Below are 133592 nucleotides of genomic sequence, written 5' to 3' on the forward strand. Positions count from 1 at the left end.
CAGAAAAGGGGATTTCCTTGAAATACTAGTACCAAACACCAACACAGTCACACTCAGGTGTAAACTAACTGCAAAGTCCTACAAATTGGCAGCCGCCATTAGCCACCCCCCGCGTCCGCGCAGGCGTGCAAACTGCCCTGCACCCCGACAAGCCCCGCCCCTCGTCGCCGTCTCCTGGCCACGCCCTCCACACCGCCCCTCATTGGGCCGTTTCTCCGCACCCGTCCCGCCCATTGTCCCAACGAGACTTACGTCCCAATACGTTATTCCGCCGGCTCCGCGGGGTCGCGCGTCTTCCGGCCTCTTCCGGTCGCCTTCCGCTGGGCTAGTTCCCGCGGCGCCCCCTGATGGTGCGCAGAGGCTGGTCACCCGGGCTCGCGGAGCTGCGGCTGGACCTTCGCCACCGGACACTGGGCGGTCCGCAGAGAAGAGAGCGCCAAGGCGAGTGCTGTGCCGCCCGAGCAGCAGGACAGTCCCTTCTGCCGGGCTGTGGGTGAGCCGGCTTGCACACCCGGTACTCACGGTCCACAGATTTCTAGAGCATTTCCTGCGAATGTTTGAATATTACATGTTTTTTTTTAATGGTATTCATTCTAATCCATGTCTTTACAACTGCTTTTAGTTTGGAATCATGTGGGAAGATTTTTATTTTTACCATCTTAGAGAAATTTTTCCTGTGGCTTTTTCGATGATGATGATGATGATAGAATGCAGTATATATGAAACTGGTTTCTTAGTATCTATTGTCATTTTCCTGAAGCCAGGGTTGAAATTTTGAAATTATGAAATGTGCACCTTGTAATTGTAAGGACCTATTTTATATTTTTATACTAGCCAGAAGCTTCCATTGAGGTTAAACAATAACTTTGTTGTTTAACCCTTAAACTCTCCCTGTTCCCCTTCCCCCAGGGGACTTAAAAAACAAGTCCCAGAAACCAGCTCCAGGTAGCAAAGCTCAAATATAAGAGTGGGTCAGGCCAGGTGGAGACATCCGATCAATGGGGGCGCAGACTGTCTCCTAGCTACCAAGGTGATGGGCTAGTTTCCATGGCTACTGTGGGGTGAATTGTAATTCAATTAGCCACCTGTGTGTGGCCAGGCCTAACCACATGGCCTTTGCTCTATAAAAGTTAGTCTGGAAAGCAGGGAGTGGTTGTCCTCTGGAATGGGCGACCCCGACTGGTCTGTTTGAAGGTCGGTCTGATTTTTGATGCTTGGCACGAAATAAAGCTTTGCTTGACCTTCGCTTTGATCAGTCTCGCTCCTTTAATCACGGACCCATTATTGGGGTACCCATTTTGGGAGGGACCTAACAGTAATAAATCGGATATTCTGTATACATTAGGTGCAGAAGTCACAGATGAAGTATGTTTATCATGTTGTTCAGTTTTCTATAACGATAAACATTTTCCTTGGTTGGTATATGAAATCCTGAGTCGGATGCTGAAAGGTTGCCCTGTAATTGTAAACATGAAGTTGTAATTCTGGCAGTTCCTGCGATACATAGTGGCTGTGTGGTCAGGTGCGTCAGGGCCCTGAATGTTACATCCTATCAGTGGATTTTTACTTTGTCATTATGGATTATAGCTCTTTCTCACTTTCAGAAGTTCTCTTTCATTAGTTTAAAAAAATGGACCTTGTTTTGAATGTCCCTTGAATTTTGCCTGTGTTATTCCATTTTTATTCCTTTAAACTTTCATTGTATTTCAAAGTCTCTAGTTGACAATTTCAATATCTGACATTATATGTCTGAGGGGGGAGGAGAGGATCTCCCTTTTTTTTTTTTTTTTTTTTGGAAGCCTGAGTCTTCATACTGTGGTTTCTTCCTCTATTAGGTCACATTTATTATGAGTTTATATTTGGACACCCCAAATTGCTAGGAGAATGCCTGGCAGGTAATATGTGCTCAATAAATAATGAATGCATGAATAGTTAGGTGATAGATAATAGATAACTTGTGTGTAACCCAGTAACTTGGGTTAAAGATACTTCCTTCCTGAAGAGGTTTAAGTTTACCTCCATGAGGCACTAGAGGGCACCCACCGCTCTTTAATTTCAAGCTTTCACTGAAAGTCCAGACTCTAGGTCTTTAGAGAAGTCCATATAAATTTCCTCTGCCCTTCTCCATGGCGCCACTTCTGAGGCAAACAGGTTTCCTTCTTAGAAATTTTTGCTAGACTTTTTTTTTTCCCCCTCCAGGCTAAGCTTTCTCAAGAGCCCTGGTTGTGTGGTAGGTGTTTCCAGTTCAGTTGAAAGGCCTAGAATCCTGTTTTCCCCAAAGGACTGACATTAATTGAAAAAGTGCAGAATCTTAATGACATTTGCCCCCAGGGAGCCCAGTCTGATGTGTTTGTCAGTCAGGCTTCAGCTCCTAGGTGTGTGTATTGTTCTGGGAGATTTGGGAGTTTTCTTTGTTTCTTGTTATCTGGGCCATGATGTGTGTTTGCCATTTTTCAAGCCCTTAGCTATTTTGCTTCAAGATGGCTTTCCAGAAAATCTTGTTGTCCACACTGGAACCAAAAGTCCTTACAGTGTACCTGTCTATCGCCACTAATATTTTGAGCCTTAAAATTGTTTAATATTGCTATACTTGCTGTCTCTTGGTAACATTTTCCAGGCATATTTTCCCCTCACCCTAATTTTTTTCTTTACTATTTTTTTTAAATCCATGCATGATTTGTTTTCAGACTCAAGAGAACACTATATAATACATTTCGTATTATACACACTTTTTTGATTTATAGAAAAATAATAAGCATCATAAAAAGATAAAATACTGTACATATTCCAGAACTCCAGTGTCAAGGAAGAATTCCTCTGTACTCCAAGTCCTTTTAGCTGGACTGAGAATCAAGTTAATATGGGACAGATTAACAGTTGAAAATTAAATATAATACGTACATACGGAGAATCCACATAGACACAGACATTTCAAAAATAGGCAAAATAAGATACATATGTTATTGTGAACTAAGGAGACTGGGGGAAGTGTCTCCGACTCCAGAGGGAGGGAAGGTAATTCACACCAGGGATAAGAAGAGGAGATGTTTGGTAATTAGATGTTTGCCCTAATATACAAATGGGTCACTCAGATAAAATTTATCTCTGTTAATAAACTTTATTCTAGGAAAGACCGCCAATTTAGATTCTTCTGTTTGGTTAAGGGAGAGACAAAAATTTTCCTGAGATTGCTGAGTATCAAGTGTCTTTAGCTTAAAATAATCCACATGCCAAGTGGCACATTGGGTCGGGGGGAGGGCTGTCCTGAGCCCCTTTGGTTTCCTCATCTAAATTTCCTTGGGAGTTTCACATATTAAGAGTTGAGCAGGCAGGTTGTTTCATCTCATTGATCTAGTCTCTTAGTCCTGACAGTAGTTCGGTTTGGTCAAACTCACTTCAGGAGGCTGTGATCCAGTCATATTCTCCGAGTTTGGCCTGTGGTTTAAGTAATCAGGTGTTAAATAAGAGGCATTTCTATGGAAACCAAAGCAATGGTTAATGACTGGGTCAAATGTTAACCCAGTTTTTGAGTCTCAGGATAGCCAGTTTTGAGAAGACTTCAAGATGTCAGATTGGAAGCATCTTCAACTAGAGTGAGAGCAGGTACTAACAGATTTTCCTAGATTGTAGTTCAGATGTCTCTGGTAATCTTTTGAGTGGGCCATAGAGCAACAGGACAAAAATTGTCTATGCATGAACTTTATGGCAGTTTCTTTACATCAGGTCATTTATACTTAGTTTTCCAGGGCTTCAGGAGAAAAGGAAGTTTTAGTTCTCAAAAAATTCAAAGTCAGAAAAATGGAAGAAAAATCAAAATGTTAGTTTGGAGACTTGTAGCCAGGAATTGGAGGACGCTAGAGGATATCCCGATCTAGTTCAGTTTATAATGAATAGGATTAAAATTTTATATCTACAAAGACGTGTTACTGAAACAGATTTTCTCTCTCTACCCACCCTCATTCTCACCAAAGGTAGCTATAGTAACAGTACTTTGTTTTCAAAATTAGTTTTTTAGTTTCAAAAAATCTTGGCCTGATTATTTATATAAGTCCACCAAGAACATGGTTGACCCTATAGATTTTTTAAAACCTGTGTTGCTGGAACTTTTCAAAGGAATCTCTAGGTGGAAACTTTAATAGCATCTCAAGGTCAGAAGCCCAGACAAATCCTTGCCATCAGAATTGACCTGCAATACCTACACATTTGGGTGTAGGTGAGCTTCTCTCTCCTCAAGGTCCCCAAAATATCCTGAGGTTCCCACACCTGCCAGGAGGTAACCTCTACTCACCTAGTAAGATTGTTTGGAATTCTGAAAGCAAGGTATCAGGGTGATATTTCCAAGGGACTTATTGTCTCCATAAACTCAACCTTAGTTCCTTAAAGCTGTCTGGTCATATCTGAGTCTATGCATGTCTCTCAAATAGGACATTCCAGTCAAAGCCTTGGTAATATAACTATTGTTTCCAATTATGTCTGTCACAAGGAGAACAAATGTTTATTGAATTTATGCAAATAAATAAAATGCCACAAAAATATAAGAATTCTCACAGATTTTCTGGAGCATTCAGGTAGGGAGAAAAGATAGATTTTTTAAATTTGTTCACAAAGGCGTATTTTGTCAAACTGCTATATGTCAGTTTAAGAATCGATGTTTTCTTAAATCTGGAAAAAAGTGAAACATTTTTTAAAAGTCAGTAATGTTTGAAACATTGAAAACATTGTTTGAAATGTTTGAAATTTTTTTTTTTTTTTTAAAGATTTTATTTATTTATTTGACAGAGAGAGAGATCACAAGTAGGCAGAGAGGTAGGCAGAGAGGCAGGCAGAGAGAGAGGAGGAAGCAGGCTCCCCGCGGAGCAGAGAGCCCGATGCGGGGCTCGATCCCAGGACCCTGAGATCATGACCTGAGCCGAAGGCAGCGGCTTAATCCACTGAGCCACCCAGGCGCCCCGAAATGTTTGAAATTTTTGAAAAACTCATAAAAAGTATAATTATCTTCCTCAATTCATTCAACCCCATGTTATTAATAATTCTTGTTCTGTTTGAATACAACATTTCCACTAGTTCTGGAAATTTTTACATAGTTCAGCTCTTGGGTTTTGTTTGTTTGTTTAGAGAGAGAGTGTGAGGGGGGCAGGCAGAGGGAGAGAGGGAATCTTAATCAGGCTCCTTCTCACAACCCCAAGATCACGAGCCAAAATCAAGAGTTGGATGCTTAACCGGCTGAGCCATCCAGGCGCCGCAATGTAATTCAGTTTTATGATCTTAAGTTTACCAGAAACCTCTACTCAGAATATTTTCCATGTGTATCACTAAAGATGAAACACATTAGCAAGAAGCACCTGAGTAAAACTAAAATTGTCTGTAGGGATGCCTGGGTGGCTCAGTTGGTTAAGCCACTGCCTTTGGCTCAGGTCATGATCCCAGGGTCCTGGGATCAAGTCCCCTATTGGGCTCCTTGCTTGGCATGGACCCTGTTTCTCTCGCTGCCTCTGCCTGCTTGTGTGTTCTCTCTCTCTCTCTGACAGATAAATAAATAAAATCTTTTAAAAAAAGATAAAAATAAAACTGTCTGTAAATGATAAAAGACTTAAAGATGGGCACAGTGAAGGATCTGTTTAAAGTTCATTACAATGCAGTTCACAAGGAAATTTGGTTATTTTTGTGACATACAACACTTAAAGATAATAACATATCAAGACATCAGATTTCTAGGAGTTTCACATAATTTTAGATAAGAGATCCACCTAACTATAATCTAACAGGGCTTAATATCACTTTCTTGACAGTGCTTCCTAGGTAATTTCACATACCAAATAAGCCTAATTAGTTTTATTGCTCACAAAAAAAAAAAAAAAGAAAAAAGAAAAGAAAAGAAAAAGAAAATTAATGTTCCTGCGGCCTGTTGGGAAACTTCACTTAGCTTCTGGTCGAAAGACTTCATTTTAGAATTTGATTGTAGAAAGTATGTCTAAGAAGAACCACAAGGTTTGAACATTTCATTATATAGGACCACAATCATTGTGAAGCAGTATTTAATTATCCATTTAATCAAACCAACAAGAGAAGATAGAAGCAAATATAAAAGGTTATGTAGTTATGAGTAAAATTTAGTTCTTTCAGTATTAAGACTCTATTTTCTTAAGTAATCAAAGATCTGATAAACATAGAAATTATTATGACAAACTTAGAATCATTGTTATTTTAAGGCAAATAACTTAAAAGGTAAAGAAAAACTTTTGTTTACAATTTCTCAAGAAGAGCAGAGCAATAGTTTAAGAAAACTTTGTACTTTCAAAAAAGAGAAAACAAAAACTTTGTACCAGTGTATTTTGGTATTAAAACTTATTTGCTTATTTAAATTCATCCTAATCTCAGCAAGTACTGAATGCACATAAAGTTTCTTTCCAAAGAGGCTTTGTCCATAAACCTACAACTTTCTTTATTTAACACTCAGATTTTGACCTAAACTTTCCCTCTATAAATAATCAGTCTTGCTTTAATGCTTTCTTTTCCCTCAACAAATATATAGTTTTTTACTCATATTTCTTCTTACAAAAATACATTTCTTACTTTACTCACATAGAGTTGTTATTTCCAGTAGTCTAAATTACATTTCTTAAAATTCTTAATACTTAGAAACCTTAATTTCTAGGGAAAACTAGGTAATAAGCAATTGTGGACTGTTATAGTAATGTGGGAAACAGAGGCAGAAGAAAATCATTAAATTTCCTTACCTACTGACAAGCCCTTGAAACAGGCAGAGTGGCTCTCCTCTAAGGACTCAACTGCCCTCCACCTTAAGACTTTGCTAAGGGCAAAGGACAATCCTAGCCTGATCAAGCCCCTACCCCAAATCAGGATCCTGTAAGTCTACTTTAATAAACCCTTTAGGAAACTTTATCTCTAAACCTCCAAGATAGTGTCGAGAATCACTCCCAAGCATATGACCCACTGATAGACATCTAAAGGGTCTCACGAGAAGGTTTTATTACTGGTAATAAATAACCTTTCCCCAGACAAGAGCTAGCCCCTCAGGGTCCTAGAAACCTTGCTTCCAAAATTCCTTAGAGACTTACACCATCCCTAATCCCCTCCCCAATTTACAAATATTTAATAGACCACTCCTCACATCCCCTGGGCAGCAGCTCTTCCTGCCCCCCCCCCCCGGTCATGTCCCCGTGCTTTCATAAACCACCATTTTGCACCAAGATGTCTCAAGAATTCTTTCTTGGTCATCGGCTCCAGACCTCACCCCACCGAACCTCACCTATGTTCTAGAACTTCATCAATAGCAGAACTCTTCATGTTGGCAAATTTATGAATATGTTTCATTATTTTTAGAAACTTATTTTTTCATATTATGATCTTTCAGTAAAGCAAAAAATATGTTTATTAACAGATCCGAATTCATCTTCAGTTTCTCTATAATAAGACAAAAGTAGATAAACATGCTCAGTACTTAATGTTTCATTATTTTATCTTATTCAGAAGAGATCTAGATTATCAACAAGCTTAACTTTACTCATCGTTTAACCTAGCAAAACTATAAAATTTTAGCTTTCCAAAGATGTTGGAAGCTATTTACAAGTTTACCTACAAAGCTTTTAATTTTATTTATATCTATTTAATTTACTTCTTTTAATAATTATACGTAGACTATCCACAACAACTTCATGAGCACTTACACAGAATCAACCATTATTCTAAGCTTTTTTCTTTCTGACAAATTTTGCAACAGAAATACCCTGGACTTTTTTGACTTTTATAGTAAACACAAGCAGAATAAAAATTTTATGCTTAATAGTGATAACTCTGAAAACATGTCCATATTAAATAAGCCAACAAGCTTAATTTAGCTTTACCAAATATTTTCCCAGATTACATGAATTTGAAAAAGATTTGGATTAGTTTCTAATTTTCTGGGTGTTAGAATGCCCAATCTTTACAAGCACGTGCCTTTAAACAAACTAAATAGAGCTCTTCTACATATTAACTATAGCAATACCATCCAGAAGTAGAGAAAGTATCTCACATTAAACCACACATGGACAGGGTGCCTGGATGGCTCAGTGGGTAAGCCTCTGCCTTTGGCTCAGGTCATGATCCCAGAGTCCTGGGATGGAGCCCCACATAGGGCTCTCTGCTTGGCAGGGAGCCTGCTTCCCCCTCTCTCTCTGCCTGTCTCTCTGTCTACTTGTGATCTTTGTCTGTCAAATAAATAAACTTTTTAAAAAAGTCTTAAAAAAACATACATGGACACACACACAGCACAAAATACAGACAAGAGATGATATTTGTGAAAAGGACATTATTGGCTCACTTTTTTCTTTTTTTGAGATTTATTTTAGAACAAGCGTGGGGTGAGGCAGAGGAAGAGGGAGGGAGGAAATCTCAAACGGACACCACACCAAGCTGAGCCCAATGTCATACTCAAACTCACAACCCTGAGATCATGACCTGAGCTGAAATCACTTAACCAACTGAACCACCCAGGTGCCCCGAGGCCCAATTTTTAAATAGCTCTATCTACCTACCTCTCTATCATCTATCTATCTATTTTTATGAAAATCTTTTCCCTAAAGTTTGCATGTCAAAAAGACTGGCTCCTGGGTTGTAGAGAAGATAGAAGTAGAAAATTTATATCAAACACCAAGAGTGTGTAAGTTTTCTGAAAAGTGCATATTTGGAGTATTTCTGCTTGTTACTGTAGGTGCTATAGTCTGGGCATAAAAGCCCTTTCAGAACTTTGCATTTTGAAAAGGCCACTTTCCCCTCATCCTCACCCTCACCCCTTTTTCTTTTCTTTTTTAAATTCAGTCTCAGGAGACTGTGGGATATGTTTACAAATCAAAGACATGATAAAATTTATGATTTCAAGGGACAGAGAAAGAATGCAAAGAAATTTTTTTCTGGAGTTACAAGGTAATTGCTAATTAGAAACCTAACCCCCACTTTTAAAGTACAAAACAATTTTGTTCTAATATCCTGATTTTTAAAATAATATCCATAAACATTTTGAAAGGAATATGCAAGGTCTGGAGATTGGTAAAGATAGGTGGGCTTTAACTTGTTTCTAGAGTTGTAGGGATATTCATAGAGATTTGTAAAATAAAGGCAGAACTGGATTATAGTCTGATTATCAAGGAATTGGCCCATCTTTCTAACTGAATTTGCTTCTTTATATCACAGAAAATTTTAAGTAGAATGGGAAACCAAAAGATTTATATCTTTGTAAAGTCTATCTAAAGTATTTTAACAAAAGCCTTGTTTTTCTGGGTATACAAACTAAACTTGGTTTCTATTCGCCCCCGAATATTGGCCTTTTGCAAATCACTTATGGGATGGCCTGGTCATCTATATCCCATATATACAGCCATATAATCTCTGTAATTACACTCTAAATTTGATAGGATCTTTTGAAAGTAAAGGTAAAGGGGCTTTATCGGGCTCTCTGCTCTGTGGACAGCCTGCTTCCTCCTCTCTCTCTCTGCCTGCCTCTCTGCCTACTTGTGATCTCTGTCTGTCAAATAAATAAATAAAATCTTAAAAAAAAAAAAAATTTTTAAAGATCTGTTGTGGTCCAGGGGGACGTGATTTTGTTGTGTTGTTGGCCCGGGGGTGGGGGTGGGGCAGTGGATCTAGGATACTCCTTCAAAGGGCATTGTCCAGGAATGCTTGAGGCTTGGCAGAACCTGATTACGGAGCCAAGGCGGGTAGGAGCAAAGCACCACTTATTGCTAGTCTCCTGCTGCTTTTGTGAAACATTTTCTGGCTTTCAGCATTTCCCTGAGCAGCCTGTAAACATTGAACCTAGAGATTAGGCCAGAGTGATCTCTATAAATCTTGTAGGAAGAGGAATTAAAACAGGTAGATGCAGCCAAATTTTAAGGAGAATTTACCTTGGCTGTGGACATTGCTTTTTGTCTTGTGTCTGATTTCTGTATTTTTATCTTGTCAATGGAAGACTTAAGGTGAGCCATTATAAGACAAATGAGATATTTTAAATACAGCCAATTTAAAGATCCATGGTAAAAATAAATAAATAAAGGATCCATTATGTGGCCGTTGATGAGTGGGATCGATTAATAGTGACTTAAACCAATAAGCCTTTTAATGGCTTAACTAAGACACAATAGAGGTCTAGAGAGGGCTGACAAGATGCAGCCCCTCCCCATCCAAAAGTTTACTTTGAAATTAGCCTAAGAAAGCAAAGGCCTTGTTGCAGAGACAGTAAGGATGGTATAGTGAATGTCTCTGGTGTCCCATGAAAATATGACACATCTCCAATCACACACCCACTAACCTGTGATTCCAGGTGGGATCCTCTTGAATGGGACTTTCCAGCACTAACAAGCAAAGAACGCTGAAACAACAGATTCCTGTGGGCTGGAACCTCTCATGACAACCTGGGAGGTGACACAGCTGGACAGAGAGAAAAATCTGACCCCCAGCCTATTAGACTGGCCATCAAGGTGCACCATAATAAGTGTACTCACCAGATGGTGGAGACCGAAGTGAATATTCACACTGCTCAGACACCAAGCTCTTAAGACATAGAGCAAGACAAAAGGAAAATACTGACAGATCTAAGCCTTGGGTCTCCTGGAGCCCACTAATACCTAGGAGGTATTTGCTGTGGGTTTGGGACAGTGTGTGGTTTGGCAGTGTACTTACTTCACAGAAGTTTACTTAGTCACTCTAGTGAGCTAGAGTCAATATAACCCTTTCTGTGACCAACGTATCCTATTATGGGAGGCTTCCTGACCTAACCAGCACTCTAACAGCTTTCAAACACTCAACCCATGCCTGTAAATGGGGCACTGGTTTCCAAGAAGTAGCTTAGCAACAGATCTCAAAAAACATAAGAGATGCAGACAAAGGAAAACAGAGACCATCCCTGGTAGGAAAATGATCAGGGAGTTACTAAAGGGTACCCTGCCAAATTCAGCAGAGTCCCTTAGCCCAAGGAATTAGTTTCACAAATATTTTCTCCTGCTAATCTAAATTTAGAAAGAGAGAAAAGAAGTCTCACCACTCTTGCTCCATCAGATTCCACAGAGACTGGAAGAGGCTGACACGGGAAAATTTACCTGCTGCCTGCAATATAGCAGATGCCCCAGGATCTCTAAACTGCTGCAGGGTCTGTTGCAAGCAGTATACACTGAGTAAAAGAATCCTGCCAATTATGTCCAGCATTGGGGAGCAAGCGTTCCTGTCCCCTCAAATCTCCTTGAAGCTTGACATTAAAAAATTAACAAGAGAAAACCAACTTTATATGGAACATATAGAGACTCCACAACACATGGAAATTCTCCAAACAAGCAAAGTGAGGTATATATATGTGTGATTCTGAACTAAGGGAGGGTTGGACTTTGACATTTCAGAGCAAAGGAATACACTTCATAAAGCAAAGACAAGAGCCAATGTTTGGTAATTAGATGTTTGCCCTGCCATAGAGATGGGTCACTCAGATAAAATTAATCTCTTTTGGTAACCCTTATTCGGAAAAGACCTCGCAGTTTAGCTTCTTCTCTATGGTTAAGAGAGGGGGGAAAATTTCTCCAGTCTGCAGGGTCTCAAGAGCCTTCAACTAAGAATAGCCCACATGCCAAAGAGGCACACTGAAAGACAGTGGCCTGTCCAGAAAACCTACAATAGAAAATAATCTGAACAAGTTACAAACTAAGTTACCTCCCTGACATCACAAAACACAAAAGGGAGTCATTATTAAATTTATATTTATATATTATAATCTGCATTCCTATTATGAACTTAAAATAAAAAACTAGACTAAAGAAGCCAGGATGTACTGTGGAAACCGCTCTCAGGATATGACCAATGGGGAGAAGAACTGGAGCCAATCAGTAGCCAGCAGCCTCAAGACGAGTTGACGAATCAACGGTCGTGAGACTCATCCGTCATTTGCATACCACTGCCTACAAATATGCAGGATCCTGCCGCGGACTCCATTTTCTTCTCTGTCAGAAGAAAGCGACTCACCATGCCTGAACCAGCCAAGTCCGCTCCGGCCCCGAAGAAGGGCTCCAAGAAGGCGGTGACCAAGGCGCAGAAGAAGGACGGCAAGAAGCGCAAACGCAGCCGCAAGGAGAGCTACTCGGTGTACGTGTACAAGGTGCTGAAGCAGGTGCACCCCGACACGGGCATCTCGTCCAAGGCCATGGGCATCATGAACTCGTTCGTCAACGACATCTTCGAGCGCATCGCGGGCGAGGCGTCCCGCCTGGCGCACTACAACAAGCGCTCGACCATCACGTCCCGGGAGATCCAGACGGCCGTGCGCCTGCTGCTGCCCGGGGAGCTGGCCAAGCACGCCGTGTCCGAGGGCACCAAGGCCGTCACCAAGTACACCAGCTCCAAGTAAACTTGCCAAGTAAGCGTCCTGTCATCTAAACCCAAAGGCTCTTTTCAGAGCCACATGTTTTCACCAACAGAGCTGCGCACTGCCATTTCTTATGGTCTCAGCTTTGGTTCACGTAAATTAATGGGGACAGTTGGGACACCATCCCGTGTGGTCCTGAGAGGCGCCACCTGTGTGAACAGGGGGCCCGGCCACGGAAACAAAGCGAGCCGAAGCGGCCAGCGCTCATTCCCACATCCCGTGCACCTCAGGGCCGCTTTCCCACCACTGTCGCGGACGCGGTCTCCGCCTTTTCTCAAGGGTCACCCCACAGGGTCTCCACAGCCGGAGTGAAATTCGAAAAGCCCGCCGCCGGAAGGCGGGACTTCCTGTTCCGGTGCGGCCAGGCTCCCGCCCAGGGGACTGTGCGACTCCGTTCGCCCCGATCCTCCCCTCCCCCTCCCCCGCCGACTTCCCGCGGCTTTTCGAGTCCTGGCTGAGCGTCTGTCTGGTCCAGGTCTTTAAAATGTGTGTTCGGGGACTGCAGCTCTCCAGGAAGAACACTAAGGTTTTACCCGTTGTTCATTGTGCTTTACCGCTTTCCTTCTGAAGCTGCTGTGAATAGGCGATCGTCATTACATTTGACTTTTACAGTGTCCTGGAGAAGAATCCATTCGTCCCCTACTCTCCCTGGCTCCCAGATGACCCCCCGGTGTCCTCCCAGACCAAGACCCTCCAGTGCAGTCCCGGACTAAGAGGGCTGGGTGGCTCAGCAGCTCCCAGTCCGTCCTTTTCTGTGCGCGTTTCCTTCCAAGCCCTCCACCTGCCCTGTTTCCAGCTCTCCGGCCCCGGCTCCGTTGAGCAGCTGTGTGTGGCAAAAGAGACAGGGACCCCGGCCGGTCAGAGCGTGGAGAGCAGGAGATGTGAACTCAGGCCATGCGTTTTAACATACTGATGCTGGACACCAAGGTCTGGAAGGCTGCTGTTTGTGATCGCGTGATGCCAGAGACACTAAACCCTGAAAGTTAAAAGCAGGATTTGCGTCCTTCCCTCATTTTCCAGGTACCGTGACCTACAGGCTTCCTTCTGGAAGTTAGGTGAGAAAGACTAGCTTGCCTGCACCTCACCTGTAAGTGGGAATCCCGAATGCATCCAAGAAGAGCTAACCGTCCTCCAGACACTCCCAGCCAGCCTTCCCAACCAGACTGCCCCTTTCCTCTATTCTCTCAAGAAGAGCAAAATAAGCACAAAGAAACAAGAATTTGTTTTCGGTTGCCAAATTATAGCTGCACCTCAACTTTTTCTGACCACCTTGATTTCAGTGTGAGATGATACTAAAAGTCCTCTGTCCCTAGCGAATCTATGTTTCATTCCACAGGGAGAGTTGTGTCAGAAAGCATACTGGATCATGTCTGATTCCCTCTGCCTTTCAATGACCCCCCTACTGCACGAAAGCAGAAATCCAGCTCTGTAGCCCACACTTTACGAAAACTGAAACCAAACCTCAGAGAATTCTCTTCCTCCTCTTGTTTCTCTGATGTTTCAGGTTTGGTTTTTTTGTTTTGTTTTTGTCTTTATTTCTTGCTTTTTCCCACTTTTTGGAATTTCCTGAGACCTCTCCAGCCTCCAGGCCTTTGCAAATGTTCTCTTCCTGAAATGCCCCTGAGTCCAACTTTGACCCCAACACACACACACACACACACACACACACACACCACAGTTATTGTCATTTTTTAATCAACTCACCTTTCAGTTCAATCAAAACGTTATTGGGGAAGCTGATCTGCACCATTACAGACTGTCACAGTCACGAACTGGCTGTATTCCTAGCCCCAAACCAGTCATGACTAAGAGCCTGGGACCATCAGGACTACTGTGGCTGAATCAGGACCTGATCCCTGAAAACACGGAGAAACTCTGCCTTCCCTGGGGCACAAGGCAACGAAGGAGGGGAGAACAGAACAAAACTGAGTCTGTGTCAGGATGAAGGAGGGGAAATGGCAGAGCCTGATACAAAGGCCTTCCAGGCAGGAAGAGGGAGCATCCATCTGGCTCATGCATACTCCAGTGCCCACAGGGAATTATGTCCTGAGGATACAGAGCAGCACTTCTAACCTTGAGCGTGCAGCGAAATCCCCTGGAGGCTTGTTAGAGGACAGCTTGCTGGCCCCACTCCCAGGGTGGCGAGTTTCATTAGCTCTGGGGGTATCTGGGCACTTGGCTTTTTTTATTTGTGTATTTGTCAGAGACAGAGCACAAGCTGGGGGAGCAGCAGGCAGAGGGAGAAGCAGGCTCCCCGCTGAGCAGTGAGCCTGATGCGGGCCTCTATCCCTGGATCCTGGGATCCAGTATCCCAAAGGCAGACACTTTACCAACTGAGCCCCCAAGTTCCCAAAGATACCAATTCTGCTTCGAGCTGCTATGCCTTGAGAACATCTAGTACTTGGATAATGAGCTAACCAAAGCCCCTTCCAGCGTGGAGAGTTCTGTAATGGAATATGAGGAAAGAAAAACCAGGTGCACCTGGATGGCTCAGTTGGTTAAGCGCCTGCCTTAGTATCTGCTCATGATCCTGAGTCCTGGGATCAAGTCCCATCCCACCTCCCTGCTCTGCCCAAATAAAGCCCCAGGGCAGGGAGGATGGACGTGCTGTGAGCTGGGGGACTAGGAAGCAAAGACAAGGTGTAAGAGACAGAGTTGGAGGTTCGACAGAGGCTGAGCGTTTCCGACCTTGTGGGCCAGTGAGGGCAGCCAGTTTTATTGTGTCCTGAGAAACTCTCAGAATTTGAAAGCACGCAAAGTGCTGTGTGGAAAATGGGATTTATGGGATTTAAAGGTAAAAACAAGCAGAAGAAGGAAGGGAGAGGTTGTTGCAATAACACTGGTGACATTATCACAGGTGCCACGGGAGGAGAAAGTCTACAGGAGGTACCGATGAACCGGGGCTCGTGGGTGCAGAAACATGGAGCTGTACCAACCTCTTTGCAAAGGGTGGCTCACTTCGTCCTCTCACTACCCACAGTGTCCTGACCCAACTATTCTCTCCTAGTTGACTAGGGATGAGAAAGGTACAGGGCCGGGGTTAGAAGCAGACAGTGGGTCTCCAGGCCGTGTGCTGGCCCGCACCTGACAGCGCGGCTGCACTTCCTCGGTGAACGATGCAGAGCTATGGGAAAGGATGGGGTTTCAGAGACTGAGACATGACAATTTTTAAATCCCCTTAAGCGTTCCATGGAGGTCAAGTGCGTTGTTGTACATGTGAGTCTGGAAATCAGAACAACTTGGGGACTGAACATGGAACTTTTGGAGAGTTTGGAAAGAGAAACTTTACTGTTGTAGACACACACTGAAACTGACATTTATCCATGGAGAAAGAATAAAGAAGCACTCCAATTTTAGAAAGAAGACAGACAAACTGTGAGGAAGAAAACGAGGGTAGTAGATTCACAACAATCTAGAAAGACTTTCAGGAAGGAGAACACAGCCAGTGTGCTGTGATGGTTACTGAGAAGAGAGCAGACCGTGACCTTGGCATATGGCAAATGGATCTTGATGGAAACTCTGATTATAGGTAATAAGGAATAACCCAGATTCGGGGGAAGGCTTCAGGAGTATTTCCTCTTACCTGAGCTTGAAGTGTCCTGCTACAGTGTTCCCCTTTCTCTTGGGTCATCATGTGTAATCAATGCTGGCATCTTCCCAGCCGAAGCAATTAGATTTGCTTTCCTAGAAACTAGGAAAGGCCACAGAATGGAAGTCATCCTCCTCACCAAATTTGTCAGGGTGGTAGGAGAATGTCTCTTTCAAGACAGTTCTTTATTCTCTTTAAATAATCTGGATTTGGGGGGTGCCTGGATGGCTCAGTGGGTTAAGCTGCTGCCTTTGGCTCAGGTCATGACCTTAGGGTCCTAGATGGAGTCCTGCATCAGCTTTCTGCTAGGCAGGGAGCCTGCTTCTGTCTCTCTCTCTGCCTACCTCTCTGCCTACTTGGGATCTCTCTCTCTCTGTCAAATAAAATCTTTAAAAAATAATAATAATGATCTGAAATTGAGTTTTTATGATTGCATCCACAAAACATTCACGAATTCACTTGCAGCACCTCAGGAATGCATGTAAACTCATACTACAGTCCCATTATTTTTCCTCCATTTTCTCAGTGTCACAAACTATCAACTTATCCTCACATTACCTGTGAGAGAAGAGTGGTTAGATTTGCCACCGATGACAAAGATAGAAAATGACAGTTCAGGACTTTAGTAACAGCAATAATAATAAAAAACAGAATTTACCATGTGCCATGCACTAGACAAAATGCTTTTTTATTCACCCTAAACCCATAAGGTAGATACTACTGTTATCCCCATTTTACAGATGGAAAAACAGATACAAAGAGGTTAAGTGGCCTGACAGAAGACAACTCAGAAACTAGGCATCCCAGCTTTTTTTTAAATCTCTGAGGGGATATTGAGAACTTGTAAACTTCTCATACTATACACATACTCTGCACTGAGATGGTCCCCTAAGATGCTTGACAAAATCACACACTTTAGGATGACACCAAGACACAGGGCTAAACTGCAGTCTCTGCCATGTTTACAGGACCTCAGAAAAAGCGAGCAGTAACCCACTTAGGACGGCTACCTTGACTTCTCTATTGCTGACAAGAAGGGGAAAGATTTGAAAGAGGACAAAAAACAGGTTGTGCTGCGTACAACAGAATCCTCCCTGTAACGAACCCAGCGGAACTCAGCGACGTAAGATTGAAACAAGGACTTGTTTAAACACAAACCTTCATATTGACACCTATCCTAAGTACATTATTTCTGAATCTTTAATATTCTCACTGTAAACTAAGTATAAAGTACCATGCCTGAAAAACTAAAGGCAATTAATTTTAAAGTATGTAAACGAGTTAAAAGCAAAATAACTTCCAAATGAGAAACCGTAGCATCACCAACTGCAGAAGAAAACGTAAATGGCCCCATACTGAGAAGCGTGCAACTCTTTCTGGCGACTACATGGGTGGCCCTGAAAAGGGCCTTTGGGTGAGAAACAAAATCCGGAGCGTAAACAAAAATGCTCAGCCACCGAAGCCGTAGAGGGTGCGGCCCTGGCGCTTGAGCGCGTAGACCACGTCCATGGCCGTGACCGTCTTGCGCTTGGCGTGCTCCGTGTAGGTGACGGCGTCGCGGATCACGTTCTCCAGGAAGACCTTGAGCACCCCGCGGGTCTCCTCGTAGATGAGGCCGGAGATGCGCTTGACGCCGCCGCGCCGGGCCAGCCGCCGGATGGCGGGCTTGGTGATGCCCTGGATGTTGTCGCGCAGCACCTTGCGGTGGCGCTTAGCGCCCCCCTTCCCCAGACCCTTCCCGCCCTTGCCGCGACCAGACATGATGACTACAAACTCCCCAAACCTCTCAAGCAATGCTAGCTGTGGCGCCAAGCAGCTTTTTTATAGCAAGGTGACGGACCTGTTTGAAAACCGCAAGCGCAGGGGCGGGACCACACTCAGCTCCAGCCCATCGCCTCTCTCCTGCGCTTCCCGCCTCGCACACCAGGAAGGCGGGGCGCCTGAGGGGACCGTCGGTCGGGGTGCCGGGTGGCGGGGGTGGAGGGGAGTAATTCCACAAATCCCCCCACATACGGTCATCAGTGTGTGCGTAAGCGCGCCACACTTGCAGCCACTACGCCGGGCACCAATGCACACGCTCTCCACGAAGAAGCCTCCTACTTGGCCTTCATACTTCCCAGACAACCCCAGAAATACTCAGTAACTACTGGCTGTTGTCCCTAGGAGACGCTAGAAATGAAGTTTGGAGCTCATCACAGCTTAATCGCTAAGTTTCTCTTTGTCTTACCGAGCCATGTCTGGTTCGCTAAGGAAGGCTCGCGGGGATGCAGCTGGATAGCCCTACGGGGGAACTAAGGAGAACGTTAAACCTTTCAAAGTCAAATCGGGTTCAACATCACTGAAGGCTGTGCTGAAGGTGGTAAATCTGTGCATCCCAAGGTGATGAGAACTTGTGCTGTGAGTTTCAGCTTCATGACTTGATTGTGTACTTAGTTACGCGCGCTTTCTGCCACCGCGTTCCATGCTCTATGCCATTTCACGGCCTCGAGCCGCGCTCTGGATACAGCCTGCTGCCCTGCTCCTTATTTGACCTAGGGCAGCGTATAGTCGGGTGTTTTGGGTTCTGTTTTGTTTTGTTTTGTTTTTTCTTTTCATATGGCTAAGACAGTCTAAGTTACAGAACACTGAAATTTAGAAGGGACAATGCACGTGACGTGTTTACTATGTGCAAATAAGCACTCACTCAGCACTATTAGGATAGATTGTGGGTGCTCCCCCCCCCACGCCCTCTAAAGTGGTGAGCCTAACAGAGCATCCTAGTTTGCTACAACTTTCTTTGGAGAACTCCCTAAATAATGAACACTGAAAGATGGAATTCATCAGGAATTCCTTTGAGGAGTTGCAGCTGAATTGCAGAAAACTGGCTTCTCCTCCAGGGTCTGTGAGGAGGGCCTAGTTCATCAAAGCTCTTTTCTAAGTTTATGGTGCATAGGGACAAATTCCCAACGGGGTTTCTACCCTCGGATACACTGACAGGATGTAGGGCATCTAGGAACTTGTATAGAACAAAAATCCCATCTTTACCCCTACTATCCAGCAACTGAACCTTAGCGTTTCCTGCGTGTATGAATACAGGCAGCAACCAGCGTGATGGGCGGGGCCTCTACGGTGTGCCTGTGGCCCGCCACTGGAGCTCTCAGTCATTTACACCTGCCATTACTGCTGTCATTCCTTCTGTGGTAATTCTTGCTCACAGGGCAACCTTGTGACTTTAATGGATTAATAAAGAAACACGTCTGTTAACATTTCAACAGTTTGGGATTTTGATAAATTTCATAATGATACTGTCAAATAATTATTTTCCTATGTAATCCTATGTATATTCTTTTTTTTTAGATCTTTTAGTTATTTCTTTTTTTTAAAAGATTTTATTTATTTATTTGACAGAGAGAGAGATCACAAGTAGGCAGAGAGGCAGGCAGAGAGAGAGGAGGAAGCAGGCTCCCTGCGGAGCAGAGAGCCCGATGCGGGGCTCGATCCTAGGACCCTGAGATCATGACCTGAGCCGAAGGCAGCGGCTTAATCCACTGAGCCACTCAGGTGCCCCTTTTAGTTATTCCTTTGACAGAGATCACAAGTAGGCAAAGAGGCAGGCATGGGGGGGGGGGGGCGGAAGCAGGCTCCCCGCTGAGCAGAGAGCACGATGTGGGGCTCGATCCCAGGATCCTGAGATCAAGACCTGAGCTGAAGGCAGAGGCTCAACCCACTGAGCCACCAGGCGCCCCAATCCCATGTATATTCTTTAAAGCACTTAAAAACATTGTCCTGGGAAGGGGACCATAAGCTCCCTCAGATCTACAAACAAGTCCATGACGTGAACTGATCATGAACCTTCTTTGGGATCTTCAGAGCCTTGAAAGACTCCGTATTTTGAAAGAGAAGACTGTCAGAACAGTACACATCCTGCCCACAGAACGTCAACTGCCTCCAATCCCCCACTTCGGATGACATCTCCCCACTCCAGGAGTCTCAGTCCAACATGGCTAGTTTTGGTGAGGGGACGGAGCGGGAGTGGGAGCCGCCGTGGCCATATCAGGAACGAGTTCCAGGTCAGTCTATGGTCACTGGTCTATCATCAAAGCCAAGCCAGCTCGCCTAACAACCCAGCTGACTGAAGGGCAACAAATTGGGATAGCTCAAAGAATGGGTCTTACACAACACCTGCCTCGAGGAGTTTATGACCCTGGAAGGCATGGATCAGGAAAAAAAAAAAAAAAAAGATCCGGAAGTGGGTTATCTGTATGATAGACTTTGTGGGGACCGATTCAGTTTCCGCTGACTGTGTGGATGACTGGTTGATGAGGTCTTCACCTGCCTTCCTTGCACGGAGACAGGGATGGTGCACTGCCTTCGACCTACGAGACTCACTGAGCCAGGGACTCTGGTCTGACTTCAAGTAAACCATCATTTTTGGAGGTTTGGTTTTGATCTTTGTCACTGAGGCCAAAAAGCCAGGGCTTAGGAATTAAGATCATGCACAAAGTTTCTGGAAAATTCCTGAATGACTACAGATGTTGGGGGGTGGGGGGAGGAAACATGATATTTTAGAAAGTTAGGGGGGAAAGTATGATAGTATTTTTATGTAAACCCTTGACCCCGTGCTTAAAAATATAATTGTATTTAGATCTTGTTATGCACCAGTGCATAGGAATTGTGTAAAGTGTTCCAGCAGCTATATGTTTAATTGATGTGTGTTGAAGACCAGGAAAAAAGATAGTGGTTATTTTTCTTAAATGAAGTAACCCTCTTTTTCCCCTACCCAAATTTTTTCCTGAAGTTGTTGGCATTTGGGACAAAGTTTTTTTTTAAACCGACATTTTATAACACTGGTACAAAATAAATAGTTTTAAGTTTGTTTGCACAGTTCTTTTTTTCCATTGGAAATGGAATTCATTGCCTTAAGTCTTTTTAAATAGTATATTATTATCCTTGGGGCTGGCTCTATGCTCAAAAACCAGTTTACTAACAACCTGTTATAAGTGTTTTATCTGTTTGCAGTTAGGAAATGCAGAATTCAAAGTGATCGCCTAGCTTGTAAACAAACATAGATGCACTATCCTTTTTCTATAAAAATCGAGATAATGCCAAGAGCCCATTCAAGTAAAGTGGGGGTTACTATTACCCTTTCCTGTGTGTGTTATGTAATTATTTTGGTTGTTAATATGATAATTAAAAGTCAAGGTAAATTTTATAAAGCATAAGAGACTCATAATCATAGGAAACAAACTGAAGTTGTTGCAAAGGAGGGGGGGTGAAGGGATGGGGGGACTGGGTGATAGACGTCCGGGAGGGTGTGTGCTATGGTGAGTGCTGTGAAGTGTGTAAGGCCGATGAGTCACAGACCTTACCCCTGAAACAAATAACACATTATATGTTAATTGAATTTAAGGTTTTTTTTAAAAGAAAATTTTAAAAAGCCTAAAAAAAAAAAAGTAAATGTGTCTGCATTGACTAGATAGTAAATGTGTATCATATATATCTGATTCATTTTGTTTTTTTAATCACATATTTCTAAATCATATTTTATTTATAAATATTGATGTTATTAGTTCATACCAAATTGTATGCCTTTATGTTAAGGTTTTCTTTTTGTTTCCAATTCCAATATACTAATCGAAATTTACAATTAAAGAAGTTTAACTGATCTGTATTTTTGTTTGGTTTGCTTGATTATTTTACTGTTATTAAAATAAGCTATATCACTTTAAAAAAAAAGTCAAGGTAAAGTTTACATGTTAAGATGTCTGATTTATTGAGCTTCAATTATGCCACCGAGCTTATGTCAGGTGAAAGTGGCACCGCGGTGAAGCTGAGAAACATTGCTCAGATGTAACAGTTTTGATTTATTCCTTCTTGTGACCTCTTTCCCTTACTGTCTGGAACCATAGCAAAAGGATACTTCATCTCTTATTATTGTAGCGCTGAGGTGATTGAAGTTATATAAACACATCTCAGTCTCTGATTCCTGAAAAGGAAAGTCTGCTAGCTGACTGATGAGCCTAAGCAGGGAGAATTAAGATAAACGTATCTCATGTTTTTCACACAAACACAAAATTTGTAGAGCCCCGTGACTTTCCTAGTTGAGATCTCAAAGAGGGAGTTTCTCCTTTTTTTTTTTCTTGCAGTCAATGTATGAGCACTCTGGATCTCTAAGTTTCTGAAGTGTTAGAGGTAGAAATGGTCTGGTAAAGATGTAGTTCATAATGTTCTATCCGTTCACCATGTGTATTTTTCCTAATGTACTCAAAGGTAACATAGCTGTTCAGCTCAGTGATGTTACAGCTAAGAATCATTCATAAGCAAAAGGAAAGCAATGTCAATCAAACAAATCAGAAACATTTATTTGATACTGAGTAGAATATTGCCTCTAACACTTTTCTACATACAAAAATCATAATCGCATTGTAGAAGAATTCAGTATGTCATAAATACTTCTTAAAGATTTGACACTACTCTGTAGTATCCATATGTTGGTTAAATTTCTTACAAGCCCCATGATGGAAAGACTTAAAGATGAATTTGAGAAAAACTGAGGATTATCAGGTTCTGTGAAATTGTTACACGTGGGGCACCTGGGTGGCTTAGTGGGTTGGGGCCTCTGCCTTCAGCTCAGGTCGTGATCCCAGGGTCCTTGGATCAAGTCCCGCATCAGGCTCTCTGCTCAGCGGGGAGCGTGTTTCCCTTCCTCTCTCTCTGCCTGCTTATGATCTCTGTCTGTCAAATAAATAAATAAAATTTAAAAAAAAAGAAATTGTTACACATATCTTGCTTAAGTTTTGTTCACTAATTTATATCCACCCAATTACATAAAGCAAATTGGGGGGGGGGGGTGCAGAGAGGAGCACTGGGAAATGCCATGAATGTTGGTATGAAAACCATGTGTTAGTAACAATAATCTGATGGAGGTGTGTAAGGGTAAATGGCAATGATTTTCCCCACTTAGCAAAAGCAAAGGTTATTTCCTCTCCCTCTTAACATTTTATCTTGAAGAAATAGTGCGTCTCAATTTTCACTTTTCCCTTCAGAACAGGGAAATTTTTCTAGGCATTAGGCCCCATCTCCTATTTTTGACAACAGAGAGATGTTTCCTAGGGTGAGGAGATATAACCGCTACATAATATGTTATAACCCAAATAATTGCTAGATATTGGGGCACCTGGGTGGCTCAGTTGGTTAAGCATCTGCCTTCGGTTCAGGTCATGATCTCAGGGTCCTGACACGGATCCCCATGTCAGGCTCCACGCTCAGCAGGGAGTCGGCGTCCCACTTTTCCTCTGCCTCTCTCCCCAACACACACACACACACACACACACACACACACACTGTTCTCGCTCTCTCTCCCTCTCTATTTCAAATAAATAAAATCATTTTTTAAAAACCACTGAAAAAAAAAAGTACCATCTAGATGTGTAAAAAGATTCCCAAGACAAGATACAGAATTGTCACCAGTTCTATCCCCTGTTTATCTGACTTAAGAGAAGTAACAGATCCATTTTGCTCTGCTCTATGAGACTTGTGAGATTCTTTTCCCTCCTAAATGTAGTCAGTACTGTGCTGAGTGACCTGAATGTAATTCTGTTAATGCTTACTCAGTCATGTGTTTTCTCTCTCTCCTCTCATTACTACAGAAAGATCACTTTGTTGACAGAGTTCCTTTAGTTCTCCAACATGTGACGTGAACCCCATAAGTTTCAAGTTCGTTTACCATTTCTAATAAGAATATGGTCGCTGAAGCATCCATCCTCTGTGTATATTGAGGTGAGGACCAAGACTGTCTAAGGAGGGACATAGTTGACTACTCAGAGCTCAGTGGTAGTCACTGGAGCTGGCTACTTACTTCATACTTCCTCTGGACCTTCAATGGACTAAACATTCCCAAAGAACTCAAGTATGCCTCAATTAATAAAAAGAACGGGGGTTTTGTATATAGAATTGACCGCTATGTCAAGGTGAACGATATATGTCAATTGGAAATGACATGGTGAGTTTGGTTATGTAGAGATTATAGGGAGAGTGTAGTCTGGTGTACAGAGGTACGATAGCAAATATTCAGAAGCATCCAGAAATACAAGTTTGACATTTAGGCAAGAAGACAGACCTGAAGGGAGAGACTTGGAAGTTATCCACATCCTGGTAACTCATGAGCCCATGAAGGTGATTGGGGCAGTACCTTGGAGACTCCCTACATTGACTCGGCCTAGACACAGCTCTTCCTTCTTGGTACTGAATCTCTATTATTTCCCCAATCAAGGATTAATTCTTGTTCTTCTGTTTCTTGTATACACTAACTACTGTCACAGCCTCCCATGGCTCAGCCTTTCTGGAATTCATACTCTTCATTGCCATCAATGAATAATCTTCAAAACCAACTACAATGAGCCAAACCAGGTTAAGAGGAGTAGGAATACATTTGCTCCATAACGAATGAATCCACAAAGTAAAAATGATTTATACTAAGTTGATTGTTCATCTCATCTGACCCATTTGAATCACGTTCATATTTAACCTATAGTGAAACTAATTTTCATGGTTTACTTGGATGTGCTGAAAGAAGTAATCAGTCATTTCTTGATTTCGAGGGGATCAGAAGGAGAGTGAAACACTCACCACTTAGGCTTTGCTCTGTGTCTTCCCAGCATTTCTTTTTTTCACTGCCATAGGGGAACACAGATTGCTACACGTTTCTAAATAAACATACTACATAAAGGAGAAAGAATTGGAAGTGATGAAAATAAAAATTAAATCACTTTCAACTATAAATGTATTCCCAATTCAACATTAAACATACGTTATAATATTTCTTACAACCTTATTTCCTTGCATAAGTAAGGAATCTAGTAGCAAATACAAAACACACTTTTCAAATATTGCCCTTCTCTCGCGTAAGTTCTGTAAGTCTGTGGATGTGAGGATGTGTATGTTGCATGTATATATTCTTTCATTCTGTTACATTAATAGGTTGCCAAAGTTTATACTCCCCAGGCATGCCAGATTACTGCACCCCAAAGCTCATGAATATTTTAATTCCTAACCCCCAATTCAATGACCCTAAGTAAAAGATTTTCAAAAAACAAATAAAGAGGTCTAACTGTCTTTCATATCCTTCCTGGATTTCCTCTGTCACTATCTATGTTCACAGGACCAAAACTATGTCAGGAGGATGACACATGGCTGCATTCACCATTTTCCTGGACAAATCTTGAAATCCTGAAACTCCCAAACTAACACTCCAAATTGGACGAGAAGAATGCTAAAGTTTTTTCAAAGTAATGACTGTTTGTGTCAGAATTAGCTGACAGCTAATGGATGGATGGACAGCTAAAGGATGGCAGCATCCTTGACTCTCATTCTTGTAGAGAAATGGAGGAACAGCCTGTGTTATTTCTCTTCATATGAAACAGATTTTCTGGGTAAATCTCCATGAGAACTGAGCAGTTGCTGAATATATGAGGAGCCAAGAGTGTCTAGAATGTCACTAGAGAGCGAGCGATTGAAAGCACAAAGGGAGGAATTTATATTTTAAGGGAAAATCAGAAGTTGTCTCTCTGACCTGTGAATCTCTGAGAGTGTCCGGGGCTTCTGAAAAAAGCTGAGACTAACGTGATACAAGCTGGAAGAAGAAAGCATGAAGATCTCAAAGCATGAGGTGTCCCGCTTCGCAACCGAATATAATCGGTGTGATTCCTCCACAGGAAATTTTATTTTTTTTTGCTTTCCTCGGTTGTAACAAACACAATTCCGGGACAGAGCGGGGACTCGGTTGCTGTCAAGTTGGAGGACGGCGCCGGCAGCCAATCAGCGCGCGGCGTCGTGCTTGTATATATACACACACGCACCCGGCCGCGCAGCTCAACTCCGAGACTTTATTCGTCTTTTTTTCCGCTTTTCGCTTCAGGAAGCCCCACGCACGATGTCCGAAACCGCACCTGCCGTGCCTCCCGCTCCTTCTCCCGCCGAGAAGACGCCCGTGAAGAAGAAGGCCCGCAAGTCCGCCGGTGCCGCCAAGCGCAAGGCGTCCGGCCCCCCGGTGTCCGAGCTCATCACCAAGGCCGTCGCCGCGTCCAAGGAGCGCAGCGGCGTGTCCCTGGCGGCGCTCAAGAAGGCGCTGGCGGCCGCCGGCTACGACGTGGAGAAGAACAACAGCCGCATCAAGCTGGGCCTCAAGAGCCTGGTGAGCAAGGGCACCCTGGTGCAGACCAAGGGCACCGGCGCCTCGGGCTCCTTCAAGCTCAACAAGAAGGCGGCCTCCGGCGAGGCCAAGCCCAAGACCAAGAAGGCGGGCGCGGCCAAGCCCAAGAAGGCGGCCGGGGCGGCCAAGAAACCCAAGAAGGCCGCGGGGGCCAGCGCCCCCAAGAAGACCCCCAAGAAGGCCAAGAAGCCCGCGGCGGCGGCTGTCACCAAGAAAGTGGCCAAGAGTCCAAAGAAGGCCAAGGCGGCCAAGCCAAGAAGTAAGAGTTTAGCTGGTTGAGAACACTTCAACGGCTCTTTCCCAGCCACACAATTAGCCTTATTTAAAAATGTGGTAGCACTTGGTTTCTCCAGTAGCTGTCACAGTTTAAGAAACCTAAAATAAGCACACAGGCAATCTTTCACAGAAAAGGTCATTGGCTCTGAAAAGAACCTTGGAACGTAAGGTTCAAAGGCTCTCATCGCTGGCTCAGAAGAATTTAGGCCCTCTCGCCGCGGATGCGGCGCGCCAGCTGGATGTCCTTGGGCATGATGGTGACGCGCTTGGCGTGGATGGCGCAGAGGTTGGTGTCCTCGAAGAGCCCCACCAGGTAGGCCTCGCACGCCTCCTGCAGCGCCATGACGGCCGAGCTCTGGAAGCGCAGGTCGGTCTTGAAGTCCTGCGCGATCTCGCGCACCAGCCGCTGGAACGGCAGCTTGCGGATCAGCAGCTCGGTGGACTTCTGGTAGCGCCGGATCTCGCGCAGGGCCACCGTGCCGGGCCGGTAGCGGTGCGGCTTCTTCACGCCGCCCGTGGCCGGCGCGCTCTTGCGGGCCGCCTTGGTGGCCAGCTGCATATTCCTCCAATCTGCTTGTTAACTGCCGGTGTTTTCAACAGTCTCGCGTCTACCTTACTTAGTTATCTCTTACCTACTTCACCTGTTTATTTACAATGTCCTTTGGCTTTTGAAAGCATAATTTAATGCCAATTAGTCCAATGATTTATCTTGTTGGCTGAATAAAATTTTAAGTTTTGGCCCCTGAAACTGCTTTTCTTTAGATGGTTTTTGAAAAGACGCCCTTGAGATGTGACTGGCCAAGTAATTTTTTTACCCTCGTTAGAGTGTAGGAAGACTAATTTCAGGTCTATTTCTTGAAATCTATTCAAACTCGGGTTTTTCAAAGTGTTTTTTTGTATAACTCCTAAATGTACCATTATCCCTGAGCTAATTTCATACATATTACTATATCTCATTAAATACAGTCATTCTATAGTAACTGAAGGTTGTGTAAAATGGTGTTAAAAGATACACAAAGTTGTAAATGGTACAAAAACATCACTGCTTATCTTTTTAAAGTCATACTGAACCCGAGTTACAAACCTCTGTATAAAGGGCAACAAATTCCAGGCCATATACTCACTTAGTCCAGGTGACACCTGATTAGGCCCAGCCCAGTAGAGTTGGATATTGGTTAACTTTTTTTTTTTTAAGATTTTTATTTATTTATTTATTTGACAGACAGAGATCACAAGTAGGCAGAGAGGCAGGCAGAGAGAGAGAGAGGAGGAAACAGGCTCCCCAAAGAGCAGAGAACCCGATGCGGGGCTCGATCCCAGGACCCTGGGATCATGACCTGAGTGGAAGGCAGAGGCTTTAACCCACTGAGCCACCCAGGTACCCCATTGGTTAACTGTTTTAAAAGTATCACTTCCAGATGATTTTGTCCACTAAGGTACAAAACAACTGCTTTCAATAGGATCTATTAATAAAGGTATACTTTTATTAATCTGTAGATCACTAACTAGACTTGGATCAAACTTTAAACATAAACCAAGCATTACACTTCCCATGATCTTACGGATGGTTTACAATGCTCCAGGACACCGGTATTCATATACTTTTGAGGTGGACTCAACCTTTACATACCATTTTAATTTGTACGTGGCAGCTTTTATTTTTATGGTACTCTAAACTGAATGGCTAGTTTGACCTTTGTGAGGAGTTGGAAATACTGACTTCCATTCTTGAATTGATAAACTATCCTGAAGGGTATTTTCAATGAGCTACAGTTAATAAGGAAAATGTAAGCCCTTTCAATGAGCACGGGGGTGGCTCTGAAAAGAGCCTTTGGTTAAAATGGACCCCTCAATGAATTAAGATTCTATTTCTCCACCTTACTTGCCCTTGGCCTTGTGGTGGCTCTCGGTCTTCTTGGGCAGCAGCACGGCTTGGATGTTGGGCAGCACGCCGCCCTGCGCGATGGTGACGCGGCCCAGCAGCTTGTTGAGCTCCTCGTCGTTGCGGATGGCCAGCTGCAGGTGGCGCGGGATGATGCGCGTCTTCTTGTTGTCGCGCGCCGCGTTGCCCGCCAGCTCCAGGATCTCGGCCGTCAGGTACTCGAGCACGGCCGCCAGGTACACGGGCGCGCCGGCCCCGACCCGCTCCGAGTAGTTGCCCTTGCGGAGCAGGCGGTGCACGCGGCCCACCGGGAACTGCAGACCCGCCCGCGACGAGCGCGTCTTGGCCTTGGCGCGCGCCTTGCCGCCCTGCTTCCCGCGACCGGACATTTTAATACTCTCTAACCGGTATGCTCCGTAACGGAAAAAGAAAATGGGGATACAAATCCTTCCAGCAAATGAGATGCAATTATATTGACAAGCCGAATTGTAAACTGCGCGGTTTGATTGGCTAATACAATTTGGAAGTTTGCAACCAATGACAAAACAAAATTAAAGACACGTAAAATCCATAATATGTTGCAGTTTAGATTTATTTATGCCATCGAAGTCTAACTCTTTGAGCACTTCGGTCACATAGGAGCCATAAAATATGAGCGTTGTAAGCAGGGCACATATTTCTTATCTCAGAATCCTAGTTTTTATTCGTCATGCCAGAGCCACGGAAGTCTGTTCCCATCCCCCAATAAGGGCTCCAAGAAGGCGGTGACCAAGGCGCAGAAGAAGGACGGCAAGAAGCGCAAACGCAGCCGCAAGGAGAGCTACTCGGTGTACGTGTACAAGGTGCTGAAGCAGGTGCACCCCGACACGGGCATCTCGTCCAAGGCCATGGGCATCATGAACTCGTTCGTCAACGACATCTTCGAGCGCATCGCGGGCGAGGCGTCCCGCCTGGCGCACTACAACAAGCGCTCGACCATCACGTCCCGGGAGATCCAGAGGCCGTGCGCCTGCTGCTGCCCCGGCAGCTGGAGCTCCAAAATACCCTGACAAAATGCCCTCGGATTGAATCCCAGAGACACTTAAGGGCCAGTCAGTTTTTCAGTGTGAGATGTCGCGGCTTTGATAGTCAATGTAAGTGCTGAAGAGGATTTGCTTTGCTGGAATGTTAGCCTTGCTGGTGCATGATACTGATGAGGGAGCAGGAGGCTGGCTGAGGGCAAAGCAAAAGCTGGCACCTTGCACCCCCTCTCCACCTGCTCCCCTCGGTAATGTGTGACATTCCTCAGGCACCCCTGACCGCCATAAATGAGAAACAGATAGTTAACTTTCAGAGATCACGATCCTCCAAGACAAGAATCTCTCAACTATCTTGACGTTAACAGCTTGCCAAAAGACCACATTGCCGGAAGACCTCCGGCACCTTGTAGGCCTCTTTAGCATATGAAAGCTCCATTGAAACCTCCCTTTCCCTCACCTTCCCCCAACCGCAGGGTACAGTAACCTGCCAACCCTCACAACCCGGGGCAGCAGCTCTTCCTGCCCACGGGTCCTGTCCCCATGCTTTAATAAACCACCATTTTGCACCAAAGATGTCTCAAGAATTCTTTCTTGGTCATCGGCTCCGGACCCCCCACCGAACCTCACTTAGGTTCTAGAACTTCATCAGTACTAGCACCTTAAAACAGATCCGTTTCACTGGTGGAAAGAGAAAGGCACCAGTATAGCTAATGGAAGGATGGACTTCTCTTGTCTCTACTGCCCTTTCTAACTACAAGCCTGGCCCACGTGGTAACAAGTGTTTCACTGAAGCTTGCTGGGATGTAGTGTCCTTTACACACTGGTTCTGTGAAAAACCAAGAGGGCTTTAGAAATTTGGTAGCGCTATTTTTGTTTGTGGCATGTTGTGGTAAAAAGAAACTGGCTTATTTCCAGATTAATCTTTGTACACTTCTAATGGATTTGTTTGCTTAAGCCAATATAATTTGTAAGTACTAGTGGGAACAAGTCAATGCATGAATATTGAAAAACAAACATCACTGACTCCAAGATATGGTCATTTAATGGTAATGAGGATTTTCCCAAGGCTCATTTAGTGAAAGGTGAGACCACTGGCAAAATTCCACATTGCAGTAATGCGGGCAGTCTAGGAAAGAAACTCCCTTTAAGGATATTTTTGTGCCTCTCCCTTAAAATTGTTATTTTCCTCCTGGGTGGACTTTATATCAGCTAATTTCTGTTCTGGTCAACAAAAATACTTTTTAAATTAAAAAAGCTTCATATGTGGCTGCCTGGGTGGCTTGGTTGGTTAAGTGTCTGTCTTGGGCTCAGGTTAATATCCCAGGGTCCCAGGATTGAGTTTCGCATCCGGTTCCCTGCTGGATAGGGAGTCTGCTTCTCCCTCTGCCCTTCACCCTGTTCCTGCACGTGTGCGCGCTCGCTCTCTCTCTCTCTCTCTCTCTCTCTCCCCCCACCCCCCGACAAATAAATAAATAAATAAAATCTTCTTTTAAAAAAATGCATGTCATTCTAGTAACACTATCACTCCCCTAGCATATGCAGATATATATAATAATGGTAATGGAAATTTACACTTTCCTTGTCATTAGAAACCTACTTCAAGTTATAAACTGCGGTGAATGATATGCCACATGAGTTAAGTGCTAAGATTGCACCTACAAAATACTTTTAGGGCTTCAACCTAGGTAGGAAAGAATTAAAACTATCTTAAATTCTTGTATAATTTCTCCCATGAATAACAAACTTTCTACTCCCTACACAGCACAAATGCGCACGCACACACACACACACAAACAACATACAAAACAATATATACATTTTCAAACAAAACAAATGCAACAAGGAGAGAAACGTAAAAGGGTGATTTCTAAAAATACCAGGTAGCTGTATACGTAAGCTTCTATTGTTATAGTCAATTTTTGCTTTATGTATTCCCAGAACTAAACAAGTATCTAAACATGGTAATGGCCTTTCTGGGAATTCAAGAATATCCTGAAAGTGCATATAGTAGTGTGTCCGTATATTCCTTCCACTTGTAGGACAGAAAGTATATAGCTTTCTATCGGATTCTAAAAACAACTGTGACCTGCGGTGCGAGGCACAGAAATGTCATCCCAATTATCTTTAACTCCTAACCTCTGCGGTCTGTGAAGATGCTGGGTTCCAGGACAGAGGATGATTAATGTTGCAGGTGGCAGTAAGATTGCTAATCACCTGTTTTTAAAGGGAGATTATCCTGGATTGTCCAAGTGAACCCAGTGTAATCACATAGATACTTAAAGTTAGAAGAGGGAACCTGAGGACAGAACCAGAGAGATAACAACCTGAGGTCTGGCCAGAGATGGCTGACTGGCTTTGAAAATTGAGAAAAGCAGCCCTTGAGCCAAGGAAAGAGGATAGCCTCTAGAATCTGGAAAAGGCAAGCCAAGAGGTTAATTTTGAGAGACCCCAGAGAAGAATGCAGAATTCCTGACACCTTGATTTCAGCTCAGTGAGATCCAGGCCCAAATGATGATCTACAGATTTATGAAATTAGAAATTTGTATACTGATGTAAGGCATAAATTTCTGATACCGTCAAACCAGCAATAGGAAATTAATTAATACACTCCCGTAGCTGAATAATTGATTCTGTATTAGTGAGGTTAACATTACAACTACATATATATGTAAATTTAAATGTGTAAATATTATCAGAAATACTGTAGGTGCATGAAAATTCTTCCTAAATATTGGAGGCTCCCATAATGTTCAAATTTCTGTAATTTTGAGAACAGCATTTTACATTTACTTTTTTCCTTGTGTTTAGGATGCCTGGATTTAAGAGCAGCAACTCTAATTTCATGGAATAACATTTGCTTCACTCATTGTAATATTATTCCTGATTATAATTCTACCCTAAAAACCTTGCATTTATTATATATGAAGTGTAGGAGAAATGAAAAATTCAGCTGATAATGTTTATAAAAGCCTTCTGCATTGCAAATCCCTCTTAAAATGTATTTTTATTATAAATTGCATTTGTTTTCACAAGTGTCCATACTTTATTTTAGTAATTTATTACTAAATAGCAATATTTCATAAGTCTCATTTTATAAAGTGAGGCACAGTGGGTGTGAGAACCAAAGCTCATTTACATAGCAGAACATTCCCACCAACGTCTTCTGACTCTGGTCTCTAAATAAAATTTGAAGACACTTCAAACCCAGTAGATTACTCAACACTTAAGTACTTTCATGTGAATTGTCTCTTCTCTCCAGCCCTGGCCTATATATGTCATCTATTTTCTGGGTGCATTCTTTGTTCACCCTTCCTTAAGTGTCCTGAGTCACCCAAGAAGAAAGGCTTGGTTAGGCTGAGAGGAAACCCCATACTCTATGGGACTGCTGCTGGCCTCGAAATTCAATTCCCTTCTGTATCCTAGAATGCTTTCCGCTGCCTGGAAGAACTCAAGGTGATCAACAAGGAGACTAACAGTCTCAAGTGTGTTAGTCCCCTGAAAGCAAGGAAAAAGAAAGGAAATGCAATAAACAAATGCTTTCAAATGTAAAGTAGTCCTTTCCCTTTAAATGAATGGAGGCTTGCAGCCATGCATCCCACAAGCAAATAGGAAAACATGGATTAGAGTGCAAAGCTCCTAGCTCTATAACACGGACAATATAAAAAGAGAAAATTTAAAACATTAAATGACTTGCAGGCTTTAATTGCGGTGCTAGGATGTTCCTCCGTTAGGACAATCTCCAAGAAAATTCCTTGTTAAAAGTGTATTTACCATGGACATTGAGAAAGGTATGTGGTAAGGGTGTTAAACTCTGGAGATTCACAGACCTTTGTCGCTGGAACGAATAATACCTTACATGTTAATGGAAAAAATAATTTTAAAAATCTGCTTACCTGCACCAATGAAGCGAAATACTTAGTATTACAACACTTTCAATGAAAATGGAAGTGGCTCTGAAAAGAGCCTTTGGGGTGGGAATCACAGGACGCTTAGCGGGTTCACTTGGAGCTGGTGTACTTGGTGACAGCCTTGGTGCCCTCGGACACGGCGTGCTTGGCCAGCTCCCCGGGCAGCAGCAGGCGCACGGCCGTCTGGATCTCCCGGGACGTGATGGTCGAGCGCTTGTTGTAGTGCGCCAGGCGGGACGCCTCGCCCGCGATGCGCTCGAAGATGTCGTTGACGAACGAGTTCATGATGCCCATGGCCTTGGACGAGATGCCGGTGTCGGGGTGCACCTGCTTCAGCACCTTGTACACGTACACCGAGTAGCTCTCCTTGCGGCTGCGTTTGCGCTTCTTGCCGTCCTTCTTCTGCGCCTTGGTCACCGCCTTCTTGGAGCCCTTCTTCGGGGCCGGAGCGGACTTTGCTGGCTCGGGCATCCTGAACAGAAACAACACAAAAAAAAAAAGAAAAAAAAAAAACCTAAGATGTCCGCCTGGAGCCACAGTCTCTTCTTTTATAGTCCATCTATGCAAATAAGGTATGCAGGAATATCCGGCTCTGATTTGATAATAAATTAGTGACGAGGCATATGCAAATTTGAATGCGTCTAATCTTCGTTCTTATTGGTTGGATCGCCAAACGATGACTCTAACCAATCCCAACTCGAGTTTTCCACTTCCATTCAGCACTATAATTGGCATCTTTTCGGCGCTTGCAGGACATATCTTTTCGCCCTTCTTGTGGATTTTTGCTTTCAGATAACAGTCGCTATGTCTGGACGCGGGAAGCAAGGCGGCAAGGCGCGCGCCAAGGCCAAGACGCGCTCGTCGCGGGCGGGTCTGCAGTTTCCAGTCGGCCGCGTGCACCGTCTGCTCCGCAAGGGCAACTACTCGGAGCGGGTCGGGGCCGGCGCGCCCGTGTACCTGGCGGCCGTGCTCGAGTACCTGACGGCCGAGATCCTGGAGCTGGCGGGCAACGCGGCGCGCGACAACAAGAAGACGCGCATCATCCCGCGCCACCTGCAGCTGGCCATCCGCAACGACGAGGAGCTCAACAAGCTGCTGGGCCGCGTCACCATCGCGCAGGGCGGCGTGCTGCCCAACATCCAGGCCGTGCTGCTGCCCAAGAAGACCGAGAGCCACCACAAGGCCAAGGGCAAGTGAAATGTTAGCGAGACCAGCAGTTTCTCTCCCGCAAACCAAAGGCTCTTTTAAGAGCCACCCACATTTTCTAAAAAGCGCTGAAATACCTACAACCCTAGGTGACGTGTTTCACTATGTCATTTGAATTCAGGGAAATCTTGTTACACTTTCACTGTTTTAAATGTTATCCTATTTTTAAATATTGGGTAGCACAAACTCCCCTAATTATTACAAAGTGTTCATTTCTATTTTAAAATCTTACTTATATCTCCTATGTTGTAAAATTAGGTTCATGAAATGTTACATAATAACGTTACAAATGCAAGAAGAGTCTGTTAATGAAATTACAATTCTGTCAGGACCTAACTAAGGGTTGTAACCTATGTAAATGACAAACTATAGTAATCAAGACCAAAATATATCCACACGTTGAGACTTTAGTATATAAATGTACAGTTTACATACAAATGTACGTAATTATAAAAACAGTATATTCGAACTTGCGGTCAGAAAGTCTAAAACGTAGAAAGAAAAAGAGAACAAAGGAGAGATAATTGGCCAATCACATGTCACGGCGGGCTTTTTAAATTTTATGGCGGACAGCATTTTTAATAAAAATTATTTTATTTGTTCGTTTTGCCTTTTCACAAAAATGCCATGAATGTAGTGCACGCAAATCGACTCTAAATGAAATCTCACTTTTATGAACTCAATTTCAAGTAAACTAGGAGTAAATATGAACAAGAAATAAATTCTGATTCTATATTCAAATCTTAACGGCAATCCAATCATTTCTCGCTAAAGCAGCCTGAGAACCAATTAGATCATAGCGCGGGACCTGCGAACCAGACTGATCTATAAATACGGTCAGGACCAGCTGCTGGCTGCTCTCCGGTCGGGTTCCTCTCCTGTGGACGTGTCATGGCTCGCACGAAGCAGACGGCGCGCAAGTCGACCGGCGGCAAGGCCCCGCGCAAGCAGCTGGCCACCAAGGCGGCCCGCAAGAGCGCGCCGGCCACGGGCGGCGTGAAGAAGCCGCACCGCTACCGGCCCGGCACGGTGGCCCTGCGCGAGATCCGGCGCTACCAGAAGTCCACCGAGCTGCTGATCCGCAAGCTGCCGTTCCAGCGGCTGGTGCGCGAGATCGCGCAGGACTTCAAGACCGACCTGCGCTTCCAGAGCTCGGCCGTCATGGCGCTGCAGGAGGCGTGCGAGGCCTACCTGGTGGGGCTCTTCGAGGACACCAACCTCTGCGCCATCCACGCCAAGCGCGTCACCATCATGCCCAAGGACATCCAGCTGGCGCGCCGCATCCGCGGCGAGAGGGCGTAAACTAAGGCTGCTGTCTCTGGACTTTGAAAAAGGCTCTTTTCAGAGCCACCTACTTTTGTCAAAAAAAGCTGTTGTAATGCTTTCCTTCTTTCTCTTCGCCAAAGTAGTTTCTCTTTCCCAAGAACACTCGGGCCACGTTAGATGCATGCAATAATTTTTGTGACACTCTTGTTTGGCAAGGTCGTGGAGTTCTTCGCTTCATCTCAGAGGGGCTCCACTGTTCCCTTGCCAGGACGTCCTCCAAACTAGTTGGCTTGACTAGAAGGGCAGAGAACGCTTTCTAGATATTGGATCAAAAGGAATAGGGACTTCTATTTACATGCAGCCTTCTATCCTTGTGGAGTGTTAAAAGGACAACTTTTACTATTAACACTGGAGTCAAGGTCTAGGTGAATCAAATGAAGTGCATATTTTTTTAGTGGGTCTCCAATCCACTCTGTAGGCAAGAAAGCAAGTAAACCTTAATTTTTTTTGCATGGAGAAGTTGGTCTTCATGATGTTACCTTATGAGCTATCAAACTATAAAACTCAAAATTTGCCTAGGCTCATAGAGTGAGTTCTTCTAATATATATATATAATCACAAATAAGATGACTATCAGGAAGCTAAACCTAGTTCAAAGGCATATAGGACATTCTCAAGTCCATCGATAATTCAAGAAAATGAAGGAACAATATTCTTCCTCAACGTAAAACTTTGGGATTCAAGGCAGTTAAGCAACAATCACAGGAAAGCTCCCTCCACCCTTCCTGTTTTCTGCCTTAAGGCAGGAAGGGGATAAAGGCCATCCTGGAGACTTCTAGAATCAGCAGCTCAGAGAGACAGCAGAGGAATAAGCAAACCTTCCTGTTTCCTTCCCACGTATTTACCTTCTCAGGGTTTTCGGTCCTTAAAAGCCTAAAGCTGCCTTCCTTTGTCCCGCCACTTCTCTGTGTATCTATTGTTCTTTTTCAAGATGCTGCATAAACTGCAGGTCTAAGGCACCTCTTTGAGTTCCCTGGGTTTCTCCCATGTGTATATGAAATATACGTTAATAAACGTCTGATTATTTTTCTCCTGCTAATCTGTGTTTTGTAACAGAGTTCCCAGCCAAGAACCAAAATAGATGAAGGGAAAATTTCCCTCCCCTACAAAAGACTGAAATAAAACCCAAAGAGCAAATTTAGGTCAAAAAGGGTTATTGTCCTATGGCACAAATATAACTTCTAAATAATCTTTTCTACTGACATAATTTCCATCTTCAATGACGAAACTCACTAAAATGATCAACAACCTAAATTCACAGATTTTTCACAGATATTAGACCCTAATAGTCAAACAGAAGCACATTATATTAAAATAAGTCAAAAAACACTTGGACAGGCCTTTTAGACTGTGCTCTATATGACAATGGAAAGAAAAGCAGTCTATCCTTTTACTTTAACCTGATATTTGAGTATTTCTTAACAGGTTTCAGAGCTGTCCTAGTCTGCAACCAGTCTTTCTCTTGTCCTCAGTGACCCCATGACTGATGAAGAATCTGCTTTCCTATCTGCCCTTTCAACCTTACTGCTCACCAGTGATGATTTGCCATGCTCTGGAGGGACTAGTGTTAAATTTCCCAGGCCCAAAGAAGTGGAAAGGACCAGCAACTTTATGATACCCTGTTTGTCTCCAATCAAGTCAAAGTCACATGATATCACATACCTTTTTTCAAAAAGATGAAATTACACTTCAGAATATAGAAGATAAACACGTGGCAGAGTTTACTTAAAACATCACTGACTGGAAAAGGTAAAATGCTGGGGCACCTGGGTGGCTCAGTGGTTAAGGCCTCTGCCTTTGGCTCAGGTCATGATCCCAGGGTCCTCGGATCGAGCCTCGCATCGGGCTCTCTGCTCGGCGGGGAGTCTCCTTCCTCCTCTCTCTCTCTATGCCTGCCTCTCTGCCTACTTGTGATCTCTGCCTGTCAAATAAATAAATAAAATCTTAAAAAAAAAAAAAGGTAAAATGCTGAATCGGTTCAAAGAATATTAAAGAAACTAGAGTACTTATAAACAATTTAACACAGAAATATTGGAGTAGGATTGTTGAATGGGGTTAAAACAAAATTAGTAATGTTCAAGAGGTCATAAATCTTTGGGGATAGAGTCGTTCCACCTAATAGAAATTATTTGCATCTCTAGGAAATAGTCCCGTGCTAAATTCATTATATTCAGTCAAACATCAGGGAGATGATCAAAGTCCATTGTCCTACTATTTTTGTGTGGTCTTTAACCTTTTCTAATATTAATTATCATGGCCCATCCTTTTTTCCTTACTTCCAAATCTCAGATAATGTGTCTAATAATGTGAATCCTTGCTGAAAAAAAAAATACAAACATAGAACCTGTGAGATAAATTTCTGTGAAACTTCATGATGTGATTCCTTGACATTCTTACTATACTCGTTAATTAAATAGTAGACACTGTAACTGTTTCTAAACTCCAAAGTAATTGACCTGATTCTCTTATCTGTCTCTCTTGGTCTTTACCTCAATTCTAGAAACTATAACCATTCTCTAACCCTTCCCTTCCATTAGATGCTTTTTGTACTTCCACAGTGATTAATTTGCTTCTTTTTTTAAAATACCAGAAGATACATTCCCTTGTACACACTTAAGCTCTTTCAGACTATAATTGGGTTAGTAAACATTTTTGGATGTTCTCTCTATAAACAAAGCATACCTTCAGAAAACAATATTAGCACAGAATTTCAGCAAGTCTCCATCTCCTGATACCCTGACCTTGAAGAATTCCAAGGTCAACAATTTTTCTGGCTATCAAACTTTTGTTACTTTGATGAGTAATGCTTTCTTTGACAAGCCTCCCTTTTGTTCCCTAATGTCATTTTATTTTGTTATTTTTAAAAATTTTTGTACAATGCTTCACTTGAGTTTGGTGCCAGTCCCTGTAACTCGGTTTCTTAGAAATAAATATAGATGGTCCTTGAATGAAGCGTAGGGGCACCAATCCCTCTCACAGTAGAAAATCTGGGTATAACTGTTGACTCCCCAAAACTTAACTGCAAATAGCCTACGGTTGAGCAGGAGACTTACTGATAACATAAACAGTTGATAAACACATGTTTTATATATGATATGCATTATATACTGTATTCCTATAATAAAGTAAGCCTGAGATAAAAATATGTTTTTAAGAAAATCATAAAGAAGAGAAAACACACTTACCATGATCTATTGTGTTTACCAAAGACCAATCTATATATACATAGGCCCATGAAGTTCAAAGCCCTATTTTTCAAGGGTCAGCTTTACATTGAATGTCCACCACTACATTTCCAATGCTCAAAAGTGAGTCCAGGGCGCCTGGGTGGCTCAGTGGGTTAAAGCCTCTGCCTTCACCTCAGGTCATGATGTCAGCGTTCTGGGATCGAGCCCCACATCCAGCTCTCTGCTCAGCCGGGAGCCTGCTTCCCTTCCCCTCTCTCTACCTGCCTCTCTGTCTACTTGTGATCTCTGTCAAATAAATAAATAAAATCTTAAAAAAAAAAAAAAGTGGGTCCAGATCACTTAATCAGACAGTGTAGTCCTAGAAGGAACTGTGTTTGCGGTGAGAAGGCGGTGGTAATTCGGAAAAATATATAAATTTAAATGTAGCCATGTAAATTTAACACTGACCCCTAAACTCAAAGATTTACACTTACAAAGATATAGAAGTTATGAAAAATAAAAAATAAAAACTGAACATAATTCCAGATTGCAAAATGCCAAACTGAGAGATTTAAGAATATGGGGAAGAAAGTCAATCCCCGGGGCATGAAGACAGGATTTCCACAGGCCAAGTAGTTGGCACAGTGTTCCACACTTGACCTAGGATTTACCGTTTGATTTTCAAACCATTTTTGTGATGTCGGGATGAACAGTTCCATTCTACAGAAGAACAAATTAAAGTGAAATGGAGAGATCACTTCACAGAACAAACCATGGACCCCAGGTGAAGGGTAGGGAGGGTCCAGAGCGCAGGGGACGGGCTTCCAAGGAAAAAGGACCCCACACCCCGGACGTGAGTTCTTTCCACTCTCCGCGAGACCATCTTGCCAACATCACTATTCTACCTTGACTTAAATGACCAAAATGATTCAAGGGGAGGAGAGAAGCCAAAGTTTCGGGCCACATTTCAGATAGATACTTAGAATTCAAAGGAATGTAAAATTCGACAACGACTAGTCCACGGTGCGTAAGGATGTTTAGAGCTCAAACCTGAGAAACAGATACTAGCTTGGCAGGTACCATTATCTCAGTCCCTTGATAAACCAGAGAATTTCCCTTCCAGGCCTTAACCGGAGCTTGTTTGAGAGAATTCAGGGAAGGAACAGGGAGGGCCCAGCCCGGCGCACAGACTCGCTCGCGAAAGTGGGCGGGGAAAACCCGCGGCCGCCCCCGCCCCTCCCTTGCCCCACCCCCACCAAGCCCAGCCTCCGTCGTGGTTCTCAATGAGGTCCGCCACAGGGCTATAAGTGAACGCAAATTTGCCTGTTCTTTGTTCCTTTTCTGAAGCGAAATGTCTGGTCGCGGCAAGGGCGGGAAGGGCCTGGGCAAGGGCGGCGCCAAGCGCCACCGCAAGGTGCTGCGCGACAACATCCAGGGCATCACCAAGCCCGCCATCCGGCGGCTGGCCCGGCGCGGCGGCGTCAAGCGCATCTCCGGCCTCATCTACGAGGAGACCCGCGGGGTGCTCAAGGTCTTCCTGGAAAACGTGATCCGCGACGCCGTCACCTACACGGAGCACGCCAAGCGCAAGACGGTCACGGCCATGGACGTGGTCTACGCGCTCAAGCGCCAGGGCCGCACCCTCTACGGCTTCGGGGGCTGAGCCTCTGCCCTCGGGTTTGGTTTCTGTGAAAATCCTAAAGGCCCTTTTCAGGGCCACACAGTCTTTCATTTGAAGGAGCTGCTGACATGGGTGTACTGACGGTCTGCTTTTCTCACTTTTCTCAGGAGCAAGAATCAAGGTGTTATCCTGTTACTGGAAAGCGGTAATTGTTCAGCTTGTTAAAGGTACAATACTGGGTTTTGTCAACATGAGGTTTTCTATAATTGTAAAGAAGCCATACTATTTTCACTGGCAATTGCTTTTGGTTTTTAGAATTTCCTTAGCATGACTTAGCGATGCAAATAACCCTCACATACTAATGGATTAGGTATTTAAATCTAGTGAACTATTTCCTGGGAATAAAGCTTGATACCGAAGAAAATGTCTGTAATACTGTACTAGCCTATTTAACTCAATTCTCTTTTTAAGTTTAGCCAGATCAGCCTGTAGTTGAGCAACTCCAGAGAAAGGGTTCCATGAGCAGCTAAGACTGAGCTCTACCAGTGGCAGGCCTAGGTGGCAAACGGGTGCTTTTCTGCCCCATAAAGCACTTATGTTTGCATTATGTAAACTGATTGCCAATAAAGTATTTTTTAAGACTATTTGACATACGAGGAGAGCGCACGCGCACAGGGGGAGAGTGACTGGCAGAGGGAGAGGGAGAAGCAGACTCCCTGCTGAGCCAGGACCACTGTGGGACTCCCTCCCAGTACTGAGGGATCATGACCTGTACCAAAGGCAGTCGCTTAACCAACTGAGCCACCCAGGTGCCCCCAATAAAGTATGTTTAAGCCACAGAGATTTGGGGATTTGTTATGCCTTTTCACACATATTCCCTGATATTCTATAATAAAAGCAATATTAATGCATCTCACAAATCCTCTGGTTTCTCGGTTTTAAATTAAAAAAGGGAGGTGCACAGGCTCCTAGCCCTATGCTGGGATTCAAACAATGTACTCTCACATGTACGTACTTGCAAAGGAAAGGGGGGAGAAGCATCCTCCAAAATAATGACCAGGCGAATTATCTTCTGTGGTCTTGGCTTCAAGGGAAAGTCACTGGTGGTAGCCTATTTCAAAGCATTTTAGGATATTTGTAGCTTGTCTCCTTACCTCTTAGCACGGATTCCTTTCTGCAGGCAAATTGAACCAGGATAATGCAGGGGCAGGGGAAAGGAGAGAACCATTATTTAGTTAACTTTCTTTGGGTTCTTAGATGGCTTGTATTCTTCCTGATCGGTCCTATGATGATGGCCTCTAGAGCGGTCCCCAGTGTTCCCTTCTGGTGTTCACCCTTCTGTGATCTAGCCTCTTGAATGTGGACATGACTTGTGACAGCAGAGATGATGAGATGGAATTTTCTGTAGATAATCAGGTTATCTACCATGTTACGTGTATTAGGTAACGTGTCTTCCTCAACTGTTACATGCTGACTTGGATAGTCCAAGTATCCATGCTCGCAGGCCCAAATGACAAGAAATGGGGGGGTGGGGCTCTCTAGGAATTAAGGGAGGCCTCCAACTAACAGCCTACAAGCCTTTCAGCCAACAGCCAACAAGAAAGAAAATGGAATACTCAGCCGTACAACCACGAAGAAAAAGAATTCAGCCACCCAGTGGGTTTGGAAGATGATATTTTCCCGGTCAAGCATCCAAGACACCTCTATCCTAGCTAATATCTCAATATACAGGACTCGGCTACACCATGCCCAGACCCACAGAAACTGTCACATAATACATGTGGGTTGTTTCAGGCTATTAATTCAAGGTCATCTGTTATGCAGCAAGAGATAACCAAGTTAGCCAACATGCTTAGCCTCTTCCACAATCCATGTTCCATCTAAAATAACATATGAAGAGCTGAAACTGCAATCATTATCTAATGGAAGAAACACATTTAAAAAAGGGAAAAGGGGGGGGACCCTATAAGTGGGAACATTTTCTTTCATGACTATATAAAGCTTCATACATATCCCCAACACTGAACCGGCACATACGTCCATCAGGCCTTGCAGGCCTCCCTGATATCAAGCCCATCAACCTTGGCATGGACTCAACAATACATCTAAGTCATTTTACTTTCAGCAGCACGAAAACAAACTATTTTGAAATAATTAACACATGAAACCTGTTGGTTTCCATCCATATCTTGTGTGAGCCCTACATACCCATATCTTTGCTTACTATTTTTATTTTGTTTCATTTTACTTTTTTTTTTTTTTTGGTCTAAATGAATACAGAAGGAAATGAGGGAAATAAAAAATAAAAGATCAAAAATAGGGATTCAAAAACCAGCTCAATATGGAGGCCAAGAAAAATTAAAGCCACCTCACCTCATGATGTGGGAAACAGAGGAAGAAGAAAATCATTAAAATTCCTCACCTACTGACAAGCCCTTGAAACAGAGTGTCTCTCCCCTGGGGACTTAACTGCCCTCACCTTGAGGTTTTGCTAAGGACAATCCTAGCCTGCCCAACGACGTACCCCAACAGGTCCGACCAGGATCCTGTAAGTCTACTTTAACAATTCTTTTATCTCTAAACCTCCAAGATAGTGTTGAGAGTCATTCCCAAGTATATGGCCCACTGATAGACATCTAAAGGGTCTCACGAGAAGATTTTTATTATTGGTAGTAAATAACCTTTCTCCCAACAATAGCCCCTCAAGGTCCTAGAGACCTGCTTCCAAAATTCCTTGGAGACTTACATCATCCATAATCCCCTTTGTCCTCACCCACCAAGGAGTCCACCCCTACTCTGCCTTTAAAAGCTCTGACTGTAATCTGATTCGGGGTCCAAGTCCCTACTCCACTGTGTCGGGTATACTTGGACCCAAGCTAAAGCATGTCAAATAAACCCTCGTGTGATTGCATCGGTGCTTGGCTCCTTAGTGGTCTCTCAGACACGAAAACTCGAGCATAACACTCAACATGCTATACAATTAATTACATCAATAGCATAAAGGCAAAGTAAAGATAATTTAAAAATTGTTACTGTAAATTTAAAGAAATATTTTTGAAGCAGTCTCTAATAGTAGTTAAAATTAAAATTATAGGGTCCAGTAATTCCCCAGGCCTAGTTCAATATCTACGCTATGATGACTAAAAGTGAGACTTGGTGTCCTTTGTAAAATAACTTCATTCATGACTAACGTTTATGAAACACATACAATTATATTGTTATAATGCAGGCTTTGTATTTAAAGCAAATAACCCAAGTACATGTACTTAACTATAGGCAACTCTAAGCTCCAGACAGCAACTAAAAAATAATTTTAAAATTTAAATGAGTAGGGGCGCCTGGGTGGCTCAGTGGGTTAAATTAAAAAAAAAAATTTAAATGAGTAGACGAAACAGAAGGACAAATTAAAGAAGTAATGGACAAAGCACAAAAACCAGACTACCCTTTAGAGCTTTAGCCAAGTTCCTACTGTAAACATTCCCCCAAATCCATGCATACTAAGTATGCTGAGAATACTTATTACTGCTCTCAATATGCAAAAAGTGAGTGGCTCTAAAAAGAGCCTCTTTATGTAGCCAAATATAGGAAAACTTTCACTTGGAGCTGGTGTACTTGGTGACAGCCTTGGTGCCCTCGGACACGGCGTGCTTGGCCCGCTCCCCGGGCAGCAGCAGGCGCACGGCAGTCTGGATCTCCCGGGACGTGATGGTCGAGCGCTTGTTGTAGTGCGCCAGGCGGGATGCTCGCCCGCGATGCGCTGGAAGATGTCGTTGGCGAACGAGTTCATGATGCCCATGGCCTTGGATGAGATGCCGGTGTCGGGGTGCACCTGCTTCAGCACCTTGTACACGTACACCAAGTAGCTCTCCTTTTGGCTGCGTTTGCACTTCTTCTTTTTTTTTTTTTTTTTTCTTTCCTCAACTAGGAAAACACTGCCATTTATGAGTATTTGCCCTAAGCGGGATTATACGTTTTGCAAGCGTAAGGGCCTTGGTGTGCACTTATCTCAGAGTATCCAAAGTGCCTAGAGTCCGTCCTTGTTCTAACTTCTTTCCTCAACTGGGAACACACTGCCATTTATGAGTGTTCGCCTTAAGAGGGATTATAAGTTTTGGAAGCATAAGGGCCTCAGCGGGCACTTAATGTAGAGTATCCAACCTGCCTAGAGTCTGTCCTCTTTGTAACTTCTTTCCTCAACAGGGAACACTCTACCACATATGAGTATTCGCCTTAAGAGCGACTATACATTTTGAAAGCATAAGGGCCTTGGCGTGCACTTAACTCAAAGTATCCAACCAGCCTAGAGTCCGTCCTTGTTCTAACTTCTTTTTTTTTTTTTTTTGTCTATTTTCAGCGTAACAGTATTCATTGTTTTTGCACAACACCCAGTGCTCCATGCAGTATGTGCCCTCTCTATTGCCCACCAACCTGGTTCCTCAACCTCCCACACCCCCCCCCAAAAACCCTCAGGTTGTTTTTCAGAGTCCATAGTCTCTCATGGTTCATCTCCCCTTCCAATTTCCCTCAACTCCCTTCTCCTCTCCATCTCCCCATGTCCTCCATGTTCTTTGTTATGCACCACAAATAAGTGAGACCATATGATACTTGACTCTCTCTGCTTGATTTCACTCAGCATAATCTCTTCTTGCCTTCCTGCTTCTGCGCCTTGGTCACCGCCTTCTTGGGAGGACTTTTGGGGGCCAGGATAAATTTAGCAGTTTCCGGCATGGTAACCCCGAAGCTAGAGAAATGTAGAGAACCAAAAAAGAAAAAAAAGAGAAAAAAGGCGGGAGGGGGAAATCCCGAATTTTTATAACAAATACATGCAAACGAAGGTTCAAAAAAGCTATGTTTTTCATTGGACCAAAACTGGCCAATAACTTACTAGTATGTAAATTAGGAATACCAAACCCGCTTTCTTTATTGGACGAATGAACAAATGCTTTAAGAGACTCCAATAGGTTGATTTACAATACCGCTTGATTACTGTAAGTGCACACGCACACAGACACACACCGCCCAATAAAACCTTATTTTTATTTTGAAAATAAGCAGAAATCTTCGAATTTGGAGGAAAAACCAGGGAAGGAAATGCTACTATCGAGCCCACTCCAGTCGTCCTTTAGCTTCTTTGGCTTTGTCTCAAATCGTCCAGGGCTCCTCGGGTCTCTTCCAGCGAGAATCCCGAGAGGCGAGACAGTATTGTTAAGAAATCATTTCAAAAGACTCGATCGTCGCCGTCTTTTTCATCGTATCCCATTGCAAACGTTTACTCAGGACATTTCCCCCGCAATTACACCCCGGCTGACATTTTTCATTCCTCAAAACCAAACAGCACAGGCCAGTCACCGCCATGAGTCAGACCCGGTATTAAAGAGCCAGGGGCTCCGGGATACCGCAATTTTCAAACGTGAATCCTGAAAGAATGAAATTCTTTATGCTTTAACACCATGTCCTAGGACACGATGCTACAATGCACCAGATGTTTGCTGTTAAGTATAACGAAACAGAACTCAAGAGATACTTACAGGGGAATTTGCAAATAAGGAACGGGAATACCACCCAGACGGAAAGGGGTAACCGCAGAAAATGGCGGACATTTTTTAAGGGAAATTCTAAAGCACTTTCTCTTTCGAACATAATCTATTTTATCTATCTAAACAGATGAAAATTTCAGAATTATGCTAACGGTGATTAACGAGCGGTGAAGCACCACCGATGAAACAAGTAACTTGGAAATGAATTTTTGTTAAGGGGGGGCTGGGAAGATGGCGGCGAGTTGACATCGACCAATCGGATACGAGCGCGGATCGGCTGAGCCAATGACGGATCAGTCGTGCACTTCCGGAACCGGGCCTCCGAAGATTCCAGGGTCACCCACAGTCCAATCAGAGCGATTCTGCTCCTGTATAAAAGCAGGGCCGAGGACGTTTGTAGCTTTCCTTTCATCTCAGTGAGGCCATGGCTCGCACGAAGCAGACGGCGCGCAAGTCGACCGGCGGCAAGGCCCCGCGCAAGCAGCTGGCCACCAAGGCGGCCCGCAAGAGCGCGCCGGCCACGGGCGGCGTGAAGAAGCCGCACCGCTACCGGCCCGGCACGGTGGCCCTGCGCGAGATCCGGCGCTACCAGAAGTCCACCGAGCTGCTGATCCGCAAGCTGCCGTTCCAGCGGCTGGTGCGCGAGATCGCGCAGGACTTCAAGACCGACCTGCGCTTCCAGAGCTCGGCCGTCATGGCGCTGCAGGAGGCGTGCGAGGCCTACCTGGTGGGGCTCTTCGAGGACACCAACCTCTGCGCCATCCACGCCAAGCGCGTCACCATCATGCCCAAGGACATCCAGCTGGCGCGCCGCATCCGTGGGGAGAGGGCCTAAATTTGACTTCCTGACTTTATGCCAATTTAAACCCAAAGGCTCTTTTCAGAGCCAACCACTTTATTCTAAGACAGATGCCGTGGCACTCGATTTATTTTTCCATAAAGACCCAGCACCAACTAGGCGCAGTCCTGAAAAGCCTTTGAGGACCGTCGTATAATTAAGTTCTCTCTAAAAACTGGCAGTCTTCTATAAGATTTCAAATAGTAATTGCACAGTATTACTTTAAATATTTGCTTTTCTTTATTTCAAACGCAAGCATAGTACATTTAGGTTTTGGTTTTCAGGTGTGTTAGCTTTTTCCTTACCTGTAGATATGGCTAATTTCATCTTTTGTATGGTGGATGTTTTCTTGGTTCTTGCATTCTACGCCCTCTTCGAAGTTAACTTTTTCGGGCAGTTACAAGGGTTGACCCGTTAGTGGCTTTTGGGGACGAGACAGCCTTCGACTAACAATTCAAGGCTTCCAGGTATCTGTCCCAGAGGTCCCCTTGTTGAACACGCACGACCCCAAGGGGCCAGAACACTTGCTCTGCCCTTTGCGGAACATAATCTGGGGCCCAACTCCCTAGGGGCCGCCAGGAACTTGAGGACGGTGATCATGGATATACTCCAATGCCTTTTATAGGTGGCCAGCTCTTTGATTATTAGCTGGGGGGGGGGGGGGGGGGGGATAGGTAAAGATCTCAGCTTTCCCTGCGGGCTTCTTGGCCTCCCTCTTTACCACGGTCTGTAATACAGGCTAAGCAACCAAGGAGAGCAGCTTGGATGGGGCTCAGAAAGTACCACTGGGAGTGAAGAATACAAGGATTCGGATCCCCTTTAGTGACACTTCTTTTTTTTGTTGTTGTTAAGATTTAATTTCAGTAATGTCTACACCCAGTTGTGGGCTGGCTGGAATTTACCACCCTGAGATGGAGATCAAGAGTCACATCCTTTGCTGACAAGCCAGCCAGCTGCCCCTTAACTGATATTCCTAAGAGGCTCTTCAGTTTTCCTAAACTCTCTATATTATGCTCTAAATTAAATCTCACAAATTAATTTATGCTCTAAATTAAACCTCATATTTGTCACTAAAACATGACCATTCTTTAGAAGATGGATAGTTTTCTTACAGAAAATAATCTGTTCTCTATCCTTATAAGAAAATGGTTTTCTGTTATTACTCATTAAACAGATAATCCTTTCCCATGGAAATAACAGGTTCCTCAGTTTCTAAACTGGTAGCCCAATAGAAAAGAAATTGGGAATTCTCTTCTGAAACCATTCGGGCAGTTATTTGGAAAGGTAGAAGGATATTTGCTAATTGGGATACTGTATGCCATTTGGAAGGATGTCATCTATTTATATGCTTCAGCAAATTTAAGTTTGGAGATGGGAGAAGTTATCCTTAACTATAGAATTAAGAGGCCTCTGTCAATTTATTTTATGCGCCGTTTCCCCTCAAAGGATCACAAAGGAAAGAGATTAGACAGGTGGTACATTTAACAGGGACAAAGCTGTAAATAAGGTACACAGTTAGCCATAGTGAGAAGTCCTGGAAGTTTTATGGAAGAAATATTTGTTCTTGGAACTCTGTCCGACATTGAGACTTGGGAACATGGGAATAGGGATTTTAGGTCTCTATGGAAAAGAGTGTAGCTCTCCATAACTGAAAGCACTGAAGTGTTGGATACTTGTGATGTTGGATAGACCTCCATGCTGGACTGTGGTTTCCCAAATCCTGTACTGTCTGTAAGATTCTAGCACAGTCAGTTTCTTACTGTGTATTTCTCTCTCGCCAAATATTGCTTGTTAAGACACGAGGACATGGTGACCACAGAAAACATCTTGTCATATCATTAAATGCTATTTGGAAGGTCTAAAACATCTGGAATGGTCCTTTACCTAAAACAAATGCTCAGATTTTTTTTTTACTTAAATTGGAATTTCAAATAAAAAATTAGGACACCTGGGTGGCTCAGTCTGCTATGCATCTGCCTTCAGCTCAGGTCACGATCCTGGAGTCCTGAATCGAGTCCTGTTTCTGGCTCCCTGCTCCACAGGGAGCATGCTTCTGCCTCTGCCTCTGCCTCTCTCTCTGTCTCTCATCAATAAATAAACAAAATACTTTAAAATAATAAAAAATAAAAAATTATTGGAGAAAATGGGTGCCTAAGTGGCTCAGTCCATTAAATGTCTGCCTTTGGCTCAGGTCATGTCATTATCCCAGGGTCCTGGAATCAAGTCCTACTTCAGGCTCCTTGCTCAGCACAGAGTCTGCTTCTCAGTCTGCCCGTGCCCCTCACCCTTGCTCATGCTCTATCTTTCTCTCTCTCTCTCAGATAAATAAAATCTCTTAAAAAATGGTGGAATAGGGCCTCCTGGGTGGCTCAGTGGGTTAAAGCCTCTGCCTTTGGCTCAGGTCATGATCCCAGGGTCCTGGGATCTAGCCCCACATCGGGCTCTCTGCTCAGCGGGGAGCCTGCTTCCTCCTCTCTGCTTGCTTCTCTGCCTACTTGTGATCTCTGTCTGTCAAATACATAAATAAATAAAAATCTTTTTTAAAAATGGAGAAATAGATTACTGTTTGGTATATTGCTGATTATAGAAATTAAAGATTAAATGAGTTCATGTAATTTTAATATACAATTTTCCTAAGTAGAAATAAATTTAATGAGTGGGTCACAAATTGCCAGAAGTCAGGTATTAAGGCTCCAAAATATAAGGACAGTTCAATCACAATCTACTAATATTATCTATTATCTACAATTATTATTTTATTACTGCTTTACAGATAAGGAAACTGAAGAAGGTTTCAGATAAGGGGTATAGCCCAAACCTTTTCCATTAGGCATTACTATATTAAACAACTGCATCAACATAATACTCATCACTTATCCCTGAGGCCTTTTTTCTTAGGAAAAGCTGCCAGAGGAAGACTGACATCTTTATCTTAATTTTTTCATATCTGCTAAAGGAAATGGAATGATTTTGAAATTTTACAGGGTCCTATATGATTGTGAAGTTCTACTGTACTATAATTATAACAGCCAGTTGCAAAGATATGCACAACAATAAAAATATAACATGACCCTGGAAAATTTGTAGTCTTTCTGCTCATCATCCAAACATACTCATGTTTAAGACACACCACACACACACACAAACACACACACACACACAATTTTTTATTTTAAAAGGTATATATTGAAATAGTAGTACTTGTTATCAAATTTTCTAAATAAATGTTTATTTTATTGGAGAAGGATCACAAATATGATTCAGGTCACATTTCATACGTATCTACTGGTTCACAAAGTTGTACATCCATTTCAGGCTAACATGGTTGCCTATGATGACTGAAAGTCAACACAATTCAGAAATTCCATTTCATTCTGCATTCCCAACCTACTACATCTGCCCATGGGTAAATATTGATATTTGATATCAAGAGACTTTTTTACCATTAAAAACTATAAATATTTTTGGTTTTCTTTTTGCAGTACACACTTTTTGCCCCAACACACGGGCTGCATACCTCAGAAAGTAAAGGAAATAATGTATAAGTCAAGCAAAGGGGAAAAGGGATGTAAAAGGGGCAGAGAAATTTTTTATTCTTAGCTTCCCACATAGAAAAACAGAAAACAAAATTAATCTGCTTAATATCTGGGGATAATCTCACCTATTGGACAGAATCAAAAACGCAGTCCATTCTAATGAGATAATCACTTCACTCCTGTCAGAATGGCTAAAAATAAAAAGATAAGAAACAACAGGTGTAGGCAAGAATGTGCAGAAAAAGGTGCACTATCTCGTGCACTCATGCGCTGTTGGTCGGAATGTGAACTGCTACACCACTATGCAAAACACAATACAGCTTCCTCAAACATTAAAAAGAGAATGACACCCAATAATCACAGTACTGAGTATCCAAAAACTATGAAAACATTCACTCAAAGGGATACATGGACCCCTATGTTTATTGCAGCATTATTTACAATTGCCAAATTATGGAAGCAGCTCAAGTGTCCATCATCAGCTGATGAATGGATAAAGAAGAGGTGGTATAGATATAAACACAATGGTGGGGCGCCTGGGTGGCTCAGGGTGTTAGGCCTCTGCCTTTGGCTCAGGTCATGATCTCAGGGTCCTAGGATCGAGCCCCACATCTGGCTCTCTGTTCAGCGGGGAGCCTGCTTCCCCTTCTCTGTGCCTGTTTGTGATCTCTCTCTGTCAAATAAATACATAAAATTACACACACACACACACATACACACAATGGGATATTACTCGGCCATAAAAAAGAATACAATCTTGCCATTTGCAACAACTTGGACAAAGCTAGAGAGTATAACACTAAGCGAAATAAGTCAGTCAAAGAAAGGCAAATACCATATGATCTCACTCATATGTGGAATTTAAGAAATGAAATAAAAGAGCAAAGTGGGGTGGGGAGGTAAGGAGAAACCAAGAAACAGACTCTTAACTATAAAGAACAAACTGATAGTTACCAGAGGGAATTTGGTTAGGGGATGAAGATTAAAAACTACACTTCTCGGGATGTCTGGGTGGCTCAGTGGGTTGAGCCGCTGCCTTTGGCTCAGGTCGTGATCGCAGGGTCCTGGGATCGAGTCCTGCATCGGGCTCCTTGCCCAGCAGGGAGCCTGCTTCTCTCTCTGCCTCTGCCTGCCTCTCTGCCTGCTTGTGCTCTCTCTCTGACAAATAAATAAATAATTTTTTTTTATTTTTTATTTATTTTTATTTATTTATTTTTATTTATTATTTATATGAGTACACTTCTCATGATGGGAAAACAAAACAAACAAACGAAACACCTCAGTCAATTAAAAACATACTTAGAGACGTGGGAAAATGAGACAAAGAAGAATAACATGCTAAGGTATAATTTAAAGAGAGAAAAGAATAAGAGCATAGTGAATTATTTGCCATTAATAATAATGGCACCCACCAGTTAAATATGATTAAAACACATATGAGAAGACTTTTTAATTAGGGGAATTTATTTATGGAGATGGAAGTTGAAACAGAATTGGAAAGACTCTCCCAGGTAGAGAGGAAAGAAGGAAATGGCAGGTGAACAATTTGTTTAAAAAAAAGAAAGAAAGTGGGGTGACTGGGTGGCTCAGTGGGTTAAGGCCTCTGCCTTCAGCTCAGGTCATGATCCCAGGGTCCTGGGATCGAGCCCCGCATCGGGCTCTCTGCTCAGCTGAGAGCCTGCTTCCCTTCCTCTCTCTCTGCCTGCCTCTCTGCCTACTTGTGATCTTTGTCTGTGAAATAAATAAATAAAATCTTTAAAAAAAAAAAAAGAAACAAACAAACAAACAAATGAAGCATTGAAAGGTCCATGTGAGTTGTTATTAGTGTTGATTAATGCAAGCAGAATGTATGATGATGAGAAAAGACTACAAAGTTCTCACTTGAACCAAAGGCCACAGGGAACCAGTGACTCTATTCCTAAGACATGTAACAGAATGACCAGAATTGAGGAATTGGGGTCTGGAGCACTGGAATTAGGAAGCTGCTTAGGAAACAATATCATCCCAAGTATGAGAGGAGAAGGAGCATGCAAGAAAGGAGAAAATGTCAGTGTCCTAGACTCTTCAAACATCAACCAAATGATTTAGTGACTCACAGGAATTATCAATGCCTCAAAGCAGTGCCATGATTCACTGCACTCCCTCTAGCTGTAAGGAGTCAGGTGATTACTAAGCAGAAAGCAGAAAGCGGTTTGTTGAGCCTGGTCCTAAAATTTACTTGTGCCTCAGACCTATGCCATGTGTGTAAGTACCCTCCTGCCTTTAAGAAAATTTGAACGTGCGCTTCCCACTTGCCATGCTAAGACCACCAGTAGATCGATCGATATTGATTGGTTGACTGATTGCTTGGGTCGTGTGGCTCGGAGAGAACTACTCACACAGGCTCCTGTCTGAGGTTTTGCCATCCTCAAGTATCAATTTATTGGGTTTTCCTAAACCTGGAGTTTTGCCACTATGGTTGGTGGGACCATCTTTGTGCAACAAAAAAGCATCAGAAACCCAAGCGTGAGTATTTCAAGAGATCCTCACAGGGAGACATCCTAGGGATGTGACTAAATGGTGACTGGGAATGAGTTTCCTGCTCCCTCATCTTCCTGGTACAGAACACAGATGTCTTTAGTCTTCTTGACTCATAATTTGACTGTAACAAAAGTTTGGGGAGATGGAAAAAGACTGGAATAAGTTCTGATGCCCTTGAAAACAAAAGCCTGTCCAAGGGAAAGGAATTTGAATACTAATTTACACAGACCACAGAGTAAAACTAAGTCACTGATTGAATCATGTTTAAAATTGTGTCTGATGCATTCCAAAGGCCTTGTGAATTAGATAACTCACAAAGGGCCTAAAACAGAATCACATGCTTCTACTACCTTCCTGGAGGAGCCTAAAAAAGAAACCAAGAACTCCACGCCTTTCGTAGTTCACATAGTAGATGGGGCGCAGCGTAAAGAAACAGACCCTAGGAACAAAGAAACTTGAGTTGCCGACCCAGGTCCACCATTTACAGGCAAGGCAACTTTGTTCCTCTTTCTAAACCATAATGTTCTTAATTATGAAACAAGGATTTTAACTCTGCCTAAGGCAAATGCTATATAGGGAGGGGATCAGAATGTTCTGCGAAGTGTAAGGAACTACTGAGAAATTTCATAGTCATTTTGACCACTCAATGAATGCCGCATCGTGCCATAATTCTCTTATTCCTCATTGCTCTTCAACAGAAGTCTAGTGCTCTCATTCTGGGTATAAGAGAGCTCAAAGGTCCCTAGCCCCTTATCTTTCCTGCTCCACACAAACTCTTGTCTTCAGAAAGATTCTTTTGAGTAAATATACTTCACATTCCCTCCATTTATCCCCATCTCATTCTCAAACAAGCCACTGTCATAAGGGTTTTTTGGACTCTTTTTTTTTTTTAATATTTATTTATTTATTTGATAGACAGAGATCACAAGTAGGCAGAGAAGCAGGCAGAGAGAGAGAGGGAAGCAGGCTCCCCGCCGAGCAGAGCCCAATGCGGGGCTCGATCCCAGGACCCCGGGATCATGACCTGAGCCGAAGGCAGAGGCTTTAACCCACTGAGCCACCCAGGCGCCCCGGGTTTTTTGGACTCTTAATGGAAAGAAGAAACTAGGGTTTGCAACTTCAATTGAGAAAAACCAAACTCCTACTTCGAAGAGCTAGAAAGATACAGGCTATAGCACCTGTTGTGGGAAAGTTTACGTAGTCAGTTTCAATAAGTTATTAACCAATAAGTATGGGAGAGGGACGCTGCAAATAAAGTAATTAAGTGAAAAGGTATTTAAACTATGAGGTATCTCTGTGCCCACTGGAGATATGCTCACCAGTCTATGACTTCTTTCCTACTATAGACTCTGGATAGTCTGGGGAAACCTACAGTCACCTTCTCAATACGTAAAGCATATGGGGTAAGAAAGCAACATTAAAATTGTTATCAAAGTGTATTTTGTTAAAGTATGTGCATATAATAATGTTTCATTAAGAGCACATATAACTAAAGAAGCAGGCAGAATAATGAACGTCCGGGCGCCTGGGTGGCTCAGTGGTTTAAGTCTCTGCCTTCGGCTCAGGTCATGATCTCAGGGTCCTGGGAATCGAGCCCCGCATCGGACTCTCTGCTCAGTGGGCCTGTTTCTCCCTCTCTCTCTGCCTCCCTCTCTGCCTACTTGTGATCTCGCTCTCTCTGTCAAATAATAAATAAAATATTTAAAAAACAATAATAATGATGAACGTCCATGTCAAGAGTTCGGAATAAGTGTAAACTTTATTTCAATACATCTGCAGTACTTAAGTGATGAGAACGCGTCTGTGCTCGCCAGTTGCATGCAGCAAGACTCCACTTTCCCGGTCCCCGGAGGTTTTTCAAAACCTCTGAAAAAGCCACAGACACTTGCAAAACCCATTGTGATTTTACACACGCAATTGAAGGAAATGCTAAACAACATTTATACTTTATGAAAATAAAGACAAATGTTTCCCCATCCGGGTTTGCAGACCCATAATGAAGGACTCAAATTTTTGCCAAGATTTCCCAGTAAAATTAAGTGGGCTTCCTTGAAATAAGAAATAAAAATAAAAAGACCTCAGCCCTGAGAACAAAACATCCAGATCAACCCATCTAGGACGCATTTATTTTGCCCTGGTCACCTCAACTCCTGGAACTTTCTAGCCAAACACGGAGCCAAAAAGAGAAATTTTTCTTTTATCGTTTCTCTTTTCCTATTCCTTGCATATTCGGCAGAAATATTCCACAGCCAACCACGGCCCCCTGGGATTTCACAGGGAAGATAAATTATAAGCCATCAGAGGTGACATTTATCTTGTTTTCTATTCCTTAGAATCAGGGGTGTAAATAATGACGCAGCTTTACCGATGAATAGCGTGAACGGTACCCCAAAGGAGGACTCCATGTGATCACGGAAAAGAATTCGAGATTCTCTAGTGCTTCACAATATACACCTCCAGTATCTCAACCTCTAATTGGTGAAGTATTTTCTTTCTCGAGCGCACACGTAAGCCAAGAGTACCTTTGATTGGCTAATTCTCAACAGCCGCTGCAAACCAATGGGAAAGGAAATCTTACCGAACAGCCAGACTTCAATAACCCCTTCCTCAGACAAATCTCGAGAATTACACTTTCTTCTCTAAAATGTCCGGTCGCGGGAAGCAGGGCGGCAAGGCGCGCGCCAAGGCCAAGACGCGCTCGTCGCGGGCGGGTCTGCAGTTCCCGGTGGGCCGCGTGCACCGCCTGCTCCGCAAGGGCAACTACTCGGAGCGGGTCGGGGCCGGCGCGCCCGTGTACCTGGCGGCCGTGCTCGAGTACCTGACGGCCGAGATCCTGGAGCTGGCGGGCAACGCGGCGCGCGACAACAAGAAGACGCGCATCATCCCGCGCCACCTGCAGCTGGCCATCCGCAACGACGAGGAGCTCAACAAGCTGCTGGGCCGCGTCACCATCGCGCAGGGCGGCGTGCTGCCCAACATCCAGGCCGTGCTGCTGCCCAAGACCGAGAGCCACCACAAGGCCAAGGGCAAGTGAAGGTTTTGAACAGTTAACAGCTATTTCTTCCCAAAGGCTCTTTTCAGAGCCACCAATTGCTCCTACGAGAACTGTGACCCGACTGGGCTAGAAACCAGCTATTTCCGGCCAAGCAGCCCGGTGCGCGCTAAAAAAGGACCCGTGGAAGCCAATCAGACGCAGGCGGTAAATTTTGAAAAACCTCCGAGGACTGGGAACGGGCAAACGTGCTACACGCAGGGAGAGCGACCACAGGACAGGTGAATTTGCAAAGTAAGCTTACTTAATAGTTACTAAGCTCTTTTGCCTGATCGTAGTGGGTGGCTCTGAAAAGAGCCTTTGAGATTTCCAAAGCAGGACATCCCGCTACAAGTTTTACTTCTTCTTAGGCGCCGCCTTCTTTCCCTTTGTAGCTTTGGGCTTGGCTGTCTTAGGCTTGGCCGCCTTGGGCTTCGGGGCTTTGGCCTTGGCTGGGCTCTTGGCCGCCTTTTTGGGCTTGGCCGCCTTGGCCTTCTTCGGACTCTTGGCCACTTTCTTGGCGACAGCCGCCGCCGCGGGCTTCTTCGCCTTCTTGGGGGTCTTCTTGGCGCTCTTCTTGGGGGCGCTGGCCCCCGCGGCCTTCTTAGGCTTCTTGGCCGCCCCGGCTGCCTTCTTGGGCTTGGCCGCGCCCGCCTTCTTGGCCTTAGGCTTGGCCTCGCCGGAGGCCGCCTTCTTGTTGAGCTTGAAGGAGCCCGAGGCGCCGGTGCCCTTGGTCTGCACCAGGGTGCCCTTGCTCACCAGGCTCTTGAGGCCCAGCTTGATGCGGCTGTTGTTCTTCTCCACGTCGTAGCCGGCGGCCGCCAGCGCCTTCTTGAGCGCCGCCAGGGACACGCCGCTGCGCTCCTTGGACGCGGCGACGGCCTTGGTGATGAGCTCGGACACCGGGGGCCCGGACGCCTTGCGCTTGGCGGCAGCAACACCCGTTTTCTTCGCCTTCTTCTTAACAGGTGTTTTCTCTGCAGGTGCGGGAGCAGCAGGAGCGGCTGGCGCGGTCTCCGACATTTTTCTGCTTTGCCAACAAAGACAAAAAGTACGCTCAAACTGTCAGAACGGCGTGGCCGGGAGACCGGCGGCCGCGGCTTTATATAGAGAGCGGCTGAGTGATGATTGGTCGCCTGCGCGGTGCGCCGCGCCGCTCAGAAGGGCTCCTCCGCTCTGCAGTGTGGCTGTGTTTCTTTCCCCTCGAAAAAGAAGAAAAATGTAAGAAATCCGGGCATGAAATAATTAGAGATTTGGGGGAAATGGATCCAAGAGTCTTCGGGCTTCATTCCTGCCGTATTTGCTATACCTAGTTTCAAAACCAATACCCTGAAACTTTCCCGATTCCCCCAACTCTCTTTAAGACCCCGGTCACATTGAGACAACTTTCAGATTTTCCTTAAAAATACTATTTCTCTCTCTTTCCTTTGCACGTCTGTCTCCCAGGGCATTGTTCTGCACATTCCTTTCTTTGCAGGTTTATATAAATAAGCTCATTTTTACTCAAATATACAAGGAAAGACGCTTTTTTCGCGAGAGCAATAGCACAGCTCTCCTCCAGTTGTTTGCACGAAGCCTTGGGAATTGGCACTGGGATAGAAAATTCTACGAACAAGATGGATAACTATTTTTTTTAATAGATTCATTTTTAAGTATTACAGTGACCAGTGCGTAGACTGTGTTTGATCCCCGTGTTTAGGAAATTTAAACTTTTGAGGAAGGGGGAGGGGGAGCAAGGATGTTCCATTCCTTTTTCACGTAAAAAGTTCTAAATGGCAACTTTCCTAAAATAGTGGTAGAATAGATTTTTCAGACCTGGAACGGGCATTAGAGATCAACCACCAAATCTACAAGGAGGGAAAATGAATTATGAAGCCTTAGAATGATATTTCTACCTCATTTTACCAGTTAGGAGCTGAAAAACACAAACTCATGTGTTTAAACCCCATCTCTTTAAAACTGGAAATTACTTAGTGACACCCTGTCCATAAGATATGTTCCCCCCAATGCTTAGCATAGAATTTTGTATCTATTTCCTGTATTTAAAAATGATATTTAAAATACAGATTTTATTTGGCTCTTTTCCAACATTGCCAGTAGGGACACAAGATTAGAAGGAAAAACTTCTCATTTATATCACTCTTTCTGAATTCTCATAATGTTCTGGGCTTTTTACTAACAGAATATGAACTAGGCTGTCACAATCTCAATTACTTGGCTAAATGTTTCCACCTAAGAAGTAGAACAAACATTTCTCAGCCAACGTGACCCACTTTACTATGTTATTGTTGGTTTGCAATACAATAGAGCTAATGAAATTAGGTAAATGTTGAATAATGAAGCACAAATTTAACGCTATCTTCTAAGTAAATTAAACTCCATGCTTATTAAGACAAATAAACAAGAACAGTGTTTTGGTGTTAGTTCTCTTCTAACAAATACCCCTGTTTCCAAAAATTTTGGTGTTCTGGCTTACATTCCATGATGATTTAAGAATTTTTTCAAATGAATCCAAGATAGGATCATCAGTTTTGAAAATGTCATCTCTCTACACTTAACTAATTCCATAAAAGTCCTTTGGCCTGTTCTTAAATAGTCATTTATTGACAGGCATGGACTGAAACCAGGCCTCTGGGACTTGAGTCCATGTTAAAAACCAAACACACATTCTGTGTATAGAGAGAACACTTACAGGACTGGCTCTGAGGCACAGAGTTCTCCCTAAGCAGATGTTTCATGTGTGTCTAGAAGGGGCTGTTTGTCATCCTTAGGGGCATCGGTGTCAACAGCAGTGGTCCCAGACATCACGAAAGCCCTATCCCTTTTCAGAGCAGAGGCTAGTATTAACCAGACCTAAAGATAGAGTTAAAACTCAGATTTCTAAAACTTTACGGTGTTGGTCATCATTGTAGTCAAAGCGTCAGGTTTTGAAAAGTCCCTGGAATTGCTCTCCAAGTTAAGGTGGGTGACAACACCCACAGCAGAAGCCACGGAGCCATTCTTGCACAGGTCTTGCTGGTTCCTAGGGCTATTGAGGTTTCAAGTAAGTGAGAAGAGCTTGGCGCTATTTCCTTCACTGTAGGTGATCTCTGCCCTTCCTGGAGGGCAATAATTAAGACTTGTTTCCACCGAAAAGTTCTGTCTGACATGTTTGTAGATGGATGGGGTTTAGCTGTGTATACTCAACTCTATGGCCTGAGACCCAGGTACTTATCCTAAGTGTAGCATAAACAAGGTTCTGGAAAGCTGGCTCATCCCAAGGAACTGTGAACTTAATAGGCTCCACCTATCACTTTGGCTAGCCCACAAAAAAGTAGTGTTCCTTACTTGTGAAGCCTCAGTCTGCATATATCTTAAGGTAATTGATTTTGTATTGGACTGAAACTTCTACCATTTATTTTATAGATATAGAAATAACTGAGAAAAACCACAGTTGGATGAGTGATGGATAGTTCACTCAGGAACTGAAGTTCTCCCAATTTTGCTGTCCACCTCCCTCTCATCCCAGTAAACCACTGTGAGAAATCTGGGTAGCGCAGGCCCATTGGCAGAGGCTATACTTACATGGGCCAAAATTCAGGTAATTTCAAAAGTTTAAGGAGAAAAGTGACTGTAAATAAATATCAAATATATACCAAAAAGAGCGAAGACAACTTAAGGGCTCTACAGCAGAGAGAGCACTGTGTTAGAATCACATGTGTTTGGGAGGGTCATGCGAAAACGCATCTATTTTAATTTCCTATCAAGTGGTCTCATCTGAGGGCACTCTCCCACTTGAAACTCCTCTCCAAGGATAACTATATCTCATTTTATTTTCTATGAAGGGCAATACTGACATCAAACTTCCAAAGTCCTTTTTGTATGTCCTGTATGATCATCTTTGTAAATCTGATATTTGTACATTGATCTTTGCATGTACTAGACCCTAAATTGTAGAATGAATGAATGAATGAATGAATCGGTGACTCTTTGGTGCATGGGAGATCACTGCATCTTAAGTCTGCAGGTAACTGTAACTAAGCTAAATTTCAAACAGTATCTGACTAAGGGAAATTAATATTCTCCTGACTGCCTATACTATAAGTACCATCAGAGAAGGATTTTTTAAAATTACCTTTTATATACACAGAAGGGAGGCACTTATTATGAATGTACGGAATGAGTAAATATTGGCATTTGCCTATTAAGCATATTCAATGTATCATCTATGTACAGAACATCAATTCTGTGACGCTTTGTACTTGGACAATATTTCAGGTTATTAGCATCTATATTATAAATGCTGTTGATCTGCAAACTTTTACACAGCATGATACATCTTCAATGTCTTGGTGACATAGATCAGTGGTAGGTGGCAAGATCATAAGACCAGAATCAGAAGACCCCAGCTCTACCCCAACAATAACACTTATTAGAACAGGATTAATAAATTTGGGAGCAAAGAGTGGAAATTCAATTAACATTTCCTCCCCTTCCTAGAGTTTCCTTTTTATCAGGAATGCTGAAAACCACTAAAGTATGTATGTTCTGCCAAAGGGGAATGTTCCCTGATCTGCCCAATTTAAGTAAGTGTTGTTAAAATTGTAAGCATTAATACTTGCATTTTTTTAAAAAGAAGTTTACTCTCTTATCCCTTGCTTTTATGGACAACCGTAGCGTCGCTGCCTCCTTTTTTATTATACATGATTTAAAAAGAGGTGAAGAGATTTATACAATATCAATGATCTGAGAAACCCCACAGGCACAGGACTAGTCGCAGAAACCAGCGATTCCAGTCTCTGCAAGGACGGGGCAGTCAGATGCGGTCCCCATTCCCCGCCCCTCCCCTCGCTAAGCCTCGGCCCCGCCCAGGAAGGTGGGAGGAGGCGGAGGGGAGGACTCGTTCCCGCCCCCAGCGTTTCAGTTTCCTAAAAGGTCCGGCGAGAGTGGTATATAAAGGGCTGCCACGGGCCTCAGCGCTGCAGTGTGACAGTCGCCTGTTAGTTGCCATGTCAGGTCGCGGCAAGGGCGGGAAGGGCCTGGGCAAGGGCGGCGCCAAGCGCCACCGCAAGGTGCTGCGCGACAACATCCAGGGCATCACCAAGCCCGCCATCCGGCGGCTGGCCCGGCGCGGCGGCGTCAAGCGCATCTCCGGCCTCATCTACGAGGAGACCCGCGGGGTGCTCAAGGTCTTCCTGGAGAACGTGATCCGCGACGCCGTCACCTACACGGAGCACGCCAAGCGCAAGACGGTCACGGCCATGGACGTGGTCTACGCGCTCAAGCGCCAGGGCCGCACCCTCTACGGCTTCGGGGGCTGAGCTTGGTCGCAGCTCGGGGCTGTAGCGTCGCCGCCATCCCCAAACAAAGGTCCTTTTAAGGGCCACCCACTTGGTCACAGGAGGAGCTGTTCTGGGAAGATTTGCATCACATTCGCTGCTTTTTGCCACTGGACGAGTGTCTCATCCTTTGGTTTGTGGAGGCAGCTCCGCGGCCGGTGGCAGTTGGTGCCCAGAGATGGCCCCGCTCAGCGGAACCCAGGCAGGGAAGATGTGGCTTGCAGCCGCCAGACCTACCTTATTTCTCAACTCTGTTCTGCCTTCCCACCTAGGATCTCATCCCTCCTTTACTCTCTGCAGGGCAGGCAGAAGAGGTGGTCTTTAGGCCATACTCACCCTGTGGCTCCTTAAATCATCTGCCCTCCCTACCTGAAGACTTGGGTTTGCGCCACTGGATGCTGGAGAAAGCGAGTCTTTCAGACCCCTATCAATTACTAGGTCCTCTTATTATGTTAAACCTCCCAAGTAATGATGTGAGTTTTGCACCGTTCACTAAAAATATCCTTCCCGTGGTTACCAGTGACCTAATGGGCAAATCCAAAGTGACACTAAACATCTCTGCTCTGACTGACCCTGTCCGTCCCTCCCCTCCCTTTGCATTCCCCTCACAGGGTTGTGCGGTGCCTATTTTCCTAACCCAGATTCTCTATGGCTCTTCCTTTGCTTTGGGGGCCCTATTCTTCTCTTTGGGGTCCTTCCGTATGAGCAATCTTGTGTTCTCTTCCCATCAGCCCGAAAATCCAGCTTGAGCCATTTCTTCTAGGCTCTTCCATAGGTGGTGAGACATCCAGGCACTGAGGAAGGAGCTGTGTATCAGCTGAAAGGTAGCCCAAGAGGCCATCCCAACATACCGCTCTTTGTTCAACCTAGTGTATAAACTCTCAGGCCTAACCACTTTTGGGGGCTTCATTTTCCCGTGGAAACCCCCACGAGCACATAAAAATATTCAGTAGCACGTGTATGCTTTTCTTTTGTTAAACTGTTTTATGTCAGTTTCATTCTCAGGCCCAGCCAGACACCCAGAAAGGGTAGAGGGACATTCTTCCTCTTGCACAGGGCCTCCCAGCTTGAGCCTCTGCTCTTTTGTGACCCCTGGTTCCTGCCAGATCTTCGCCTGTATCCCCCACCCCCAGCCCCGCCCCCCACCATCCCTCCCCCTGCTGCAGAGACTTCAGTGATGTGCACATTTCATCATCCCATCTAGGCAAAACCACGAAAAATGAAAAGCCTTCGCTGGTTCTCCTAACATCTGCGGAAGGGAAGAAGGGCTCTTATGGAAAAGCAAATGACTTTGGAAAGATAAATGGGCCCCAAAAGGATAGATGGCAGATATGAATGTTTACGACAAAGTCCGTCGAGGTGTGGTACCAACTTCTCATTTCTGGCAAGAGACAAGCATCGCTCCCTAGGACGGGATGTATGACAACATCCCTTATTTTTTGAGAGGATCTGCTTTTTTTTTTTTTCTTAAGATTTTTATTTATTTGACAGATCACAAGTAGGCAGAGAGAGGGGAAGAAGAAGGCTCCCCGCCAAGCAGTGAGCCCGGTGTGGGGCCCAATCCCAGGACATTCAAATGCCTGGAGCACAAAGTTTATCCATATGCTTCGTGTATACGTGCTTACATAAAGTGGTATTCTTTGGGGTGGCAGATCCCGGTCCCCTTCCCCCATTTAAGAGTTTCCTACTGGAAAACTTCCTCGGATTCTCCCAGGCAAAATCAGTGCCTAGGACTTCCTGACATTCCAACACACGTGCTCCACACATGTACCTAACCCAGCTTCAGAGTTTCCTATCCGACTAAATAGCTGCCACACACTTAAACAGCTCTCGGGATTCCTTGAAGGCGTGGACAGTATCTTCATTTTGACACTCCCAGGACCCAGGAAATTACGAGCACCTAGTACTCTCTTAGTAAATATTTGTGCAATGACTAAATCATTCAGTGGAGTGGATAAGCTATCAGAGGCCACAAGTAAACTTTTATATGAATTCCTCTCCTTTAATAATTTTATCTGCTCCCCTAGAACTTTTTCCTCTCTTACCATTTTCCTTGACACAAATGTCAGGCTTGTGGCTACAAAGGACTATTGCAGACCTTTAGATACAGATTGTAAACCCTCAATTTGTAATAAAAATAACTTAATGAGTCCCAATCTGTATGTCTACAATAATGATGCCTCCTGTTTGCTGTTCTCACAGGTCTTTATTTTAATGTCCACCTTTCAAAGAGGATAATTTTACCCCAAATTTTCTCACAAAAATGCCACTGTCATAGGCTCCTGTGTAATCAAAGTGAGCCAGATTTCTATCACTATTTAGTGGAATAGTCATATGTTGCTCTAGAATTCCTAAGCTTTATTTTGCTGGCATGGGTTATAAGAGAAAGAATATAAAAGAGGGATTAGCAGCAATTTGGTGGGGGGTGGAGGGGTCCATATCTGGTTTAAGTGTGATGCCAAAGAAACTATTTCTCAGGGTGCCTGGGTGGCTCAGTTGGGTGGGTGTCCAATTCTTGATCTCAGCTCGGGTCTTGATCTCAGGGTCATGGGTTCAAGCCCCATATTGGGCTCCACGCTGGGTGTGCAGCCTACTTGAAAAAAACAAAACAAAAAAACTATTTCTTTAGTTCTATAACTAGAGTTGATCTTTTCTACATGTATGAATTGTATTTACTTTCTTAAACTACAATGTATTTCCCAAAAGACAATGTATTCACTTTCTTTAAAATGTATGGTATTGTGTTTTTAGCATATTCACTGATACAGTATGAAAAATAGTTATTGCAACAGAGATATTATGAAAATACTTAATCATCCAGGTTAATCCAAATTAACTTACTCTGAGTGAAAATGGTCCATTTATTCAGATTTATTAACTGCCCTTCTGAATACAAGATTAAAATTCCAATTTACCTGCATCTGTTGTGGGAAACAAAGGCAGAAGAAAAATGATATTTCCTTACTATTTACGGCCCTTTCACAAGTTCTTAAAACAGGCAGAGTGACCTTCCTTTCTAGGAACTCAGCTGCCTCAATATTAATACTTTACTAAGGGCAAAAGGCAACCTTAGCCTGACCTCCAGGATCTTGTAAGTCCACTTTAACATATAAAAATTTCTTTGGAAAATTCCTTTATCTCTACCCCCCACCCTTCCCCGCCAAGATACAGGTTGGCAATCATCCTCTAAGCATAGGACCCGCTGATATACATCTGAAGAGTCCCATGACTGAGTTTTTATTAAACAGTAATAAGTTTCCTAACAATAGCTAGGTCCTAGAAACTCAAGACTTACGCTCTCCCTAACCCCCTCCCAACATGACAGTATGTAAAGAGCCACTCCTCACGACCCTGGCGCAGTTCTTTCTGCCCACGGGTCCTGTTCCCAGGCTTTAGGAAAATCACTCTTTCGATATCTCTGCTCAGCGGGGAGCCTGCTTACTCCTCTCTCTCTGCTTGCTTCTCTGCCTACTTGTGATCTCTGTCTGTCAAATAAATAAATAAAATCTTTTTTTTTTAATTACTGTTTTTGCACCAAAGACATCTCAAGAATTCTTTCTTGGCCATCCGCTTCAAGGCCTAATCTCATTAGGGCTTGAAGATGGATACATCATACCCATTGATGTGGACTTTTAAAAAAATATTATAGTATAATATAAAGAAAGTATGAAAATACCATCTCATTAATAAATGAAAATATCATGTCATAAAATTTTAGTTTTAAGTATATATGGTTTAGTTTGGCTTTTACTGTGGAACTTGGAGGACAAAAAGTTTGTAAACTACTTATCTATTTATTCCCTTCATCGGTTTGGGCGGTTCCCAGGTTAGAACAGACTTCACATGCCTGGGCTTTCCAACAATGATCTAGCTTCCCTCACAGCTAAAATGGAGCCGTATGGCCTGGCTCCGTGGATCAGTGTCCCCTTCGAAAGACTTCTCTTCAGAATTACAGGACGGGATGGTAGAGACTGGAGCTTCACTTCCGCTGGGAGAGGAGCGGATAGAAGGATCCAGACTTTGGCAGTAGCAGCAACCATGGCTTCCAGGGGGTCAAGTACATGCTGAGCGGTGGCCCCTGTGACCTCAGCCCCTGGAATGATTCCAAGCATGGTTTCAAGTTTTGTACCTGGGAGTCTTCAGGCCTGGTTCCACAGCCCTCCCCAGGACGCGGTCATTGACTCCTTAAAACATCGCCTTTCATGTCTGATCAACCAGAGTCGGTCTTTCTTGTTGCAACCAAGCATTTGGAGTTTTTTAAAATTTAAAAGAAAAAAAAAAAAAGGTGTGAAATGGAATGAATGGTTCCAAATATTTTCTGGTAGAGTTTGTGTATTTTACGTACTTAAAGTTGATTCCCAACAGCAATGTGTAGGGAAGGTAAAATTATTGGGAGAAAAATAACACAAAGTTTACTTTCTATATGCTCGGGAGTCTTCACAAGAACACGAAGACCCAAAGAAGTGGTTAGGCCTGTGTATGCACAGCCTCGGTTGCACGAAAAGAGGAAATTATGGAACAGTGACTTGAATGGTAGAGGGAAGCTGAAGGAAGATGAGAGTTATTTTAACAAGGTCCGTTTTTACAGATCTCTGTCCATCTCCATTCCCGTCTCTGGTGAGAAGAATGTTCTTTCCTCCCGAGACAGAAAGGGGCACCTTGCCCATGGGAAATTTACCTCCTGCTTTTTGGAAGGAAGGATACGGAAGGTCAGAGCACACTTCTTACAGCTGTTTTTCAAGTGCCTTTAGATGAAAATAATCAATATTCTGATTTCTGCTTCTTTAGGACATGCTCCTCCTGTTGCCCATTGTGAGGGGGCTATCTGTCACCTGTCCTGACCTGGACTGAACAGTGACCTTAATGCAAGGTGGTGACTCCACAGCACAAAGAGTATGGACGGGCCCCATATCCCAGAGAGGTATTGGAAGCAGGCTGGTTTTCGGCTGATGGGAGGGGCCTTCCTCACGCCGGCAACTGCTGGGCCTCCGGAATTCAGAAATTCTTTCCCAAACTCCATGGCATTTAACAACTCACTGTCCCCCTGGATCTTTACTCTGGTGGCTAACCTACTCTTCGACAATATGGCCAGAAGTGACCTAGTCCATGTCCTTGCCCTCCGGCCAACTTCTGTTCAAGGAGTCAGCATGAGGGGAATAAGACACAGGCTTCTGACACACACTATGGGACAGTGTCCTGCTATGTCTGTCCCCTCTCTGCGTGCAGACAGATCATTACACTCACCTGTTCAGCCTCTCCCATGATGACACACATCCATTTCCAACACGTTTTGTCACCTGTTTCATTGTCCCCCCATTTTTATTATAAAAATATTCAAACAAAAAAGATAAAAGTCGAGTTGATCGATTATCTTTATAACCAACACTGAAGTTCAATAACTGAGCACAATTTACTACTGTTGTGTATGTGTCTATATGCATATACGTTTTTTTGCCAAGTCATTTAAAAGTAGATTGGAGACATTATGAGGCTTGAACCCCTAAATATTTCAGTATCTAACTACTAAGAATAAGGGAATTTTCCACATAATCTTAACATTATCAAACCTAAAAAAAAAAAAAAAGAAGAAGAAAGAAAAGAAATTAATTCATAGAATGATTTAATATCCAGTCTGCATTCAAGTTTCCCCACTTGACTCCAAAATGGCCTTTACAGCTTTATCTATAGATAGCCAGGATCTGATCAACTCCTCTTGTTCAGCTCTATTACTTGAGTCTCTTTTGATCTTGAGCACTCCTCCACCTTTTTGTTATGACTGACTTTTGGGAGAAACCAAACTAATTGTGTCATATAATGTCCCACCTTCCAGTCTGATGTTTTCTCCATGTGATGGTGTTTAACTGACTCCTTATCCCCTGTACTCTCTGAAACAGCAGCTTGAGGAATGATTAGGTTCCTACACTTCTGTCCAAAGTGAGGCTCTATATTTATGACGCACAAGGGAAGGCTCAGAGGTGGTCGGTTACTTTCAGTGGTGCTAAATTACAACACTTAGCTAACACACAGGGTTGGGGGGATGGAAGGAGTTGGGGGTGGGCGGTGGGAGGCATTGTTCCCGTGTAAAGATATATTTTCCCTTTGCAAATAACATTGTTTGGAGATACTCGGACATCATTTGAATCTAGTGCTCCCCAGCTTTTTTCCAAAAGGTTTTAGCATCGCTAATCTTTGACCATCTCATCAAAAATAGGTTTGACACAGGACAAAACTCTGGGCAACAAATGCATTCAACGTGGCCTATGCTAAGGTTTATGCTCATTACTGTTTTTATTCTGAAGCGAACAGATCTGACTAGGCAGAACATAACATGGCTGGGAGACCCCACCACTTGCAAACACACACACAAATGTATACTGAAAAAATACAAACTGTAACCCTAGAGAAAACATCGTAGCAAACTTAGCTAAACTATAGCTCAGCGTCCTTAGAGAGGCGGAGCAGCGCTGTCTGCCTTGTCTGGAGGCGGCCCAAAAGATTCCTCATCCGCGAACCTGTCTAACCCCCCCCCCCACCCCGTTTCACTACGTGCTGTAGCAATTTCACCACTTCAAGCCTGTCGATCCTGAAAGTGTTCGATGCTACTTCGCAGCAGCTGATACGAACGCTGAACAGCATCAGGTGACAGTTGGTGCCCACGAATTTCAACGTTTTGTACCAAGACACGCCCATCCCCAGAGCAGCACCCAGGGGCAAGTGAGAGATCCTTAGAAAAGCAGGAGGCCCTGAAGAGGGTCTTTGGGTGAGAAACCAGGGAACCGCTGAGGAGAGGACAATGCTCAGCCCCCGAAGCCGTAGAGGGTGCGGCCCTGGCGCTTGAGCGCGTAGACCACGTCCATGGCCGTGACCGTCTTGCGCTTGGCGTGCTCCGTGTAGGTGACGGCGTCGCGGATCACGTTCTCCAGGAAGACCTTGAGCACCCCGCGGGTCTCCTCGTAGATGAGGCCGGAGATGCGCTTGACGCCGCCGCGCCGGGCCAGCCGCCGGATGGCGGGCTTGGTGATGCCCTGGATGTTGTCGCGCAGCACCTTGCCCAGACCCTTCCCGCCCTTGCCGCGACAGGGCAAAGTAAGTAGTCCCTGGGAATTACAAGCAAAGGACTGTATAGAACTTAATCCCAGCCCCCAGCAGTCGCTTTGGTAACAACTGTGCAGAACTCTGTGAAAACTAAAACACCAGAAAAATTAGGAAATTGCTCAGAGTCCTCACCCCGTTTGCTTCTAAGGCCTAGAGTAGACACGGGATAGGGTGACTTTACCGGTATTTGGAAAATAAGAACCTCTAAACACAAGTTTCAGACATGTACAACAAAGAAATGACCTCCTTCATATATATGTACACGTGTTTAACGATTTATCTTTTCTGTATATATTCTTGGATCATTGCTGCACTGGAGTTTAATCAAGCCCAAACCCCAAGAAGCAAAGGAGTTCGTAAATATACCGTGGAGCAGCAGGCCCGGCTTCCGATTTGGGATCAGTGAGTGGCAGCTTTCAAACCGTAACATTGAACCTGTCTGTTGATTTACCTGAGTTTCGTAGCCTTGCGGTAAGAAGGTACAGCAGCAGTTGGTAAGTGGGTTATTATAAGCAAATGACTGGCATCTAGTTCGTGAACAATAAGTTCGTATTGCCCAGGAATTCTATTCTTAAAAACAAAGTATTTTGGAAGGAAGTCAAAACATTTCCAATAGAACACATGTACACGTAGAAGGATTGCAGAGGAAAAGAATGTAAATCGTCAAGAGTCTGCTCTTGTATGGAGGACAGACAGAAGGTGGAGAGCCCTTTTGTGGGCTTAGGGCATGTGACAGAAGCAAAGCTATCCTGAACTCTAAGGAAAATTATATGTGTTGAGCTAGTTACATGGTAGCTTAGCTTTAAGAAAATATACATGATGTCCTTAGAATAAATAGAACTGTCAAATAAGAAATGATTTTTATTGCATATTTATGATGTTCAAAAAGAGCATGGATTAGCTCAGCCAAGTACCCCATCAGAAAATTTGGAGATTAGGAATATCAAATTCTGAAAGTCCACCTACTTTTGAGGTAGGGGCAACCATATATAAAACATCACGTACCAACATAAATGAACCAAACATCAGCCCAATGGACATGTCACCAGAAGAGGAAAGCAAAAAACTGCTGCTTGGGGGTGGGGGGAGGGAGGTTGGGGGACGCGGAAAGCACGTTGTTTTCTTAAACCACAGAATCCCAAGCAATGAAAAGTAGCAATCACTAAAGAATTGTCACAGCAGCTTTTTGTTTGTTTGTTTTACCTTGTTATTTTGCAGTAACTGGATTCACAAGAAGTTGCCACAGTAGAGCCTAGATCCCCTTGAACCGATTTCCTCTAATGGTCATATCCCATATAACCAGTGTATGTTACAATATCAAAGCCAGGTAATTGATATTGGCAAAATGCTGTTAACTAGACTACTGGTCTTTTCAACTCTCACCGGTTTTACCAGTGAGTTTTATACTACACACATAATTAAATTTTTCTCCTGTTAATCTGTTTTTATAGCACTGTACAGCCAAAGAACCTGCAAGGGTAGGGGAAGACTCTTCCTCCCCAGTAGTCCTTTGTCACTAAGCATGATCCCTTTGAGATCTGTCCGGTTGTTGCGTGTATCACTAGCCTCCCTTTTGTTGCTGAGTAGCATTTCATGCATGGATGCATGAAAATGTATTTAACCATTCATCCATTGAAAGCTATGAAGCTGTTTCTTAATATTACGGCTATTGCAAACAAAGCTGTTATGAGTTTTCATGTACATTTTTGTGTCCCCCCACCCATTCCTGCCAGTTTTGTGTTTCTAGCATTCCACCTTACAATTACATTTTTTTAAAGATTTTATTTATTTATTTGACAGAGAGAAATCACAAGAGAGGCAGGCAGAGAGAGAGAGGAAGGGAAGCAGGCTCTCCATTGAGCAGAGAGCCCGATGTGGGACTCAATCCCAGGACCCTGAGATCATGACCTGAGCCGAAGGCAGCGGCTTAACCCACTGAGCCACCCAGGCGCCCACAATTACATTTTTTAAAATGCAAAAGTATCGCGATGATGAGTGGGGGCCTTATAACCCTCTTAATAGTCACAAAGAAACCACACGATATGTTGCTATTATTTGCAAGTTTGTGTCAAGTTTCCAAAATATTGCATTGAGTGACATGTTCAGTTGTTTCCGAAATCTGACTTCTGGGTTCTGTGACAGGTGATCTATCTCACCAAGAACCTCCAATATTTGAAGAAACTGCTAATATCCTCGCCCTGTGGTTCCTGTCATAGGACTTGGGTTTTCACTGATGTGCAGAGCTGTTCACTTAGTTTCCCCAAAGCCTCCGGTGTTTAGTAATCCCCACAACGAGGGATAAACCCTGGGATGAGGCTGAGTTCCCACAACTAATGTCTGTGAAACCTGAATGATGTACAGCTCCCCCATGGCGCTAGGGTTTTTATAGGATTCTGAATTTGTTGGGAGGAAACACGAGAGCAGTTGCCTCCTTGGTTCTCTGAGGAGTAACAACGGGTCTGACACCACTCCCTGGGCAAGGGCTGGGTTCTGCCCTAACGACTAATTCCACGTTTCTCACACAACGAAGGTGCAGAGGCATCATGCACAACCTTAAGGTTTCAGTTATGAGTCGCAACAAGTTCTGAATTCCTGGTGTGAAGATACTCAGCTACTACTCCAGCCCCCACGTTTGGTAGTGGTGCCCTGCCCTTACCGGCTGCTGCCCACCCACGCTGCTGCTGCCGGTGCTGCTCCAAGCTGAACTCTGCCAAACCCATGCTTGAGGTGCCAGATGTCTATTTCCAGGACAGAAGAGCTGACCATTACTACAGGATGGACTGCTCAGGCAAGAAATGGACTGCCACCAAACTGTTCTCCTGGACCACTCCGCATAGGTTCCTGAACACTGGTGTGCACATGCCCCAGCAAAGGTTGGCAAATGTTGTAAACCCCTAGGATGGTTTCCAGGTTGCTGAGGGATCCGTTCTTTCTCCTAGGAGAATGAAATGTGGAGATCCATGCCTGGATTCCTGGCAAGATGCAGTCATGATTACGTTTTATGTATTCATGTGCCTGTCTGAATGTATCAGCTGCTGACCTGGCAGACTGGCCCTGACTAGCTACAGCCCAGGCCTTGACAGCATGCTCGGCAGATTTCCTAAACCGGGAGCGAGTGTTTTCCGGAATGGATACATTTCTTGCCACTGCATTATTTCATAACTAACCTGAAAGCACTCAAATCCAGGGTTTTGTTTTTTTTTAAGATTTTATTTATTTGACAGATAGAGATCACAAGTAGGCAGAGAGGCAGGCAGAGAGAGGAAGAAGCAGGCTCCCTGCTGTGAGTAGGGCCTCGATCCCAGAACCCTGGGATCATGCCTGGAGCCGAAGGCAGAGGCTCTAACTCACTGAGCCACCCAGGCGCCCCAAATCCAGGGTTTTAGAAACCACTTTTAAATACTCAGCCATAATGGACGGCTCCGAGGAAAAAGCCAAGACTTGTTAAAAAACGCTGTTGGGAACGCAGCGCAATCGGCCTCCGAGGAAACACGGCCTGGAGAAGGATCGCGACATTTGGCGGAGGTTCGGGCGAAGGCCGGAGCAGGGCCATGGGCAGCTAGCGAGAGCGCACAGGAACACCTACGCCACTGGCCGCCACCCCTAGCAGCCCTGCCACACTTACCCGGGGGACGGGGGGGGTGGTGGTGGTAGAGGATGGGGGTGCGGGGAGAGCGGAAATCCTACTCGTGCGGCACAGCTCTTCAAACCGAAATTATAGGTGGCTCTGAAAAGAGCCTTTGGGTTTAAAGTTGACGCTCCCGTTGCAGACTTAAGCCCTCTCGCCGCGGATGCGGCGCGCCAGCTGGATGTCCTTGGGCATGATGGTGACGCGCTTGGCGTGGATGGCGCAGAGGTTGGTGTCCTCGAAGAGCCCCACCAGGTAGGCCTCGCACGCCTCCTGCAGCGCCATGACGGCCGAGCTCTGGAAGCGCAGGTCGGTCTTGAAGTCCTGCGCGATCTCGCGCACCAGCCGCTGGAACGGCAGCTTGCGGATCAGCAGCTCGGTGGACTTCTGGTAGCGCCGGATCTCGCGCAGGGCCACCGTGCCGGGCCGGTAGCGGTGCGGCTTCTTCACGCCGCCCGTGGCCGGCGCGCTCTTGCGGGCCGCCTTGGTGGCCAGCTGCTTGCGCGGGGCCTTGCCGCCGGTCGACTTGCGCGCCGTCTGCTTCGTGCGAGCCATAGCGAAAGGTTGCAAACGCGATTTACAAATGAAAGGTCTCTCGCGCAGGCTCCTATTTATAAAGGCGACGTCCTCCTGATTGGTCCGAATCTTCAAATTCCGCGCCGTGAATTAAGTAACTTGGTGAGTCTTGTGATTGGCTACCAGGACTCACTTAAAGTCTTCTGTTGAAATGTGCTTTTTATCTTCTCACTTATAGTTTTTCGTCCCTTATCCAGCCTCTGGTTTGTTTTAGACTGCCTTAATCGGTTTTGTTTTAATCTCCTTGTTAGGTATTAAATTTAGGAAGACACACAAATGAAAATTCCTAGTTCCGGAGCGGTTTCAGAAGCTCTTGGACGTGATTGACCCAGTCCAGTTTCGTCCTTTATCATTTCTCAAAGCTTCTGACCTTGAAGAAACGTTGTATTTTTTGCAATGGAAACACCTTAGCCCATAAGTCCGAACGCCACTTCCAAACACCACGTCCAGACACTGGTTCTGGGGAAAAAATATCGCACTGCTGTTGAAATGTGACGATCCTCTGAGACTTAAACCTTAAATTTTGCCGACTTTGATCAAACTGGGAATGCCATGGCATAACTGAAAATATTCAGCTAACTTTTGTGTTTTCTTTCCTGCACTGGGTATCCGGGTAATCCCAATTTGGCGGGAAAAGAGTCATAAATTTATATCGGGCTTTTGTCTCTTTTTAGACGGGGATTTGGGAAGACACAAGGCTCATAAATAGTTAATACTGACGAGACTTTAAACTTCGCTGTTTTGAAAACACTTTTTTCTAATGGAGAAAAGAGTCTAAGGTTGCTGCCACATAAACAGCCAATCAGAAAGGAGATAGGAAGTCTCCTTATTTGTGTAAAATGTTTCTACTGGCTGATTTGCTCCAATCAGGCATTAAGACAGATTAAGCCACTATTTGCATACAAGCCATATAAAAGTAGGTCAACCCTGCACCCAGCTTTCACTTTAGCAGTTTTGGTGTCGGATCTTCATCATGCCTGAGCCAGCCAAGTCGGCGCCGGCCCCGAAGAAGGGCTCCAAGAAGGCGGTGACCAAGGCGCAGAAGAAGGACGGCAAGAAGCGCAAACGCAGCCGCAAGGAGAGCTACTCGGTGTACGTGTACAAGGTGCTGAAGCAGGTGCACCCCGACACGGGCATCTCGTCCAAGGCCATGGGCATCATGAACTCGTTCGTCAACGACATCTTCGAGCGCATCGCGGGCGAGGCGTCCCGCCTGGCGCACTACAACAAGCGCTCGACCATCACGTCCCGGGAGATCCAGACGGCCGTGCGCCTGCTGCTGCCCGGGGAGCTGGCCAAGCACGCCGTGTCCGAGGGCACCAAAGCTGTCACCAAGTACACCAGCTCCAAGTAAACCCGGCACATAAAGCGTCTTGTGATCTAACCCCAAAGGCTCTTTTCAGAGCCACTCACTCTTTCAAGTTAAAGAGCTTTAATACTGAACTGTTTTAGTACTAGGGAAAAGCTGTGACCAAGTTAAAATTTCTATCTCCCACATTCCCATCCTTGTTTTCTCAGTGGCTTGTCTTAGTGGGGCAGAAATTACTTTAGCAGGCGCTGAATAGAAAAAGCTTGCTTTGAAGTCAAGGCAGTTTTAGTTGCTGAACTTTGGTTTAGAATTTCAAGAAATGAAATTGATTCAAGCCAGAGATTTCTTCAGGACTTTTAGCTGCGAAATTTTAAGTTGTCCCTACAAGTTGAAGATACATTGGGCTTCCTTTATAGACAAGCTTGTCTAGAGAGCATGCTGTGCTCAGTGGGTCCGTGTGAGACCTATTTAGTGGAAAACAGGAAAATGTATACCTGGAAGTGTGAGAAACTAACTTTCTAGTAAATGGAAGTGGTTGAGGGGGAAACTTTACTGAAAAGAAAGGATATTTTTTGAATAACTCACTCAAAACTAGCTATCATTCTGCAAGTAATAGAGGCATTCAGGCTTCTTTGAAAAAAATTAAACAGGACTTAGAGGAAGGAGAAAGGAAAGAAGCTGCAGCAAACAGCTTGGGAACAGTGCCTCTCGTTTGGGGAAATGTCTGGCTGTCAACACAGAAGCCAGGCGTGGGTAGTCTCCCCTTAAGAGGCTTGATAAGGGGGCACCTGGGTGGCTCAGTGGGTTAAGCCGCTGCCTTCGGCTCAGGTCATGATCTCAGGGTTCTGGGATCGAGTCCCGCATGGGGCTCTCTGCTCAGCAGGGGGCCTGCTTCCCTCTCTCTCTCTCTGCCTGCCTCTCTGCCTACTTGTGACCTCTTTCTGTCAAGTAAATAAATAAAAATCTTAAAAAAAAAAAAAAAGAGGCTTGATAGGAACCATTAGCAGAATATAATGTCAGCTATAAGTTTATAAAATACCTTGCGATTAATCTCAACCACAATACTTCAGTTACTGTCTTCACTTTTGACAAGTCCGCTCTTCTAGACACTTCATTGTTGGGTCATGGAGTTGGGGGCAGGGAGGGCAGTGGTTAGTACAGAGTATTCTAGAATCATAGATCAAATTCCTCCCCAAATAATGTGTCGAGTGGAAGGATGAGAACTCTGAATTGATTCCCTCATGTATTGGAGCCTGTTAAGTTTCAGAAAGTGACACGTACTTGGGAAAGATCAGTGAGCGGGATAGAAACAATCCTTGACCTCACAGGGCTCCCCGTCTAGAATGGACATTTTTAGCAACTGCACAGACTAACAGAAGGGGCAGGCCTCTGTCGGAAGATCACTTTAGCATTGCCAAAACTGAATGGATTTAATCTTGAAAAGCAATTCTGGGGGGCACCTGGGTGGCTCAGTGGGTTAAAGCCTCTGCCTTCCGCTCGGGTCATGATCTCAGGGTCCTGTGATCGAGCCCCACCTCAGGCTCTCTGCTCAGCGTGAGGCCTGCTTCCCCCTCTCTCTCAGCCTGCTTGTGATCTCTGTCTGTCAAATAAATAAATAAATCTTAAAAAAAAAAAAAGCAATTCTGGAAGGAAGGTGGAGTAAGAGACAATGATAAGGAAAGAGGAGACAGCAAGAGAGAGAAGAATCGAGGTTCTATCTAGTTGTCTATCAGACCACTGAGTATGCTCCCAACTCAGGATCTGTTTAGTCATCACTGTAACTGTTCCATGGAAGGATCTTCTCACAGGTGTGTGCAGACCTGTCTCCCTCCCAGGCATTCTGCCCCTGCTCCGGGGCATCTGAGTGGTGAAGTCTTCCTTATTTTAAACTACAAGCCTTATTTTAAACTACAAGCCTTATTTTAAACTACAAGCCTCCACCACCCATCGCTCCCACTCCCAACCCCCTCCGCAGTCCTTAATCTTCTTGGCCTGTTTTCTTAATCTCTTTAATCTCTTTCCTACCAAAATACTGTATTTGTTGATTTTTGGTTATTTCCGGTCTCCCACAGCGAGAACATCCGTGAGTTCCAGACAGGGAACTTTCCCCAGGTTCCTCACTGCTTTATTTCCAGCCCCTAGAACAATATGGGACACATAGGAAGCACTCAAAAAGTTTTGGATGGATGGATGGATGGATAGATGGAGTAAAATTAAACCATGAAGGTAACAAAATGGTCCTCCATTCTCTAGCAGCAGAGATAATAATTCCATGACTGAATTATTCAAATGAGCCCCTGTGTGAAGGAGTTCCCCTCACTATGCTTCTTAAACACTGTATTTGGGCTACTAATGCCCCCTAACCCACAGAGTTATTGGGTGGATGAAATTCAACGGTCAATGTAGGCTCTAAAGTACACTTTCGAACTAATGAAGTCACAGCTCTTTTATCTACACAATTTCCACAGCAGGTTTCATTAACACCCCTCTTGGGCAAATGACGTAACAGAAACAGCTGTTACCCAGAGCTCCCAGCTGGCCATCAGAGGCCTTGGATTCCCCCAGAAACACCGCTGCTGGCGGCCCCAGTGTAGTACAGGTGGGGAGCTCACCCCGGGTTCTGACCCAAGAACCTCTTGTCCAGACCCTAAAGACATTCGCATTTGTAATCCTGAATTTGCAATCCGAATAAATGGAGTCTTGCCTGAGGGTAAACATTTTGCCTGTGGCAAGACAAACAAACAAACTAGTGAAATTGAAAGCCCGCGATATGAATTGCATTTAACCCCTAACTTTCAGAGATTTTCCCTTTTCTAACTATAAAATGCTCAAAGTCAGCTTCTATTTTCAAGGTCTGGATTGCACAAAGCAGGCAGAAAACTGGGGCCTAGTGCTCGCTTCGGCAGCACATATACTAAAATTGGAAGAAAACTGGGGCCTAACTTTTGTACTGGAGCTCAGTGGAGACTACCTAAAGCAGAATCTGCTTATATGAGAAACAGACAGAAAGTCCTGTGTTCAACTCCTCTCAAGACCTTACATGTCGGAGCTAAAGTCTACGAGCCCCTACTTGATCGTTTGTCTTCTCTTTGTTTCTCTGCCTTCATCTCCTCCGACTGTGCCCTGCCCATTGCAGGAAGCCTCCTGGCAGTTCAGCAAGTCTCCCCCTCTCCCTTTTTTAAGGTTTTTTTTTTTTTTTTTTTTTTAAGATTTTATTGATTTGACACAGAGAGAGATCACAAGTAGGCAGAGATGCATGCAGAGAGGAAGAGGAGAAGCAGGTTCCCCGCTGAGAAGAGAGCCCAATGCAGGGCTCAATCGCCGAATCCTGAGATCATGACCTGAGCCGAAGGCAGAGGCTTAACCCACTGAGATACCCCGGGTCTCCAGATCTTTCAAGTCTCTGAGTTTCCACTGATTCCGGATCTTCTTAGTGTCGTCTGCACCGGTAGCCTTATCTAAGTCTCAGCTCTCCCATGACACTCCTTATTGTAGCTTTATTTTTCTCCTACTTACCGTTTAATGGTAAGTAGATGCTACACGTGGCATCTATCTGATGTATCATCTCTCCTAGACTCACATGTAAATTCCACAAGGGCAAAGGATTCTGTCTGGATGGTTCTGAGTATATTGCCAAAGCACAGAAGAGCACCTGGAACACTGCAAACTCTCAACAAAGATATGTGGAGCAAATACAAATTTTAAATTCACCCATGTTAAGAAATATTTGTTGGGGGAATTGTCATGGCATAATGAGGTTTAAAAATGGTGGACACATTTTAAAGTATTGAGAGCAAAAATGATACCATTTCCCTTACAATGATCAAGGCAGGGGTGCCTGGGTGGCTCAGTGGGTTAAAGCCTCTGCTTTCGGCTCAGGTCATGATCCCAGGATTCTGGGATTGAGCCCCAAATCGGGATCTCTGCTCCATGGAGAGCCTGCTTCCTCCTCTCTCTCTGACTGTCTCCTTGCCTACTTGTGATCCCTGTCTGTCAAATAAATAAATAAAATCTTAAAAAAAAAAATGATCAAGGCAGTGGGCGGAAGAGATACGGATAAAACATCTGGCTAGTGTTGGTGATGTGGAAGCTGGGTGCAGGGTACATAGAGTTTATGAAGCTAATATTTCTGCTTTCTTATATTATGAAATGTCACATAATAAAAAAAAAGTTTTTTAAAAAAATGAAAAGATTAGCTAGGGGGAAAAAAAGACAAATCGATTAATAAATAATGGCCATGGAGAAAAACCAGGTGAATAAGCAAACAGGACTTTGTGTCCAATGGGAAGATAGGCAGGTCTCCACAGGTTGTCTGCCAGGAAGTCCAGAAGGTTCCTCTTTGTAGCATCCCTTAAAACCTGGCATTGCCAATCGCCCAAAGCAGATCTCATCATAGATTCACATAGAGTCTATACGTAGTCTATATACAGAGCCCCATCCTAAGAAATTGCTATAAAAGCCAGATACTGTTTGATTCATTGCAGAGACTAACAGTCCTCAAGCAAGCCAGAAAATCATCTTTTGGAGAGCATGACATTCTCTCTGAAAGCAAGCTAAAGAAAGCCTCATTCTGTAGATAAATCCTTGCTAAACCTGGAGTCAAATCCAACAGGAGCTAAGCACATGATTAGAATTTATAAAGCATCTGTTCTCGACCCTAATGACCTATTGGAAGCACCTGAGTTTTGATTGCTTTTGCCTGGGATCACCCCCTCAGACTACAATTAAATGCTACAGATTGGGCCCCAGGTAAAGATATTTTTTTTCCTTTTTTTTTTAACATTTTTTATTTATTTATTTGACAGAGATCACAAGTAGGTAGAGAGGCAGGCAGAGAGAGAGGGAAGCAGGCTCCCTGCTGAGCAGAGAACCCGATGCGGGACTCAATCCCAGGACCCTGGGATCATGACCCTAGCGAAGGTAGAGGCTTAACCCACTGAGCCCAGGCGCCCCAGGATATTTTTTAGAAAACATCCAATGGTCTGTAATGTGCACTCAATATTGAGATCCCTGATCTCTGTTAAATCAAACTATCTTCCCAAGTTCTTCATATGTGCAACTGACTTAGAGAACATTTAATTCTGATATAAATAAACATGCTATTTACAAATGCTCATTCCTGGTGAGAGTTCACAGTTGCTTTCTTGATGAGGCCAAAAATATTTTAAATGGGCTTCTTAACTAGTTAGTGGCAACCACATGAGGTGAATTTGGTACAGTGAAGATCCTGATTAGCCAGTGAAGATCCTGATCAGCCCCCGGTGTGGGGTGGGGGCACGGTACAGGGAGGTTCTGATGATCTTCATCTCTACCAAGCTGATGTCCAAGTCACTGTGGTTAGACACTTGATGGGTCAGAGTGTAAAAGCCATCATGACTGTCTTGGGCTCTGCTCCCAGTAAGCTCATTAGAAATTCTCTTAATTCTTCAAGTCAACTACCAGCCTGCTTTCTTGCGTGTAAAGGGTTATGTTATAGAAAAGCCCAAACTTTCACTTTTAACTATAGATGGGAATTGAGCACATTGGCTTCAGACGTGAAAAGACAACCAAACATGACCACATACATAGCTGGTTTTTCAACTGTTATAGCCCGAACTTGTGGGAACTCACCCTTGCAATAACAGTAGCAAACCAACAGCCACTTTCACCCAACTTCAACCTCTTGTAGATTAAGAACCTCACCTTCCATCTGTGCCCGGAGCTTAGAACTACCTACACTTGCAAACAACCCAAAAGTGGATTCTCCCCTTCCCAAGTGAAAGCGACTCTCAGGCTGCCGGATGCGACTTACATAGCATTTCTTCACTCAGAAATTACATAATCTACCCACGTCATGCTTGAAGGGCCAAGGGGTGTAGGAGACAGCTCAGGAATTTGCAATTCTGGAACTAAACGCCACCTACCAAGTCTAATTTCAGGAGTCAACTCCAAAGATAACCTCGAAAGGCATTTAATACCTCGACAGCTCGCAGTCATTACAACCATTTTAGAGAAGTGGGTGGCTCTTAGAAGAGCCTTTGAGTTAATGGAACCAAGGGTGGGAAAGCTTTACGCCCTCTCGCCGCGGATGCGGCGCGCCAGCTGGATGTCCTTGGGCATGATGGTGACGCGCTTGGCGTGGATGGCGCAGAGGTTGGTGTCCTCGAAGAGCCCCACCAGGTAGGCCTCGCACGCCTCCTGCAGCGCCATGACGGCCGAGCTCTGGAAGCGCAGGTCGGTCTTGAAGTCCTGCGCGATCTCGCGCACCAGCCGCTGGAACGGCAGCTTGCGGATCAGCAGCTCGGTGGACTTCTGGTAGCGCCGGATCTCGCGCAGGGCCACCGTGCCGGGCCGGTAGCGGTGCGGCTTCTTCACGCCGCCCGTGGCCGGCGCGCTCTTGCGGGCCGCCTTGGTGGCCAGCTGCTTGCGCGGGGCCTTGCCGCCGGTCGACTTGCGCGCCGTCTGCTTCGTGCGAGCCATCTTCCGGGGAGAGTTCAGGAAGAAAGCTAAACTGACGAGTAAAGCTGAAGACGTTACCATTATATAGACTCAGAAACCTTCCGATTGGTCTTGCATTTTTCAAAAGTCCCGCGCAATAACACCATTGGCTAACGAGGGAACGACGTGATTGGTGAATTGCTACTAGACTCCCATTGGATGAATTAGTCAACATTCCAATCTCCGTCTTTACTGTAGTCCGCGATCCGAGAAGTTAGCTTAATATTCGGCTTCAGCTCAAATTCTAAACAAATCAGTTGGGGATTGGGGAAGATGCCAATTCTGGGGATCTACGTAATGGGGCCTAGGATTCCGAGGGTCACGCTTTCAGAACAAACAAGTATTTTTGTTTTCTTAGATGGTTACTTTTACTGAACTGAAGCTTTTTTAAAAAAAAAATTCTATTCATTTATTTGACAGACAGATCACAAGTAGAGAGGCAGGCAGAGAGAGGGGGAAGCAGGCTCCCCGCCTATCAGAGAGCCCGATGCGGGGCCCGATCCCAGGACCTTGACGCAAGCCCAAGAAAGAGGCTTTAACCCACTGAGCCACCCAGGAACCCCTACTGAACTGAACCTTGAGTGGCCTGGACTGACCCCTCCTATCTACACTCTGGGAAACCACACATAAAACGCCTAGCGGACCTACCAGTGTGCAACAAATGGTGACCACCGACTCCCGTGCAGGGGCTAATTAAGCTTCATTCTACTTCTTGAAACAGCTCGCGCCGATTTCCGGTCCTACAGCTCTGCTTTTAATGGCTGAGGCATTCCAGGCTAGCACCCCTCCCACAGCGGTTCACTTAACTACCCCCTTTCTTCTCGCTTCCCTAACTCTACATGTCTTGTTAAACACGATTCAGGGAACACTAAGTCAAACTGTCCATCTAGAGACAAGGTTTTGGAAACGTTACCATCGCTGTACCTAGCTTCCCTTCAACTATATTAAACACTTGCTTACATACTAAGGAAATCCCCTTTCCCTGGGCCACAAGTAGGCTTAGACAGCCAAAATAAGCAGCAGTAAACTATAGGCCTACCCAAACTGTAACCGTTTAAGGCTTGCATAATAGAAAAACAAGACTTGGCTTTGGCTACAAGCTTTTTTGTGAATATGTGGACGGCTCTGAAAAGAGCCTTTGGGTGAGAAAAGTTTTAACTGGACACACCAGTATGCAAGTAGATTCACTTGCCCTTGGCCTTGTGGTGGCTCTCGGTCTTCTTGGGCAGCAGCACGGCCTGGATGTTGGGCAGCACGCCGCCCTGCGCGATGGTGACCTTACCCAGCAGCTTGTTGAGCTCCTCGTCGTTGCGGATGGCCAGCTGCAGGTGGCGCGGGATGATGCGCGTCTTCTTGTTGTCGCGCGCCGCGTTGCCCGCCAGCTCCAGGATCTCGGCCGTCAGGTACTCGAGCACGGCCGCCAGATACACGGGCGCGCCGGCCCCGACCCGCTCCGCGTAGTTGCCCTTGCGGAGCAGGCGGTGCACGCGGCCGACTGGAAACTGCAGACCCGCCCGCGACGAGCGCGTCTTGGCCTTGGCGCGCGCCTTGCCGCCCTGCTTCCCGCGTCCAGACATAGTCTACACAACAACTGTAACGCAGCAAAAACCAAGAAAAACGAACGCCTCAAGAGGCAAGAAGGTAGACAATTATAGTCTGCGATGGTTTGGTAAAGCAGCCAATGCCATGTGCCCAACACAAACTCCAACCAATCAAAAGGCCTATCCAAATCAACCCTCCTCGTAATTTACATAGGGCGTTTACGGTTGCGAGGTCAATTTACTTAAAGTTGGAAATATGGGGGAAGAGCCAATGAGAGTTTCGGATAATCAAGGAGCCTATCAGGGGTTAGGCTATTTCAGAAACCAATCAGAAAGCCCAATTCTGCAATCCCTAATTTGCATACGCACCAAATAAATAGGAGGGCTCTGGGCCGTGGGCGTCTATCTTTCGTTTTCTGGTAGAGGTATTTTGTCAGTGCCATGCCTGAACCCGCCAAGTCTGCCCCGGCCCCGAAAAAGGGCTCCAAGAAGGCGGTGACCAAGGCGCAGAAGAAGGACGGCAAGAAGCGCAAACGCAGCCGCAAGGAGAGCTACTCGGTGTACGTGTACAAGGTGCTGAAGCAGGTGCACCCCGACACGGGCATCTCGTCCAAGGCCATGGGCATCATGAACTCGTTCGTCAACGACATCTTCGAGCGCATCGCGGGCGAGGCGTCCCGCCTGGCGCACTACAACAAGCGCTCGACCATCACGTCCCGGGAGATCCAGACGGCCGTGCGCCTGCTGCTGCCCGGGGAGCTGGCCAAGCACGCCGTGTCCGAGGGCACCAAGGCCGTCACCAAGTACACCAGCTCCAAGTAAACTTGTCGCTTTCAGCAGCACCAGCGTCATCAGGCTCTTTTAAGAGCCACCCACATTGTCAGTTAAAGGGCTGTAACTTTACAGGCTTGGTGAAAAATAGCTAGGACAAACAATATTTAATTTTGGTTGCTATCTGGGACACAAGTTGTCTCCGGCATGAGACGATCACCAAGGAAAAAATGTGTAAGTAACAGGACTACAATGCATTCTGCTTCGCTACTCCGTAGCTACTAGGAGCAATACACCTATGATGCTCCCACCTGGAGAGACTGCTTTCCCGTTTTCAGTTTTCGTTGTTTTCCCATTACTCTAGATCGGGAGTGACTAGGGGAAAACCGTCCTCCTGGTTTTGAGTTGTCCTGAGTCAAAACAAGTGAGAGTAAGCATGCTTGAAAACGAAACCACCTTTTTTTTTTTTTCCTGTGAACTGTCTGTGAGCTTGCGAATGGCTACAGCGGCATCTAATGGGGCAGTGTACTGTCTGCAACTTGCATTTCTAAACCACAGTGGGTGTCTGCCAGCCTCTCAAGCGCGCGTCCTTCCATTTCCACTAAGTTCTTCACCGCACGTTTTAACGTAGCTAAATATTGCCTCTTGGCAAGGTCAGAGAAACTTATCCACTAGTTTTCTATCCGGATGAATACACAAGGGTTTAAGAGACCCTGCCTACAACTGGAAAACATGAAGGGGGGTGGGGGGAAACAAGTGAAAGTCTCCATCTGTGATTTCTTGGCTGGCGGTGGTTGGGGGGGAGGGGGTCAGGGGGGTGGGGGTTGCGGGGTAGGCTTTTAGAGAGAGGGATCTTGGGGCCTCTTCACTCTTCAGCCCCATGGAGTCCCAGAGTTCTCCCTAAACCTCTCCGTGTCCCGAATGATCTTGTCCTCAGTCACATCCTCATTCCCTGGGATTTTAAGGGAGAAGAGTTCAAAAGAATTCCCATTCGTGTGCTTGTCCTTTGCCTGATTTCAGCCTGCAGTCATACAAAATGGAATCTCTCATTTTACAAAGGAATGGCCTGAGGAATTAAGGTTAAGTAGTCCCTTACAAAAATAAATAAAATGGGATCTGAATCTAAGTACTGTTGACTTTTTCTCAAGCTAGAGGCCAGTTGCAATCAGAGGAATGGGGTAAGAGGCTCAGAGGGAAAACTGACCATTAGAACAAAAGAAAAGTAAAACTGACCAGGAGATAACACTTGTGCTTTGATGCACAGCACAGTTTAAACCAGCCAAAGTACAAAACGAGATATGGCAACTAAGGATCACCAGGCAGCAACTTTAACTTTTCTGAGCACTGTGCTGTAGGGGGGAACCCATGAGCAGTGGCAATGTATAACAGCTCAGAAACCTGCTTCTACTTCTTAGCTACATCTTAGCTACAAATCTCTACAAAGTAGATCTCTATGAACATTAATATAAGTAAAGTGGGGAAAGAAAGAAAGGCAAAAAAAAAAAAGAAAGAAAATTAAATTTCCTTACTTCCTACAGCCTATTGGCAAGTCCTTGAAGCAGGTAGAGTGACCTTCCTCTGGGACCTCAGCTGCCTCCACGTTAATACCTTGCCAGAGGCAATCTTGGCTTAACATTATGGCAATGCCCCAGGATCCTGTAAGTCTACTTCAATACATAAAAATTCCCTTGGAAACTTTTTTCTCTACCCCCACCAAGATATCTGCTAGCGATCATCCTCCAAACATATGATCCACTGATAATACATCTGAAGAGTCTCATGAATGAGTTTTTACTCAGTAGTAATAAATGACTTTTCCTAACAATAGGAATAACTCCCTCAAGGTCCTGAAAACCGTCTTTCCAAAATACCTTGAAAGCTTGTGCTGTCCCTTACCCCTTCCCAACTTAAAAGCATATAAGGGGCCAAGCCTCATGGCCCCACTAGAGCTCTTTGAGCCCAGGGGTCCTGTCCCTGTGCTTTAATAAAACCACCTTTTTGCACCAAAGACGTCTCAAGAATTCTTTCTTGGGCATCAGCTCTGGACCCCAACCGTTTCCTACATAAGTGACTCAGGTTTGTAATGGGGTTCGTGAAGAAGATTCTCTAAGCCCCACGGGTAATTAAGACATCCATTTCAGGCTCTCCAAAGCTAATTTTAAGTGCATTTGAAAACAGTTCATGAAAAGACATATACAAGTGTGCCTTAAGGAAGAATCCCTTAGGACATGATACATTCCTGATGGGGCCTGTTTCAATGCTAAATTTGGGCCAGTTTCTTAAACCTTCCGGAGCATTTCCTTACCTCTAAAATGGAAATAATAAACAGTAACTACCACGTGAAATTGCAGAATGATCAGTAAAAGAACACAGTAAAACATTTAGGACAGTACCTACTCAGAGGAAAGTCTCCCAAAATATTAACTGTAGTTAAAGCCTCTGGTTGAAATGTGCCCAGGTCCCACGGGAAGGTGCCCGTGGTCCTGCCCATTTTAGAATCTGAGTCTTGAGGCTTTGAACAAGGCAGTAGGCCACAAAAACTGCCAGCAAGTGACACTAGTTAGGCTTCCTTGTCTGGCAGTATGAGTGATCCACATCCCCCTACTAGCAGTCTAAACTACTCCTTAGAATATCTCTGGACCCTGTGAACTCTGTAGAGGACAACCTGGGCTGTGAGACTTCCCTGCCTCTGCCTGCCAATTCAAGCAACATGTGTCTCATTTTCCAGGGACTTCCTCATGTCTCACTGGTACTAAGCGTACTTCATTTAACAGAATGTTGAGTTATAAGGAATTATAACTTTATAACTCAACACACAAGAACTAAGTAGGAACTTTTTATTCCTGTTTTGTTCTCATGCCTCCAGTTTTCTTTGCCTAATCTCACTGTAGTGTCTGGCCATAATGAAGAATCATCTTCAGAAAAGGAGCTGCACTTTTTTTAAAGATTTTATTAATTTATATGACAGACAGAGATCACAAGTAGGCAGAGAGAGAGGAGGAAGCAGGCTACGACCCTGGGATCATGACCTGAGCTGAAGGCAGAGGCTTTAACCCACTGAGCCACCCAGGCGCCCCAGGAGCTGCACTTTTAAAGGGAGAAAAGAAACGTGAAATTGCAGTCCATAACCTTTCCCAGACTAGGGAATTCTAGGGCCACGCTTAAGATTGCTGTTGTTTTGCCAACAACTTAGAAGACTGTTATCAATCTCACTCATAAAAGAACTATCCTTTGATACACTCAAAGGAAATTCAGATAACCTCAAAATAAGAAATCTTTATACCAAAGGAATGACCCACAGTCAAACATTACAAGCAAAACATGAAACTTTATCATAGTAAGTCACTGGGATTTGGGGATTGTTTATCACAGCATAATTAGCCTAGGTGGATCAAGACAGTATTACACTGCATCTAGTTTCTGGGAATTGCTTTTGTCAGGGAACAGTGAGTGGCCATATTGTTACATGTGGCTAAAGCTCATTTGTTTTCAGAGCAATGTTAGATTGTGTGATTATGCCTGATTACATCACAATTCATCTACCTATTGGTTGACATCTGCTTGGTTGTTTGCCTTAAAAAAAAAAAATGTACAGGAGGAGCACCTGGGTAGCACAGGCACTTAAGGGCCTGCCTTTGGCTCCAAGGGCCTGCCTTCAGCTCAGGTCATGATCTCAGTGTCCTGGGATGGAGCCCCATGTCCTACTTCCGCTCAGCAGGGTCATGCTTCTCCCTCTCCATCTGCCTGCCACTCCCCCTGCTTGTTCTCTCTGTCAAATATAAATAAAATCTTTAAAAAAAAATGTACAGGATGCTTTGCTGGAAAATATTAAGTAGAAATTTCATTGTGTGGATTATTTCATAATATTCTATTAATAACATGTATGTGTGGATTACTTATAATAATAGACTATAAGGCTTAAAACCAGGAAGTGAGAAGTAGATATAATTATAGGGAACACTTGTCAGGAAATCTGCTTTAACCTGTCCCTCCTCCCTAATTAGCTGAGCTGATTCAGAGACACTTTTTTCAATGCTGAAATGAAGGACTCGAACAAATCATTGGTTTCCAAATGCTCATCTATGGTTAGTATCATCAGTCTGTCCCACTTTTCTCTATTCTCTATTTTCCCTACTCTTTGTAAAAGTGAAAGTAAGGTCGGTGCAGTAAATTTTAATTTAAAAGTTATATAAAGGTTAAAAGTTATATTAAACTTAATGTACATGTTAATATACAATTGTGGGACTTTTTAATCCTATAATTCCTCACCGATGTATTGTCTTCTGTCTAAAAGGTACAAAAACTGCCTGCCTCAGTCATTTGTGTCTCGATTTCATTATTGGGTCTCTGCACGCAGGTAATACAACTTTGCATTTTTTTCTCCTGTTCATACTTCTCGTGTAAATTTCAATCTAGCTAGACGACCTTGAAGGAAGAGGGCTATTTCCTTCCCTACACTTAATAATTTGGGGTGAAGAATCCCAATGCCTGTATGTACAGGTTTTTAAAAATGCTACTCATTACGTAACAACCTTATCTACGTGAGGTTTTCAATCTCAGAAATATTTCGGGGACTATGCTAAACACTTGCTGTCTCCTCGCGAGTGTATCTCCGCCCCACCCCCGGAGAGCCTCCGGGACCTCCGAGCCCGCGGGAAAAGCGCGGCCAACCCGGGACCGGGGCGGGGCCGGCCGTTCCGCGGGAACTCCTCTTTGTTTCCCGCCGCCCGGGCGCCGGCGCCTGCTCCCTTTGTCCCTCGCCCGCCCCGCCATCTTGGGCACGGGAAGCCCGGCGGGGAAGGCTGACCCGCAGCCTGCCCGCCGGGTATCCCCACTTTCTCGACATCAGGACCCGAGCGACCACTTCTAACCCCTTCTAACCCCGAAGTACTCGAGAGCAGAGGCGGCTCCGTGGGAAAGCAAACAATGCCACGTGAGCTCTCTGCCGCCACAAACACGCTCGGGGGCGGTTTAAACAGACACGACTGCCGCGAAGCAGAGACAGCACAATGATGAAGTTAGGTCCCGAGCTCGAAAGCAATCGGGTTAAATAACACGCCAAGCAGTAACCGTAACCTGTTACCCTCTCGAAATTTTAAGGGTTCAAACACCAAAATTTGAAGCGGGATAACTAAGGCTACAGCTCTTTAAAGACACATGTGGGCGGCCCTGAAAAGGGCCTTTTGGATGAGACATTGCGGGTGAGGCCGGTTTTAGCCCCCGAAGCCGTAGAGGGTGCGGCCCTGGCGCTTGAGCGCGTAGACCACGTCCATGGCCGTGACCGTCTTGCGCTTGGCGTGCTCCGTGTAGGTGACGGCGTCGCGGATCACGTTCTCCAGGAAGACCTTGAGCACCCCGCGGGTCTCCTCGTAGATGAGGCCGGAGATGCGCTTGACGCCGCCGCGCCGGGCCAGCCGCCGGATGGCGGGCTTGGTGATGCCCTGGATGTTGTCGCGCAGCACCTTGCGGTGGCGCTTGGCGCCCCCCTTGCCCAGGCCCTTCCCGCCCTTGCCGCGACCAGACATGGTTACAACACTAGAGAAATTTTCCGAAAACTGCAAAGCAGTAGTTGGGGCAATCGCCTTATATGTGCGGATTGCGGACCTAATTGAAGACTGGAAGCGCGCGCGCGGGAACGGCCGTTGCCCGGCCCCGCCCCTCGTGGCGGGCTCGGTGATGTCACCGGGGCTAGGCCCAAGGGGACCGTTCCCACTCCCCCTCGGCCACCGTGCCCTCTGCAGCTACAGCGCCCTGGGTCCCCGCCTGGGGATTTCGGACCCCTTGAACCGCGTCAGACTAAAGAAAGGAGCGTTAGGCACTGACTGTCTTGTCGCATGGCGTGTGTTGTGCGATCGCGCAGGCGTCTGCGTAGGCCTGGGCGCCCTCAGCCTTCCTGCGCCCGGGGACCGGCCCTACCTCCGCTGGCCTCGGCGCCGGGCTCACGCGGCCAGGCGGCACCTCCGTCACCAAGCCCGGAGAGTGTTCTTCCCAAAGGCGAACGCGCGCCTCAGGGTCAGGGTCAGGGTCCCGGAGGCGGAATGTTCGCCCGCCGCGCGGAAGCCCGCCTTCCTTCCCTGTTGATTAAAGCTTGTCATTCTCTCTTGTGTGTCCCGCCGCCTCTCACTTATGCGTCCGAAATCTTAACAGGGTGCTCACGTTGCCTTCTCTGCGTCTACTTTGTTCTCTCTTTGATTCTGGTAGCGATATTACTCCTAAGAGAACTGGCAGCTCGTGGGGGCCGAGGGGTTGAAGGAAACGGAAGACCGTGCGCGGGTTCTTCCAATAGGAGGAATCGCCTCAGAACACAGTTAAGAGAATTACTAGAAAGGGGTTTGGTTGCGGAGCAGAGTGGCGCAGCGGAAGCGTGCTGGGCCCATAACCCAGAGGTCGATGGATCGAAACCATCCTCTGCTAACGTGGTTTTTTTTTTTTTTTGCTAACGTGGTTTTTGCTACTACACCATCTTAGCTGAAGTTCTGTAGCTTAGTGTCACGACATGGAAAGAAAACAGAGCTAGATTTGTGTTTTGTTTTGTCTCCGGAGTTTGTCTCTGGAGTTTAAATAATTTAAACTCCGGAGTTTAAATTATTTCCTGAAAATAAACGTGAAACTGTTTACATTCTCTAGAGATAAATAGAACGTCAGCCAAGGACAATTATTATTAAATAATATGTCTTCCCATAACAAACGTTATTTCTTAGGGGTTGACCAAGTGATAGTGCTTTTGTTGCCACCAGTTATCACGACAGTCTCACTGCCCTAGGAAGCTGGGGAAACGCTAAAAGAAGCTGAGTGTGGCAGTGAGGGCAGGGATGAAGTCCAGATAAGTTTAATCTATACATAATTCAGAAAGGCCTACTTGTTAGGTAGTTGTGGCCATGGGGCTAGAGAGAGAGACAAGAAATCTACAGGGCCATCCCAGCGCCAAACCTTTGCAACTCGAGAGTCTTAATCTTCGAAGTAAATAAATAACAGTCTGAGCCAGAGTGTAAAGTTTGGTGGCCACGATGGAACTCTGACCTGAGAAAACCACTTATGTGGTCGCTGCTGCCTTCCTTTGCAGTTTCTAACAGGACTGTTATCTGTGCTCATTTTTTAAAGTGTATGTTTTATATATCTCTCAGAAAAGATCCCTATTCCGATATTTACGTGTCAGATACTGTGCTAAGCACAAAGAAAAGTATTTAAGTAGCCTACAGTCTAGACATGCTTTCAAACATGTATAGTAGAATAAGACATTTCCTTTAAAAGATTATACACCAAGTGTAGTGAGAATAAGGAAAAATGATTGTTCCTGGTAGCCCCATGATCAACCAGTAATTGGATGAATTTCTAGGACTCCCATGACTGAACATATAATCAAAGTTAAGATTTATTACAGCACAGGGGAAAGTGCAGACACAGCAGGAAAGAGATATTCTGATTAAGTATTCGATTAAGTATTCATAGTGACCCACTGCTTCAGGTACACAGGATAGCATCATGATGCAGTAATTAAGTGAACATTCCAGTATTTTATTTTACAGAGTGTGACCAAGGGTCATCACCATGGCTACAGACATCTGTGAAAACTTGAGTAAAATTGGTTTGCTGCATTACCTTTGCGCTGACAATGGACCAATTTGGAAAAGGTGGCAGATTTAGAGCCGAAACTAGAATGAGTAAGAGGTTGGCAAGGTAGACAAGAAGAGGTTTCTAGATAGGGAAATAAGCAAATAAATAAACACAAGGAGGCATAACAGTTAAGAGTCTCTAGAGAACTACAAAACATTCAGTGTGCTCGAGCATGGCAGTGAGGGAGATTGGAGGAGAAGGATTTGGGGAGAAAAGTAAAATGGCTGTATTCTGATCACCTCCCATTCACCCTGTGGGTGAAGGAGCGGTCCTCCGCCCTAAACAATGCCAGATGGCCGGACACACCATGCTCAGCACTGGGCGGATGAGATGGGTAGCTGTTTACCAGTCACATATACTCACAGCCTGGAGGGGGAGGACAGAGGTAAGCTTTGTAGCAGACAGAGAAAAGTGACCGCTGGCTTCCTCCGAAAGATGGAACTGGCTGGTTTTCTTCCTTCCAGAACCAACAGGGAGGCGAAATCCATTAGGCTGAGGGGCTGGGATGCACCTGGTCTAATTGATAGAGGAATTGTCAAGGTAGAAGGCATATCCTATGAGAATAGGTGAATTCCCAGGTCTGCTTGGGGCCCTGTAAGATTCAAAGATGTCAAAGGAGTCCTTGAAATTTTAGGTCTTCCAATATAATACTGAGCTGTGGAAGAAAAGATAAGGAAAGGGACAATCATAAGGAAGTTAGTATGCAGTGCAAACAGCTTTCGATTTTATTCCTCTATGGGCAGTAAGAAACTATCACCAAGTTTGATCAAAGGAGTAATACGATCAAATTTTCTAGCCAGAAACAAAAAATCTCTGCAGTTTTCAAGTTTATGGTCTGGTCTTTGATTGTGTCTTTGTTTTTTATTTGTTTTTATCATAAACGATACAGTAATGTGTTTTATAATGTATAGGGTTTTTTTTTTATTATTTCTTCAACTTCTGCATATACAGGCACAAGTAAGTGGACTAACATATTGGAACTTGCAAAGTTGATCACTGCAGAGAGAAGAGAAAATTATCCCTTCAGCCCGCTAAACAAGGAAGCCAATTCATCTGCGCACCTCCAAAAACATGCAGTTGAACACGATAGATGGATTGACTCCCCCGGCCCCAACCTTCATTCACGGCCATAACCAGGCCCATATCAGCAGCACATTCCTCGTCAATAATCATTAACTGTCCAAGGCTTTCATCATGATCTTCTGCTACAGATATCTGGGATATCTGTTTCTTAGGTATCCCCGGAAAGGACTTTGACTCTTGAGGGGAAAGGTCATTGACACCAAGACACCAGTCATCCTCAAGAATTCTTTTGGCTGGAGATCCTTGCCAGTGATCTTCCTGAAGATTGTGTCTCCCTCCTCCGGGTTGGGTGACTGAGCCTTGGCGATCTCCTCTTACCACTCAACCCAACACTATCCATGATGGTTTAGCCACCATCTTCCTGCTTGCAGGGAGAGAGGAAGAGAACAAGTCCATAATCAGATTTTCGCAGGATAAAAGAATCTTTGAGTTAAATAATACCCATATTAAAAATGATTTCAAAATTCAAAAATATATGTATTTGATGGGGCGCCTGGGTGGCTCAGTGGGTTAAAGCCTCTGCCTTCGGCTCAGGTCATGATCCCAGGGTCCTGGAATCAAGCCCCACATCGGGCTCTCTGCTCTGCGGGGAGCTTGCTTCCTCCTCCTCTCTCTCTCTGCCTACCCCTCTGCCTACTTGTGATCTCTGTCTGTCAAATAAATAAATAAAATCTTTAAAAATATATATATATGTATTTGAGAAATTCAGCATGTTTGTATTGAGCTCCTACTATTTGCCAGATGTAATTCTGTGGATAGGGAAAAAAAGACTATAAAAGACTCCATTTCTGTGCTCCGGAAGCTGCTAATTTAACATCACAAATGAGCCAAGAGGGCCAAAGCTCCCAAGGCCTGGGATTTAAGAAAATTAAGGTAATTTGATATGCATAGATAGTCGACATTATCCTCAAACAAGGTGCATGAGGTCACACAGATTCACTGATGAACTGGAAAAAAGTCATCCAAAATGTAAGTTGAAATCTCTATCACTTTACTGGGCCAAGCGCTCTACAGAACATTATAAACTCTATAAATATCTTGTCCATACAAAAAATGATTTTATTGCAACACATTTTTGTGTGGGATCATCTATGAACTGTAAGAATTGTTAACAGTGGGAATTTTTGTAATCCTACCATATTGTTTATTTCTTAACATGTGGAAGCTTCAGATAACACTAATGACCTTGGACCATTCTATACCCCTCCCGAAACACCAACCAAAGATTGCTATTCTTCTCCAAACACATGGGGGAAAGTGCTCTGACGTCACATTACAACAATCGGAGAAAGTCCGAGAGGAGTATGAGAAGGGAACCCTGAAGATATCCATGCAGGACACCGAGAAAGAAAGTGCTGCAGATGCTAAGACTTGCCTGCTGGTTTCGGTTTGCACGGTAACTGTCAGGAGGACCTTCCAAGGACCTAGAGTTTCAAAATAGTGAATGCAGACAATATGCAGTATTTGGGCAGCTTTCAGGTGCCATGAACAGCTTTTCTGCTCAGGAGTGGTAATGTCCATGACTTTCTCCCCCTGGAGGACCCAAGACCGAAATAATCGTCAGTTCCTACCCTTCATGAGTCCCGACTCGGTGGCCCCAAATAACCCTGATAATCTCGTTTCCCTTTCTTCAATAGCGAGAAGCGCGGGTGGCCGGGGTGCTCTTTGACTACTCGGGACGGGTCGGAAAGTTCATTATACTTTCTAAGTGCTGCGGCAGATACCCACACCTGGGGACCACGTGGCCTAACGGATAAGGCGTCTGACTTCGGATCAGAAGATTGAGGGTTCGAATCCCTTCGTGGTTAATCTCTTTTCTACGTTCCCCAAAATTGCTGTATTTCACGTGCTGGGAAGAATCGCTCGTTACCCGTTTTCCAAGTCCGATTCTTTTTTCCTACTCTATTTTTTTTTTATTTAAATTCTACTAACCAACTTCTAGTACACCAGTAGTTTCAGATGTCCTGTTCAATAATTTATCACTTACATGTAACACCCAGTGCTCATCACATCAGGTGCCCTCCTTAATGCCCATCCCCCCGCTGCCCCATCTTTCCAACCACCTCCCCTCCAGCAACCCTCAGTTTCTTTCCTAGAGTTAAGAAACTGTCATGGTTTTTTTCTCCTCTCTGATGACCTCCCACTCTGTTTTCCCTCCCTTCCCCGATGGTCCTCTGCCCTGTTTCTTATATTCCTCATATGAGTGAAACCATATGATAATTGTCTTTCTCTGATTGACTTATTTCGCTCAGCATAATCCCCTCCAGTTCCAACTCTAAAGAAGTCCTTCTCAAAGACCTGGGGAGAACCAGTGTCAAGACCCCAGACAGGCTGAGTCAAAACTGGAGCAAGGCCGTCCCAGAAACTGAGGGCTCCCAAGCTCTCCTCAAATTTGGATTTTAAGAGCCCGAGTTTCATTTCCACAATTTCAAGGGAACTCAGGTCTGTAAACCGACCGCTCTCTCAGATTTGCTGAGTCCCAGACCAAGGCCAAACCCCAGGGGCCAGGACAGTGGGAGCTTATTGCTTCTCCTCCCCCCTCTCTTTTCCTTCACGTTGGTCTTCTAGTCTGAGTCTGCACATCCTTGCAAGATCTGGCTGCTGAAGTCTGTTACTGGTTTTCACTCTTACCCTCCTTTTCCTTCTTAACTTCCCTTTTCCTTTTGCTTTTGTTGCCGTCAAAAAAGGATGACAACGGCCCAGATTCAAACCTAAATTACAGAGCAGAAAAACACAAGGTCATGAAAAGAGCCCAGCTGCTTACAGAGTGCGTAGGCAAGCAGGAAAACAGAGAAGTCAGCTGCACAAAATACACAAAGACACATTTTTGTGTCTAAATAGCTGAATTTCATAATTTAGGATGAAGAAAAAGTAATTTCCAATTCTTGACTTCATGGTGAAACACAGTTCCTTCAAGTCACGTGAAGGATGCTTTCACTGGGTGAAAGCAATGAATATCAAAACAAGGTAATAATTATGTCTTCCTTTCCCCAGCCTCTTTTTTAGATCTCTGGTATGACTCTGGTTTTCCCCAGTCAGCTGTCGGGTCCAAATTGTACAGAAGTTGGGGCTTGAGCATTTGTTTCCACGCATTGAGATCTCTCAGACTAAAAACAATTGCTATGTGTTAATGTCATGTGAAGCCACTCACTGTCCCTTCCTCACAAAACGTACCATGTACACTAAGTATCCTTTTATAAACCAGAAAAAGGATATACTCTCGAAAGAACTGAAATCATGAAGACGGCAGATGTGTGTGAAGCAGGCTCAACAGTGCAAACATATTTAAAGGCCCAGCCTGACTCATGTCTACGAACATCCCACTGATCAAGTCAACCTCGTGTCCCAGCTCATAGGCCAGGGGTGACACGCCACCTCTTGAAAAGCAATGGAGAAGTTACTAGACAAGGGGCTTGGATACAGGAAAGAATGAAAAACTGAGGTCGATACTTTAGTCATTTGAGAAGTCAGTGAAGATTTACGAATTCTAGAAATCATTCATTCTTTTCTATTATCCTACACCTTATTGCATTTCATCTTAAAAAGAAGTTCCCAAGCATATGAATTACATGGATTTGGAGAAAGAGAAGAGCAGTGCCTGACCCTCAGGCCCAGGTCTGACACTCACAGCTCGGTCTTGGTGTTGCCAGGAGCTGGCCTGGCCCTCACAGCTGAGTCCTGGTCAGTCCTTGCGGAACATAAATAATTTTAAATAATTTCAAAGGCAAGGCCATTCTGTGACCCTCCAGGAAGCAAGATAAAAACAAAAACGCTGTCCGTAATCATGTGTCCTACTTGGATCTTCTCACCTTCCGCACAAGAATTATTAAGATAACCAATCATAGAGTTTCCGAGTCACTTACGAGATCACTGTGATCTTTTGCCTCCCTCATTGCAACAAGACAATAAATCCAACTTTGTTCAACTATAGTGTTTCCCTCATAGTCTTTGGCAGAAGATCAATTATCTTGAATTTTGAAGCACTAAATATCACAGACATAAGGGCAATGAACAGTTTTGTGATATCTTCCTTTGATCCATCACCTAGCCAGGTTAAGGGGAGATGGGTTAAAAAGTTGGAGACAATCTTTGCTGCATGTCACAGGGGTGACAAAATTTTCCAGTTTGCCCTATCTTAACATGCTATGTTTTTGTTGCCATATGGGCTGTCTTGGGCCATGTGACAGTCTTAAATTTTTATTTAAGAATTTTATCAATAGTTTCCATTGTGGGGGTCCTGGGTGGCTCCGTGGGTTAAAGCCTCTGCCTTCAGCTCAGGTCATGATGCCGGGGTCCTGGGATAGAGCCCCTCATCCAGCTCTCTGCTAGGGGGGGGAACCTGCTTCCCCCTCTGTCTCTCTTCCTATTTGTGATCTCTGTCAAATAAATTTTAAACTCTTTAAAAAAAAGTTTTTTCCATTGTGATTTTTTTAACATTATATCGTTTTTAGTGGTTTTCTTTTCTTTAGGAGTATGTAAACCATCTTCAAACTATGTATATTATATAAACCAGATATTGTTAGATGAAATTCAAAATCAGATATTGCTTCAAATTTCATGCTTTTGTAAGCCTCTATCTTCATGAGGCTTTGGATCATGACAAATGTTCTTCAGAAGAATTTTCTAGATGTCAAAAGTCACAGTCAGTCGCAGGATTTGAACATGTTGGAAAGATTTCATCACCCTAACCAGCTGATCTGAAAGAACTTGGTTTCCATGAACCGTAATAAGGAAAGCCTCGTTATATGATTTTCTAAAACAATTAGTTTGGTTTCTACCTCCCTTTCCTCATCCCCTGAGACAGATGCTAGAGGGGGGGGGGGACGTTTTAGACACATCATCTCTACAGTCCCTTCGAATTTTGTGATCCCACGCTGTGTACCCGACCCCTTGCTCTAGTTCACAGCAAAGTGAAAAGAGGAGACAGGAGAGATTTTATGGGATTATGTGCTCAAATTAAGATGTAACTGGCAGAAGAGGACCCAAGAAGGAAGAAACCAGTAGAGGCTGAAGCGCTTGTAAGAGATCTTTGATTTAAGTTAATTCAACTGAAATACAAAAGAGGAGAAAGGTGCCTTTCTTTGCGAATTCACCGAAGAGTACCTAAGATCTGGGCCTTGCAAAAGGATTTTTTTTATTTTCTGCCAGAAGGGGGCGCGAGCATCACTTGCGCACCCACAACCCCTCGGAGGGCTGGACCGCCCCTGGGAGACCCGAGGGGGCCGAGGGAAGCGCGTAGGGGAAACGCTGGGGGGCGCGGTGCCTGCAGCCTCGGAGGGAACGCGGGCAGCAGGGGCCTGAGGGCCGCTTGCGCGAGCAGCTCAGCGGCGGGACGAGTCGGAAGGTCGGGAAACAGGGTTTCCGGCCTCACTGTGAGCCCCCGCCGCGGGGCGGATTCGGTGCAGCACTGCCACGCAGGCCATAGGCCCGGAAACCTCCGTAAAACGGTTAAAGAGGTGAGTTAGTTACAGCGGTTTCCGCGCGGTTTTTTCTCCAACCGCTTCCAGCAAAGCCCGCGGATCGTCTCGCTCACCAAGAGCTAAAACCTCACTCCACCGGCGCAGTGGGGGAGCCGCCGACGAGGATGGGATTCGAACCCACGCGTGCAGAGCACAATGGATTAGCAGTCCATCGCCTTAACCACTCGGCCACCTCGTCACCTACAGGGGAGGCCTCAGATAAGTGTTATGTGGCGGTGCTTAGCACAGTTCGTGTTGCAATCTCTGTTATTGATTATATGCTTTTATTAATAAAGAAGACCTCTTTGCTTTCTCTAAGTGGCCCTCTTGCCTTGATAAAGGAAAAAAGAATGAAGAAGAGACTATATTCCCGGGAGGAAGGGGTTGCGGGGAGGGAAGAATGGAGTTCATGGGTGCTTTGGTTTTAGAAATGAAATTGGTTTTCGTCACTCCTTTAGGCCATGGACATTGAAACCACCATGAAACGAGCTGTATTGTACCTGTTATTGCAGGATCCTCCTCGGCAGGGTTCTCAGATGTCTGCCGTAGAGACATCAGCGCTTCTTAGACAGAGCCATCACCTCCCAGAAGTGCGAGCGGGGACTGGTGAGGAGCGGGGCTGGGAGGTGAAGGTCAGATCCACTGGAACTGGTCCCCAGTGTCAGAGCAGAGATTTCGGGCTTTATTAAAGAATTTTAGGACCATCGGGCGGAGTTTTGTTTTGTTTCGACTTGTTTTGTTTGTTTGTACAGGCAAATTTGATTTTAAAAAGATAATTTATTATTGTCATTTTTTTTTTTATTATTGTCTTTTTCAATGCCCTCCAGACAAAGACCACCAGGAACGTACCTGCAGTTGGATTAAGTTGGGATTGTTGCTGCCGCAACTAGGAAGGGCACACACCTGGAGAGACCTTGGAGGATCTCAGTTAAAGGGGGAGTTTTAAGACTTTATTAAATACAAACGTCCTTTCATGTTTCACATATTCTGCCATATTGTTAACCAAACACAACATTCTTTCATGATTTAAAAAAAAAATACTCTCAACAAGTTGGATATAGAGAGAATGTACCTCAACATAGTGAAGGTCATAGACTCATAGACAACCTTCCCATTGAATATAACTCAAATACTGGATTTATCCAAAATTGGATAACTACATGCAGAAATTGAAATTGGACCTCCATCTCACACCTTTCACAGAAATGTACTCAAAATGGATTGAAGACAATCCACTTAGAGTTATAAGACAAGTAACTATAAAACGCCTAGAAGAAATCGTGAGGGGGGGGAATGTCATTGACGTTTATTTTGGCAATGATTTTTCAGATATGACACCAAAAGAACAAACAACAAAAGGGAAAAAATCAACAAGTGGGAAGTCTATCAAGCTAAAAAGCTTCAGCACAGCAATAAGAAATCAAGTTGATGAAAAAGCAAGCTGTGAAATGGGAGAAAATATTTGCAAACTGCGTGTTGGGTAAGGAGTTAACATCCAAAATATACAGAGAGAGAATTCGGACAACTCAGCAACAACAAAAAAAAAAATCCAATTTAAAAATGGTCAGAGAACTATGTCAAACTAGACTTGTTGGCCTCCTCCTTCAGTCTTCCAGCTCCTTTGGCTTTTAGGGGTCATCTGTGTGGACCTTCCTTTCACAGAACAATGCTTCTCCAAAGAAAACATCTAAATGGCCAGGCTGCTTGACATCACCAGTAATCAGGGAAATGCAGTCAAAGGCACCGTGAGCTATCACCTCACGTCTGTTAGAATGCCGATCACCAAAATGTCAAGAGAGAAGAAGTGTTAGCAACTCCGTGGAGAAAGGGGACACCCGGTGCACTGTTGGTGGGAATGGAAATTGGGGCAGCCACTGTGGAAAACAGTATGGTGGTTCCTCAAAAAATTAAAGATAACAATCCCACTTCTGGGTTTTTATCCAGAGGAAATGAAAACAGGTTATCAAAGAGATATCTTTGCCATATTGTTGGCCAAACACAACATTCTTTCATGATATCAAAGAGCTATCCAAGAGATATCCCATACCCGGTGCAGCATTATTTACAATAGCCAAAATGCAGAAACGACCAGTGTCAGTGAACGAATGGAGAAAGAGGAAGCTGTGCACACGTACACATTCGTACTACAAGGATACACAGAGACAGTGGAATCTTACTCAACCATGAGAAGGAACATGTCCTTTGTGACTACGTGACTAGACCTTGAGGGCATTATGCCCAGTGAGACGAGTCAGACACAGAAAGACAAATACCGTGTGATCTCACTTCTATACAGAATCTTAAACAGCTGAACGCTGAACTTTTAGAAATTCAGAGTAGAAAAAAAAAATACAGAGTAGAATGGTGGTTACTCGGGTCTGGGCGCGGGGGGGCGGGGGGGCAGGTAATTGGGGAGTTGGGGGTCAAAGGGAACAAAACTTGCTGTGAGAAGATGAGTGACTCCTCGAGAGCGGATGCACAAGCTCGTGATTATAGTCAACAATACTACATTATATAAAGTGGTAAGAGACCATATCTTAAATATTCTCATCACACACAAAAAAGGAAATGGTAATTCTGAGACACGATGAAGATGTTAGGTAATGCTGTGCAACATATAAAAGCATCAACACATTTCACATCTCCCACAATGTTCTGTCAATGATATCTCCAACTTGAAAAGAAAAAAAAAAAGGAGGGGGGTGCTTCTTGTAACATTTGTCTTCTGTTGGGTGATTGAGGGAAGGGACAAGGAAGCCGGACTTTGTCCCGGGTCAGGAAGGGAGGGCATAATTCTGTGATTTCGTATCTTCATAAATTCTATCTTGAAAAAGGTAATAGAATGAAGCTAAATTTGGAAAACTAGTGGTCCCTGGCTGCTTTCCTCTTTCTCATCTACATTCAAGGTCATTAAAAAATAATAACAATAGTAACGCTGCATGTGTGCGCGCACGGCTCTATGACATGACCAGGATTCAAATTGCAGGCTCTAAGTGTGATCTCTGTCTGTCAAATAAAAGTACAAAGTTTACTTGTTTTTAAGCTTAAGAGAGTGACAGATTCTAAATTGTTTCTGGAAAGAAAAAAAATGTATTTGGGTTTGGTGCTGTAGGGCTGGGAATGGTCAAAAATGAGGACCAGCGTTAAACTGAAGAGTTCATTAATTCTTTCATTGATTCAATCTTTCCAAGAATATTTATCAAGCATCTCGTATGTGCCAGGCCCTGTTCTAAGTACAGGAATGAACATCATGCATAAAATCCCCTCTCCCAGTGAAAGTGAATTAGGCAGAAATAGGCAACGAATAATTAAAAACTCAAAACATACACTATGTCAGAAAGTAGCAAATCCCACGGAGTGGTAGCCGGCTGAATAGGGTGGTCAGGGAAAAACCAGCTCAGTGGGCCTCACTGCTTCCAGCACATTCAAATCCAGGAGGAATGTTCAGAAAATAGCCAAGGCTGGGCATTAGACCATGAGATTCTGATTCACTTGTCAGGAGTGATATTAGAAGAGTGATAGTTGAGCTCTTCAATGCTGGCTTAATTGTAAAGAAAGATAAAGGAAAACTATAAAAGCTAATACCTAGAAGTAATTTTCCCAATTGGGAGGTACTGGGAATTGCTCTCGATATAGCGATCACCGACAAAGCAAAATAAATAAATAAATAAAATTAAAAGCTGCGTGCAAAGTATCAGTCACAGCAGAAGGCCATTCAGCTTCGGGATCTCTAGAGCCTTTGAAACCCAGGGTGTAAGTGTACTTTTTGTGAAATACCTTCCCTTCAGTGGGGGCTGGACCCAGCGACTTGCTCCTAACCTACAGAACACAGTAAATGTGATGGGATCTCACTCACATGATGAGATTATAACAGACTGTGATTTCCGACTTCACCAAAACATTTGCGTGGTTGCTTTCTCAGCTCACATGCTTTGACAAAACAAGCTGCCACGTTGGTAAGGTCCACGTGGCTGGACTCCAGCCAGCAACCAGGCCGCCACTGAGGCCCTCAGTTCCACAACCTTTGAGCAACTGAATCCTGCCACACACAACGTGAGTCTGGAAATGGATCCTTCCCCAGCTGAGCTCTGAGATGACCCCAGTCCGGCCCGTACCTTGAAGGCCGATCACAAAAGACACTGAAGCAGAAAGACCCAGCGATGCTCACCCTGGAGACCCAGAGCAACTGTAAGGTGAAGAGCATCTTGTTTGAAGTGTCAGTGCTGCGGTAGTTCATGCCAGTCCTGTGGGTATTTACCCGCCGGAGAGATAACCAGGACACTCAGGCAGGCCGGAAGGCCCAGAGAGCCTGTGGCTGGGAGGGAAGGCCATTGAGGAGGTGGAGACACAAGGTACCCCAAGATTGCCAGATCTGAGTTCAGATGCCAATCATCACACCAGGGAGCCGCTCTAGAAGAGTCTCTTTATAAAAAGGCATGTGGAACCTGGATCCGAATTTTACCTCTGAAAATTCGAATTTTACCTCATGAACAGAATCAATCCAAAGAGCATTAACAGACATGTGCTGTTTAGTACTGGAGGCTGTGGTAGGCTGCACCAGGGCTTCTAACAAAGGCCCAAATCCCAATCCCCAGAACCTGTGAATACATTACCTTACCTTTATAGATGCGATTAAATTGAGGATTAAAATTAAGTTGAGATGGGGCACCTGGGTGGCTCAGTGGGTTAAAGCCTCTGCCTTCCGCTCAGGTCACGATCCCAGGGTCCTGGGATCAAGCCCCGCATCAGGCTCCCGGCTGAGCAGAGCCCCATCCCCACCCCCCCCACCCCACGCCTGCCTCTCTGCCTACTTGTGATTTCTGTCTATCAAATAAATGAACAAAATCTTTTAAAAAAAAAATTAAGTTGAGATGAAGAGATTATCCTGGACTTTCCAAGGATACCCAGAGGAAGGTCAGAGTCAATAATAGGAAACATGACTGCAAAAGCAAGAGGTGACACAGGGAAGAGTCCTCTAGAAGCTGAACATGGCAAGGACACAAGATTCTTCCCTGAAGTCTCCAGAACACCTGCTGACACCTTGATTTTAGATTTCTGATCTCCAGAACTGTAAGAAAAGTAGACTGTGATCTTTGAGCCACTAAATTTGTGGTCATTTGCTACAGAGGTGGTAGGAAATTAATACATTACCTAAATGTTCTAATGTTCTAAAACATTGCCATGACTGGGGCTTAGCTATGAGGAAGTTTGCAGGGCTTTTTCTAGAATGATGTTTCTGGGGCTCTTCTTTTGCTGTCACTGAGAACACTGGAGGATATGCTTGAATGAAAGAGAGTCAAGAGAAGGAATTTAGGGTCCAATGTCTAGAGGGTTGATCGTCACACAAGGGACCTCTGTGACAACGACCTTCAAGGGAAGACGTGGATACTCTTGCATCCGGTCAGCTGATCTTCAAGGGGTGCAGGTATAAATTCAATCAAAGACACATTAAAGGAGGGCCTCTGGTATGCAAATAGTGGAGACTCTCAAATGACTATGATGGTGGGGGTCTCGCTCCACGGTCGGGACATTTTCAGGTCTACAGAGGATGCGCATGAACCTCGTAGGAAGAAAAGTCACAGGTGGGGCCTGTGACATATGAACTCTTCATCACCGGAAGCACATAATTAACGCCCGTGGATCTGACTGACTTCAGGCACCAGGCCAAGCAAAAACAGGCAACAAGAGGGGAGATTCTAAGGGGACGGTTGGGGGGTGGGGCGGAGGGAGGAGTAGTCAGAGACTTATTTCTCTTGGCCAGGGACTCTATGTTGATTTGGTTGAGGATTTGGAAGTAAATGGCATGTGTAGAATTCCAGAAGGTGAGTAAATGAGTTAGGAGAACCACAGAGGGAAAACTGCCCATGGTTGATGAGGTCCCAAAGAGATGTGGACTCAGATTACTGGGTTTAGAGCCCACAGTGCTCACCATAGACTCCTATACTAGGTCTTAGCCAAAAGGCCAAGAAGCGATCACAGGAGAGTCCTTTACGGAGGAGCTTTCTGATGGAATTGTTATGCATATTCTTGCAAGGGGCCCTTACATTTTGAGGAGCTACAGGAGTAGAAAAGTGGGAGGGGTTTCTGGCACAAAAACTGTTAGGGCCTTAAGACTAAAGCAGATCAGATGGACTTTGGGATCCCAGGGAGTCAGTGTGAATGCCCTACAAGGACACAAAGGTGGTATAAAAAGGTCATTCTTCATAAAGTGAGAAGAGAGTAAGGAATTACAGGACACTCTTTGGATGGAGAGAGCGCGAGTGGAAAGATCCTGCCCACACTCTAGGATGCAATAGCGATGTAAAATATGGGGTGAGGTCACCAAAATTAGAGCAGGTCCCACCGAGATTTGAACTCGGATCGCTGGATTCAAAGTCCAGAGTGCTAACCATTACACCATGGGGCCACACCGTGCATAACTCTGATGGAATATCTATGAATAGTCAATGCAGAGTTTGTCATTATGTTCAGCACGTTGTGAACTATAGTTTGAATTTCTTAAATATTAATAGAAAATCTGCTGTATCACAGACAGCAAAGCAACTGGGGCGCACACGCATCAGGAGCTTCTCAAGGTCAAGTTCAAGTTAGAAACTAATGGAACCCGAACCCAGAACTGAGGTCTGGGGTGTGAAACAGTACTTAGGGCGTTCGGACGATAACCTGCTTCCCCAGCGAAGGAGGAGGGGCAAAGGAGGACCGACGTAGAATTCCAGAAAAAAGCTCACAAAACAGCGTCGCCTGCAGTGTCGCCTCGCCAACCGTGATGCGCTAGTGAGGTGGCGCAAGGGCTCAGGTGTCTCTGGCCAAGTCAGGGCGCAGGTGTAACTTAAGAGGGAAGGCACGAAAAGGTTGAGAGGTCCCACCGAGATTTGAACTCGGATCGCTGGATTCAAAGTCCAGAGTGCTAACCATTACACCATGGGGCCGCGAATAACCAGTTTCCAAGACAAGCTTTTGGACGCTCTTTACAGTGAGTGGCAAGTGAGTGGCATTTGAGTACCTGTCCGGGACAAGTGAAGGTTCACTGCCCCAGAATCCGAGGAGGCAATAAACTTGCTCCGCGGGGGAGGGAGGGGGGAATCCAACAGAGCTCATCTTTGCCTGGAACTTTCCCCAGGGTCCACGGAGGGCTTAGTACCGCATTCTTGGAAAAATCAAAACTGTGCATATACTAAATTCCTAACCTGGACAGTGAACATTTGCTACCTATGGGTTTATAGAAGAAACTGTCAACACCGAAAAATCTCTTAGGACATGTATGAATATAGAAAATGCAAGAAAAAATTAAGCATAACATGGGAATTTTCTAGCAATTTCAAGGATTAAGAACTTTCACATTTCTAAGTATTTTTACTTTTTGATTATCTTCATTCTGTAATGGATCGATTGCAAGTCTAATAAAAGATAAATTTTTGTTACATTTACTCTTATTTATGTTGCATATACGCTATGTGTATGTGTTAAATTTTATCCAGCAAAATAGCTTTGTTTTTTTAGTGAGATTTAGCCAAGGTCTGAAAACAGTTTTGAAAATTCTCTATCCTGTACTTCCTCTCTGCAGTTCTGGCTTACTGAGTGGAATGATAGGAGGGATCCAGAAGGAGGAAAGATTGGAAATTTCTGTTTTGAGATATTGATTCCAGAACACCAAAGGTGCTCAGGAGTAGGATAGTAATGCCCTGCAAGAACGTCAAGCAGAAGAAGTAAGAGGCAAGCAAAGTTTCAGAAGTCAGACGCAAGCTGGATTTCAGATAAGGAAATAGCGAATTAAAGAATTAACCCTGGGCATTTTTTCAGCATCTTTATACAGTGGTCTCAGAAATGCCTAGCGTTTTCCCAAAATCATTTTCAAAAATGTTCTTCATTTTTGAAACTGCTACACTAAAGGACTAGACTGCCTGTTTACATTTCATGGAGAAATATAATAATACCCAGGAAAACGGTGTATATCATGCTATTTTGTGTGCTTTGCAGTTTCCGAAATTGGTCCAGCAGGTGTTAACACCTGGAAAGAAAACACTACTCCGTAGTCGGCAGGATTCGAACCTGCGCGGGGAAGACCCCAATGGATTTCAAGTCCATCGCCTTAACCACTCGGCCACGACTACACGACTGCTCACGGCTTGTCTGGATATATTCCCATGAGGAATAACACCTTTCCAGTTTACAAAATGACCTTTCTGTTGATTTTCATGACAACCGCTCCGGAGCACCTGCCATCACACTAAAAAGAACACAATTTTTAATATCGAGACGTTATTACGAATTGTAACGCTTGCCTGACCTGCGAGATACCAAAGCGATTGCTAGGGTGGCATTCAGTCCCTAACAGGTGTAATGGTCCCCTAATCAGAGATTGAATTTCAACACACTAACCAGCCACACTGGAGAGATTTGCCTCTGTTAAAGACAGGAAACGGCATTTGCAACAAATTACCTTAGGGATTCTTACTCATGCAGAACTGCTCCACAGACCCTTTCTGAAAGTGACCAACTTTATTCACTCCCGTTTTCGAAAATCTGCTTTTGAACCAAAAGAGTTACAAATAGCAGAGGATGGTTTCGATCCATCGACCTCTGGGTTATGGGCCCAGCACGCTTCCGCTGCGCCACTCTGCTGACTATGAAAAGGGCGAATTTTTTTCAGATTTAAATTTCAAAACGATAAATTTTGGCGCCTTCTGAATTTTCTAGTTATCTTTCAGTCATCGCTGCCAAGACAATAAGGATACCTTGATCTCGGTACATGACTACACTCCGCCCTCAAATACTAGCGACTCACAATTCGAAAGACCAATCAGTTGAGGTCGGAGTGTCCTTCGTCTCCAATAGGATGATGTTTCGGGTCATTAGAAAACAAAATGCATGCCGATTGGCATAATTAATGAAGGTGAAATTGCAAAAGGAGGGTTAACTTTGATCTTTCTGAGCCATACTCGGATACACGAAACACAGTTACCTCACACTATTTATAGTTTGTAATTTTTCGGTGAAAATATTTTTACCCACGCCGTGGTTTATAAAAATATCAGGTTGCATTGGCCGGGAATCGAACCCGGGCCTCCCGCGTGGCAGGCGAGAATTCTACCACTGAACCACCAATGCCCTACGAAATAAGCTTTCTTTATTTGTCCCCATAGCTACAGTTCCATAGTCTCTGCCTTATTAGTAAAACATTGATATGGGTATGTTTTTTCTCCTGGATTCCTTAAATCCGATGAAAGAAAAAGCTATACCGAAACACTCTGAGAAAACTTGTGACATAGAAGAAGGGTGAAACTGACATGTGGCCCTTGGAGGCTTTTGAAGGTGAAAAACAAGTATAAATACTCAACATAAAAAACTGTCTTTCCTTCAAGACAATTATACGATCTCACTGATATGTGGAAGTTGATAAACAAGGCAGAGGATCATAGGGGAAGAGAGGGAAAAAATGAAACAAGAAGAAATCAGAAATGGAGACAAACCATAAGAGACTCTTAATCTCAGGTAACAAACTGAGGGTTGCTGGAGGTTGGGAGGGGAGGATAGGATGGCTGAGTGATGGACATTGGAGAGGGTGTGTGCTATGTTGGGTGCTGTGAAGTGTGTAAGACTGATGAATCACAGACCTGTACCCCCCTGAAACAAACAATACATTATATGTTAATAATATATATCTATATTTGTAGATATACAGATATAAGTATAGAAAGTCTTTCTCCATCCCCTCCCCACCGCCTTTAAATCATTAATGAAAACAAATTCTGAAAATCTCTCATTTTTATGATGTAAACCAATTCAGTTAACTACTAGGTCACAGCTCTCAATCCAAGTTTGAAACAAGTTATCTTGTTTTGGAAAAAAGACCTATTGTCATTCCGCTATGAGGACCCAAGCTTGGACAAGGAAGGGATAGTCATCAGAAGTGAGAATAGTAAAGAAAATCCTGCTGAGGTCCGTGTGGGGCTTTGGAATCAAAAGCCAAAGGGAGCCTGGAAATAAATAGGAATTATGGTCCCTGTTTTTAAGGACTTTTCAGTAGTTTGGAGAAAAAGTCAACACAGAAAAACATTGACAATCGACGAAAATTATCTTTATTGAAGTGAGTTTTGAGCTTGGATTTCAGGGAGGTAATGAACTCTGAATCTGGATTATATGAAGCAGGTGAAAGCCAGGAGGTTTTTCACATGCCTCTATCTTGCTCTAGACTCTATCTTTTCACCTCTTCTTCAGAACAGAGAACTTACAGTATTTCCTTGGCAGCTGTGATTAGAATGCTTTCAAGGGGAAGAACGACAGGAAGCTACAGCAGCAAATTAAAAGGCTATCAATATTGATCTTAAAAGAAGAATTGGGGCTATAAAGTTGGTTTCTCCAAATCCTAACAACAGAAGAAAACAGAACTGGACAGAATGAGACATATTAATCAACTTGGTACAGTACTTCTGAGGGAAACGGTGTTGCTTTTCATTTCTTCCTTCCCCTAAAAGGTTACCCACAACTGACCCCGACGTGATTTGAACACGCAACCTTCTGATCTGGAGTCAGATGCGCTACCGTTGCGCCACGAGGCCACGGTGAGAATCTCCTTTTGTTCTAAATTAGGATTTAAATCCTAGTTAATCCTTTCTCCTCTCCTTCAGATTCTAAAGATTTGTCTTTTTATTGGTGGAGTTAATCATTTTGTACCCTCTATCCATAACTTCACTAATGCTTTGTTAAGAAAAGAAAGGAATCGACCAGATTCAATATTGATGCAAAAATCCAAATGCTTCCTTTGGGGGGAAAAAAAAAAAACCTCAGTGTTTTCTCATGCTCAATCTTTCCACTTGTTAAAGTCCTTCTGTTTGGAGACAAATCCCATATATATTGGGTTTAGATCCACAGTGAAATAAGAGTCACAATGGTTATACATTTCGCACTACTACTTTTCCTACAATTCACTAGACTCCTCCCTCTTCTGAAACAGGCCCCCAGCCCTGTTCAGCTCTGCAGTGCCCACCCTGGCCAGGCCGCACCTCCCTCCTTTCTCAGCATCCACCAGTTCCATCCTCAACCTGCTGAAAAGCTTAGTCTCCAAAGCCAAGTTTAAATGACATCTCCTTGTAACTGATGAATCACTAAACCCTACCTGTGAAACAAATGATACGCTGTATGTTAATTCATTGAATTTAAATTTTAAAAAATAAAATAAATAAATAACATCTCTTCCTAAAGTTCTCACTTGCTCTTCTCAGTCAGAATGCGTGGGCCTTCTGGTCTGTATAGAAGGCCACGAGCGACAAGTCAGATCAGGATCTCCCTCCAGTCTCGTGAGTCTCAGAAAGCGCTGCCTGGACCTGGAGCGTGAGCATCAGCGGGACACTTGTTAGAAATGTTCATCTTTGTCCGCACCCCAGAACCACCGAGTCAGAAGCTCTGGGAGTGGGCCCTGGAGGCCTGTGTTTTAACAAGTTTTCCAGGCGATTGTGATTCAGGGGACGGTTTGAGCATCACTTCCCCAGCCTGGAGATGACATACTTTCCTGTCTCAAGAAAATAAACGTCCAGTCTTCTTCCAGAGTGGAGGAAGGGCAATGGATGAGTGGGCTCGGGCTTCTACAACTCGGGGCCACAGACTGGGTTCTGGAGTCTAGAAGCAGATCAACCCTGTCAGCAAGGTTTCTAGATGGCTCTCTTTTCCCGGGGTCCACGTGGTGTGTCTTCCTCTGTGTGTGTGCGCCAACCTCTTTTTATAAGGACACCAGTCATGCTGGGTCAGGGCCCACCCCTATGACCTCACCCTACTTTATGTATGTCTTGGGAAGCCCTGCCTCCAAATACAGTGACATTAGGGGTGTTGGGGGTTAGGGCTTCAGCACGTGAAGGCGGCTGGCAGTAGGACACAAAATCCCGCCCCTAACAGGCAGTTTCCAGATGGTGCACCCCCGCTGACCATCCCTGAGCCTGGCCCCGGGGCATGAAGACGGAGGGTTTATGGATAAATCTGACCATTTGACTGACTCTTTGCTTTTCCACACGACTTAACTAGGATTCAGCTTTCTGGGATCTGACAAGTCATCTATCACACCTCCATCGGCCTCCTCAGATAACAAACTACGGTTGCTGTGATCTCCTCTCCCCAGCTGTTTTTGTCCTAGTTGAACTTCTCTGTTGGAGTGTTTCGAGCGGGGTTTCTGGAGTGTGCAGAAGTGAATTCTCGTGTTTATCCACAATCTCTGCCTGCCTCCCCCCACCCCCAGCCCTTGGCTCAGGCGTCCCCTCCTCGCTGTGGACTTTTCTGCCAGATCTCTGTCCGAAGATAAAGCTTTGTCTTACTGGTTATTGTCGCACCATATTCCCCTCCTTGGTGGTAATCTCAGTTGTAACTTTACCCTGTTTTTTTGACCGTTAGGTTCAACTGGTTTCTCCAACTAGACTGTAGGATTTCTTTTTTTTTTTCCCCCAAGATCTTTAAATTCCAGTTAGTTACCATACAGTCTAATATTAGTTTCAGGTGTAGAATTCAGTGATTCGTCCCTATGTGTAATACCCCTCCTGCTCATCACAACAGGTGTCTCCTGCATCCCCATCCCCCATTTCCCCCAAAGCCCCACCCACCTCCCTCCGGGAAATCTCGGTGTATTCTCCGACTTAAAAGTCTAGACTGGAAGATTTTTTGGAAATTCCTTAGTTTATAGTGATAATTTCCCTTGGTGGCAGTTATACCACCAAGATTACTACTTTCTTTCAACAAAATTTTAGACGCACATCCCCCTCTTGTCGCAGGAGGACCACGTGGCCTAATGGATAAGGCGTCTGACTTCGGATCAGAAGATTGAGGGTTCGAATCCCTTCGTGGTTGCTGTGGGTCTTCTTTATTCTCCCTTCCAGACGCTCGCGTGTCCTCGGTGGTCCACTTTTACTACTGCTGTTTTCTCGGTTAAAGTCGGCAAACACAATCTCCTCCTTTTCACGGTAACCTAATAGCTTCTTCACCCGGGTGTGACTCCTCCACCCCCTCCTTTCTTTTTGTTCCCCTTCTCCCCCGAGCGTCTGCCCCCCCGACAGGAGCGCAGCCCCTGTTCTGGGGCCGCAGACCAGCTGCAGCCCCCGGTGGCTTCTCGGAAATGCAAACTTTCCCGGCCAGCCGCCCCACCCGGTCCCTCTCAGCGCTCCCCTCCGCCCACAAAGTCGGGATCTTGGGGCGCTGTCTCGGACCCGGGGTTCAGCCCGCAGCTGCCCGACGCCTCGCACCTGCCCACCTGCGCACCTGCATCCCCGACTGCTAAAACCGGGGGACGTGAAGCTGCCGTGGGAACCCCAGGAAAGACCGTGGGGGTTGGGGGAACGGCAGCAGAAAGGTCGAGCGTCACAATGCCCTCTAACAAATGTAGGGGAGTGGTGGGATTAGAAGACTCCCCATCTGCCATCCCCAGAGAAACTCAGCAAAGAGCATTCACGATCTCAAAACCCTTAGGACCCTTAGGGGTTTGGGAAGCAGCGCGTTTGAGATGTTAAAGGACCACCTCAAGATTACTTGCTGATTCCAGAGGGTAAACGAAAGCTCCGAGAGGACCTCTGACAAGTGCCTCCTAAATACTGTAGCGAGTAAGTTAAGCCTCAATTTTTAACAGGACTCTAATCTAACCAAAACGGACCTAATCGATCATTTTGACTTAACTTCTAGTTTAAAGAGGGTCAAGGAATAAATTGAAAGTTGCCTTGAGGAAACAATGAGCCGGATCCAGAGTGTGGGACAGTCTACAAGACGACTGGCCTGAATTTTTTTTTTTTTAAGTCAATGTCAATAACAGCAACAATAAGCTGGCACGCTGTTCTGAACTGAAACGGACCAAGGAGACATTACAAATCAAATGCAATGCATGCATGAACTTTGACTCGATCCTGGATCCTTAGAAACCCCAGCTCCAAAAAACATACTTAGAGAAATTTGAATAAGACTGGCATAGTAGATGTTTTTATAAAGAATCACAGGGTTTTTTCGTTATGATAATGGTATCCTGGTTATATAAGACATGGACGTGTGGTTGATACACAGTACGTGTGTAGGTGGGATGCATTGTGATGTCCGCAAAGGAATTTTATATTCCTGAAGAAGACGGTACATAAGACTAATAGGGCAAAATGTTAACAGTTGTTAAATCGGGGTGGTTGGTATACAGATAACCCCTTACTTTTTCAACTTTTTTTATATGTTTTAAAATTTTTGTAGTTTAAGTTCCAATTAAAAAAAAAAAAAAAGCCTTGGCAGAAGCTGTCCTATTTAAACAGAGGCCCTAAAGAAAAGGCACAGAGCTCTCTCATTGCTGCCCCTCCTTGTATCACCCCAAAAAACAAAGTTCCAGCAAGACAGAACTTTCTTCAGTTTCTCTCATATTCTGTGAGTACTAGGTCTAGAACACCACACCCCTTTCCAAGTTGGCTAACTCCAACGCATCCTTCAGATCTGAGCTTAAATATGATTCATTCCACATATACTCATTGAGTACCCACTTACCCATTCAGAGGCAGGAAAGGTAGAACTGGACACTTTCTTCATGAAACTGGGAGTCTAATGAGTCACTCTCCAGGCACTCATCTTAGATGTCGGCGCCTGGGGTGAGCATGACTCCTATAGGCTACTTGGCCCATGGGACCTCACTTGTCACACTCACTTGTAAAAAAAAGTTGACTTCCATAATTGTTTACTCTGGAAATCACTCAGGGAGTGGCTGTATTTTTCTTGCTCTCCATTGAATGAGCAACGCCTAGCAGAGTGCTTGGCACATGATTGCGCTCAGAATAAAATTTTTGAAAGGATGAAGAAATGAATGAATGCTTTAAAATATTTTGAACTTTTTACCAAAAAATAGGAGACAGGTTTCCCCGTGGAACATTTTGATGGGTTCCCCTTTCCCAAATTTAAAAATTATGCTTACAATAGCAACTGACATTTATTGAGTCCTTATTCCTGGATTAGGTGTCTGAAGACATAGGGTATCTGTAAGGACATCTGTCGGATTATTTATTGAGGATAAAGTTCCTACTTCAGCAAGAATATGAGGATTTTTAAAAGATTATTTAAAGGGGATAATTTAAAGAGAATTATTGCAACATATGGCTGATTTGTTTTCTAGAAAAGATCCAAAGAGCATTCTCAATTTACCATGTGCTGGAATGGAAGCTGGTTGATTCCTCTCTGGTTTCATTAATGGGGAATCTTTGCTTCGCTCTCTTGTATTACTAAATCCTGAAGTAGTCTAGAATACATGATATATGGTAACATGAAGGAGATCGAAAAACATTCGTGAGAGATGTAGTCGTGGCCGAGTGGTTAAGGCGATGGACTAGAAATCCATTGGGGTCCCCCCGCGCAGGTTCGAATCCTGCCGACTACGACGGTTTACCCTTTTACATGTTTGCACCTACTCCACTCGGTATAATTCATCTTCAATTACAGCCTACTTTTATTTATTTATTTATTTATTTATTTATTTATTTATTTTTGCAGCCTACTTTTATACATTAAAACATTCCCTCAGACTTTTTCAAGTTACATCAAAATGGAGTTCTTATTGACCACGAAGGAATCACTGTATGAGTGAACAAAAGCAAAGGAACCAATAGAACTCTTTTGTTTGAATTCTAAGGTTCTGGGGTTGGAAATCCTGGTAATAAGAAAAAAGGAAGTTGAAAGAAAAGATTTCACACATTCATATTTAGAGCAACATAGCAAATCCACTACTTCCTTATCCTATAAGTGTAAATGGAAAGCGTGGGTGTGGGCCAGTGGCGCAATGGATAACGCGTCTGACTACGGATCAGAAGATTCCAGGTTCGACTCCTGGCTGGCTCGTTATTTTGGCTGTCTTTTCAGGTCCCCAATTCTCATCTGTTTTAGGCCACTATAATTATATATATAAATTTTCTTTTTAAATTTCTTTTGTAATATCATTTTACACAAAGTGACAAAATTGTCAATAATATAGCCACCACTGATAGTTCTCTACTCCTTTCTTACATATGTAAATTTTCTTTAAATCACATCATTAAATTGATTGTTTTCAAAATTGACTAGTACTCACATTAGATGATAAAAACTTACAAGAAGGAAGACCTTTCAAACGCATCATTCTTTGAAAGTAAAGATTGGGAGTTCTGCAAAGAGTATTTCTAAGTACCAATCTTTTCCTCTCTCTTTCTTTCAAGATGTACTTTTTCGGAACAGTTTTAGGTTCACAGCAAAATGGAGAGGAATATACCACATGCACAGCCCCCCCCCCCCCCCATTATCAACATCCCCCACCTGAATGGCACATTTGTTACAATTGATGAACCTACTTTGACACACTGTAATCACCCAAAGTTTATAGTGTACATTACAGTTCACCCTTGGTGTTATAGTTCTGTGGGTTTGGACAGATGCAAGATGAATTGTATCCATCGTTAGAGTACCACGCAGTGCATTTTCACTGCCCTTCCCCCACATCCTCTGAGCTCTCTGGGCTCGGCCTATTCATTCTCCCTCTGCCAAACAAACAGTCTGACAACCACTGATCACTCAGGGTCTCACCACAGTTTGGGCTTTTTCAGAATGACATATATTTGGAATCATATATCATGTAGCCTCTCAGCTTGGCTTCTTTTACTTAGTAATATATATTTAAGGCTTCTCCATGTCGTCTAATGGCTTGATAGCTCATTTCTTATTAATGCTGAATAATATCTCATTATCTGGGTGGACCACAATTTATTCATCCATTCACCTACTGAAGGGCATCTTGGTGGCTTCCAAGTTTTGGCAATTACAAATAAGCGGCTATAAATATTTGTGTTCAGGTTTTTGCGTGGACATATATTTTAACTCCTTTGGGCAAATAACAAGTAGTGCAATTGCTGGGTTGAATGGTAAGAGTATGTTTAATTTTGTAAGGAACTGGCAAACTCTTCCCCCATGGCTGTACCATTTTGTATTCCCATCAGCAGTGAATAAGAGTTCCTGTTGCTCCACATCCTTGTGAGCCTTTGATATCAGCGTTCTGGATTTTGGACATTCTACAAGTGGTGTTGTGGTATATCACTGTTGTTTCAGTTTTCATTTCTCTCATGGCCTATGATGTGGAGCACCTGTTCGTACATTAATAAGACATGTCAATGGACTTATCTGACACCACCAAAGATCTGTATGGCATATTGCAAATTTTGTTGGGTTTTTATTTCCACCCTTTTTACATAGACATAATTTAAAGAGTCAAACCTTTCACAAGATTTGTAACAAGAATTAATCTCTTCTTTCCTGCTCCCAGGGCTGAAGGGAATAGATTGCCTTGGGGAGAAAAGGGTCATGCCTAGCAGAGGATGGTTTCGATCCATCGACCTCTGGGTTATGGGCCCAGCACGCTTCCGCTGCGCCACTCTGCTATGGCAACTAATAGCCTCATCGTTAATATCGTGCTCTTCCCTGGTTTGTCTACCACCCCCGTCTTTTTCTTCAATCTGTAAAAATTTAAAAATGGGTTCTTATTTTTGCCTTGGGAGTAGTGATTTGTCGCTCAACCTGAACTAACTCCTAAGAGAAGGGTTAAGAAGAAATGGAAACGGGTTATTGCGGATATGTTTCCAAGGCAGGCTTAGATGGGACGGACATCTGTTACCGCACACGGTGTGAACGTGACCATGACAGCACAATGTCCGCTGAGATCCCAATGCCGTGTCTTAGACGTATTCTGTTACACAAAATGATAGACGCTGAGGACGTAAATGTGCTTTCCCCCTTTTCCATGCTGTAAGCGATGGTTCATAATCTGTTGATGGGGGGCGGAAGTCTGGAGCCCCAGGTGAGAGCAAGACACGCATTCCTGCACATAATCTTGACACAGAGTTTTAGGGGATTCACGCACTTCTAGCCCAGAAGGCTTTCTCTCATTCCCTGTAGTCTCAATTAGACAAACAAAACTGAGTTCAGGTTTTCCGGGTCTGGAAAGGAAATGACCTCTTCTGTGATTTGAAGTGGTAAGGAATCCCAGAGAGCCAAGGGTGGGCTGGCTAGGGGACCTCTCCGGCATGGAAAAGCTGAGCCAGGTGTGCAGCAGGTGAGCTGAGGTCACCTACTAGAAGCAGATTAGTTGTCTGAAAAGATCTGCCAAGGTTCAGAAGGTTAGAAAGATACGTGGATGAAGAAATGGGTCTGCGAGCTCAGAACTGAAGGCCGGCAGCTTTGGGATTATTAATGGTCGAGATGGTGAAAAGTGCAATTCAGAACATTTGCAATAGAAGAGTAAAAATGTCTCTATGAGCTTCCCAAAAAAGCCCAAACATACAACATGGATATTGTATGCTACCAATTACTTACTTTTTAAAAGTATTTAAATGAGGATAGCCAAAGTGAGAGAAAGCGGGGAAGGCACCTCTCTGTTCCTTCTTGTATCTCACTTTCCAGACCTGGACCTTCCCCAGACGCTAAAACAACTGACCCCGACGTGATTTGAACACGCAACCTTCTGATCTGGAGTCAGACGCGCTACCGTTGCGCCACGAGGTCCTCGAGGGCGCCCCCGATTTCTTTACCTGTCAGCCTGATCCATGAAATTAATCCTTTGCACGCGGTGAAGATCACGTAGGTGAATAAATATAGTGCCTGGCTGCCTCCTCCATCAAAATGCTGTCCCTCCGATCATTCCCCGATTCGGCCTCCCAATTGCTTCTATTTACAGCACTTCCGATCCTTTTTCATTCCTGGTTTTCTCCAGATACATTAAAAAAAAAAAAAAATCGATCTCTGGGGGAGTTCCGTTGTTTCTTGGTCTTTTTAGAAAAATGGACATTTTGTCTTTTTAGAAATATGGTTATTTATTGAAGGGCGGTCGCTCTGGAGTGGCGCGGAGGTAGGGGAGGTAGCAAAGAAAAATCGCGTGTTCTCTCTCGCGCCGGTCAGGGCGACCGGGGCGAGGTTCAAATTTGTTTCCCGAGCGTAGATTGCAGTTGGTGCGGAAGGAAATCGAGGCGGGGGCTGCGCGGTGTGAGGTTAGGGACCTGGGAGAGGGATGTTTTGGAGCCCGCAGCACTGGGAGGTGGGATGAACCGGCCTTTCCGAAAGTAAACCACCAAAGGTTTGGGAGAATCTGAAGCCTCTTACCAAAAAATGGGTGTACAAGCGTGCTGCTGCCGGAAAATTCAGCGTGATCGTTGTTAGCTGAGAGTTGTCTTTTATACTTTCCTCACCTACCTGTAAAATGGGGATAGTAACAAGTAGTGTCTGCCTCCTAGCATTGCCTTCATACATATCATGTGTCCTAAATGAGTTTATATATTTATATATGTTTCGAATGATGTCTACCGGGCTCACAATAAGCTCTCTAATAACCGTAAGTGGGGTGTCTGGCTGTCTCGTGGAGAGAGCATGCAGCTCATCATCTGTGGGTTGTGAGTTCAAACCCCATGGCAGGTGTAGAGGTTATTAAACAAGTAGATAAACTTTGAATAAATGTCAGTGTGACTACTCTCACTATAAAACTGGGTAAAATTCTTTTAAATAACCTCCACACCCAACATGAGGCTCAAACTCACAACCCCAAGATCAAGAGTTACACACTCCACCCACTGAGCCAGCCAGGTGCCCCCAAGACTTGCTGGAATTCTTCGAAGCATTCACACACATCACCCTCCTGGTTTGGCAGAGACTGTGTAAAATTTACCTTTGTCACTTGTCAGTTTCCTCCGTGGATTTAGAGTTTGCTGTCATCGAACAGAATTAAATGAACTGGCTTATGTCAAATGGTAGAACTATTAGTTTTTTTAGTAAGTAAAATTTTTAAAAATTAGAAAAAAAAAAAAGCTCTGTATTGGAGCGGTTTGGGATAATGTTTTTAAATTAAAGTGTTATTCATCCTCACAAACACGTTCCCGATCACCAAGTTAGTTCTGTCACTGTTGCTTTGTTTTGCTGCAGGCGTAGCACTTTCTTTCCTGAAGACCCATGATCCCAGGTGTTGCAGACTCGGTTTTGCTAATTATCTATTCCAATCTGAGGCTTCAGGCAAGTGAGTTTTCAGGATCCCTCCAAGCCGGGGTCTTAGCACCAAATCACCTTTATAGTTTATTTTGATCTTGAGCCTTGGTTCTGATAGCTGGCCTTGTCTTTGTGTCCATGTTTTCTCTTTCTACCTAATACCTATTCCAGAAGCTTGATCTAGTCCTGGAGAGCTCCAGGAATAAGCCCTTTGGTTCTGGCCAGGCCCCTCCCACAGACCATCTCCTGCCCACCATCACCCACCTGCTGACAGCTTCCCCCGGGGCTCCAAATGTCTTTGTTAATGTCACACACTTCATTCCTGAGATTTTCACACCCTCTCTGAGAAGACACATTGCTGATATCTCCTGACTGCTCACCTGAACACCGACCACCCCCCACCTCCTCTGAGGGGTCCCCCCTCTTGGCTGGGTTCTCTCCTGGTTCCTCACCCTCAAGCCTCCCCCACCTGCTGGGCGGGCCAAGTTTCGGGCTGCCTCTGCCATGTCAACATAAATTTGTGTTTGGGGTGGAAAACAGAGGTCAAGTGTAATTCTCTGTGTTTAAAACTAAATTGAAAGATTCACACCCATTATGGTGATTATTACCAAAAAAGAAAGACAAAGGACAATGGGTGTTGGCAGGATATGGACACGTTGGCACTCTGTTGTATCACTGGTGGAAATGTACAATGACGCAACCACTGTGGAAAACGGTATAGTGGTTCCTTGAGAAATTAAACATAGAATCGCCATACAGTCCAGCAATTTTACTTCAAGGTATATAATCAAAAAGTTTGAAAGCAGGGATTCCGACACTGTACTTGTGATATTTTACTGGAGAATTCGATTTACATGGGGTTCCTGGAATAGTCAAATTCAGAGACAGAAGGTAGAATGGTGGTCACAGGGACTGAGAGATGGGAATGGGGAGTTGTTTAATGGGGACAGAGTTTTAGTTTAAGATGATAAAAAGTTCTGAAGATGGATGGTGTTGATGTTTTCACAGCAATGTCATTGCTCTTCTTGCCATTAAATTTACACTTTAAAATTGTCAGAATGGAAAACTAGGTTATGTATATTTCACTACAATAAAAAAATACAAAACTCATTAAAAGAGAAAGGCAGAGGGCAGACATAAGGAGGAACTGGAGATTAGAAAAGACAACCACAGAGGGACAACATGATGACTTTTCACTGTCCCCTTTTTGGATGCAGAAAAATGACCACTGGTGGGTGTGTTGTGGGTAAAGTTGGCATCTCCTCACTCTCCTTCCCTTCTGTGCTCTGTCCCTGCCGCACTGGCCTCAGTAAGGGAAAAATCACGGAAGTTTCTTTGAGAAGGAAGCCAATGTCCTCTTCACCCTTCCTTCCTTTGTGCATCTCCTGAAAAACACAATATGTTCAATATGAGGTCACACTTTTTGATTTTACAATTCCAGGTCTGACCTTAGGCTGTAAACCCATACCATTCATGAGCTATACAAAAGATACAAAGTGTATCCTTTGTCTCTCAGGGAAATAGAACTTTGAATGGATACATTTTACCAGGTAAATTATTTTTAACTGTATAAATTTGTGTGAATTCTTTCCGGACTTTTCAGCCACTTTTGTGCTACCTTATACACCTGTAAATGTGATAATGTGATAATGTTTCCTTTTCCTGTTGGAAACGCACCTATCTCATCCCACTCAGGGAGCGAGAGCAAAGACAGTATAGACTGGGGAGCTGAACAACCAAACGTTTCTTTCCCACCGTTCTGGAGGCTGGGCGTCCCAGTTCCTCCAGATGGCAATCGAGAGCCAGCGACTCTTCGCCTCGCTGGCACAGCTCAGAATTCCATCCCCCAAGTGAGATACAATTGCGAGGAAACAGGGAGCCCCTACATTAACTCCTGAATCCAAACAGATTCACGGGGTCTTCTAATTCTATTACAACGTTCTTGCGGGCAAAACTCCCGTCTTTCAGTTCTTAGCATCCTCACGGTGCGTAGCCCTTGGCTTGTGCATTGCCAGGACCCTTCTCTAATCTCCGGGGACAGGTGGCCTGCGCGGCGGCGCGCGGCGCGTGCAGAGACGCACGGCGGCCACTAGGGGGCGGAGAAGCCTAAAAATGACCAAGTGGGACAAGGTGGAGGAAGAGGCCTTGGGAGAAGTGGAGGGAGCAGAGGAAGGGGGGGGAAACGAGTTACTGGGGGGGGGGGGGGAGGGAACGTAACTGTCTGGGCGGCACTTGGGATACTTCACACCTGTTAAAGATAAAAAATCCAACTAAATAAATTTGAAGATCTAACTGGCTCTATTGGGCGGGCCCTCAACGGGGAAGCTTCCAATCTAGCCAGTAGGGGGCGCTCTGAGGGGCGCTATAAAATGGGAGGCTTTTATAGGAAGGAGGATGGGGCAAGGAGGTTATTAGCAAAACAAAAGGCAGGATTGTTTCGGGCAAAGTTGCCTTAGCCCCAGGACTGTGAGGAGGGATTGGAGCCGGCCCTGGGAGAAGACCACCGCGTTTTGGTGGGGCCTGAAGGTTTCTGACTGACCTGTTAAGACTGCATTTCTGGGGGAGATTAAAAGTGTAATTTGGTCAGGTCTAAAGCCCTGGTTTGGTAAGTGTCCCCATTTGAGGCCTGTGGTTTTCTCCTTGACACATTTTACAATGGGTTATAGGTACTGTTTCCTTTTCTCCTAACAAAAACCCAGTTGGATCATGATTCCTACGTACTTTTGTGTTCAACCTGAAATACTGTGGATTAAAACAGAAAACAGACTTTATACCTGAAAAAAAATGAAGAGAAAACGTTGAGATGGGGCTGTCCAGGCTGCTGGAGCTTTACCCGATCTTACACTTTTATTAAGTCCTTTTCTTTCTTTTTTTTTTTAATGACATCTGTAGGGTTTTTTAAAAAGATTTTATTTATTTATTTGACAGACAGAGATCACAAGCAGGAAGAGAGGCAGCAGGGAAGCAGGGAGATCACCTGAGCCCACGGCAGAGGCTTAACCCACTGAGCCACCGAGGCACCCCTAAGTCCATTTCTGTGGTTTTTCTGGATAACATGCCAAGACTGCAGTCCTCCTGTCGGGCCCGGAGACAGAAGGATCGAGCAGTACTCAAAAGTTAACAGACACCAGCTTTCATGGAGATGGCATGCTAGTGAGAGGGAGAGAGAAAATAAACAAGTAAAAATACATCATAGCATGTGGGATGACAATCTGTATGTCACAGAGAAAAATTGAGCAAAGACGAAAGATAAATAAGGGGCGGGCGAAAAAGGGCTAAGCAGTCTCCCTATCTGTGAACCAGGACAATAGCCCCCACCTCATAAGGTTCTGGTGAGCAACAAATGAGTTAGTCTAGGCCTAACAAGTGCTCCACAAACGTGAACAGTAACAAGAGAAAGCGAGAGAGTTTATTACTGTAATCATAACATTTGGAGCTGTTCTGTTTGAGAGATCGGATTAATTTTCTTTAGCTCCACAGAACTGAGCTATGACCAAAGGGTGGAAGAAAGGTCCAAGGAGGCCAAGTTTGCACTGTAGGAGAAAAGCTTCCTCACAATTTGCCTCGTTCATTTCGTAAGGTAGTGAGCTGCCCGTCTGGGGAATATTTAAGCAGAGATCTGATGGCTGCCAAGTGAAGGATGTAGTTGAAAGGGTTTCTGTACTATGTGGGCAACTAACACAGCCAAGTTCTATAACTCTTTCCAAATAGCAGACTTGAATCTAACCTATATTGAATGCTACACATTCACTTGACAAATCCTTTTCTGATTCTTGCATTGGTCATTTTGGGAGATGAGACATGGAGTTTAGAGTGTAGTGCGAATACTCCTGTGCTACATCAAGACCAGCAAACGGCAGGGAGGCACCATACATTTCTGCATTATTTTCATCATGTCAAAATGTTTCCTTCGAAATGTTGTCCTTTATGTATGTTATAATATCTACAACCTAAATGATGGTCCGCTGTTTTTTCTATTGTCATGAAGATTCAGAACAGCATGGCAGTTGATGTGGGAAGCAAAGGCAAAAGAAAAAAATTAATTTCCTTACCGCTTACAGCCCATTGACAAGTCGTTAGGCAGAGGGACCTTCCTCTAGAAACTCAACTGTCTTGATGTTAATACTTTGCTAAGGGCAAAAGGCAATCTTAGCTTAACATTATCCCAACCTCCAGGATGCTGTAAGACTTCTTTAACATAAAAATTCCTTTGGGGGCACCTGGGTGGCTCAGTGGGTTGAAGCCTCTGCCTTCAGCTCAGGTCATGATCCCAGGGTCCTGGAATCAGCCCCGCATTGGGCTCTCTGCTCAGCAGGGATCCTGCTTCCTCCTCTCTCCTCTCTCTCTCTCTGCCTGCCTCTCTGCCTACTTGTGATCTCTGTCTGTCAAATAAATAAATAAAATCTTTAAAAAAAAATTCCTTTGAAAACTTCCTTTATCTCTATGCCCCAAGATATATGTTAGCAATCATTCTCCAGTGATCTACCTCTGAAGGGTCTCCTGACTGAAGGGTCTCAAAAAAAAACAGTAATAAATGACCTTTTCCCAACAATAGCTAACCCCCTCAAGGTCCTGGAAACCCTGCTTCCAAAATTCCTTAGTGACTTACACTATGCCTGACCCCCTCCCAATCTGAAAGTGTATATAATTAGTCACTTGTCATAACCCCAACTCTTTCTGCCCACCAGTTCTGTCCTGTGCTTTAATAAAATCACTGTTTTGCACCAAAGACATCTCAAAAATTCTTTCTGGACCATCCCCACACCACCAGTTACAAGCAGAAACTCCGAGATGAGACATTTGGCTTTAAATCTGAGTGACTTATTCCTCTGTCAGGGACCTGGGGCAGCCTGCTAAGGTCTCTGGGCCTCCAATGTCTCTTCTGAGTAGAATGAGCTCATTATTTACTGTTTCAAAGTGGTGTTCTAAGGATAACATGTAATAATGCACCCATAAAACATTAGCAGAGTCCCTGTAGAAGAGTCAGCCTGTAATTCACTGTTAGTAAAACTAGTTTTCATCCCCACTCCCACACACCTCTGAATGCGATGCCCATTTAATGGCAATGATCTGGAGCTTGATTTGAAGAAACCAATTGTGAAAATACGTTTTTGAGACTTTGGGGGAAATTTGCATATGACTGGGTTTAGGTAACTCAAAGAAACTACATTAGTCTTAATTTTTAATAGGCATGATAAAGGCATGTGGTTATGTAAAAAAAAAAAAAGTCCTTAACTATTTAAGACTTAACCTTATGGATAGAACTGTATAGTGTGTGGGGAGAAAAGTGAGAGCAGAGACATGCAATATTTCCCATCAGGGAAAACATTAGAGTTGCTAAAACTGGGGATGGATACCTAAGATTCTTTTTCTTTTTTTTACGATTTTATTTATTTATTTGACAGATCACAAGTAGGCAGAGAGGCAGGCAGAGAGAGGGAGAGGGAAGCAGGCTCCCAGCCAAGCAGAGAGCTGGATGCAGGGCTCTATTCCAGGACCCTGAGATTAGGACCTGAGCCAAAGGCAGATTCTTTTCTTTTTTCAAAGATTTTATTTATTTATTTGACAGAGAGAGAGAGATCACCAGTAGGCAGAGAGGCAGGCAGAGAGAGAGGAGGAAGCAGGCTCCCTGCGGAGCAGAGAGCCCGACACGGGGCCGATCCCAGGACCCTGGGATCATGACCTGAGCCGAAGGCAGCGGCTCAATCCACTGAGCCAAAGGCAGATTCTTAATCCACTGAGCCATCCAGGTGCCCCCTAAAGGATTCTTTTTACTATTTTCTCTACTTCTGTGTATATTTGCAATTTTCCTTAATAAAAAATTTTAAAATAGGCTGAAAAAAATGGCATGAACATCTACCTAGTACACTGTTGAATTATAAAATTGCACAAAACTTTAAGAATTCATTTGCGAAGGAAAAAAAAAGGAATTCATCTGGGAACAAAAGTACATGCATTGATCCATTCCACAAATAATTACCAAACCCCTACAATGTATCAGACACTGTTTTGTTGTTGTTGTTGTTTTTAATTTTGACAGAGAGAAAGGGATCACAAGTAGGCAGAGGGGCAGACAGAGAGAGAGGGGAAAGCAGGCTCCCCGCTGAGCAGAGAGCCCGATGCGGGGCTCAATCCCAGGACCCTGAGATCTTGACCTGAACCAAAGGCAGAGGCTTAACCCACTGAGTCACCCAGGTGCCCCTGTATCAGACACTGTTGAAAGCACCAAGGAAAGAAGCGACTGAGACCTACGAGACTTAGAGTTCATGCTCTACAGTGACAAGAAACAAACAAGATGCCTGAAGGAAATTGAAAAGAGGTAAGATAGAGCAGTGGTTCTCAGCTAGGATGGAGATGATTTGCACACCCTCAGGGAACATTTGGCAACATAGGGAGGCATTATTGATTATCACAAATGGGGGGGGGGGGGTGATGCTCCTGGCACCTAGAAGGTAGAGCCCTGGGGGGCTACTAAACATTAGACCGCGTACAGGACGGCTCCGCACTGTCAGGGTCTAAACGTCAATAGTGCTGAGGTTGAGAAACTCTCCAGCAAGATGGGGTGGTCAGGAGCAGCCTGTGTGAGGAGGTGCTGGCTGAACTGAGCTGAGACAGGAATGATGAGGAATAAGACATCTTCTGAGAGGAGAGGATGCGGGGGGGGGGGGGGGGGGGGCAGAGTCCTTGGAGCCGGAAAGCTTTCAGCGGAAAAGGAATAGACAGAAGGCCTTTGAAGGGAGGTGGCTGAAGGGTAAGTGGGGGGATGGGAGGTGGGTACAGGTCACAGAGGATGTTCCACTGGGGTCCATGAGCCTGAAGCACCAAGCTCACTCAAAATGCCAAGTTTCAAGCCCCACCCCAGATTTACGGAGTTCGTCTATATTTTAATGAGATCCCCATCGGGGGCATGGAGACCCACATCTCAGGGAAGTACGCTCTGGAGAATGGTTAAGGAACTTGGATCTTATTTAAGCTGCAAGTGTTGCCAGCTGAACTGGGAAGACCCCAGGCCCTCGGGCCTTGAACCAGCCAGACCTGAAAGAGTCACCAAAGGTTCTTGATACCAAAGGTGTCAGGAGGAGGAATTCAAGGACAGACACGCAGCAGAGTGGACAAGAGACACCGTGGAAAGTTTACTAAAATGAAAAGCACACGCTAGTGAGAGGGGAAGGGGAGGGAGAGAGCGGTGCACGACCTGGGGGGTGGGTTTCTGTCTTTTACTGACAGTTGTTAACAAGGGGGCGGGGATAGTCATTACTTGGGGCCGGAAGCAGGTTCAGGGGTTTCCGGTCATGGCGCCACCATCTTGGGCCTGTCTGGTGGGGTCTGGCTTCTCGCGGGGCTTCTGACCTTCCCCACAGGCGGTCGTGGCCTCCTCCTTGCTGGCCTCCGGGCATCTCATTAGAGCCTCAGTAACTACCTAGCCTGACACAAGGACCACTGGGGGACATGGGGATAGCCTGCCATGGTGACCCTCCTTCCCCGTGGTGTGAGGTACGCGGGGCAGGGCCAAGTGCAGAGGAGGGAGACAGCGGCTGCCGGCTGTGCCCGAGATGGTGGCGCGGGCTTGCGTCGTGGTGGGAACCCTGCAGCCGCAGAAGGTAAATCAGGGTTTGTTTGGAAGTCGAGCTGACAGGACGGGTTGATGGGTTAGATGCTGGTGGAAATGGGAGGATAAAAGCAGGGATGACTTTCCGGTTTGGGCTTGAGCCTGTGCGCAGATGGCACTAGGAGAGGAGTAATTCAGCCGGGTTTCCTTTGGTGTTGGGAGAGTGTGTGTGTGTTTTGTGTTTAACACATGCTACTTCTGTGGTCAGAGCTCTTCTCCTGTCCTGCATTGGACCAGTTCCCCCCAGTTGTTCTGTTGTCAGCCGTGTGTCCTTGCCTGCAACATTTCCCTTTTTTTTTTTTTTTGGTAAATATTTTATTTATTTATTTGACACAGAGACAGCAAGAGAAGGAACACAAAGCAGGGGGAATGGGAGAGGGAGAAGCAGGCTTCCCTCTGGGCAGGGAGCCCACCCCACTTGGGGCTCTATCCTAGGACCCTGCAATCATGACCTGAGCCCAAGGCAGACGCTTCATGACTGAGCCACCTAGTGCACCGCCCCCCCCCAGTGCCACACCTCCTTAACTTTGGGCTTGGCCAGTGGAATATTGGTGAAGTGGGCCAGAGCTCTAGATGGGCTTGATACCATCCCCGGAGATGTTTGGTGTTTGTTTTGAGGCATGGTTACAATAGAAACCTGTCTACTAGGCATGCACCCAGTATAAAGTAGGTGTTATTACCGTCATTTTTTAAAATATAAGAATGGTAAATCCTTGCCACTGATTAGTTGGGGGACTATTTTGGCTGTATCTGAGCTTCCTATTTTGTGGCTTTGAGCAGCGTAATCATTGCTGAGCGTGAAGTGGGGGAGGGGAGTAGGGGGTGGGAAGGAACCTGACTGAGGACAAAGGACCCTTGCTTAACTCCAGGGCTGAATCTGGATAAGGGATAATCCCAGGGGCGAGAAGGGAAAACCTGTTTTCCAACCTGCTCACTATTTCATGGAGTCTATTTAATGAGGAACGTAGCCTTTTATTCAGCAATTAGAAATCACAGATTTCAAATGCAGGATAAAAAAAGTAAAGCAGGGCGCCTGGGTGGTTCAGTTGGTTAAGCATCATCATCCTGGAGTTTTAGGATTGAGTTTTAGGATTGAGTCCCAGGATCAAGTCCCGCATCGGGCTTCCAGCTCCCTGGGGAGTCTGCTTCTCCCTCTGACCTTCTCCCTCTGACCTCTCCCTGCTCTCTCTCACTCTCTCTCAAATAAATACAATCTTTTTAAAAAAAGTAAAGCAGATGAGTTTTTAAGATAGGTAATGACGATCTCCCTCACTCTCTCATCTCTTTGTTCTGTTTCTTCAGCCAGTGGTTTGGGTACTTACTCCTGTCTTTCAGGCACTCGCTCCAGTTCACCTCAAGTACACCGATGCGAAATACAAGAGGCTTCACCTTACAGAAGCTCATCTGATAAGGGGTAGGGTTAAAAAGTCAGCAGGCCCTGGGCAATTGAAACTGAGTACCCAGAGGAGACTGGATATCCTGAAGTCAGACTTCTCAAATTCCACAAGTTGGCCTCAGGTAAGGTCTATTTTTAAAACAAACAGAAAGAGGGCCTAAAGGTATTGCTCCATTCCATGCATGGATTAGCCTGTCGGTGGAAGCCTTCAGACTCTGTCAGTTCGAAATTACCATCCCGGAGCTGAGAACAATTGTGGAGAATTCCTCTCTCGCCTGACAACAGCCCCACAACAAACAAACAAACACAAAAACAAAGCAGAAGAGACAAAGCCAGGGTTTATTTGTTCTCCGGAGTGGGGCTCCCCTCTCAGGTATGCTCCGAGTAACAACAGCTTTCCCCACCGAGGCTGAGGAACTTATCCTCCAAATTCATGTTTTCCTTCCAGAGTATAGCATTATCTCTGGTGATTAGCTGTCCAGCAGGGGTGGGGGGTGGAGAGGGGAACCAGGACGGGACACATTTCCCAGCATCCCCTGCAGTTTGGAGGAGGGTTGGTCCACAGACTGATTCTCTGCAGTATAATATGGGTGGAAGTGAGGTGTCTGGGCCAAAGCCTTTAGGAGATGGTCACATTCTCCTTTCTGGCCCCATGTGGACGACTGCTGTGAGAGATGGGGACTCCCAGATAAGGGGTCACACCAGCAAAACCTACCTGCCAACCAGAAGCAAATGACAATTAAGTGAGCAAGACATTTATTACAGTTGAATTAAGCGCCTGACATTTTGGAATATCACTGTTACAGCACCTAGCAATAGTCTAAGCAATATATATGCCTTCCGTGTTCTGGAGTATACAGACGTAGCAACCATTCTTCAGGGAGGCAATGTTTACCAAAGTTTCCTCACTTTCCCCAGCTCAGGAACCCATCCTGATGCAAATGACATCAGAGGAATTTGGTGATGTTCGCCTTGTCCTGTGTCTGGGCACATGACCTTATCAACAAGTCTAGGCTTTGGCATGTCTGCCAGGCAGTATCTGGGCAGGTGGGGGGAAATGCGCCTTCCCCAGTCCTTGCCTGAAGTTTAACATCCAGTTTGGAAATCAGGCTGCTGCTGCATGTCAAATTAACGTGGATCCTCCAGGCAAGAATGGAATGTTTGGTTCTCATTGATAGGATTTCAGCTTGAAACTTTTGGTAGCCTATGGATTTGAAAGGTCACGTTTCCCAGCTAGCAGGAAGCACTCAGAGAAGGGGCTCATTTGCGTCTCTGTGGGGGCTGCATGACATGGGGAGAGACTGTTCCCCGTTAGCTATGCAGTTGGCTTTAGCAAACATGTCTGTTATCCCAGCCTGCCGACCGCGCAGGCCGGATTTTTACATTCCAAGGTAACGCGTGTCCTCACTCCTCTGTCATGCCATGCCCACTCCTGTTTTACTGTGTCTCCGAACTCAACCCCATCCCTGTGCTCAGTCCTTCAAAGTTTTATGGTTTTTGTGCCTGTCATTCTTTGAGGGATCTGTGGGGCCCTCGGGCCCTCAAGAACGTCTGGCCCCGGGGCGCCTAGGTGGTTCAGTGGGTTACAAGCCTCTGCTGCCTTCAGCTCGGGTCATGATCCCAGGGTCCTGGGATCGAACCCCATATTGGGCTCTCTGCTCCGTGGGGAGCCTGCTTTCTCCTCTCTCTCTGCCTGCTTGTGATCTCTGTCTGTCAAATAAATTTTTAAAAAATTAAAAAAAAAAAAGAACACCTGGCCCCTTCTTGCAGGAGCACTTCTCCCGGCAGGTGCTGGGAACGGACAGAAGGGAGCCCTCCTGCTTCCAGAAGCCCTCTTGGAGGCAGTCTTGATTCTCAGTGGGCGTGGCCAGGTGCCTTGAGCCCCACTGCCAGTAATGTCAGGAATGGCCAGGCATTTAGGAGCTGCGGATCCCCAGATAAAAATAACCCACTGATCGTTCAGAGCGGACAGTGGAAAGGTATTCCTACACGTATTTCGAGTGCTGTACTGGTGCCTGGAGCATTTCATAACTGCATTCTTCTGCTTGACGGGTGAGCTGAGTATCGGGGGAAACGCACTGATGTCTGCCACTTACTTTAAAAGGCATGAAACGAAAAGTAAGGATTGATGTACATCAGAGAGAGAATAGGGGGCTGAATGGAAGGCTGGATTATAGTGCACTAAGCAACGGTCCAGAGCTGGTCCCTTCTAAGTGTACTTTCTGCCCTCTCAGCCCCTGGCCTCCGGGGCTTCTGCTCGTGTCTCCGTGGGACCTGGGGCCAGATGCAGAGTTCAGGCTCCAAATCCATCTCGGAGCTCTCCTGGCTGGTCACTAGGACCTCCTTCCCCCACCTTCCAGCTGTTTTTGTGATGCCTTTGAGAAAGACACAGGTTTTCTTCGAGGAAGAATTCGTCCTGACCCTACAGTATCAGGTAAAGAATTTTCTTGTTCTGCTCCACGGGGTCTAAGAGTTCACTTGTGTTCCCCGTAGCTCCTGTGGCCCTCTGTGTGCATGCTGCTGTGGGCCCCAGGAGGCTGACCTACCTGTATGCAGGCAGCCGAGGCTCTTCAACCGAAGGCCCGCAGGCACACACCCGTGGCCGGGCAGGTGGTCTTTTTTTTTTTTTTTTTTTTTTTGAGAGTTCATGCTTTATTTTTTTTTTAATTTTTATTTATTTTTTCAACGTAACAGTATTTATTGTTTTTGCACAACACCCAGTGCTCCATGCAATACGTGCCCTCCGTATTACCCACCACTTCGTTCCCCCAACCTCCTACCCCCCCGCCTTCAACCTCCCACCCTTCAAAACCCTCAGGTTCTTTTTCAGAGTCCATAGGCTCTCATGGTTCACCTCTTTATGACCTGTTGCAGCAGGGGGAGCGTGGGCCAGGTGGGAGCTGCCGGGTGCCCCCAGAAGAGGGTGTCAGAGAGGTCGTGGCACAGAGCCTGAACTTGTGTCAGGGAATTTGGGGGAGGGCTCCCGGAAGCGGGGCTTTGCTCTGGGCTGGGAGCTGCCCGGGAGGTGGGGGAGGTGTTCTTTATCCGGCTGCTTAATAGGTCTGATGGAGGAGGAAGACTGTGCCGGGAGGCGAAGGCTGTAATGGGTGAAGGTTCCGCAGTTTGGCGAAGCCTCTCTCCTGGCGGGATGTTTGATCTCCGCGGTGGCATGGACGGCATTCCTGTTTTCCTCCACGTTCACACACAGCTGTTGAGTGACCTTGTGTCATCTCCGTCCATCGTAGTGACGGAATGCTGTCCCCTGAAATCACTTGTGTTCAACAGAACACTGAGACCGGGCTGATGGGCAGGTGTTGAGGGCAGCATTCCTCCTCCTTGGGCACCCTGTTGCCTGTGGCTTCTGGCTCCGGATGGGCCATGGGGAGCCATAGCAGATGCTGGAAGAGGGAGAGAGGAGAGAAGTCTGGGTACGTATGCCCCCAGGCCCTCGCCCTCCTGGGCCACCTGTGGCTGGCTACACGTTCTCCTTCAGAGGTCGCACACAGCACCTCTTCAGAGAGCCTCTCTACATGCCTCGAGTCTTCTAGGTCTCCAGAAGAGCCTCCTTGTCTCCTCCTCCTCGCCGGGGGTGGGGGGTGAGGGTGGGGGCCGCTGGTGCATCTCCACCATTGCTGGCCCTTCAGTCTAGCTCTAGCCCACGGTTTGTAAACAGCTCCTTGGGAGACCCTCGCATTATCCAAGCTGAGTGTGCTGTCTGATGCCCGTTGAGAGTCTCCCCGAAACAGGAGGCTCCCCAGAACACAGGCTCCTTATTCCTTCGACAGTTATGGGCTCTGATAGCACTTTGTATGTTTGTTTTTTAAAGATTTTATTTATTTGACAGATGGAGATCACAAGTAGGCAGAGAGGCAGGCAGAGAGAGATGGGAAGCAGGCTCCCCACTGAGCAGAGAGCCTGATGCTGGGCTCGATCCCAGAACCCTGGGATCATGACCTGAGCCAAAGGCAGAGGCTTTAACCCACTGAGCACCCAGGAGCCCCTCTGATAGCACTTTGTATTGAAATTAAGCATTATGAAGATGGCAGGATCCTTCTGGAGCACATGACCACCAGCTTTAGTCCCCAGCCCCAAACCCAGTGGAGGAGTGCCAAGGGAAAGAGCCCGCCAGCCAAGGCAGCACCTTTGGGGGCAAATAAGCAGGTGTGTGTGCAGAATAGCAGCTGTGAGCCTGAAAAGGGCTCGGGCAGGCAGGGCCTGTGTCATCCCAATTCCCTCCTGGGCCAGATCAAGACAGCTGGTGTCTGCATGAGAGGAGGGGCCCCTGGGCAGCCTCGGGGACGGTGTGCTGAGGCAGGCTCCGGAAAGGAGGGTGTAGGTTGGTCTGCAGTTGACTCGGTTGGCTCAGGTCCTCGCAGTGAATGTGGGGCACAGAGCAGTCATCCCAAGCCTCCTCGCTCCAGACAAGCTTCTTTCCCCCACAAAGCTGTTTGGGCCAGAATCTCTGCTAGGTGATGAGAATTGGTCAATATTAGACCCTTAAGAAAGACAAATGGTAAAAATGGGGGGAAAATACAGATAACTCATATCTTAGAGAAAGAGCTAATCTCGGTAAAATAGAAAACAACCCAGGAGCGAAAGGAGCAAAGGACATCAATTATTCGTTCACAGGAAATGACACATGAAAGTTTCTCTGTAGAGAACAGGTATATTTGTCAGAGGGCACTTCTCCAGAAAAGATCCTTCCAACTGTTGGATACAATGCTTGGTAAAATTTCTACCTAATTCCATCCCTTTGTTCAAAAGCTGACTTTTGAGTCCAGGACTTGGGTGCCCGCAGTGTGCTTGGGAAGTGACCCCAGGAAACCCAATTCATTTTCTTTTTTTTAGATTTCATTTATTTATTTGACAGAGAGATAGCGAGAGAGGGAACACAAGCAGGGGGAGTGGGGGAGGGAGAAGCAGGCTACCCACTGAGCAAGGACCCCGATGCGGGGCTTGATCCCAGGACCCCGAGATCATGGCCAGAGCCAAAGGGAAATGCTTAACTAACTGAGACACCCAGGTGCCTCTAAACCCAAGTTCAGAAATAAAGGGGGAAAAAGTTAAAAAAAAAAAAAGCATGCAGCAGTGAGGGAGTCAACTAAGTGAAAAGTAGCAGAAAGGTTATGTTAGCTTGTTGGTCACTGTCCGGTCAACTGGGCCCAGTCCCACCCCGTACGCTCAGGACACTCCTGGCAGGGGTAGGGAGCCCGGGCCACTTACCCACAGTCCCCACCCCCCTTTGGGTGAGGGTTGCCCCTAGGGGTGGCATCTGCCCTGCTCTTCCAGTTCGGGCTGCATTTATGCACAGGAGCCGGAATCCTCAGTGTTAGGGAAAGATCTCAGATGGAGAACAACAGCAGGCAGCTGGGAACTTGTTACCTTGCAGGAAACCGTCTGCCTGACATGGTCCGAGGGGACATGGGGTTATACATCAACAGCGTTCTTTACAAGGCTCTGCCTCGGAGAATGTAGGGAACACCTGGTAACATCTGTCGCTGCCCCCTTCAAGCCCCATCCACAGAGCAGCTGTGACTTCTGTCTTCCAATACATGTCCACGTACTGTGGCCCTGCTGCCCACAGCCCAATGCACAGAGACGGGATCTGGTCCCAACACCCCACCCAGGCCGGGCAGAAGGGAGTGATGAAGTTCTAGAATATAGGTGAGGTTCGGTGGGGTGAGGTCCGGAGCCGATGACCAAGAAAGAATTCTTGAGACATCTTTGGTACAAAATAGTGGTTAATTAAAGCAACGGGGACAGGACCTGGGGGCAGTGAGGGTGAGGGCAGTGGGGTGGTGGGGGACAGCAGGTTACGGTAGGATAGGGTTGGGAGAAGGTAAGGAAAAGGGAGGTTTCCATAGAACTTTCATATTCTAAAAAGGACCTACAAGATACCGGAGGCCTTGTGGCTTTGCCATTGTCAAGGTCATTTTACCCCTCTACCAAAGTATTAACATTAAGATAGCTGGGGGATTCCTAAACAATGTCACATATGTCCCACCCAGGAGTGGGGATGGGGGAGGGTTGCAGGGTGGTCAGCTTTTACTTTGTCCTCAGCCAGCCCTCCGTTCCCTCATCAGGAGGACCCTCATCAGGAGGACTTGCTCGTTTCGTTTTGACTGAATGGCGCAGCGCTGCGCCACCTGTCACACCTGTAGCAGGACCGCGTAGGAGGTTCCAGAGGGCAATTCTCATGCATGGTGTGGTCCTGAGAAGGAAAGGTAGGTGGTGTCTGGATGGACAACGTTGGGGGCGGTGGGGGGGCGTGGCCTCCCTCTTATATTTCTCACTCAGGCATTGAACGACAGGGAGAGAGGACTCGGGACCAGTGTCTGCTCCCGGGGAACACGAACTCCAGTCCCTGTGAACATGTACACTCGTGCTGATGGGGATGTAGAACATCAGTGAGGTTCAGTGGGGTGAGCTCCGGAGCCCATGACCAAGAAAGAATTCTTGAGATGTCTTTGGTGCAAAATGGTGGTTTTTTAAAGCACCCGTGGGCAGAAGGACCTGCTGTCCAGGGTTGTGAGACGAGGCTCATTGTGTACGAGGGGGTTGGAGGAGGTTTCGGAAAGAACTTTCATATGCTAAAGAAGTCTCACTGGATACCGGAGGCCTCACCATTATCAAGGTTGTTGACCCCTCAAGGGAAGTATTAGCATTTAGATAGTTGGGAACTTGGGGGAAAGGTCCACTCGGTCTCTGGCCTGCAAGTTGCAAAGACCTTAATTGTATTTACATTTCCTTCTGGAAGCTCTTGCTCAGGCTTTTGTAAGTAAGCTGAGGGAGACTTGCAGAGGACTGTGATCTCTACAAGTTAACTATTTGTTTTTCCTTTAGGGCAGCCAGGAGTACCTGAGGACAGTCACACATACCCATGGAGGGGTGGTTTGTGGGGTGTCAGCTTCTGCTTTGTCCTCAGCTTGCCTTCTGTTCCTTCACCAATGCCTCGTACACAACAGTAAGGGGACAGGGTGGAGTAGCGGGCAGAACCGGGAGTCGGAGGAGTCTGAGAACATTGCTGCCTGGGAACGTGTGGAGCTATTCTCGGAGGAGGGGGGACAGGAGGGCTAGGCTGGGCCTCCAGAGGCTGAAATGGAGAGCGATGCAGGGGTGAGGGGGTGCGGGAGAACGGGTGTCAGGACTTTGAGCCCTGGGGTACAAGGCCAGTGCAGTTCTGAAGTGAATCAGGAGGGATTTGGAAGCCTCTGGAGGAAGCATGTAGGCACTTGGGGAAATACTAAAAAATGTGCATTGGAAGATTGTTCTAGAAGAAAGCTATACAGTAGCCGGATTGGGTTCTGGGAGGGGAGCACTGTGTGGGTGGTGTGGGGGTGTTGGCCCAACCAGACCATCCACAGGCACACCCTGAAACCCAACGGAAAAAGCCTTTGCTGGGTGCCATCTTCCAGCCCCCACTGGAACGGGGCTCTCACTCCTCAATACCTCTCAGTGGTTTTTGAATGAATAACGGCGTCCATAATGGCTACTGCAGCTCCCCTACCCGTCCTGCATTCCTGTGCCCTCACTAGCATCCCCACAACCCCAGCAACTGGAACACAGTCCTCGGGCCTTGGAAGGAAGTCCGCTTCTGTTTCCCTCATCGCCTCCCCAACTCTAAGCACTACACGCTCATCAGTCTGCACACAGAGGCCGCTCCTGGGGGTTTTCCTGCTTCTGAAAATTAGAAA

General features: G+C 45.0%; 15 protein-coding genes, 14 non-coding genes and 2 pseudogenes across 30 annotated transcripts; 14 read left to right on the top strand and 17 right to left on the bottom strand.

The window, feature by feature from the left end:
- The first annotated feature begins 12004 nt into the window (after nt 1-12004).
- On the top strand, nt 12005-12413 carry LOC123942386 (histone H2B type 1-C/E/F/G/I). Its single transcript, XM_046006294.1, has one exon. It carries the CDS (start codon nt 12005-12007, stop codon nt 12383-12385), a length of 381 nt encoding a protein of 126 aa, XP_045862250.1. The 3' UTR covers nt 12386-12413.
- A 4346-nt stretch (nt 12414-16759) lies between these two features.
- LOC123942399 (histone H4) lies at nt 16760-31147 on the bottom strand. 2 transcript variants are annotated; one of them, XM_046006308.1, is made up of 2 exons: nt 31144-31147; nt 16760-17758 (listed from the first exon to the last, which is right to left on the bottom strand). In XM_046006308.1, exon 2 carries the CDS (start codon nt 17751-17753, stop codon nt 17442-17444), a length of 312 nt encoding a protein of 103 aa, XP_045862264.1. In that variant the 5' UTR covers nt 17754-17758; nt 31144-31147; the 3' UTR covers nt 16760-17441. The 2 variants fall into 2 exon arrangements, with proteins under 2 accessions (XP_045862264.1, XP_045862265.1); XM_046006309.1 differs by lacking the exon at nt 31144-31147 and adding an exon at nt 26738-28313 and having other exon boundaries at nt 16761-17765.
- Nucleotides 23459-26598, top strand: LOC123942359 (histone H1.4-like). The gene is made up of 2 exons (XM_046006262.1): nt 23459-23750; nt 25132-26598. Exon 2 carries the CDS (start codon nt 25903-25905, stop codon nt 26458-26460), a length of 558 nt encoding a protein of 185 aa, XP_045862218.1. The 5' UTR covers nt 23459-23750; nt 25132-25902; the 3' UTR covers nt 26461-26598.
- On the bottom strand, nt 24674-28743 carry LOC123942370 (histone H2A type 1-B). Its single transcript, XM_046006275.1, has 2 exons — nt 28335-28743; nt 24674-24689 (listed from the first exon to the last, which is right to left on the bottom strand). The coding sequence occupies exon 1, from the start codon at nt 28726-28728 to the stop codon at nt 28336-28338; it is 393 nt and encodes a 130-aa protein (XP_045862231.1). The 5' UTR covers nt 28729-28743; the 3' UTR covers nt 24674-24689; nt 28335.
- On the top strand, nt 29034-29842 carry LOC123942397 (putative histone H2B type 2-D). Its single transcript, XM_046006306.1, is given in 2 exon segments — nt 29034-29066; nt 29068-29842. Coding segments are annotated over 2 exon segments (339 nt in total). The 5' UTR covers nt 29034-29048; the 3' UTR covers nt 29389-29842.
- A 2113-nt stretch (nt 31148-33260) lies between the features above and the next one.
- LOC123942391 (histone H2B type 1-C/E/F/G/I) lies at nt 33261-33737 on the bottom strand. Its single transcript, XM_046006300.1, has one exon. The coding sequence runs from the start codon at nt 33735-33737 to the stop codon at nt 33357-33359; it is 381 nt and encodes a 126-aa protein (XP_045862256.1). The 3' UTR covers nt 33261-33356.
- A 333-nt stretch (nt 33738-34070) lies between these two features.
- Nucleotides 34071-56087, top strand: LOC123942369 (histone H2A type 1-B). Its single transcript, XM_046006273.1, has 2 exons — nt 34071-34464; nt 56053-56087. The coding sequence occupies exon 1, from the start codon at nt 34071-34073 to the stop codon at nt 34461-34463; it is 393 nt and encodes a 130-aa protein (XP_045862229.1). The 3' UTR covers nt 34464; nt 56053-56087.
- LOC123942361 (histone H3.1) lies at nt 34588-36766 on the top strand. Its single transcript, XM_046006264.1, has one exon. The coding sequence runs from the start codon at nt 35364-35366 to the stop codon at nt 35772-35774; it is 411 nt and encodes a 136-aa protein (XP_045862220.1). The 5' UTR covers nt 34588-35363; the 3' UTR covers nt 35775-36766.
- Nucleotides 40317-62397, top strand: LOC123942407. The gene is given in 3 exon segments (XM_046006322.1): nt 40317-40602; nt 46513-46881; nt 61026-62397. Coding segments are annotated over 3 exon segments (978 nt in total). The 3' UTR covers nt 61349-62397.
- On the bottom strand, nt 44180-45314 carry LOC123942396 (annotated as a pseudogene).
- Nucleotides 54780-56065, top strand: LOC123942379 (histone H2A type 1-B-like). The gene has a single exon (XM_046006284.1). It carries the CDS (start codon nt 55662-55664, stop codon nt 56049-56051), a length of 390 nt encoding a protein of 129 aa, XP_045862240.1. The 5' UTR covers nt 54780-55661; the 3' UTR covers nt 56052-56065.
- On the bottom strand, nt 56398-57120 carry LOC123942353 (histone H1.3). Its single transcript, XM_046006256.1, has one exon. The coding sequence runs from the start codon at nt 57069-57071 to the stop codon at nt 56406-56408; it is 666 nt and encodes a 221-aa protein (XP_045862212.1). The 5' UTR covers nt 57072-57120; the 3' UTR covers nt 56398-56405.
- Nucleotides 62398-68071: 5674 nt separating the features above from the next.
- On the bottom strand, nt 68072-88289 carry LOC123942257. The gene is made up of 5 exons (XM_046006114.1): nt 87982-88289; nt 82557-82681; nt 81734-82031; nt 80083-80477; nt 68072-68463 (listed from the first exon to the last, which is right to left on the bottom strand). Exons 1-5 carry the CDS (start codon nt 88286-88288, stop codon nt 68164-68166), a joined length of 1425 nt encoding a protein of 474 aa, XP_045862070.1. The 5' UTR covers nt 88289; the 3' UTR covers nt 68072-68163.
- LOC123942362 (histone H3.1) lies at nt 71768-73005 on the bottom strand. The gene has a single exon (XM_046006265.1). It carries the CDS (start codon nt 72642-72644, stop codon nt 72234-72236), a length of 411 nt encoding a protein of 136 aa, XP_045862221.1. The 5' UTR covers nt 72645-73005; the 3' UTR covers nt 71768-72233.
- LOC123942394 (histone H2B type 1-C/E/F/G/I) lies at nt 73618-74034 on the top strand. The gene has a single exon (XM_046006303.1). It carries the CDS (start codon nt 73639-73641, stop codon nt 74017-74019), a length of 381 nt encoding a protein of 126 aa, XP_045862259.1. The 5' UTR covers nt 73618-73638; the 3' UTR covers nt 74020-74034.
- LOC123942389 (histone H2B type 1-C/E/F/G/I) lies at nt 82434-95055 on the top strand. Its single transcript, XM_046006298.1, has 3 exons — nt 82434-82818; nt 83918-83921; nt 95046-95055. The coding sequence occupies exon 1, from the start codon at nt 82434-82436 to the stop codon at nt 82812-82814; it is 381 nt and encodes a 126-aa protein (XP_045862254.1). The 3' UTR covers nt 82815-82818; nt 83918-83921; nt 95046-95055.
- TRNAM-CAU lies at nt 89106-89177 on the top strand. The gene has a single exon. It is a non-coding gene; the product is annotated as a tRNA-Met (tRNA).
- LOC123942258 lies at nt 91401-96883 on the bottom strand (annotated as a pseudogene).
- TRNAR-UCG lies at nt 93196-93268 on the top strand. The gene has a single exon. It is a non-coding gene; the product is annotated as a tRNA-Arg (tRNA).
- A 153-nt stretch (nt 96884-97036) lies between the features above and the next one.
- TRNAS-GCU lies at nt 97037-97118 on the bottom strand. The gene has a single exon. It is a non-coding gene; the product is annotated as a tRNA-Ser (tRNA).
- A 6135-nt stretch (nt 97119-103253) lies between these two features.
- On the bottom strand, nt 103254-103325 carry TRNAQ-UUG. The gene has a single exon. It is a non-coding gene; the product is annotated as a tRNA-Gln (tRNA).
- Nucleotides 103326-103776: 451 nt separating this feature from the next.
- Nucleotides 103777-103848, bottom strand: TRNAQ-UUG. Its single transcript has one exon. It is a non-coding gene; the product is annotated as a tRNA-Gln (tRNA).
- A 1099-nt stretch (nt 103849-104947) lies between these two features.
- On the bottom strand, nt 104948-105030 carry TRNAS-UGA. The gene has a single exon. It is a non-coding gene; the product is annotated as a tRNA-Ser (tRNA).
- A 439-nt stretch (nt 105031-105469) lies between these two features.
- Nucleotides 105470-105541, bottom strand: TRNAM-CAU. The gene has a single exon. It is a non-coding gene; the product is annotated as a tRNA-Met (tRNA).
- Nucleotides 105542-105956: 415 nt separating this feature from the next.
- On the bottom strand, nt 105957-106027 carry TRNAG-GCC. The gene has a single exon. It is a non-coding gene; the product is annotated as a tRNA-Gly (tRNA).
- A 1379-nt stretch (nt 106028-107406) lies between these two features.
- On the bottom strand, nt 107407-107478 carry TRNAW-CCA. The gene has a single exon. It is a non-coding gene; the product is annotated as a tRNA-Trp (tRNA).
- A 2196-nt stretch (nt 107479-109674) lies between these two features.
- On the top strand, nt 109675-109747 carry TRNAR-UCG. Its single transcript has one exon. It is a non-coding gene; the product is annotated as a tRNA-Arg (tRNA).
- A 2454-nt stretch (nt 109748-112201) lies between these two features.
- TRNAS-AGA lies at nt 112202-112283 on the top strand. The gene has a single exon. It is a non-coding gene; the product is annotated as a tRNA-Ser (tRNA).
- A 385-nt stretch (nt 112284-112668) lies between these two features.
- Nucleotides 112669-112741, top strand: TRNAR-ACG. Its single transcript has one exon. It is a non-coding gene; the product is annotated as a tRNA-Arg (tRNA).
- A 1493-nt stretch (nt 112742-114234) lies between these two features.
- Nucleotides 114235-114306, bottom strand: TRNAM-CAU. Its single transcript has one exon. It is a non-coding gene; the product is annotated as a tRNA-Met (tRNA).
- A 1048-nt stretch (nt 114307-115354) lies between these two features.
- Nucleotides 115355-115426, bottom strand: TRNAW-CCA. Its single transcript has one exon. It is a non-coding gene; the product is annotated as a tRNA-Trp (tRNA).
- Between the last annotated feature and the right edge of the window lie 18166 nt (nt 115427-133592).

This window comes from Meles meles, chromosome 5, assembly GCF_922984935.1.
Source record: "Meles meles chromosome 5, mMelMel3.1 paternal haplotype, whole genome shotgun sequence".
In the NCBI taxonomy this organism is placed as follows: domain Eukaryota; kingdom Metazoa; phylum Chordata; class Mammalia; order Carnivora; family Mustelidae; genus Meles; species Meles meles.

What these genes read in the sequence shown, in the direction of transcription:
- LOC123942394 (XM_046006303.1), top strand. Translation starts at nt 73,639, where the DNA reads ATGCCTGAGCCAGCCAAGTCGGCGCCGGCCCCGAAGAAGGGCTCCAAG.
- LOC123942370 (XM_046006275.1), bottom strand. Translation starts at nt 28,728, where the DNA reads ATGTCCGGTCGCGGGAAGCAGGGCGGCAAGGCGCGCGCCAAGGCCAAG.
- LOC123942399 (XM_046006309.1), bottom strand. Translation starts at nt 27,016, where the DNA reads ATGCAGCTGGCCACCAAGGCGGCCCGCAAGAGCGCGCCGGCCACGGGC. An exon ending in TCGAGGACACCAACCTCTGC is followed by an intron (nt 17,766 to 26,737) that starts GCCATCCACGCC and finishes AGGTTTGGGGAG; the next exon opens with TTTGTAGTCATCATGTCTGG.
- LOC123942386 (XM_046006294.1), top strand. Translation starts at nt 12,005, where the DNA reads ATGCCTGAACCAGCCAAGTCCGCTCCGGCCCCGAAGAAGGGCTCCAAG.
- LOC123942361 (XM_046006264.1), top strand. Translation starts at nt 35,364, where the DNA reads ATGGCTCGCACGAAGCAGACGGCGCGCAAGTCGACCGGCGGCAAGGCC.
- LOC123942369 (XM_046006273.1), top strand. Translation starts at nt 34,071, where the DNA reads ATGTCTGGACGCGGGAAGCAAGGCGGCAAGGCGCGCGCCAAGGCCAAG.
- LOC123942359 (XM_046006262.1), top strand. Translation starts at nt 25,903, where the DNA reads ATGTCCGAAACCGCACCTGCCGTGCCTCCCGCTCCTTCTCCCGCCGAG.
- LOC123942353 (XM_046006256.1), bottom strand. Translation starts at nt 57,071, where the DNA reads ATGTCGGAGACCGCGCCAGCCGCTCCTGCTGCTCCCGCACCTGCAGAG.
- LOC123942391 (XM_046006300.1), bottom strand. Translation starts at nt 33,737, where the DNA reads ATGCCCGAGCCAGCAAAGTCCGCTCCGGCCCCGAAGAAGGGCTCCAAG.
- LOC123942362 (XM_046006265.1), bottom strand. Translation starts at nt 72,644, where the DNA reads ATGGCTCGCACGAAGCAGACGGCGCGCAAGTCGACCGGCGGCAAGGCC.
- LOC123942379 (XM_046006284.1), top strand. Translation starts at nt 55,662, where the DNA reads ATGTCCGGTCGCGGGAAGCAGGGCGGCAAGGCGCGCGCCAAGGCCAAG.
- LOC123942257 (XM_046006114.1), bottom strand. Translation starts at nt 88,288, where the DNA reads ATGTCTGGTCGCGGCAAGGGCGGGAAGGGCCTGGGCAAGGGGGGCGCC. An exon ending in TGCTTCAGCACCTTGTACAC is followed by an intron (nt 82,032 to 82,556) that starts GTACACCGAGTA and finishes GTTGTTGTGTAG; the next exon opens with ACTATGTCTGGACGCGGGAA. An exon ending in GGAGCTCAACAAGCTGCTGG is followed by an intron (nt 80,478 to 81,733) that starts GTAAGGTCACCA and finishes TAACGTCTTCAG; the next exon opens with CTTTACTCGTCAGTTTAGCT.
- LOC123942389 (XM_046006298.1), top strand. Translation starts at nt 82,434, where the DNA reads ATGCCTGAACCCGCCAAGTCTGCCCCGGCCCCGAAAAAGGGCTCCAAG.